Below are 144179 nucleotides of genomic sequence, written 5' to 3'. Positions count from 1 at the left end.
TATTGCGGAATGAATTGTGGATGCCAGGCCAGCATCCACTTCATGGACCACCTTACCCTTGGGAATGTCATAATATTCTGGTAGCCATACCTAATGTTAAGGATTTACTGAAATCCTGATGGCCACTTCTTGCACCCATGCCTAACAGAAAGAGGCAAGACATAGGAACATAGGAAGCTCTCTGAGTCTGACCATTGGTCTCCACTTGGACACAAAGAGCACTGAATGACATTGAGCAAGTCACTGCCTCTCAGCTTTTGTCTACAAAGACTGGTAGTTGCTTTTCAGGATATCCGACAGGGGACATTTGCAACCCCAACTCAGGATTCAGGAATTGAACCTGAGACATTTTGAATGCAAAGTAGATGTTCCACGACTGAGCTAAGGCCCTCCCCCTATGATTGTAAAGGTAATTGGAAATCTAGAGCTTAATCAACTTGATTAAGTGAATAGCTTTATTAGACAAAATAAAACTATGTTGCTAAAGTTGTACAGAGCTGCCATTTGAGCTATTAACCCCACTTTGTCTAATGGCAGAGCCTGGTACAAATATTTCCACCCACCAACCCCTCCAATTCAACTCACCCCCTCGTCTGTTCCCCACTTTTTCTTCATTTTCTTGCTAGATGGTTTCTTTCTGTTTCATAACTCTAATCATTTCAGCCAGATTTTCTTTAGCAGTTGACAGGCTGAGCATGTCAAAAGCTATGTAAGTAGCAAATGGGAATTATACAGAGAGCAAATTTTGCTACTAAATCCCAAGCAAAGAGGGGTTTCCACAGAATGCCTGGTGGAACAGGCTGGAGAGAACCTCTTCCACTCCACTACCATATCTTTTAGCCATGTCATGGTGATCAGCTTCCCATTTTTTTGTATTTATTAAAAATATAAGACATGAAGCATGTGCTCGTGACTTGGGCTGAATGCATTTTGTAGATCATAGAATCATAGAATCATAGAGTTGGAAGAGGCCATCCAGTCCAACCCCCTGCCAAGCAGGAAACACCATCAAAGCATTCCTGACAGATGGCTGTCAAGCCTCTGCTTAAAGACCTCCAAAGAAGGAGACTCCACCACACTCCTTGGTAGCAAATTCCACTGCCGAACAGCTCTCACTGTCAGGAAGTTCTTCCTAATGTTTAGGTGGAATCTTCTTTCTTGTAGTTTGAATCCATTGCCCCGTGTCCGCTTCTCTGGATGAGCTATTTGCTGGCATGAGATGTACTGTCTTATTTATTTCCCATTATGTGTAAACACATTTCCATTGCATACCACTTGCCCATACATTAGGCCTACTTATGGCATTTTAAATCCCCTTCACTAACTGGTGGTTAAGAGCTTTCTTTGCTCCCAGTGGCTGTTCTCTCATGCCATGCATTAGCATTCTTTAATGTACGTTATCAGGTTATTTCAGCAAAAGGCAGCACCTCGTAAATTCTTCCCCATGGAAGCAGCAAAGTTTATCTGCAACTGTCAAGATGATGCATTTCTTCATGCTTGATCCATGTAGATCTTTTCTCTTCGCCTCAGTATAATCAAGAAACACAAGAGAGGAAGTGAAAAGATCTTGAGTACTGTTAACTACTAAGTATTTGGTGTGTGTGATTGTTTTTTTTTATAAAAAAAGATGTAAAGTTCTTATCTTTTGATCAGAAGTTGAAGTGTTGCAAGGAGGTAACATCTCTCTTGAGTGCACTCTGTTGTGCCAAAGTGGTTGTTGTCTTCTGTGTTAAGGAACCAAGTTTCTCAGTGTGAAACCACTGCATTGATTTGGCAGCTTGCAACATTCCTCGTTATTAGTAATGGGCAAATTTCTGTCAGCTCCGTACAGAATTGGCTTGGCATTTACAAGCGCTCTCTGAGAATTCTTAGGAAAAGTGTCTGCATGGTGGTATTTATTTATTTATTTATTTGTGTGTGTCACACCTTGGGAGCAGGTCGCACCTATCACAGCCCCAACCCACCTCATCTACCAACCTTTCTGACTCTCTCAGCTTCTCCCAATAATTGGCTTTTGGACCTGTGCTTTTAACTTGAATTGTGGGTTTTTATACCGGGTCCAAGGGTAATTTAGTACTGGGGACTTGCTATCACCCCCCTCATCAAAATGTACAAGGAGTTCTTGAAATGCAGAATGAAATCAAGGAAGCATGCAAAAGAGGAAATGTTGTAGCAATGGAAGATAAAACTTCATTCCCACATATTCAAACCCCCCCCCCCACTGACTTTCTGAAGTTAAAGGTTAACTATTGTTGGAGGGGAAGAAGGATGGGGAAAGGGTACTGAACCCATTCTGCAGGACCCAAGTTACTCCAACTGATGATAGTCATAATAATGCATGCTAGTTTAGATGGAAAACTTCAGTGGGGGGGGACATAAATATTGTGGCTTGTAGCCACTGATAGCCTTATCCTCAATTAATCTTCCTAATTTTCTTTTAAAAGCTTCCCAAACTGATTCTGTACCTCAAAAGCAAGCCCCACTTTCTTCAATAGGGCTCACTCCAAGGTGCCTTTGTGTGTAACAGGATTGCACAGATTGCTCAGTCACAAGCAAGCCCCATGAAAAAGCCTATATACTAATGCTCTAGATTAGAACACAGTATTTGATATCACGCCACTCCCTCCATTTAGAGGGGGAGAATTCATCACACCCCAGCTCTTCTAGGAATAAGACTTGAAAGGGTTCTTTCCAAGGAAGGATCTGGGGTTAGTCCTCATGGGTAGCTTGCCCAATCAGGAATGGGAACAAGCCAGCCCCTTTGAAGTTGGATCCTCCCACAAATGCTTCTTTCTCTGCTTGAAGCATCCTCCTTTCCTCCCTATTCAGTATGGACACAGCAAGCCACCTGTTTGGGGATTGAATAGGAAATTTGGGGGGACTCTGTTTTGTTTGGCTTGCTATTTAATTGGTTGCTTTGCAGATTCTCTTGCAGATTTTGACAGTGCTTTTTTTCTTAAAAAATGTTTAGGGGTACTCTCATTTTCCTACTCATATTGAAATACTGCCCCTCAATGAGGCCAAACCTAGATTCACAGAATGTTTAGGGGTATGTGTACCTCTGCGTGTCGTCGTCGTCCCCCCCCCCAGAAAAAAGCACTGGGTTTTTAATAACTACAACTAGTTTTTCATCATAACAAGGCTAATGAGTCTTCTTTCAGGGTGTGAGCAATAAATAAGCACAGACAAACAGACACATGAAGTTACAAGTTTCTGTAGTTACAAATATAAGACAACTCTCTACATCTGTTAATATTGATGTTAGCTTTCCCAATATCTTACTTTCATTTTTAAATAATGGTGGTGGGAGGAAAGAGAAGTCCTTCTCTTCACTTTAACTTCAGCAACCAGCTGCTTAGCTTTAAGCAAGAGATATTCTATTGTTGAAACACAGTATCAAGATCAGATCTATAAAAAATTGCTGTTTCTTACAGGCAGTTCTCCTTTCCCCAAAGAATATTCTAGATTTGGTATTTTCTCCTTATTCTTTCCCCCTTGTTCTTTTATTTAAAATAATTTATACTTCTTCTTTTTGCATACACAATTTCCCTGTATTTTCTTCCTTTTTAATGTCAGTGTTTTCATATAAAGGTCTCCCAATGTAAAACAAAACAAAACCCACAATTCCAGAGATTCCACGCAATGCATCCATAATGAATAAGTATTGGTACTGCAAACTTCAGAGAATCATCTAACAAAAGAAAGTATTGGAAAATAAAATATAAAAAATTAATAGAATGATTGTAGTGGAGTAAAGTGCAAAGAGAATAATACAAGAGAGCTTACTGTAGGCATACACATTTCATGTTTATTTAAGTAAAAGCAAAAATGAAATTAGCAAATGGATAAAAAAGAAACCTGTGATAAATAAAAAATAAGGAAACAATGTTTATTGAAATTTCATTTTTTTTCTTTTTACATTAATCTCATTGTTTCCCAAGACTTGTTGTCTAAGACTCCCCCCCCCCTTAGCAAGAATAATAATGACAACAACAAACATAGAATTAGCCCAGATCACAGAATTTATGTTACATTTCTCAGTGAAAAAAGATGGTTGATGTTTAAAGAGAAGTATATTTTACATGACACACACAAAATAAAAAGACTTCTGGGAAAAGCAATAAACACAATACCACAGCCAGCTATAATTTTCACTCTTTTTTAATTTTATTGCAATAGTCTGACGAAGATGCCTTAGATCAGGCAAATAATTGCTTGTCTGGAAAGTACTCACAAATCTGGCCACAAAACTAAACAGTCCTGCACTATTTCACATTGGCTTGTACAGATCTATAAATCCAAGCAGTGTTGAGGGAACTTTATAGAAATAGGAAACGGTCATAAATTTTAATATAGGCTTCCAAGTCTTGTGTCTATAAATAAGCATTATGGATTGGGGAACACATCTCTGTGACTCGTGAACATATATGTAACCTCAGAACCCAGGCTTGGAAAACAATTGAGCAGAGTTTTAAAACATTGAAGCAGTATCATACCTCTTTAAACAGTCATGGCTTCCCCCAAAGAATTCTCTTGAAGATGACTCAGAAATGTCAACTGGTCCGAAATACACCAGCCAGATTATTCTCCAGTTTAAAGTGCTCACATTGGTAATTGAAGCCCAAAATGACTTTGTCTTCAAATATCTGAAAGAATGCCACTTTCCGTACAGAATCCTTTGGGTGTTAGAATCAGTAGAGAGGGCCTCTTGCAATTTCTGCCGCCCCTGGGGTAATTGTCCAAAAGGCATTTTCTGTGGCACCACCTAGGCAATGAGTAGTCAACATGTTGCCCTCTATATGTTCCTGGACTATAACTCTTATGAACTATATATGTCAGCATGGCCAGTGGTCAGGGATTATGGTAGTTGTTGTACGAGTACTCTAAAACTAACTGAAGTGCATGTTGGCTAAGTAGCAGTGTTCAAGCTGAAAAATACTCTCTACCACATAGCACTTTTATACCTGGTTAATTGTCATGTGATGACAGTAATGATACTCTTGGCATAAAAGAATGACTGCATGAATCATTCCTTAGGCAGCACTTAAATTGTGCTGGGTGTACTGAGATGAAGTTAAAATTAACTGTTTGGTGTGTGTCATTTTTTTTTTTTTTTAAAGAAGTGAATCATACAAAACACAGACCTATCCATCTTATGTTGCAGTGGAGACACACAATTGCCTGTCTGGGATTTTTTTAAATTAAAAAAAAAACAACAACTTATTTTACTGACTCACTTCAGTACACAACTGAATATCGTATCACTGCAGCTTCTCATTTCCCAGCAAGCATCTTGAGCAAAGCACACTTTAAATAGAAATCAATCAAACAAATGCAGAATTGGCAAGCCATTGGGAATGGCATGTGATTAGGAATCCTATCAAAGCAAAGGAGTTTTTCCTCTCCCATTATCCCCCCCCCCCGCCTGTGACTTTCTTTTCCCATTCTGCTGGTCCAGCATGTCAATTTCTCATCCTTTACGTCACTATAAATGCCTTCTCTGTACTGAATGTTAACACAGCATAGTACTGCGTAGGCTGAGCAGCGCCTGCTTATCTAGAGTATCGTGGATGGTACCAGGGGCTTGTATCTATTAAGGATATTGGCAAAGAATGTGAGTCCTTGGTTTCTCAGCACTAGATAAATGGTGTCTGAGTTAGCATTCATGAGGATCCTGGAAGACTCATTTAAAGCAGCCCCTGAGGCTATATGCTTCCTTGGATTCCAGAACAGCACATAAAGCTCTTAGTGTTCTGATCTGCATTTGGAATGGATTGCCTGCATATTACAAAGATTATGCAGGGAATATCGAGTAGCTTTGCTGGTAACGTTCCTTCCAGGATTGTTGTATATATGCTTCATGCAAGCAACACTACCAAGTGGATTAAAATGGAAGGCTTTTATGTTGTTTGCCATGGAAAGCCAATACCAGTGGAGGGTTTCACAGTGCCTCCTCTGCCAGAAGTGAATCCAGAAGAAGTGGGATGGTAGGGGTGTGTTACAGGTGAGCACAATTCCTCTAATATACCTGTAAGGTTACCAGACGTCCCTGTTTCCCGGGAACAGGACAGAGGGAAGCTACATTGCCAGAGGCATTAAGACAGTTCCCCATAGTACTCCCAGCTTCATCAGTGGCAAGCTTTGGGTTTTACAATTTCAGTGGTGGCCTGTGCAACACCCCAGCTCTTGCCTTCCATTGTTCATCATTGTTGCAGATCCCCCTGCAACACCCTCTCAACTTGGCACCCAGTGCGGGCGAATCAGTCACACTCCCCTAAATCTGCTTATAGCTTCATTGGCCCACTCCTGTCCACCACTCAAAAACAAATCTTAAATTATAATTCATCCATTATAGGATTGTAACATTTGTCATAATGCAATCTTTTCTTTTCTGTTTGGATATATGCATACATGAAAGAAACGATGCATTATTTTATTGCTGCAATTATTGCCACTTATTTCTAATTAGCTAAACTTTTTCACGTATGGCTTCAACCTGGTTGTCAGGCAAAGTTATACTTAGGAACTGAACAAAGGCAAAGAACTGGGGTGGATCTGACAAAAGAATAGCATAATGTAACTTTTTTTTTAAAAAAGAAAGAAGTGAACCTTTGCTGGTTCCATGTGTAAGGAGTGTGTGCGTGCGTGTGAGTGAGTGAGTGAGTGAGTGAGAGAGAACTTTATCCCACTCAGTTTTGTATTTCATGCAAACATTATCCTGCAACATTATCATGCAAACAGCCATACCCCGGGTTCTGCACGCTCTGTGTTGCTTACTCCGCTAACCCGGAAGTGCAACACAGAGCGTGGACACATCTGCGCATGTCCGTGCGTTCTGCGCAGTTCACGCATGTGCAGAAACGCGATATCGCGCATGCACGAAAGCGCTGCCTGGGTTGCGCACTGTTCGGGGTGCCAATGGCACCCCGGAACAAATTCAGTGCGCAATCTGAGGTACCACTGTATTAGCTTGCTGAAGAACTGCATTGCAAAATTCACAAAAGTATTCATTTAGAAGGATTGCCATGTTTTAGTTCACACATTCTTTAGGAAAGCATAAATTTGGTATGATTATTTTTAGATGCAAACTGATGTGAATCCCCACCCTAGCCTCCAGTTAAAAGGTAAAGGGACCCCTGACAATTAAGTACAGTTGCGAATGACTCTGGGGTTGCGGCACTCATTTCGCTTTAAAGGCTGAGGGAGCCAGCGTTTGTCCGCTTCTGCAGGGTTTTTCCAGGTCATGTGGCCAGCATGGCTAAGCTGCTTCTGGCAAAACCAAAGCAGCGCACGGAAACACCATTTACCTTCTCGCCAGTGCGGTACCTACTTACACTGCGTGCTTTTGAACTGCTAGGTTGGCAGGAGCTGGGACAGAGCAATGGGAGCTCACCCTATCGCGGGGATTCGAACCACCAACCTTTCAATCGGTAAGCCCAAGCGGCACAGTGGTTTAACCCACAGCACCACTTGCCTCCCATTAGCCTCCAGTTACCTCCTTCCAAAATAAACCAAACCTGAGTAAGCACCACATACCTGGAACTTCTTGTAGCTCCAATAGATGGGGATGCATGTACCAATATGACAAATCTGAGCATAAAGTAGCTTTTTTTATTCCTAGCATATAAAGAATTAACACTGGAATCCTATATACATCTACTCAGAAGTATGGCCCATTGAGTTCAATGTGTCTCATTCCAAGGAAAATGTGTGTATGATTGCTCACTAAATGTGACCAATGAATATATAACAATTAGTTCTGACACATAGAACTCAGTTGAATGCCAAATAATAAGATTTATCTTAATGTCTGGTTGATAATTCAACAATCACTAATTTGCCATGGAACTCCTCTCTAAGAATCTGATAATATATATAATTCTGGCCACGTATCATCATCATAATAAGACAATGCCAATTCATTAAAAAGGCACTTCTAGAAAACTATTTCACATAAAAGAGACAGATATTTTAGTAGTTGACTGTTAACATTTATATTAATCACTGGCATCCATCACAAAGTCAAAGCAAAATATAAAAGGCAGGGCAGTAAAGCTTGCTCATCAATGCAGTGTTCCTTACTGGGTCTATTTCACCCTAAAGGGAGGAAAATGGACTTAAAATAGGAATCAATTAAATAGCATAGCAGAATAAGAAAAAATAACATTTAAAATAACATAATACATGATCTGCTCTATTTTTGTTGTTCCTTAAGTAAAGATTACTCATGAGAGCCAAAGCTAAGTCCTTCACACAAGTATGAGATGATTACTTTTGTAAAATTAGATTCATAAAAATTATAATTATAATGGAAATCCAATTCTTCAATTTGCATTAGCTGATTAGTACTCAGTGGGTTTTAATGACAATTTATTCATAGGTTTTATCAACCAGTTCTACAAAGATATTGTGCCCATTACCTGCCTGCTCTAGTACTACAATAATAAAGTAGAATTTGGAAGAAGGACTGCTTATCTTACTTCAAGAAAGTGCTTGGGGTTGAAACTATCTATCCTCACTCATAAAGGTGCTTCATTTCCCCATTATCTCATTGAAGCCTTGTTTCTCTTGCCCAGAGTATGACATTCTTTAAGAGCTCTGGCCATGAGAAGACAACAGTCTGAGGATTCATGCTTATTTCATTTCTGAAGCAGGTGGTATAAGCTCTAAGATTTGTATTTCTGAATCATATAATATGAGCCTCAATGACATTATGCTGTACTCCATGGACATGTCCAAGAACTATTCAATAATCATCTGTATGGAATCTTGGCTGAAAGTACCATGACCACAGAGTACATTTAGCATTTACTGTACTCTCCTCAGGCAACCTGTTTTCAAGGACAATTCATAGCAGACTGACCACAAAACTTGCCACCTGGTTGTGTTAAGGGGGACACAAGTTGCAGTCTCTCTTTGGCCTCCTGTCATTTCTGCGAGCTGTTCCAGTTGGGCATAAGTGCACTATTTGTTCCCAAAACATTTGCCACGGTCTTTTACAGGCATCCAGTTATGTTTTCTCCTTGCACCTGTTTTTGTTTTCAGAGTAGAATAAAGATTCTCCAGTCATCCAAGCATATAGATATTGGCAGGTAGCAAGAGGTTTTCATCCCAAGCAGGAAAACAGAATTTCCAAAGGATGCCTTGAGGGGGCTTCTTTTCCAAAGCTTGAGTCCTTAATAAACAACTCTATTCTGTTCTTATTTCAGATCCCTTACATTTAGCTTTAGTTGATCCATGCATATAAGAAATATGGCACTGAAAAGAACAGCAACCCTTAAATGGGAACACTGTCAAGGCAGAGTGGGTTAAAATGATTTTCATTGTACTTAAGAAGCACCTTCCTTCCAATATTTCATGGTGAAAAGGGAACCATTAGTGAAACTCAGTATTTAAAGGGTTTCAAAACATAACAAAACAAAAAACAAAACCTCGGGCAAATTATTACTCTGGGCTATCCTTCCTCTTCTTTGAATAATATATAGGTACCAAATGATAATGATGTCTTCAGCAGTACATATGTTTTGTCATTTTAAAGTAATTTTTATTGTGCATTTATGATGATTTGTGCCCCTGATAGCATTGGGGCAGTTATATGAGACCCCACTTCCAATACTATTTGCTTTCGTCAAAGTTTCAGGGTGGACATACTGCTCCATTTTCACTCAGAGCTTGTTCCATAACTTCCTACTGAAATTCTGTAACCACTGAGGTTCATAACTGAGAAGCTGTATGGCTGGCTAGTGTTTGCTCTGGCCAGTAGCGACCACCAAACAAGCAAAAAGGTTCTTTTGGGTCTCCATATAATGGAGGGACAGACAGACTGTTAGGTGTTAGAAGCAAGCTTTATTAGCTGATAGAATACTTAACAAGGAAAGCAGAATAACATTGATATCCCACACTCACTGCAAAGTAATAACAAACAACATATAAAGCCAATAATAAAGAAAATAAGAGATATTAAGCAAGGATATGCAAAATATATACAGTGGTACCTCAGGTTAAATACTTAATTCATTCCAGAGGTCCGTTCTTAACCTGAAGCGTACTTAACCTGAAGCACCACTTTAGCTAATGGGACCTCCTGCTGCCGCTGTGCCTCCAGAGCACAATTTCTGTTCTTAAGCGGAGTTCTTAACCTGAAGCGTACTTAACCCGAAGTACCACTATAGTTAGGAAGTGAAGCTCATCAGCATGTCCCCTCAACCACTGGAGATCCCTTTAGCAGCAGACCAACAGAGTTCCCCAGTTAGGCACAATATGCTTGTACCTTCCCGGAATGGTCTAAGGCTAAGCCAAGATTTCATCTTTTTTCTCCAAGTGTGGGCTTTTATACAGTTCAGGGAGGAATCATGCCAACTTTGATGCAGGTGTCCCACACTATATATATGTGAATGATATGCTATTAGAAGCTACATTGAAAGCAGGAGTGCTTCCTAGTGTCTGTTTCCCTGCTACTTCTGTACTACTGAAGCCTCTTGTACCTGCATTTCCTGCTTCATCGTAGATACCAATAATGGACTCCTTTCTGGTAGGGTTCACATGGTGGAAGTGAGAAAACAAAGAGTTTGCTAACCCTTCCTCCCAATGTGGAGTGACTTCATCAAGCCTGGCAGGATAGCTGGCTCCTCACTCCATCAACTGTCACCTGACTGCTACAATTTCACTAGGCTGAAGCAAAGTGGTGCTGGGGTGGGAGAGAGAAAAGATGCAGAGTGCTGTCCAAGTGTTCACTTTTGATAGGCAACTCCAAGGTTCAGCTGCTCTTCCTTCTAATGGGTCTATGCCATAAAACATCCGTTGGGGCTGGACAGTCCTTCAAAAAGAGCACTCTCCTCTAAAAAGCAGGAAACATGACCTATTTTTGATGCAAAGAGACTAAGACCCAAAAGGTCAGGCGCAAATGATATTGTTTGGGCTCACCCATACAAAACTCTCAGCTATAACTCCATTGCACCTGTATTGATTTTTAAGGTGTGATTTCCAGGGAGTTCAAAGACATGGGCTATGTTGTGCTATGCAGTAATGGCATAGTTGTGGGCCAGTACCTAGCATTCTCACTTCCCACCACAGTACTCCCTGGAGGCCTCTCTGCTATCAGCCATCACCCTTCATAACACACACAAGGGTAGGTGGAGAAATACTTTAAAGATTGGTACAGACCCTGGACAGCTTAGAGTCCAACCTGAAATTGATGAAGTTGTAGACACCTAATATCTGGTTAAGGGGGAAAGCCTTTCCAGTTGTGACCCCATGTCTATGGAATGCTTTTCCCAGGGAGGCCTGCCTGGTGCTCACATTAACAGTATCCTAGCACCAGATTTGAACATACCTCTGCACCCAGGCTTTCAATGAATTGCTATAATCATTCTTACTGTTATTTCTGTGTGTACATTTTTTGGGGGAGGAGGACATTTATTGTTTTACTGTAAACTTTATGAGATTTTGTAATTATATAAGTTGCCTAGAGGTGTATTATATTGAATAATAATAATAATAATAATAATAATAATAACCATTATTATTAATGAACTCTGCTCTCCAGATGTTTATGTGGTTGTACGGACAACTTAGATGACTGAAAAATTGGTGTATATGAATACTCAGCTATAGGTCTCTCCTTGGAACCTTGGATATCTATCTATCATCATTTACAATGTTTAGACCACCTTCCAGTAAAACTATTAGAATAAAGCAATAAGGATAATAAAGCACTAGTATAAAATATAAAATCACATATAAACAAACAGAGCAGAGCAACATCATAAAAATAGAGCATAAAGCTTCAGCAAAGCACATAAAACATCATTCAGTGGATTAATGGACAGGTATTCCTGTGTTTTTATGCTTTAGGGATGGGCAGATTCCACTGGTTCTGCTCTGAAAAACAAGTTAGCAAAACTAGTGCAGTTATGCAGGAGTTTGAAAGAACCAGGTGGACTTTTGTGCCTACTTTCCTGGGATCATCTTTATCTCCAGGCCAGGAAAGGGAAACTGTGTTCTTCCAGAGATTGTTGGACTCCAACTCCCATCATCCTTGACCAGCATGCCCAAAGCTCAGTGATACTAGGTCCAACAACAAGTCAAGGGCCACAGGTTTTCCATGCTTCATGTTAATGATGTCATTGGTGCAAGCACTGGCGGAGGAAGGGGGTGCAGTGGGTGTGGCCTTGTCCTGGGTGTCATCCCTGAGGAGGGTGACATTGCCACCCCACTACCCTGGGACGTTCGCCGCGGGCAACGCCCCCTGCTCCTGGGATGCTCGCCATGGGCAATGCCCCCTGTGACACTAGTTCCAACCACATGGGCAGCTAGCCCTGCCTCCGGGTGCACAGCATGTGCACCGCTCCGGGTGGCAGAGCAGCTAGCTCTAACTCTGGGTGCATGGATGTTTACTATTGATGTGTGAATGTCTCAATTCCATTTTTATCAGTTTCTTTCTTTTTTCCAGTTACAGGTGGGTAGCCGTGTTGGTCTGCCATAGTCGAAACAAAATAGGAAATTATTTCCAGTAGCACCTTAGAGACCAACTGAGTTTGTTCTTGGTATGAGCTTTCGTGTGCATGCACACTGAAGAAGTGTGCATGCACACGAAAGCTCATACCAAGAACAAACTCAGTTGGTCTCTAAGGTGCTACTGGAAATAATTTCCTATTTTTTTTCCAGTGTTAAGTTCATTTCTCCACATTTCCATTTTACTAGGCCTGGCATAGGCAAACTCGGCCCTCCAGATGTTTTGAGACTACAATTCCCATCATCCCTGACCACTGGTCCTGTTAGCTAGGGATGATGGGAGTTGTAGTCCCAAAACATCTGGAGTGCCAAGTTTGCCTATGCCTGCAAAAGGTAAAGGGTAAAGGGACCCCTGACAGTAAAGTCCAGTCGTGAACGACTCTGGGGTTGCAGTCCCCATCTTGCTTTACAGGCCGAGGGAGCCGGCGTTTGTCTGCTCTGCAGACAGTTTTTTCCGGGTCATGTGACCAGCATGACTAAGCTGCTTCTGGCGCAACAGAACACCAACACCAGAGCAGCACATAGAAATGCTGCTTACCTTCCCGCCAGAGCGGTACCTATTAATCTACTTGCACTTTTTTTTATGTGCTTTCGAAAACTGCTAGGTTGGCGGGAGCTGGGACCGAGCAACAGGAGCTCAGCCCGTCATGGGGATTCGAACTGCCAACCTTTTGATCAGCAAGCCCAAGGCTCAGTGGCTTAGACCACAGCGCCACCCACATCCCATGCCTGTACTAGGCAGTAAAATAAGTCATCATTAAATTCATCATTTTAGCACAAATTTCTCTTAATATACAAACATGATCTTTTCTTTCTTTCTTTCTTTCTTTCTTTGCCAGATATACACATTTTGCCAAACAATTTTCCCTGGGAAGAGGGATTGGTTGTTAAACCACTCTGAGAATTGTAGCTCTGTGTGGGGAAAAGAGGTCTCCTAGTAACTCCCAATATGTTTAAGAAACCACAGCTCCCAGGATTCTGTAGGAGAAGCCATGACTTGCTTAAAGTGGTATGATACTGCTTTAAATTTATAGTACAGATAGGACCTGTTTGTAGACAACTGAACCAGCGCTCAGTTGTTACCATTCCTAGAACAGTCTGTTCAAGGAGCTCTACTAGAGGAACAGTCTGATGATTCACATGTCCTATGTTCCCCAAGTTGGGCATCTAGGAGCCTGAATGCTTGTCTTCTGAATTAGTTGCCCTGCAATTGATTGGATTGCCTGCCTGTAAACTTACTGGGAGAAAGCGTCCCCCTTTAAGAAATACCTAAAAAATCACATTATATACTTAGGCTGTTGTATACACAACCTATCACTATGCTCTGCAGGAGAGGGCAGCTGCAGATGCCAGCTCTTCGGGAGGTCTGTTACATACAATGTAGTAATTGGGCCCTTGACATGGTGGCACCTGCCCTTGAGAACAGTCTCACATTACTTATCAGGCAGATATTGTCTCGCCAGTCTTTTTGTCAACTATTGAAGACCTTCCATTTTCAAGAAGGCTTTCAAATGGAGATTTTCTATCTCAATAGTGTGTATTGGGATAGGATTTGAATTTGTTGTTACTACTTATTAAGTTGTTGCAAAGGTTTTCATATATGAAATTGTTTTATAGATTTTTTTATTGTTAATTTGTTTTGAGATGCTTCTTTGAAGTGATTCATAGAAGGAATAAAAAATAATATATAAAGCATGTCTGTAACAGCCTACTGGATCAGACCAATGGCCCATTAGTCCAGCATCCATTTCTCACACTGCTCAACCAGATGCCAATAGAAAGCGTGCAAGCAGGACCTGAGAACTTTCTCACCATTTGAGATTCCATGCAACTGGTATTCAGAGGCATGCTGCTCCCGACAATGGAAGTGCAACAAAGCAATTGTGGCTAGTAGCCATGGATATCTCTACCCTCCATGATCTCTACCCTCCATGATTTTATCTAATTCTCTTTTGAAGCCATCCAACCTGGTAGCAATCTCTGCCTCTTGTGATGGTTAATTCCATAATTTAATGGTGTGCTGTGTGAATAAGCACTTTCTTTTGTCAGTCCTGAATGTTCCAACATTCACCTTCATTGGATGTCCAAGAGTACTAGTGCTATGACCACTTTCTCCACACTATGCATTATAAAATATGTAATTCTATACTATCTATCTATATATTGCAAGAGATGCTAATATAATTTGGGGAAGGGAAGGGCTGGATGGGAAACTGTTCCAATTTCCCTTCATTAATCACTTCGCAAGGCCCTCCCCACAAGAGAGAACTTATGTAGTAGGGGCACATGCTATTAATTACAGACTGGGAGAAGCTTCTCCAGTTCAAATTAATTAATTATGCTCCTTTGGGGAGAAGGAGTCTAGTTTAGCAGTGGAAATTCAGGGTCACGATTCCTTCCATCACTTCTGAAATGAATATATTGGGTCTGACAAGCTGTTCATTGAAAGTCAAGCCTTGTTCAACCAATCACCGCGTAACTCTTTGCATATTTCTGCTATCATTTACCGAAGGCTAGAACTTTTTCTTTGCAAGCTCTCTGCTTATTACGAGGCAAGAAAAGAAATCATGTCTTATATTGGATCAAATTAAGTAAGTGAAAGTGTCGCATAACTGCTCAGCCCCCAGACTCTACAGTTTTTGGTGGGTAAATGCTGCATTTTCTAGTGCTGTACCAAAATCTCTCCTCCAATTTCTGAAAAGTTTTCTCTCCCCATGAAAGAGGCCTCTCCCTTTTCTTATTAATTTGTAGGGCATTTCATAGCATTTCTTTATAGAATTCCAGTGTTCACTTCATTAATGCAAGCTGGCCAAAGATGGTGTGTGTCCCCCCCCCCCCCATTAAATATTTTCCCACTACACTGCAGTCCCATTACATTTCAGTCCCATCCACACCATACCTTGAAAGCACATTGTTTCCCTCAAAGAATTCTGGGAACTGTTCTCTGCATAGAATTCTCTTTCAGCACTGCTAAAACAACAACCACAGTTCCCAAGATTATTTGGGATAAACCATGTGCTTTAAATGTATGATAGCACAAGTGCATAGAAAGACAATCAATATGATAAAGGGCCTGGAAACCAAGCCTTATGTAGAATGGTTGAAGGAGTTGGGTAAGTTTAGCCTGGAGAAGATGAGACTCAGATATATGTTAGCCATCTTCAATTATCTGAAGGACTGTCACATGGAAGATAGGGGCAGGTTTGTTTTCTCCTGCTCCAGAGGGTAGGAATCAAACCAATGGATTCAAATGATAATAAAGGAGATTCCAACTAAACATTAGGAAGAACCTCTGGTGGTAAGAGCTGTCTGACAGTGGAATGGACTACCTTAGATGGTGGCAGACTCTACTGAAGGTTTTAAACAGAGGTTGGATGGTCATCTGTCAGGGATTATTTAGTTTTGATTCCTGAAGGGGGGGGTTGATTAAATGACCCTTTTGGTCTCCTTCTACTCATTAATTCTTTGATTCTATGTACAGTAAATGTGACCTATCAGCTATCTTGTGATCTGCTTCTCTGGGGTTTTATTGAACTATGCAAAGCCAGGGAGGTTGGTTATTAAGTGTTCAAGAGCAGTGGATTTTATGTTTCTAAGAAAATTCCTTTATTTTACCTTCTGAAAAAATATTCCACACTGTTTTATAGAAAAGTAAAGAAAAGAAAAAGAAAAAGGCATGCATATCTCCCTTGGGGATTAAGGTGTGAATTGTTTTGTTTCAGAATGTCTGAGTGTTCTTGTCAGTGAGCTGACATGCTAAGGTTGCAGAAGGGCTGGGAATTAAACAAGCAAAACAGCAGCTGCATTTTTTCCTCCTTTTCTGAATCAGTGGCTGCACTGAGGAAGCTTCAGCCAATCGAGAATGAATGGCGCAGAACTCCAAATCCCTCAGGATGGGGACTTATACCTGATAATGGAAATTCTGGCAGAACCATTGCGAGCGCAGCATGACTTGTGCAGTGATTATTCTTTATTGCTGTGGCATTTACTGCTGGTAGAGTGGTGGGCAGCTCCTAACACTCAAAATTAATGTGCAGTAACAGCCTTACGTGAGGTGTAGCCCAAGGTGCAGTGTGTAGAAGCCTAATATATCAAAGTGATTGCAGTTCTCCATTTAAGTTGGTCTGGTCACTCTCCATATAACCTGCTGCTTCAAAGTTACTTTTAATACTTTGCTGAATAAATCTATCAAGATATAGATGGAGAAACTTCTTTTTTAAAGGGATTCTGATTCCTGATTAACATGGAGTGCACATAGTAGGCATATGAACCACAGATTGTTTTATTATCATATAATTCTATGTGTGATCGGTTAATGGGACCTGCAGGTGCAAAGGAACTTGACCTTAGAATATCAGATGGTTGGAACAGAGCAGGTGAAGACTACTAGCTTCATGACCTGCTTATAAACTTTTTGATAGCACCTGACTTACCAAAAGAAAATGCTAGATTAAATGGAGCTTGAGGGAAGGGCTTTAACGCAATGGCAGAACACATGCCTTGCATGTCCAAGGTCAAAGGTTTGATTCCCCTTGGGAGGGAGGAATCCCAGAATGTCTCCAGATTGCCACTATTTTGCATGGTTGTTTCAAAACTTGCTGGAAATTTAGGTTTCTGCAAGTGGATTAAAGCGCAACATTTCCACTTTTTAAAAAAAAACAACAAAAAAACTTTGCAAAGCTGACTGCAAAGGAGAGCTACAGTCCTCCCATCATTTTGAATGTTCTTACCTGCAGAAAAAGAAACATTATCTGCTTTTAATAAATTAGCACCCCTGTTATTATTATTATTATTATTATTATTATTATTATTATTAATTCAATAGCAATGCTATTCAGTTTTCTTTGTTAATCATAAAATGTCATGGATGCTGGAAGAAAGAAAACTAAAATTGCAATGCTTATGCTCTCTCTGAAATAGTTATTTTGTTCACAATCATGAAAACAAAAACACTTACACAATTCTGCTTCATCTGTTATAAAAACTCCTTCTGACAAAAACATCTACATAAGAAATAACTAAATGAAACCATCAGATTTACAAAGGGGAGGGGTGAGATACAAGTATATCTTGCAGCATAAAAAGTGATTTTTCTCATTAGAGGTATTAGAATTCGAGTTAAATATGATCCAGCTGTGTGGGTGGTATTCACATTTGTGTGAGTTTGAAAGTGAAGAATAGTCTTTTGTTTCTTGACTTCCTTCAAGTCTTTTTATGGGCAAGGAGAAATAAGACACTCTGTAACAAGGGTGACTCAATCTCCACTATCCTGATTCTCCTGTCTGGCTACTGCAACACGGACTCCTAGAACATTTACGTTAGAGGTCTTAGGATCTCACATCCCACACATCACATGAGGCATATATTCCACAAGTCACACGCATCAAGCTGATAAACATTCAGTATGGGAGGTAGGCAAGAAAGTCTGGCAAAAGTCCCTGCCCCTGCTAGATAGGGGGAGAAATTAAATTCAGTTTGCATTTAAAGGGGGGCCACCTTAATCTGAGCTTTCTGAAGCAATATGCAAAAAGTAATACAGCCATCTTTCAAAATCCTCACTTCAAATTTTGCAATATAGTTCTCCAGTATGTGTACAAAATACACATACAATTGTATGCATTTCTTAGTGAAAATAGCATACAAAATGCATTATTCTAGGTAACATTGCTTTCTATCAATGTGTGTATTATCCAAAATTGCACATAAAGTTGTATATAAGGGACAATTTGTACTAAAAAGTTAATAAATTTTCATGAGGACTTTAAAAAATGATATAAACAACAACAAGAACAACAACAGCCTGCTGTGGAAATGTGAACTGAATGTAAAATTGGGAAAATGAGATTGTGAAAGAAAACAAAATTGACTTATTAGTCCATCCGTGTGATTAGTCCATCTCACATCCCACAAGGCAGAGAAGTTCAACTTATGTTACATTTCAAATCAATTCCATATTAAGAATCTGAAAGGACTGCCTTCCCTATTTATGTAATGGGAAATATATTTGGTATTTTTTCTCTGTTCTACTTAGTATTATTCCACATCTGTTTATTGACTGTGTGTGGATGTCATTCAAAACTCCTCCCCCACCTTAACATAAGAAAAAGTTATAATTTTTAATCCATTGTGGGGACTCCTTGTATATGTCTGCTTCATAAAGATGCACAGTCTTCTAAAGTTCACAAAATTCAATTCCATTTATCCTGCATAAATCAATATTAATACTTCTTCCATCACTCAGCAACAATAATCATAACTTAGAATCATGTCCCTCTGTAAAAATCTAAATTAACCTGAGCAGCCATCACATGGAGTGTAAACTATAAAATGCAATAAGATGTTTGTATTTTATTCCTTTAATTTGAAGTGATGATGGTCAGACAGATGAACGGATAAAAGAATTGGACAGTTAAAAATAAAATCCAGGAGCAAATAAAAAGGATCAATAGCATTTCCTTGCCGCTGCCTTCTCTTGTGGTTCCTTATGTTGGATCAGTAGTGCGTGGAGTGTTGCCATTCACTGGTCCATCACATCACTGCTGCTTACTGCTCCCAGAGGGTGAGGTAGGATGTGGTGGTGAGGCTGGTGCAGTGCAAACGCACCAGTGGAGTCAATTCAGTTCAGTTGCTAGGGCATTTGCACTGTGGCACTTTCCTCAGAAACTCCTTGGCACTTCCAACTCTTGGGTAAGCAGTAGTAATGCAACGGACCAGAGGTCAGGTGAGCAGTGCTACCCCGTTCCCTACTTCCATGTCTCACCCAAACATAGGAGCTGTTCTGACTAAGGCAGGCCATTGAACTAACTAGAGCAGGACACAGACAGGCAGAGGATTACTATGACTGCAGTCAGGGAATGTTTTGCAGTCCTACCTGGAGATATTTAGGATAGATAGGGAATGTTTTGCAGTCCTACCTGGAGATACTTAGGATAGAACCTGGGAAACCTCTGCATGCAAAACAGATGATCTCCCACTAAGCTATGCCCCTACTCAATGATTGGGGGATTCCTCAGAACAGCAGGGAATGTGGTGGTGTGGCTGCAGCTGGGAAAGATGTCAGTAGAAATTGGAAATATCTCTTACACAAGGGGAGACACCTCTTACTCAAGGGGAACTTGAGTCAAAACAGGCTTGGAAAAGGCCATTAAAATATGGGGATATAGTCTCCCCAAGTGTAAGGCCAATGAGACAGGGAGAGTCATTGAGTTTCATAGCTGACATGTATCAGATTTTTCTCATATGCACACAAGCACAAAAAGACTCTCTGCTGAGTGGTAGCAAGATTCCAAGGGATTCCAGGTGCTCACCCAGGGTTTGTGCTCCTTTGTAGAACTGAAGAGGCAGTGGAAACTGTCATGGCTTTAAAAATATGATTTATTCACATAAATCATACCTTCAGTCTGCATGGAGGGCATCTAGATCTTACAGCATGGTCACCTCTAGTAGGGCTTGTTCCCCACAAGAGTGTAGCACAGGAGTTCAAGGCATCTCTCTTCCTTCTGCTGTTCCTAAAACCTAAGCCTCCTTTAGCCAGTTGCATTGCAATGATTGGTTCTTTTGATGCTTTGATGTACTAATGGTTCATCACCCCCAGGTGTCACCCACCAAAGAAGTCATTTACGCTTGTTGATTGACTAGAAATGCAGACTGGTACACACTTAGAATGTTTACCTTGGTTAATTAACATTTGAGAAGTTTCAAGGAAGATCCAAAGAGTTTTGTGAATACCTAATCAAATGCTCACTAGAAGGGCAGATCCTGAAGTTGAGGCTCCAGTACTTTGGCCACCTCATGAGAAGAGAAGACTCCCTAGAAAAGACCCTGATGTTGGGAAAGATGGAGGGCACAAGGAGAAGGGGACGACAGAGGACGAGATGGTTGGACAGTGTTCTCGAAGCGACTGGAATGAGTTTGGCCAAACTGCGAGAGGCAGTGAAGGATAGGCGTTCCTGGTGTGCTCTGATCCATGGGGTCACGAAGAGTCGGACACGACTGAACGACTGAACAACAACAATCAAATGTAAATCCCACTAACCCCTGTGCTGTCAATTGATCTCACATGAAGCAAAATTTGAGGCAAAGACTAGGGACACTTGTGGAATTCAGTCTCTGTGAATTTTGATATGAATGACCTGTTTTTCACATCTGGATTAAAGAGTGGTTTGTAACTTAATTATCCAGTGTGAGGTTTGGAGCTTTCAGGGTTAAATAAGCTCAACAGTATGCCCCTCCCACAGGGAGGATGTGTCACAACATCCGGGGTATCTGCTGTATGCGATGTCTATGTGATTTGTGACGCACTGTTTATTGTCAGTCCTACTTTCGGTTTTGAACGGGAGCGGAGATGTCTTCCGTCAACCCGGGAGTGTCCGTGATTTATATGCCTGTAGATTAAAGCTTGCTTGACTTGAAACAAGCCAGACTTTGTGGAATTTATTGCTGGCACAAAAGGCACACATACCGTTGCGCAAGAAGAAGTTTGAAGTTTGAACAACTCTGCAAAAGCACTGGAGAAGCAGGGAAATGCAGAAGGAAGCGTAGCTGGACACCACTCCAAGTACTAAACTGGTTTTGAGGCTTTTCCAGTTAAAACCAAAAGCCCAACATCCAGACTTTGCACTTACACAACACACTGAAGCAGTTTGTGGCTTGCCCTCCCACAAAAAATGCCAAAATTTTGCATTTTAAGCAAAATTTGTATTTCAAGGGAATGAAAAGTGTGGTGGGACAGGAAACACTTGTCTCTATTCTAAGCGAAACAAATAGACTACATGTTGTGATAATTAGTTATTGAACACTGAATCTCTTGCTGGGGCAAAAGCGTTGATCCCACACCTCTGCATTGGTACAATGTCATAAATTGTCAGATATACTTCCTGTGCAGTACAACAAAATGTGAGATTTCTGACAGATCCTCAGTATTGACACCCCATCCAGACCTGTGTGCCAGTATAGTGGCCCAATCTTTTTGTAATCAACATTGAGCATCTTGCTAAGAAAGTCCATTCAATGCCTTCTCATCTTTTATTACAAAAGATGATTGTACTTTGGAAAATTCAATACAAAGTTAATGAAAGAGAAATAACGGGAAGAGTTTGCATTCTTTATTATTTGGTTATTATTAATACAACTATTTCCCTGTCGGCGTGTACTACTTTTTATATCTGAAAGTGTAAAATAAAATTGTATATTGACATATTTCCACTACCTTCCATAGATTGACATATTTGGCAAATATTGTTTCCCCAGCAATTCATGACAAATAAGTTGCAGTTCTGTTAAAAAGGCACAGTTATTTCTTTTCCTGCTCATTGCACCCTATTTGCTTGAATATGATGATGTCTGATTGCAGTGACAGACCTTGGGGTCTCAAATTTAGGTGGCCCCCTGTGCAATGCCAAACTCTAGTACTCCCCCCACATCTCATGCTCCACTCTAAATAATAGTTGTGGCATCCCCTGTAGCCCTCACAAGGCTCCGCACCTTGTGCAACCAAACTGATCATGCTTCCCTAAATCCGGTTCTGCTGATTGACATGTCTTTGGGTTTCCATTTGACTGATATTCATGTAGGTGGAGACATATTTTAATTTTCTTACCAAATGGATGGGAAGCAAAGCATTGAAGTTAGCTAGTACTTCATCTTGAACACATGCCAATGTGTGCTGGGGGAAAAAACAGTTAAAGTTTTCATTTTCACGAGTTTACCATGCAGTGTGATATTTAAGCAATTGGAAGATGAGCAACTTTCTAGTCATCAGCATTTCTTAAGGAGAGATCATCTGCTGTTTAAATCCTTTAATAATGAGACACATTGTTATGAAGTAATAATCTCCTGTGTTGACATGGTTACTGTGCATACACACAGAATAGTGATAAATGTCTAATCATTGAATTATTTTGCATATATATTGAGATGTATATAATGAACTTGGGCCAGATTGCATAGTGAGTGGTAGGTACTGTTTAGGTAAAGATAGGGCAGGGGTCGGCAACACTTTTTGAGGCCAGTCTGGCCCACTCCCCGGCAGACATCTTGGTGGGCCGAAGCGTGCGCTCCCACTCTCAAGCTATTTCCGGGTGAGGAGTGCCTGTGCACATGCACACACACCTTCTGACCCGGAAGTTGGTCCCAGCGGTGAGGAAAAAAATAGCGCTGTGGGAGGAACGGTTGTTCTTTGGCTGACTGCTATCCCTGGAGTCAGGCACAACTGACATTTATTGGCACCCAAACCCCACCCACTCAGCCTAGCCAGATTGGCTGGAATTTAAACCAAGCAGCTGATGGGAAAGCCCACCAAACCCTAGCACCTGGCCTGGGAATTCCCTAATCTGCTGGCTGTTGGTCACAGGCATTGCTCCTTGGGGGGTGGGAGTTCTCTGTGCCGGGCAGCAACAATACACTCAGAAATCTGCAGCTGTAATAAGCATTCTACTCTGCGTCTGGGTAAGCAGCCATTCTAGACAGGCAAAAGCACTCCAAGAGAGGGCAAAGCAGGGCCATGCTGATGGATGGAGCATGGCTTGCAGGGAGTCCTGAGGGCCAGACAGAGGGACCCAGATGACCACATTCAATTTATTGCCCAGAGATTCCCCTACTCTGTTTACAGGGATGTTGTAAATCTTTCATTCCATTGAAAGCACTTTAAACATTTCAAAGCTTCACATTCTGTGCAATTCAGGGGAGCATACTTTTGAGTAGACTTAAATAGGGCAGTTTTGTTCAGCTGCATTCCAGTGTTCATTTACCTAGTTGTAAGTCCCACTGAACTCTTCAATGGGTCTTAGAGATGAGTAGAGTGTATGTATATGACAAAGTGTTACATAAATGCTAGTTATTTTTAGCATTTTTAATCCAGTACACTCAGAAATCTGAAGCTGTAATAAACATTCTACTTTTGGCTATTTTATTTCTCTCTCTCTCTCTCTCTCTGCCATTTGAGTATTCATTCATTGATACTTTACAGTTTGACCTTAGATAGATGCCATTCCCCTCCCATTTCATCTTTTCATACATATCTCCTCAGAAAGATCTTTTCCCTGCACACACACACACACACACACACACACACACACACTCCTGCACACAATTTCCCTGAAACATGAAGCTTCATAATGGAAAGGTTGCTGCTAATCCCTTTTCTATATATCCCCTTCCTTGGAGTGTATTTTGTTCATCCACTTTCATCTCAAGAAATACTCTCTATTCATAGACATTTACTCAGATACTGAAAGAGCCGCTTTTCTAAGCCACTTTTAATATATTTTGAGTGTTGTGATGCATTACCTCTGGAAAAAGAACCCCAAAGAATAAAAGGGTTTGTTACTGGAAGATTTTTTTCCCCCTTTTCCTTTGCAGAGCAGCAGAGCTAGAGTCCAGTGCTGTGTGATTAAAATTTAGTCTTAGGTGGAAGCGGTTGAGTTTCAAATGCATCCTCACCTATGATGAAGTTGACTTGTAATGATAGTCAGTCAATCTTTCTCAACCTAGTCCTCTCATAAGGTTATTATGAGGATAACATAGGATAACAGCAATATGATGAGTAAATCTATCAATTTTAGTTTCTCTCTGCTTCCCATTTTTTGTATATTAAATTTGCATTTATTTTATTTTTTAAAGTCTTTATGAATAATTATTGGTATTCTGGTGCAATTTCCCCCATTATATACTGTGTGTGTGTGTGTGTGTGTGTGTGTGTGTGTGTGTATGCATACATAGATAGACAATAGGGATGGACGATGTTGGGTTTTCAACATCACAGTGTATCACCAACCGTACATTGCAGTTTGGCGATAAACCACGATGTTGTAAAAAGCTGCATTGGGCCCAGCTGGTGAGGTGCTGGGTGAAACTGCTGCAGCTGTCACCATGGGAGCTGAGGCACTTTTACCTTTTCATATGTTCTAAGTGGATGCAATGGAAAGAGAGAAAAAACATGAGGGGGGGACATCAGATAAAGCTGTGAATCTGCATTACCTTGTAATTCGACCAGGCTTTGGGCTGATTAATATTCTTTGTTTTGTTTTTTAGGTGGTAGCATTAAACCATGGGTAGGCAAACTAAGGCCCGGGGACCACATCTGGCCCAACTGCCTTCTAAATCTGGCCTGCGGATGTTCCGGGAATCAGTGCGTTTTTACATGAGTAGAATGTGTGCTTTTTATTTAAAATGCATCTCTGGGTTATTTGTGGGGCACAGGAATTCGTATATTTTATTTTATTTTTTTCAAAATATAGTCCGGCCCCCCACAAGGTCTGAGGGACAGTGGACTGGCCCCATGCTGAAAGTTTGCTGACCCCTGCATTAAACTTTCTCCATTTTCCTCATCAAAGGCTAGAAAAAGATGAACCCTATGAAGATACTGTTCATGTGCTTTGTTCCTGATCAGTCATCTGTTCCTCCATTCAAAGCTCAGGAGTTTGAGAGGCATATCCCAATGTTGGACTTAAACAAAATGTTAAGTGCAGTTTATGAGTTGAATTAATTATCAATTTAAGAAGTGCACTCTTTCCCCTTTTTTTGGTCCTGTTGTTCTGCTCAGTTGCAGTCAGTTAAAAAGCTGTGCATGGGGAAAGTGGTGATTGTCACATAAAATAATTTAGAGTCCGTAATGGTTTACAAATGTCAGTTCAATTAGCCACTTAAGGAAACCATGCCTATTTTCTCGAAATTAAGTGAAGTGAATCTTTAAGTACTGTTAATTGCAACTTTGTATATTCTTGTTCAGCCTCATTGGAAGCTTTCAAACATTCTGAAATGTTCTCTATATGTAATTGGCGGTAAATGGGGGCTATATCCAAAGGCCATATAAGTCACAGTTCACATTCCCACAGTTCAGAAAAAGAAATGAGAAAAGCTGTGGGAAAATATTTTCCCCACAAATGGGCTAAGAAAACATCCCATTGCCTGGCCCTAGAGACCATTAATGTTTATTCTTTTTTTTTTTTTAACATACTTAGCAGCATTGCTATTGATTTTGAAAGTGTGCATTTATAAGTGTGAAGCACCTAACATTTGCTAAGCACTCTGCAAAGATTAAAACAACAGCAAGATAATTCCTGTCTGCGGGCTCACCATTTAAGATAGACATGATACGAAAGGTCTCTCAACCAAGTATAGCAACACAGGAAGTGGCCTTTTGCTAAGTCCAGCCACTGGTCCATCCGTCTCAGTATGATCAACAACAGAGATAAGAATACTGTGGCCTTCCAGATGTTGTTGGTCCAAAGTCCCATCATTCTTGACCATTGACCTTGCTGACTTGAGCAGATGGAAAGCAGCAGAAAAGTACATTGTACAAATTGAATGTATATTGGTGATACCCTAAAAAATAATAATAATCTGGACAATTGCTAATTGCTAAAGCTAACCTATTATCTCAAAAGGTACGTGGGTGGTGCTGTGGTCTAAACCACAGAGCCTAGGGCTTGCCAATCAGAAGATCAGCAGTTCGAATCCCCACGACGGGGTGAGATCCCATTGCTGGGTCCCTGCTCCTGCCAACCTAGTAGTTTGAAAGCACGTCAAAGTGCAAGTAGATAAATAAGTACCGCTCTGGTGGGAAGGTAAACAGCGTTTCCATGTGCTGCTCTGGTTCGCCCAAAGCGGCTTAGTCATGCTGGCCACATGACCTGGAAGCTGTCTGTGGACAAATGTTGGCTCCCTCGGCCAGTAAAGTGAGATAAGCGCCGCAACCCCAGAGTCGTCCGCGACTTGACCTAACAGTCAGGGGTACCTTTACCTAATATTTCATTACTACTCTGACATCAGTAAATGCAAATAAAAGTTATCTACTTTGTTCAATATTTATATCATCCACACATATGCATGTACAATGCATAATGAACTTATGAAGTGCTGTGTCACAAGGTGTGGTGATTGCCACCAGCATTGAGGTAAAGACTACCAAATGAGTACTAATGATGTTCATATCTAATGTCCAAGTTCAGAAGCAAGATGTTACTGAATACCGGTTGCTGTCTGCAACAATGGAAGAAGGTTATTACCTTCACATCCTATACTTCTGAGAGTCATGAAGTAGGGCGCTAGACTAGATGGTCAGATCCAACAGGGCTCTTCCTATATTCTTAAGAACATATTTGATTTGAATCCTGATAATAAAATCAGCCATGCATTTCTGCTCCTCCATCCTAAGGAAGAACCTATTAGCACCCTTAGGGATGGGCAAATGTGTCAGTTTCTATTGGTTTATATTTTTTCCCAGTTTTATGTGCTGGTCATAATATTTCTGCAACATTTGCAATATTATTTTTTAAAAACCTTCAGGAAAATTATTCAGCACTTTAGTGTGCATTTCTCCTCATGCATACATTAATATGTTGATTGTAACTAATGTGTGCATTTTTATGCACACTTTTATGGACATTTTCAAGCATATGTCTTGCATGGAGAACTGCAGTGAAAAATTCGAAGAAGTGTGTGTGTTTTAGTTTGCACATACTTTTGGAAAGTGTTATTAGGTGCTTTTGCATTAAAATGAGAACCAACCCCAAAGACTGTAGATCTAAAAGGCAAGTTGTGGCACATTCGAAAAGATTGCAGATTACCATGAACTCTGGTGTGTTCTCATATAAAGAAACAGCGGATTGGATTTTGTGCTTGTTGAAGATTATTAAATTTTCCAGGGAAATTCTGTACTTCTCAAGTGACTGTGTCATGATTCATAAGCTTCCCTTTTTATCATGAAAATATCACTTTGATTTGACCATTGGATGTCAGATTTCCCCCCGGTAAGGAAAGATAGTTACAAGCTGCTTCATCTTTTTACTTCTCTCATATAAAGATTCAGCATAAGCCTACAAACTAAGAAATAATTTTTCCTCTAATCCCAACTCTACAACCATTTAAAAGTAATTAGGCTTTAACACAAAAGGTCCTCTTGTGCATCAAGATTTGGTTAAATAGCAGGAATTAGAGAGTAGGAATAGATGGACAGTTTTCCAATGGAAAATGTGGAAAGTGGCATCTCCCAAGGATTGGCTTTGGGACTTGTGCTTTTAAGCTTGTTCATAATATAAATGATCTAGAGGTGAGCAGTGAGATGGCTAAATTGCTAATGATGCTATATTGCTCAGGGTAATTAAAACAAAAAGCGATTGTGAACAGCTCCAAAAGGACCCCTCCCAACTAGGTGAATGAACAATAATCTAGCAAATGCAGTTCAATGTAAACAAGTGTGAAGTGATACATGTCAACACAGAAACATCTTAATGCCACATACAGCACTTTGCAATTTCCAGACAAGACTTCTGAGGCAAATGAGTGGGACTGAGATGCTGGATATTTCACAGCCTCAATAGAGTCAAGTGCTGCCTAATTGCTATCCATTAAGGACATAAGCTCCATTATACAATGACGGACCATTGGTCTACCTATTTCAATATTGTCTACACTAGGGGCCCTCAAACTACGGTCCACGGACTGGATCCAGTCAGCCAGGATCACAAATCCAGCCCGCCCAGCCATTTAAGAACCTGCAATGAAGCCGAGACTCCCAGGGACGGCAACGGGAGAAAGAGGTCAAGTGGCAGTGGCTCTGCCAATCAAATGCTGCATCTGCTTTACGTCAGTGCGGTGCCCACTCAGTCAGTCCCTGTGCTGAGGTAAAGCAGGTGTGGTGAGCTAAACCACAGAACCACCACCGCTTGGCCTTTTCCTCCCGCTGCCGCAGCCACAAGAATACCTGGGCAGTGGCAGCCAGCCCGGGCTAGAGCTCATCGGGGCTGCCGCCTCTGTGCTCCCACTGGTGGCTGATATGACGGTGGAGGACGATGAGGCCAGTGGCAAAGTGGCGCAGGCAGCGGCCTTCACCTCCAGGGAGCAGGAGGATGAAGGGGCAGAAACGCCTGCACGGGGCAGCAGCTGCAGGTGAGGCACCGGAATGGATCAGGGACTTTGGCAGAGGCTGCTCTGGGATCCGTCTGCCTTGCTTCCGCGAACCCTCTCCCCCACCCCCATCACGAGCCATGGGTCAGTCTTCTTCTTCTTCTTCTTCTTCTTCTTCTTCTTCTTCTTCTTCTTCTTCTTCTTCTTCTTGCCTTTTAGATCTACAGTCATCTCACTCTTGTCCCAATCGCTGTTCATGCTGCAGGAATCCAGCTAGAAGAGGGGCTTTATAATGTCTTGGTTTTTTTCTTATTCGCTTCCCCATCTCCCTCCCAAGAATAATGATGATGATGATGATGATGATGATGATGATGATGATGATAATAATAATAATACTTCTTCTTCTTCTTCTTCTTCTTCTTCTTCTTCTTCTTCTTCTTATTATTATTATTATTTTAAATTTGTATGCAGACCTTCACCATCAGTCCTCAGGGCAGTTCACAGCATAACAATGCAATATAAAACACGAAATGCATAAGAACAAGAACAAAAGGAAGCAAGGACCCCCTGCACCTCCCACACATGGTTCTTTTGCAAATCCCCCACTTTGTTTTTGTGTTCCTGCAGTTAACACACCATTGAGGTGGGCTAAGTGTGAAATGGACTGGCCCGAGGTATTCATCTCAGTAACCCTTCCCTGGTTTGAAAACTGGCCTGACTTGCCAGTAATCCAGTCACCCCGAGCATAAGAACAACCTGCTGGATCAGGAGCGTAAGAGCAACCTGCTGCTAGTCCACCATCCTTTTAATGATTTGTTTGTTTTAAGTTTAAAAACAACACATAAAAACTCCACCATCCTGTTCTCACTGTGCTGCAACTTGATAGGGTTAGGGGGCTTCACCTCCCTTCTTCTGTTGGTGGCTGCTTCTGTGCAAGTTAGCGAGAGAGCCTTGTGTTTGTGTGCAAACCAGACTGCTAGAAAAGCCGCAGGTGGGTGTTTATTTGGCCTTTGTGCAGTGGGATAGGTGCTTGGGGTTGCATGCCCAGTGGGTGTGGCCTGAGGTGATGGTGAGCATGGCTTGGACATGTACACAATTGCTCATATACACACACAAACATGGTTTTTCTTTGCTGGGGTGGAGACTAGCAGGCGTATGCCCTCTCCAGCAGAAAAAGCAATGCCCTTTGAATGCAGGGCTCTTCCAGAAGAAGAAGAAGAAGAAGAAGAAGAAGAAGAAGAAGAAGAAGAAGAAGCTGTTAAATGTGCTGGGTTGAGTGTAGTTTACATGGAGAGGAAGGCACACAGAAATGACTCTTCATGTTCCTTATTGCAGTCACACAAAAGTTTGGCAATTGGGGCAGCTTGGGTCCCTGCATGGGCTGTTACTTGCCCACATGTTGTGTTCAGGGGATAGATATAATTTCCCCCAAATATTGTAATCTCAAAGGGTGGTATTTTTCATCTTTCAGATTACCTACCTACCTCTCTCTGTTAGGAGACAAATCTGCGTTCTTATGTGGACCTGTTTACAAAGATGCAAGTCCAAGGCTGAAACACTGAGCTGGGTTTACCTCAGCCTCAGCCTCTGCCTCAAGCTCATTCCGCAACCCCCTCATTCTGTCTCCCACTCTGTCCCTTTGTTGCCTCTTCCCAGCCATATGCTGCCTCAGCAGGGGTGGGGAAGGAGCCAGAGCAGCCCTATCAGCGTGCAAGGATTTCACACGGCGCACGTGTCCCGCTTGAAGTCAGTGGCAAATGCCTCCATCGGTTTCCATGGGGTCCTGCGAGGGTGCCACAAGACAAGCCCTAGTCTTTTTCTTTATTTCCCCATTCAAGAAACTGACCAGCCAAGGTGAGTTTTGTAGTTTGATTAATTTTTGTTGCTCTCTCCTCCTAAATTCCCACCTGGGAGGCAGAAAGAGCCACATTGAGTTGGCTTAGTGGCGTCACCCAGGCCTTGTCTCGTTTCACAAGAGATCTCCAATATTGTGATTTTTTTTTTAAAAAAAGAGGGCTCCCAGTAAAGAAGGGCAGCTCCTTGGTTAGGGAACTGCAGTAGAACAAACAAGTCCAAGTTGCAATCCACAATTCCCCAGCCTCTTGAGCTGCTCCTTCTCTTTTGAATAGAGAAAACTTATGAGAAAACGGCTCCTGTCTCTGGAGTGCAAGAGGGCATGCTCATACATATTTTTTTTTTCAAACTATAGTCCAGCCCCCAACAGTGTCTGAGGGATAGTGAACTGGGCCCCTATTTGAAAAGTTTGAGGAACCCTGGTCTACACTGATTGACAGCAGCTCTCCAGGATTTGAGATCTTGGGGATTGAATCTGGAACCTTCTACATGCAAAGCAGATACTCTGCTATTGAGCTATCATCTTTCCCTTTATTATTAGTATTGTGTCTTTAACTTATTAGTATTTCTAGTCTGTTCCACTGGAATCAGTTTATCTCATTTCATTTGGGGGGGGGTGTGTGTGGAAATCTTTTGGCTTTCTTGCCATGCTTTGTTGAAGCCTCTTAAGTCATAACCTGATCAAATCAGTCATTTTCACAGCGGGTGAAAAGATTTGAGAGTTGTGAGCATCTCATCTCTTCCTCCCTCTTTCAAAATTTCCCTTTCAGATAATTAATCCAGAGAGTTAAAGCTAATTTAAGTAATGCCAAGTGAATTGCCACTTGGATCACTTTCTTCTTTCTCTAAATGAGCAAAAATGTAGGCTGCCCCACTATAAAAGATAGGAATGGGAATAAAAATAAGCATGCTAATGAATGTTACTGGCAAATGAAAGAGTGCTAAATGGTCACACATCATGCCTGCATTGTGGCTCACAAAAAAAATTATGTGTCACAAAAAATATGGGCTGTGCCCAACTAAGCCCTAGAACTATTAAACCTAACAAGCCTCAATCATTTCAATGGGTTTGCTCTGAGTAGGACTAACTTTAGGCACAACCCTATGTTAGAAGTAAGTGCATTTTCTCCATGGGGCTTGCTAATTGTGCACAATGGCTGGTAATTATGCACATTAACCACTCAATTTACATTCCCCTTAATATTAAGTACCTTAGTGAATGTGATTCAGGTAGGTAGCCGTGTTGGTCTGACACAGTCAAAATAAATAAAAAAATTGTCCAGTAGCACCTTAGAGGCCAACTAAGTTTGTTTGGACATCACCAGATGGGCAACATCGAAATCAGATTGATTATATTCTCTGCAGCCAAAGATGGAGAAGCTCTATACACTCAGCAAAAACAAGACCTGGAGCTGACTGTGGCTCAGATCATCAGCTTCTTATAGCAAAATTCCAGCTTAAACTGAAGAAAGTAGGAAAAACCACTGGGCCAGTAAGATACAATCAAAATCAAATTCCTTATGAATACACAGTTGAAGTGAAGAACAGGTTTAAGGATTTAGATTTGGTGGATAGAGTGCCTGAAGAACTGTGGATGGAGGCTCGTAACATTATACAGGAGACAGCAATGAAAACCATCCCAATGAAAAAGAAATGCAAGAAAGCAAAGTGGCTGTCCAATGAGGCCTTACAAATAGCGGGGGAGAGAAGGCAAGCAAAATGCGAGGGAAATCGTGAAAGATACAGGAAATTGAATGCAGATTTCCAAAGAATAGCAAGAAGAGACAAGAGGGCCTTTCTAAACGAGCAATGCAAAGAAATAGAGGAAAATAACAGAATGGGAAAAACCAGAGATTTGTTCAAGAAAATTGGAGATATGAAAGGAAGATTTCGTACAAAGATTACCACAATTAAGGACAAAAGTGGAAAGGACCTAACAGAAGCAGAAGACATCAAGAAGAGGTGGCAAGAATACACAGAGGAATTATACCAGAAAGATATGGAGGTCTCATACACCCCAGGTAATGTGGTTGCTGACCTTGAGCCAGACATCCTGGAGAGTGAAGTCAAATGGGCCTTAGAAAGCCTCGCTAACAACAAGGCCAGTGGAAGTGATGATATTCCAGCTGAACTATTTAAAATTTTAAAAGATGATGCTGTTAAGGTGCTAAACTCAATATGCCAGCAAATTTGGAAAACTCAGCAGTGGCCAGAGGATTGGAGAAGATCAGTCTACATCCCAATCCCAAAGAAGGGCAGTGCCAAAGAATGCTCCAACTACCGCACAATTGCACTCATTTCACACGCTAGCAAGGTTATGCTTAAAATTCTACAAGGCAGGCTTAAGCAGTATGTGGACCGAGAACTCCCAGAAGTGCAAGCTGGATTTCGAAGGGGCAGAGGAACCAGAGACCAAATTGCAAACATGCGCTGGATTATGGAGAAAGCTAGAGAGTTCCAGAAAAACATCTACTTCTGCTTCATTGACTACACAAAAGCATTTGACTGTGTCGACCACAGCAAACTATGGCAAGTTCTTAAAGAAATGGGAGTGCCGGATCACCTCATTTGTCTCCTGAGAAATCTCTATGTGGGACAAGAAGCTACAGTTAGAACTGGATATGGAACAACTGATTGGTTCAAAATTGGGAAAGGAGTACGACAAGGCTGTATATTGTCTCCCTGCTTATTTAACTTATATGCAGAATTCATCATGCGAAAGGCTGGGCTGGATGAATCCCAAACCGGAATTAAGATTGCCGGAAAAAATATCAACAACCTCAGATATGCTGATGATACTACCCTGATGGCAGAAAGTGAGGAGGAATTAAAGAACCTTTTAATGAGGGTGAAAGAGGAGAGCGCTAAATATGGTCTGAAGCTCAACATCAAAAAAACTAAGATCATGGCCACTGGTCCCATCACCTCCTGGCAAATAGAAGGGGAAGAAATGGAGGCAGTGAGAGATTTCACTTTCTTGGGTTCCATGATCACTGCAGATGGTGACAGCAGTCACGAAATTAGAAGACGCCTGCTTCTTGGGAGAAAAGCAATGACAAACCTAGACAACATCTTAAAAAGCAAAGACATCACCTTGCCGACAAAGGTCCGTATAGTTAAAGCTATGGTTTTCCCAGTAGTAATGTATGGAAGTGAGAGCTGGACCATAAAGAAGGCTGATCGCCGAAGAATTGATGCTTTTGAATTATGGTGCTGGAGGAGACTCTTGAGAGTCCCATGGACTGCAAGAAGATCAAACCTATCCATTCTCAAAGAAATCAGCCCTGAGTGCTCACTAGAAGGACAGATCCTGAAGTTGAGGCTCCAGTACTTTGGCCACCTCATGAGAAGAGAAGACTCCCTAGAAAAGACCCTGATGTTGGGAAAGATGGAGGGCACAAGGAGAAGGGGACGACAGAGGATGAGATGGTTGGACAGTGTTCTCGAAGCTACTAACATGAGTTTGGCCAAACTGCGGGAGGCAGTGAAGGATAGGCGTGCCTGGCGTGCTCTGGTCCATGGGGTCACGAAGAGTCGGACACGACTGAACGACTGAACAACAACAACAAGTTTGTTCTGGGTATAAGCTTTCATGTGCATGCACACTTCTTCAGAAACATGTACCACTTCTGAAGAAGTGTGCATGCACATGAAAGCTTATACCTAGAACAAACTTAGTTGGTCTCTAAGGTGCTACTGGACAATTATTTTATTTTATTTATTAGTGAATGTGAGTGAGACAAACACTGTTCAGTAGATCACAGGTCTAAAGGACCGCCATATCTTTATACAACAATAGCAATAGGACCCGGAATTCTGAGTGAGGAGGTGCATCTTAAACAACCAGGGAAAATGGAACATTGAAGATGCCTGATGTAACTCCAGAAGCAGAGAGTTCCACAAAGAAGGTGTCACAGGCCCTAGCTTGGATCAGCACCCTATGATCAGAACCCAGAAGCAAGAGCGCAAGAAGGACTGCCTCCAAAAATCTCACCTCTTGGGCTGGCCCATACCAGGAGCAATACTACATCACACCATGTTCTTCATCCTCCATAGCAGACACCAAGAGGGCTGTCTATGTTGATTTCAAAGCATGGTTGAAGATGTTCTGAATGTACCAAGTTACATATACTGACTTATAACATTCAATTGTATGGTCTTGCCATGAATTTCTATGGTTAATAGAAGAGAAGAAGAAGAGTTTGGATTTGATATCCCGCTTTATCACTACCCGAAGGAGCCCCAAAGTGGCTAACATTCTCCTTTCCCTTCCTCGCCCACAACCAACACTCTGTGAGGTGAGTGGGGCTGAGAGACTTCAGAGAAGTGTGGCTAGTCCAAGGTCACCCAGCAGCTGCATGTGGAGGAGCGGAGATGCGAACCCAGTTCACCAGATTACGAGTCCACCGCTCTTAACCACTACACCACACTGGTAATAGTGACTACCTTTAGATGTTGATGAACTATCCATGTTTAAATTCAGTGATTAATGCCTCTTCATAAGAAAGGGGGCACTTGAGATGCCTGCATTCCATAACTTTCAGCAGATATATATTTCCAAATTGTTTGGGGCCAGTCATTATGAGACATGCTCACTGCCTTCCTTCCTCTCTATCACTGTGTTGGTCTCAGTGGGCATAATTAATAGCAAAGCTGTTTTTAACAAGAATACTTTTATACCTCTCAAAGCACTTTTCTAATTAATAATTCCTTTTCAAAAATAGAGAGAAAATTATAATATAATGATATTTTTCTCTTCCCAAATGACTGGAAGGCAGCTGTCAAATACACCCCCCCCCATCCTTTCCCTAAGTTGCACAGCACTGTCTTCTCCATTGAAACCCCACTGAGATCCAGGGTTGCATCTGTTTGTAACAGTTTTGAATCTGACCTGCATTTTTTTAAAGGACATTTCAAATATGGATGAAGCAGAACAAAATCATTGTTCCTGTTGATTTATTTTTATTTTTTTATTCCCCCTTTTTGGTCCCCTATCCCCATGCCTCTGGAAGCTTTGATTACCCTAAACAATAAGCTCAGGACCACCCCTTGGAGTATTTTATTTTAAATAAATTTCAACTGTTCAACAGCAGTCTCTGTTTCCTGAACATGTGCTTCTGATAGGAATGCTGGAAAAAGTTTGCTTTTAAACATGCATGTGCTTTCTTAAGTTTTTCAGTATCCACTACCCACCTATCCCACTTCCAGAGGAACGAACACACACACACACACACAAACACACACACCACACACACACACACACACATATATATATATAGCTTGACTTAGAAAAGGGGTAAGCAGTACTGGAGGGACAGCACAGGATCACAAGTACTGATTACAAGCCAGTAATCTCTGCCTAAAGTGATATGCAGAGCATGTCATCAGACCTCTTCAATCTTGCAATCATCTTGTTGTCCAGTCTGATTGCCTCATCTCTTTAGGTGCCATTGACTTACCTTCTCTGATGTTGGTTGCAAGGTCACAGCCCCTCTGGCTGCTAGGCTAACTAGCTCAGACTTTCCCAGTGTGTTGCTCTTCCGATGTTGCTCTACAGACGTACTACAACTTCTACCATCCCTGTCCACTGGGCATGATGGAACAGCGTTGATGGGAGTTGCAGTAAAAAGCATCTAGAACATATCAGGCTGGAAAAAGATGGCTTAGGTGCTTTGAACCAGGACGATTTGAGCCATGCAGTTGAGTGTCAAGTGTGAATGGTGGACCTAACAATCTGAATTCAGCATTTAGTAGATTTAACCACATAAATCTTATGTGCCAACCACAGGCTTTTAGCATGGCTCAAATCACTGAAGATTTCTGGATCCTTGGTGTGTGCATCTATAGCATGGTACTGCTACTTGTGGTATATTTCCTTGAACTGGCAATGAGAAATAAAAGCCATGAGGATATCATGTCATCCCTAATGGATGAATGTATTTATTATATTTTGGATGAATGGGTGTATTTATTTATTTATTACTGGTACATTTACATCCCACCCCCCACCCCCCATAATTGAAATAAGTGTAGTGTACGATGCATCTTCCCAAGTGGTCTCCCATCCATGCATTGTTTAGCCTCTGGCTCATCTTTGAGATCTCTGCCAACTAGGATAAGGTAGGTGGCAAGCAGAGAAAGGTGCTTCTCAGTTGTGGCACTGCATTTATGGAACTGCTTAGTCAAAGACATTTGCTTGGAGCCAGCTGTCTTTCCAAAACTATGTGTAGAGATTATCCCCAACAGGCTTTTTAATGCATTTCTATTTCAACAAGCTGCAATTTGCTGTTTTAGCTTGATTTTTGTATTTTATTTTGTCTACTGATCTGGAAGTGCAGCTTAAGGGTGCTTTCTACATATCTACTTCAGGGATAGGGTATCAGCTCAGGGGGTTGCAATTAGGCCTATGTATGTCCCCTATGAAATGATTTGGGGCCCAATCTGGTATTCTGAAGTGGTCCCAATTTGGGATGGTCCAACCTGGAGCTGGGCCCCAAAGCAGTTTGGCAACCTTGTGTGGTCAGGAGGTGGGAGAAGGACACACACACACACAGGCTGCCAGTGTGCATCTTCTCCTTCCCTCCTTGTCACCAGACAGCTCTTCTCTGACAGTCCCAGATCACCCTAGGTGAACTAAAACTGACCTGGGGCAATCGAGAGCTCCTCAATTTGCTCTGATCAAATGCTAGGCCAACCTGAATTGGCTGGATTGTTTGAGATCCAGGATTCAGCTGAAACTGGTGCAGAGCCCTAGTTGCTAATTACAGTAGCAGCAGCAGCAGCAGCAGCAACAACAACAACAACAACACATCTTAATAAGAATACATATTGTAGTAAGAACAGCCCTGCAGGGCCATTGTAACCGATCAAGAATCTGAATGACACCAAAGTCCTTATGTTAAGTCTCAACTACAGACTATGACTGCAGAATGAAATAGCATTTACAACAGAGGGGAAATGTGAAGGTTGGCTATAATAACAAAACAAAAAAAAACCTTAGTCTGCCTTGCATGAACTCACAACTGGAAAATATTTACTGAGGACGTTTAACAAAATGATTTTTAAGTGCACCTAATCTATTTACAACCATAATCTGGTAAACTGAACTCATTGTTTGAATGCCTGTTTTTGCAATCGAACTGTAATCATGTGTAAACTATGTGCAATCATGTGCAGCTCATCTGCAATTACTAACAAAACAGTTCTCACAAACTCCAATTGTATCTCTAGGGATAATGAACTGCAACAGAGCGGAGTTTGGAGAACATCTTTAAAATACACATGAAAGGGATAAAATAATTTCACCTTTGCATTCTAGAAATGTTACTATGGCATATTGCTATAGTCAATGCATCAGTTTTGGTATGCAGGTGCTAGGGATGTTTAAGGACTTCAGTTTTTGTATGTAATTCTAAAACTAGCTGACCTTATCTGCACCTCCCATACTAGTATGTTCATGTGCCCATTCTATTCTGTTTTCAGCTAGGAAATGTAAAAGGTCTGTATTTATAGCTGCTTCTGTGAAGTAGCACACTGGATTGTCTCCATTTTCAGTCCCCCTCAGAGTATACCTATTGAAAACAATGCCAATGGAGAGTTCGTAGGAAACAACTGCCTTTGATTTCCTGAATTTCAGCTTCCTTCCCAGCAAAGCATATTTTGCTTCCAGAGCTTCATGACTGCATTGCCCCACATCTCTGATCCTGAAGTGCACAATGACTGCTGACTCCTCTCCAGCACTATTGACCAGTATATCTGGGTGAAGTATGATATCTGCTACCTTCACACTAAGCATGTGGTCTGTATGCCCATCACAAACCCATCACTCTCTGTTTCTAATTATTGAACTGCCAAATACCAGGAGCCCTTTGCCCCCAGAAGCATGTTTTTGGTTTGAGAAATTACCTGTTACTCCCCACAAAGAATGGATCCCTTCCTCCCCTTTCCTTTCCTGAGACTTTCATTCTCCCTGACAGAAGAACTGTCATCCTATTTCTACTTCTCTGAGTCTTACTCCCTTGGCCTCAAGGTACTGGGGACTGTTGTCCATTGGGCCTTGTAGGGTGGAAGTCAGGGAGACCAACAGTTGATGAAGAGATAACCAATGACAGGCAGAGCCAATTTATTTTAGCTTTGTCATTCTTACTGCTGAGCTCCACAATGACAAAAATTGGAAAACTGGGTGCAAGCTTAAGTAAATATATTTCAATAGGGACAAGTGTAAGCTTCTGTACTTATGCAAGAAGAACCAGATGCACAAATATAGGATGGGGGACATCTGGCTTACTAGCGGTACATGTGAAAGGGATCTAGGGGTCTTGGTGAACCACAAGCTTAACATGAGTCAACAGTGTGATTCAGCAGCAAAAAACAAACAAACAAACAAAGGCTAATGCTATTCTAGGCTGCTTCAACAGAAGTATAGTGTCCAGATGAAAGGAAGTAATATTATTATGCCTTGGTCAGATCACACCTGGAATACTGTGTCCAGTTCTGGGCACCACAAGTTAAGAAGGATGTGGACAAGCTGGAACGTGTGCAGAGGAGGGCAACCAAGATGATCAAGGGTCTGGAAACTAAGCCTTATGAGGAGTGCTTGAAGGAGCTGGGTATGTTTAGCCTGGAAAAGAGGAAACTGAGAGGAGATATGATAGCCCTCTTCAAATATCTTAAGGGCTGTCACGTGGAAGAGGGAGCAAGTTTTTCTCTCCTCCTGCTCTAAAGGGTAGGACCCCAAACAATGTATTCAGGGTACAAGACAGGAGATTCCAACTAAAAGTTTGAAAAAAACATTCTGACAGTAAGAACTAGAGGAGCTAGAAAAAGAGGAGCCACAGCAAACAAGCTCGCTTCCCCCCCCCCCCAATCTCTGCTGCTTAAACTTCTGATCTTGCGGTCTCTGTTCCTCCTCCTGCTTCCAAGGAGTTGCTGACTTGGTAACATGGGAGAGTTAGGATTAGCATTGTACTAGTGTGCTGCCCAAGTTTTCTGTGGTTGTTAGGGGGGTTGTTTTGTTTTTATGATATAATGTATCCATGTTAATGCTTCATATGTGTTGTAAATCATTTGGAGACTTTTGGATAACAAGCGATTAACTACTCAGAATAACACCACCACCACCATTTTAACTGTTTATTTCTGCATTTTCATTTGGAAGTAGTTTGTCGGGGAGAGGCTTTGGTGCTGAAAGCTATGGTGGGTCTGTCACCAAATAAATAAATCATTTTGTCTGAGGAAAGCGCAGGCAACACTCCCAATCTTGTTGCTCTTTATAGGCTGTGAAGTGGACGGCAGGGGAAGGCAATGAAAGTTTAACATGAATGCCATTTTATTTCAAGGTTTTCTCTGTAAAGCACGTAACAATAAAACTTCATAAGCTGATGGCATGCTACAACAGTTTTACTGGTTTTCACTTAGCATGACCCAAATAAATCAGTTCGAGCTTCGCTGCATGTGTGGCATATAATCAGCTCCCCTGTTCCCCAATAAAAGTTTTATGCCGAATCACACTTTTTATGTAGTCTCTCTCCTCCTCTTTTGCACAGCTGTGTTCTGGCCCATTGAGCTGCACAGCTACCACACATACCATTTGCAAAATGGCATGCAAACCTACTGAATAATCCATCCCTTCTCATGGTAGCAGATTTGGTCATTGTCACATGCCTTATCCAGGTGTTCAGTTTCCCCACACAATTTGAATCATGCAGGAGAACACAGGAACACAGGGTTATGCCTCTCTCCAGCCTATCTATCATGTCCCCATGCGCAGGTCAACACTCTGCATGGATTGGAGGGTAAATGGGTGCAGTTGGGATGGGTGAATCTGCCAATTTCAGTTTCTCCTATTCTTCCAATCTTAACTTCAGTGTTCTACATTTCCGTATCAGTTTGGATTTTTTATTTTTTATTTTAAAAAAGTCCTTATGAAAATCCACAATTTCTCCTAATATACACAGTTTTGTATGCGGTTTTTGACCAGCGTTATGCATTTTGCAAGCAATTTTGCATAATGCAATACATTATTATGTAATTTTCACCAATGCATGTATTTGGTTTTCACATTTTTCCATGCTTATATGTATTTTTGTATATATTGATTGGAAAACTGCATCACAAAATTTGAAGAAATGTGAACTTCAGAGGACAGCTCTATTTTGGTTCGCATATTCGTTTGAGAAGTATGAATTGCATAATATTTCATTTAAATGAGAACAAAATCCTTAGGTATTTCATTGTAACTAAATAATTCACTAACACAGAATTTGGAAGAGGAGAGTTAAACCAAAGGCCTCACTTCAGTCAATCTATATTGTCCCTAAGCTGGGCTTTTCTCTCTTTTTTGGGTGTGTGTGTGTGTTCTTGTTCTGTCTTCTTCTCCCCTGAACAAGTAATTAGGAGTTGTTTCTTGTGAATGGAGAATGTTACAGTGCGGTGGTCGATTCTATTTTTTAAAAATGTCAAGGTATAGAGCAGCCATGTATCAAATCTGAGCTCTGAAGTGGGTGGGGGAAAATCAAAGGGGAAGTTATTCATCAAATATTATATCCTTCTGTTACAAAGGCTTTATATTTCTATACTGTTGCGTGATTGATGGGGTCTACACGTAATCATTCTTTTCATGTACTAGGGTATCAATTGCTCACTGTAGCATTGTTAAATAGTTGCCTTTTGATTAACTTCGGCTAGAGTGTTTTGTGTGTTGGCTGAGCAGGGAAGATGATTTCCCCCTTCTCATGCTAATCGGATACACACACAAACACACACAATATGTTTACAAATAAATCAAGGCCCCTCATACCTATAAAAAGAGGCCTTCATAGCTTTATGGTTTCTAACATAGCCAAAGTTTTCAGGGGGGGGCACAGAGATGTGCTGAGATCAGCAGAGGGGGGCCATCTTGGTAGTTTCTTAGCCCTCAGAGGCTTGCGGGGTAGCAGCCTGAGAGAGGGCATTTTCTGTGCTGGTCTCTAAACTATGGAACTCCCTCCCCACAGAGGGGCATCTGGCTTCCAGAGAATGCTGAAGATGCACTGATTTACCTTGACTTTTGCCACTTCAGGTGTATGTTTTTAGAACCAGCCTTATGTTTATGATTTTAAGTTGTTTTACATATTGTGTTAATGCTGTAACACCCTGGGTGTTAGTCTAGGAGTGAGGAGGTCTGGGATGGATTCAGTTCCCTCTGAGTTACGGAACTCCTGTGTCACTGGCTCCATCTGCAATATTAAAGCAGGATTCCAGCACATCAAACAGCCATGTCCCCCCCCACCCCTATAGAATTCATGGGAATTCTAGTTTGTTAAGGGGGGTGAGGATTGTTAGGAGACCCCTATTCATCTCACAGAGCTACAATTCTCAGAGATCCCTGTGAGCCATGACTGATAAGTTTCAAAGCAAATGAACAGGTTAAAATTACATGGCTGGTAGGCTTGCTAAACAAATTTTTTTTAGCATGTATTGACAACAGTACAATTTATTATTATTATTATTATTATTATTATTATTATTATTATTAATCAGAAAAAATAAATACAATACAGAATGCTTCTCATACTCTATAATGCAGTTATACAAGAATCATCTATATCACATAATAACATTTTAAAGAGCTTACCATATTTAACTCACAGAAATACTCTACATTTAAATAAATATTTCTCTGTTTCATTGAATACTAAAACATGGTGCTGAAAGGAGAAAGAAAAGCAAGCAACTGGGTGAATGAAACTAACTAAGATAGTAAATGCATTTATATCTTTATAATTTCTGTACCCTTCTGTACAATGAAGGGACTTGCCTAATATCAATAGTCAGGGAATTCCAAAGAATAGGATCTGTCATGCTAAAAGGTTGGTTTCTTGGAAGTGGGGAACGTTCATTGCATAGAACTTATGAAAGCGTGGAACATGTGAAAATGCCAATTCCATGGAATGAAGCATTTTCGTGTGCACATATGATAAGGTGCTACTCAAATAAACTGGTCCAAACATGCTCGGAATGGCTGAAACACTGAACAAAAGCATTTTCTTGCATGTAACACCTTCAAACTTTTCAGACCCAGGTTCCACCTTCAAGCCAAGCATGCATTTGGGGACCCATTTCTTAATCTTTTATCATATATTTTCATGATGTGGTGTTCCTGTTGTCACCCACCTTGGGTCAGGCCACAATCCACTAGTGGGTCCTGACCCACCAGTTGAAGATCAGTGCCCTAGAACCATTTTTCATGGCTTCTCAAACATAATTATTGGCTAGTTGGTGAGTGCCATGCCATAAATACTGAAAGAAGTTGGAGTTCTTATTGCCAAATAAATTGTAATGAATCCAAATAAGAACTCTGGCCAAAGTTTTAACAAAAAAACATGCGTTTACTCATAAGTAATTCCAAACGTATTATCAATTCTGTAAAGAATTACAGTCTTAAACAACAAATAGTTTCATATGAAAGTTTTCTTTAAAGTCTTTTAGAGATGGCTGTCAGGGCTTCTCCAATGCGTGTCAGGTGTAAACCAGGGAGACCAGGACAGGGCCCCGTTTCGGCATGGATGCCTTCTTCAGCTGGCAATATCAAATAGTATTAAATAGCACAGAGTACATCAAGTTTCAAAATTGAACATTTTAAACAACATCAAACGAGTTATGTAAGGTTTTAAACAGAATTATAAAGTATCATTCACTAAAGGTCATAATTCAACAACATCAGATAAATTATTATTACAGGAAGTTTTAAAGTCTCGTGCTTATATATGTGCCCAAGTGGCTTTTCAAAGTATTTGGTTCCTTACCTTGTTTTTTATGGTAGAAGTATGTGAAAAATAAAAATGGTGTGTTTCTTTGATTCCTAAGAGGATATAGCGTCTGTAAACCATAGAAAAAACGACTGTTACAATTCTTCCATTAAATTGTGTATATGTGAAGTACAAGATTATGTGTGGTCTCACCTTAGAAGTTTTGCTGTATTTTTCTCTGTTTTTTTCGGGCGTTTCCTACTCATAGGTGAGTTTGTGGCCTTATATCTGAAAGGGGAGGAGATAACCCCCTGTTCTTCTTAAAGGTGTAATACAATCTAAACTCCTCAAAAACAAAAGGCACTGTGGTGATATTTTAAAGAAAGGAAATGTATTCCTGATGTTCATTCAGACCCTTGGGAGACATGGTTTCAAACAGATGAATGTATCTAGCTTCCTGTTGTAATAGAAGTTTTTCAATATTTCTTCGGTTATATAAGTCTATTTTGGGTTTCCAGATAATAAAGAAGACAAAATCATCCTCCGTGTGTTTTTGTCGTATATAATGTTCCACTAAAGGGGCTTCTAGTACCTTGTTTCGGATCCGTGATCGATGTTCATTTATGCGTAATTTTATCGGTCTAGTGCTCTTGCCTATGTATATCTTTTTGCAGGGGCACATCCATGCATACACACTGTTTTTTGTGTTGCAATTGCTGAAGTGTTCTATTTGAAATTTAAAACCAGACTGTACATCAACAAACTCTTTCACTTGTAGTGCATATTTGCATACGCCACAGCTGCCACATTTGTAATGGCCCTTCGTGGTTTCCTCCGGGTATGTAAGCAAGTCCGATTTAACCAGATAATTTCTAAGTGATTTGGTTTTATTTAACCCAAACATAGGTGGATTCTGACATCCCGGTATGTTTGATAACAGGTGCCAATGTTTATATACCAGTTTCTTAATATTGGATGTGTAAGGTGTAAATTGTAACGCTGTGTAAATCCGATCTTCTTTGGATTTTCCAGAAGTCTTAACAGAAAGAAGATCTTCCTGTCTTTTAGTTCCGCTCTTCTTTTGGCGGCTTGAAGAGTTCGTAGTGTATATCCTCGCCTTAGTAAAGACTGTGTAAGTTTATTGGCTGCTGTTTCGTAGTCTTGTTGAAGGGTCGCATTTCTTTTGAGTCTCAAATATTGTCCATATGGTAGATTATTCAATAAATGTGGAGCATGGAAAGATGAGGCGTGCAGTAAGGAATTACGATCAGTCAGTTTACTATATGGACGGACCTTCAGTAATTGGAAGTGATCTATGAAAACTGTAACGTCCAAAAAATTGACCGATGTGTCGTGGATCGTCCCGGATAATCGTATATTAGGATCTTGAAAGTTTATCCATTGCAGAAACTGTGTGGCCGCGTCTTGGTTCTGTATAACAAAAAATAGATCGTCTATAAAACGATAGTATTTTATGATTTGGGTTCTGAAAGGATTGTGATTATTCAAAATGAATGTTTTTTCAAAGTTTATCATATAAATATTGGCAATAGAGGGGGCACAAGAGGATCCCATGGCTACACCTTTGATTTGCAGGTAAAACTGTTCCAAATGACGAAAAAAGTTGTGGTCCAAGATGATATCCAGAATGTCGAGCAAAAAATGAGTTGGTGGTTCTTTGTTGGGCCTAGAGTTTAGGAGGAATTCTATAATTGTTCTTACCTCCGGAAGGGGGACGTTGGTGTAGAGAGACTCAACATCCAAAGTTACAAGCGAGGCTCCTTGAGGTACTTGAATATTCTCTATATTTCCAATAAATGTTTTCGTGTCCAATATGTACGACGGGGTATCAATGGCGAATGGGTGCAAGAAATGTTCCATATATTGGCACAAAGGTTCCAGAAGGGAATCATTGCCAGAAACAATGGGTCTGCCAGGAGGAGCACTGAGTGATTTATGAATTTTAGGGAGTATATAAAAAACCGGATGCCATAAATACTGACAGATATGCAAAGCATTTGTAAATTATCAGTCTCTGCCGAGTTATTACGTTCTCCTGTCTTTGTTTTGTTTTTGTTTTTAAAAAAGTGAACAGGACAAGGAGTCACACAGCTGCATATGTTTTATATTCTGTAGCAACAATATTATGCTGAAATGTCAGTTTTGTGCTATTCATTGAATCACACAAGCCTGCTTTTTAATTATTTTTAATCACTAGGTGCAAAAGCGGTGTGTTTGTGTATATTGGCAGATATTTTATCTCTTAACATTAGAGTCACCTGTGTGATTAAATTGAAGGGAATAGCTGTTGTTCTATGAGAAACAAAGATAATTATTTGTTTGTTCCTTGCAAACACACACACACACAAATAATGCACCCCTCCTCATTTCATATTCTTATATCAGCAGTGGTGGCTGCTTCCCGTTGGATCTGGTAGGACAGAAAAAAACATCTGTAGGTGGAACCAAAGCAAATAATTTGGCTGAGCCAAATAATTCTTGCTTTGTTCCCATCCTCCTCCCTGCTCAGTTCTATCAGGGCAACTCTGAAACAAAGGGGGACGAGGAAGTCAGTAGGCAATCCTACACTCCGGACTGGTTGTAAGCAAGAAGGCAGACAACAGGTGAGAGCTGTCTGAGGGCAAGCTGAGGTTGGTGGGTCAGCGCACCATTTGCCCTAATGGATGAGCCTCCACTTCATGTCATTCCACTTTCTGATGAAGTCTTTAAATTTTTTTAATCTTTATTGATTTTCACTGTGCACTGAATAGCCAGATACCAGAAAGACAGAAAGACATACTTTAAAAAAAATGGCAGAAAACAACTCCCTCTGCTAAAAGGAGTGGGGAAATCAAAACAATAATTATTTAGCATCTTTGCTGTGAGTCCTGGAAGACCCACTCATTGCCTTGCAGGCCTTTTCCCACCTAGCCTGGGAGGACAGGGCCCAGACAGACTCCAGCTACAAGAAGCTGAGGCTGCTGAAGAGGCCAGATAACATCTTGGCTGCTCCTTAGAGCAGACCCACATCATCAAGCTTGAGCTTCCACAGCTGTTACCTGCTATGAATCACCATTGGCAGCAACAGCAGCAGATATGTTCAATACTTACGATAATATTTTATTCTCTTGTTGATGGGTATGATCCCATTAATGATGCTGCTTTGACTGTCTACTTCATATTTGACTTTCTTCAGTAATGTTTTGTTCTGGATGTTTTTATTTGATGTATTAATAAGTTCTAAACAACTTTGAGATTTTTTCCCTTAAAATATATTATTATTATTATTATTATTATTTCTACCCCGCCAATCTGGCTTGGTCTTCCTAGCCACTCTGGGCAGCTTCCAACAAAAGATTAAAAATACAGTGGTACCTCAGGTTAAGAACTTAATTCATTCTGGAGGTCCGTTCTTAACCTGAAAATGTTCTTAACCTGAGGTACCACTTTAGCTAATAGGGCCTCCTGCTGCCATCGTGCCGCCGCCGCCCAATTTCTGTTGCCATCCTGAGGTAAAATTCTTAACCCGAGGTACTAGTTCTGGGAGTGAAACCTGAAGCGTCTGTAACCCAAGGTACCACTGTACATTAAAACATCAGTCATTAAAAACTTCCCTAAACAGGGCTGCCGTCAAATGTCTTCTAAATGTCAGATAGTTGTTTATTTCTTTGATATCTGATGGGAGGGCATACTACAGAGTGGGCGCCACTATAAAGCAGTATAGATATGAAAGGGATTATTATTATTATTATTATTATTATTATTATTATTATTATTATTATTTTAGTGTGCATTTTTCCTAATGTACACAGTTTTGTATGTGATTTTGCCAAATATACAAATTTTTACAAAGCATTTTCCCCATATATAATACACATTACAGTGGTACTTCAGTTTAAGAACAGCCCTGTTTATGAACTATTCGGTTTACGAACTCCGCAAAACCGGAAGTAGTGTCCCGGTTTGCGAACTTTACCTCGGTTTACAAATGGAAGCCAAATTGTGGAAGGGTACCGGCGGTGGGAGGCCTCATTAGGGAAAGTGTGCCTCATTTTAAGAATGGTTTTGATTTAAGAACAGACTTCTGGAATGGATTAGGTTTGTAAACCAAGGTACCACTGTACTTAACTGGAGAGCTGGAGAACTGCGTTGCAAAATTCAGAGAAATGAGAATTTCAAAGGACTGCAATGTTCTGGTTCATGTACTGTTTTGGAAAATGTGAATTAGGTTAGTTCACCTTTAGATGGGAATTTCTCCCTGATCCCTATAGTTGGGACTCAAGATTGTTGTTGTTGTTCAGTCATTCAGTCGTGTCCGACTCTTCGTGACCCCATGGACCAGAGCACGCCAGGCACCCCTAGCCTCCACTGCCTCCCGCAGTTTGGCCAATCTCATGCCAGTCGCTTCGAGAACACTGTCCAACTATCTCATCCTCTGTTGTCCCCTTCTCCTTGTGCCCTCCATCTTTCCCAACATCAGGGTCTTTTCCAGGGAGTCTTCTCATAAGGTGGCCAAAGTACTGGAGCCTCAACTTCAGGATCTGCCCTTCCAGTGAGCACTCAGGGCTGATTTCTTTAAGGATGGATAAGTTTGATCTCAAGATAGTCTATTTTTATTATAGAGGCTTTAAAAAATGTTTTAGATGTACCTAATTTTCTCAAAGTTTTTTACTTAATTTATTTTTAATTCTGACGTATTAACATTATGCTGTTTGCTGCCCTGAACTCTTTGTGAAAGAAGGAATGAAAGAAGGACAGAAATTTAATAAACTGGGAGAAAAGTGGGATAGAAATTAAATAAAATAATAATAATAATAATAATAATAATAATTTATTATTTGTACCCCACCCATCTGGCTGGGTCTCCCCAGCCACTCTGGGCGGCTTCCACCAAACATTAAAATACATTTAAAATATCACAGTTTAAAAACTGAATGTTTTCTGAATGTCAGGTAGTTTAAATTTAAATTTAAAACAAACAAATTTGTGTTGGATATTACACAGAAGAAAATAAAATTAGTGTCTGTTGCCCTCAAAGGAGAAACACAGATGATCATTATTAGTAACTGATTGCTATCACAAAATATGAACAATGAATAACTTCCTGGTACTTGCTGAAATCCGAAACAAAATGACAACAATATCATGGCACCCTCATATTCATTATTTCACAGTAAGAAATATAATCTTCCAGTGCCATTAGCTTTTTTTTTTGTCCCCCTGCCCCACCTTATTTTTTTATTTAATGCCCAGGGAGCCATACCACAAAGTTACAAGCTCTCTTTTGATTATCTGGATGATTGAGAGACATTTGCTCATTAGCAACTAATTTGCTAGCCCAGATTCGTAGTATCACTCCTAACTATGGAAATCTTGCCAGGGGCATCAAGTCAGCTGGTGCCACTTCTGAGTATTTGTCTTATTGTTCGAGCCACAGCGGGGGTGTTACCTGGTATCGTAGAGAAAAGAAATCCAAGTGCCATGCCCATGAGCACTGTGGCTTAATTAAGATGAAGTCCCTTATTGTCAGTGGAAAGTGGTGTCATAAAAAAGACTGCATCAGTTTCTCAGCAGCAGCAAATCAAGGTATTTCTCCATGACCTACATGTTTTGTAAGCGTCAATTCAGGCTTCAATTTAATAGTTTAGATAGATGCTGTTAATGTAATTTTGATAATCTCTCTTTGAGGCATATGATATGTGTGTCTGTATGGGTTCTGTGGTCTTTTAGTTGGAAATTGCTGTTTTTTTGGGGGGGTGGAATTGATGTTCGTGAATGTCTACACACTTTTAAATTATATTCCTTTGATGCGGGGACTAACAGATGGACAATGAAAGTGAAACCTGTGAGCCCTTCTGCTGGCAAGGAGATTTATACTTCCAGGTTGGAAGAATAATCACCGATCATTCATTACCCAGTGGACTGAAGTTCTCACTGCTGTTTCTCTCTCTCTGTGTGTGTATCTTCAAACTGGTTTGCACATCTATTTTGACATATGAATTGCTTATATTATCTGTGTTTTAATTTAGGTTAATGGATTTTACTTATTGTTAGTGTGAGCTGAAATCTTTTTTTTTCTTTGCACACAGATAGATACCCCATACATTTTGGAACTTAACCCTTCTGCCCCGCACTGCGGCCCCAAGAAACAAAATCCTTGCCACTTACAATATGTAGGGATTCATAATGTGTCTATTGCACAGATGTCAGAAAAGTGAGATGTGGTACAAATCGTTCTGGGCTTTTAACAAAGCTATTTATTATTATCATGTATTGCACGTATTTGATCATGCACCATACAGTGGTGACAACTGTTTCGTTGGATTCAAAATGCCTTCTCTAGCCAGGGATTTTCCCTTTATTACCATTAAATTTAGCATCGCCATATGCTAAATCTGTTTTCTCAGTGGAAAGCACATGCCCAGCTTTTGATAAAGAAAATGGTTAAAGTAGCTCCCATAACAAGAAGTACAAAGAATTGCAGATGTAGCTTGCTATCAAGAGTTAGAACTCTGCAGGACCTTTTTAAAAGCAAGGATCAGCATCATTGGGAACCTGACCCTTCAGGAGAACCACTGTCTACCACTGGCACCTTTGGAGTTTGACGTTCTTCTTCCTCCTTGCTGTATTTGACTACTACAGGAAGCTGCTTTATACTGTGTCTGACCTTTGGTCCATTTATCTCAGTACTATCTGCTCTGAAAGGCAGCAACTATCGAGAGTTTGAGGCAGGAGCTTTTCCCACCCATATTTGGCTATGCCAGAAATCAATCCTGGGACTTGCTGCATGCAGAGAAAAAACATCTACCACTTAGTTAATGCCTTTTCCAAGCAAGCAACAGTGAAGAGATGGAAAACATCATTTACTTTCCTTGCACTTGAAATCTGGACCATTTAATGGATTACTGGTAGTTTGAAAGGGAGAGGTTTTAATTTGTACAGCCCTAAACAGCTTGGGATCCAGGTATGCTAAGATTCACCTTCTTCCATATCTTCCTTCTCAAATATGTTGTTAAATGCCAGGGATCTTCCTGCAGTTCCCTTGGATATATGAGGTGCAACAGGCAGTTACTAGGAATAAATATTTTTTCCATGATCTTGTGGAATGCTCTCCCAGGTGGGATCTGTCAAAGCGTATGAACATATTCTTTAAGGCATTTGCTTAAGAAGATTTTTGGTTGATTACTTTCTTACTGGTTTGTTATGCCAATTCTGTTATTAGAATTAAGAGTACAATAAACACACAAGGGTGCAATGGAAATGAACATGCTAGCTGGCACCAGATGGCATCCAAACATAGCCCCAAACCCACTCTTTCATCTTGGGAACTATCCTGCTGAATTGGATTTGAAATTGTTTGGTCCAGCATCTTAATTTAAAGTCCATCTTACATCATCCAAACATAGGCAAAACCCACTCCTCACTCTCTGAAACCATCACTTTTGGTCTTCCATTTTGATTTAAAATGGCAGCTGGCGTCCAAATGCAGATGAAAACTAGTAGCTCCATCTCTGAAACAATTATGCCAAATTGGGCAGCAATATCTTAATATAGAACAGATAGACAGATAAACCACTTTCCACAATATATCCCAAATATATCCCAAATATATATTACACTGAACAATCCAGACAAAGATAAGCACTTTGAAATTCTGTCAATTTCAGTTAGAAAGGTTAAAGCCTGTATGACTGCTCTATTTGAATCAATTGTTTAATTGTACCCACAATGAATACGACAGTGATATAGAGAGTATGAATCAAAGTGCTGAAGAACTTTCTGAACATTTAAGGCATCCATAGCCCTTCACCAGGAAGTTGACCCTTTGTAGATATAAAAGGATAATTTTTTTTGCAATTTTTTGTGCTAAGAATGCTTTATTCAAAGCTAGTATGGGAGTTTTCCATTAAATGTTTTCTCTTTGGCTTTTTAAAAACAGTGCTCAAATGTCTGTTGTGATGATCCTAATCCTACCAATGGTAAATCATTCTTTGTATTGATTGCATGGCATTTTGATATTAAGATGCATAAAATCTGCCAACACTCTTGAAATGAAGCACCAGCAAAGAGGATTATTGGTCTCCCGAAATAATAATGCACCCATTAAGAGGATAACATTTTCCAATTGCAATTACATGCCTTCATTTTAAAGAAGCAATCATTTACAATAATTTGGCAGATTCAGTCCATATTTCTTTCACAAATTTATTTCTTCATTATGCTTCCAAACAAATATATGGCACATTTACGTTGTGGGAGATAATTTGCTTAGTTTATTGTGAATGGGAATCAGTAATTACACAATCCCATTTTCTAGTGACATAAAGTTAATTCATGGTGGTAATTTTACACAGAATATTAGCTTGGGTTAGTTATGATGAAACTGTTGCTGTGGCAAATGCTCTGTTACAGCATCATTTCCTTGGATTTGATGAAAAGGGAATATTGGTTTGCTCATAACACTTCCACATGATGATCTGAGGGGCTCAGGTTATTTCAAGGATACATTATACCCTATTGACAAAGGATAGTTACCTGCATAAAAACCATAATAAACATTCCTAGTATCCAAAATCAGTTTGGGAAGTTCTGACAATCTGAAACAGTGGCTGAGGTCTGTTTCTTTTAATAACCCGGAGATAGGTTAGCTTGCAATGGTTATGCAGGCTACGCCTATTTAAAATTCCTGTTGAGTTGAGTCCATTGCATCATCTCAACCCAAGACATACCACTTGTTTCATCAAAACTATTTTTGCTTCTATCACATGGTTAACTCTAGAGACGACTCTAGTCCCAGGTCTTATAAACACTGCCTATTGTGTAGACAGTTTCTTCACCAACCCAACAGGACATGCCATGATAGATTTCACCCACAGCAAAAGGGACAAAACAAGATAGCAGAGGAAGAACTAGTTGTCAAAAGACTCTAAAAGAAAAAGAACAAAAATAACAAAAGGTTGATGAATCAGGCCAATGACCTATCTAATTCAGTACAGTGGTACCTCGGTTTTTGAACATAATCTGTCCCGGAAGACCATTCAAGTTCTGAAACGTTCAAAAACTGAAATCTCAATAACCAATAGCTAGACCTCAGGATCTTGCACTCAGCGGAAGCTCCGTGGCATGTTCAACTTCTGAGGCATGTTTGAAAACCGAAGCATTTACTTCCAGGTTTATGGCGTTCGAAAACTGAAATGTTCATCAATGGAGGCATTCAAAAACCAAGGTACCACTGTTTTCTGTTCCTACAGTGTCCAACCAGATGCCCATGGGAAGCCCGGAAGCAGGACCTGAGCACAACTGCACTCTTCCCTGCTGTGGTTTCCAACAGATGGTATCCAGAAGCATACTGTTATTGACAGGGGAGGTAGATTATAAATTACATTACCAGTAGTCACAGATAACCTTTACTAATCCTTCGTTCATTTTTCTAAATAGGAGCTGGTGCCTCTCTGTGTATTTGATGAAATATAGAAATAAGGGAAAAAGAGCCATCAGTAATGAAAGTGGTCCCTGTTGCAGTAGGTTTTTTTTTTTTTTAAGGGATCATGATCACACCAAAATAGAGCAGAAGTGTCTACCAAGGGCAATAGGCTATCTGATTGGGAGGATCAGACATATAATCAGGCAAAAATCAGACAAACCCAAAAACTCCATTGCCATTGCTGTCAATGAGCTTTCTTTTTCTCTCAGTGGAATTATATTGTCAGATCATTTTTAACAAACTAGGTTTAACAAGGAGAAATAGCAGAGTTGGGTACAATGCGGAAACTAAAATAAAAAAGCCAGCAGAACCTTTCCCAACTCCCTTCTTGCTGTATTCAAATGCTGCCTTATACTGCCACCTCCTCCCACCAATGTCATCCCTTGTTCATTCTAATCAGACCTCTCCTGTTGTTTAAAATCACCACTTTTCCTCTCTCAGTTTTTCCATTCCTGCTTTATTCAATCATCGGTTGTTGTTTAAAACCACATTTTACCATTCAGATGCCTTCAGTTCCACTGTACTCAAACTTCTGCTGTTAAGCCACCACTTTCCCCTAGTTGCTGTCCTCCCATGTCATGGCCACTGGTGTTTGACAACCTGCCTTCTCTTTTACTCCACTCTCCTTTCCTAACTTTGTGCAAATCCAGGATTGTGATACAGCACTATAAATCCTTCAATAGATGACAACCTTACATTTTGATGTATATAGAAAGATATATGAATTGTTCATTACTATGCAGAACTGGGTGTACCTAACCTTTTGAAATCAACATGTTTTATCCTCCACTGTCACTAACACAATAACGGCTTCACAAAACCCATGATGTTTAAATTGATGAAAACTGAAGTCTTCCATTTCATTTATTTCTGCATTAAAGACTGTTTACAGCATACACTGTAGTGGAATGAAAAGCTATCAGCTGGCTAACTTCCATGGGGAATTTGGGTAACCCTACCCTGTCTTAAATATGCACTTACAAGGAAGGGGAAAACTCATGTTCTCCCAAGTAAACAGAAGGAACACAAACCTGCCATTAGTCTTTATATCACAATGTGTTTGTCTGTGTTTTGTGTGTGTGTGTGTGTGTGCGCGCACACACACACACACACACACACACACAAACAAACATTAAAAATAAATGAGCTTTGGTGAATTCTTGTTTAGAAACGAGACCATTACCAAGCATTTAAACTGTTAAGATTGAATTACTTGTGGGATGCTTAAGGAGAAATGCTTGACCTCAAGGAATATCATGGAAATTATACTACTTAATCTATTGATTGCTACTTTACAATCTTAGTGGAAATATTTATTATACAGTTAGGATTACGTGTTATTTAAAGCCAAGGAAGCATATGGGGCACCAGCAAACTGAAATACTTTGATTTCAAGAGAGGCCAGAAAGCTATAAAAATAATTATTTCATAATTAACAAGATCTGATATGGGGCTTCACATATTTTATATCTATCAATTATGCTCACAACAAGCCGAAAAGATAGACCATTATTATTGTCCAACTATTGCATGAGCTAGGCGGACTAAAGCTGAGAGCCAAAAGTTTGACACAGCATACTTGGAAGGTCCATGGTCACATGGAAACATCTGCAGTCCTGACCCCATCCAGCGTATTCTGGATTCCCAGCAATTTTTAGTTTTAAGGTGTAGGGTTGTTGTTGTTTTTTTAATGACCCTTTTATTAAGGTGAGGGGGAGACACAGAATTCACATAATTCCTCTGCTAATTCTAGGTTTGAAAAGAAGCAACATTGCTGGACTTCCTCAGCTAGCTTTATGGACAGGAACACTGAAGTGACTTCAAATGCATCAGGAAGGGGTTCAGGACCATAGACAGCAACCCTGCAAAAGGGGGCAGTTTGTTCCAGTGCTGATTTGCTGCCACTGTCAGAGCTTTATAGTGTTACATGGAGTTTCAGCACTGAAGTTCCACATTCTGAATGTTGCAATATGCTAGTTAAAGGGCCATTGGTTCAGTAGTAGGTTTTTTTTTTCAGTTCAAGGGCAGTTGTGCAGGGGCCCAGAGGCAAAATTGGGCAGAGCAGTGAGTGTGAATTTTTTCCTGGTGAATTTTACATATGTGAAGGGCTCTTTTTTCTGCCCTTGCTCAAAATCTTGGTGATATGAAGTTGCCTCCTGAAAGGCGTAATGAAATTTAAAAGATAGTTAAAGTATTATGTAAATCAGCATTTCTCAAGGGGAAGATGAAAGCAACTGCTGATTGTAGTGTAGTATCCAAGAATAACTCTCTGTGTTGCTATTAACTGAAAATTAACTCACAAGTGAGCATTACTTTGGAAAAAAACCATTAATTTGAAATTATAATGCTAATGAGCCACAATGGTGGAATGGAAGAATGGAACCAGTTTGTGATTTTTTGATTTATTTTTTTTAAAAAAGTTCTCATAAAAACCCATCAGCACTTTAGGGTGAATTTATCCTACTATGCACATTTTTGTTTGCAATTTTGCTTAATATACACATTTTGCTAATTAATTTCCCCTATTACATTTCTTTATGAGATTTTCACCAATAAAGTCATTGTTATGCATACTTTTCTCTTGCATATGCATATTTACAGACATTTCTTGGCTGCAGAACTGCATTGCAAAATTTGGTGAAAGTGCATGTTTTGAAAGATGCAAGTGTTTGGGTTCATAGTTGTTTCAGAAAGTTCAAATTTGGTCCATCTTTAAATATGAACTGAACTGTAGTCCCCTTCCCACCTGCATCCCTAGACTCAGCCTATATGACCTAAACAGGAAGCAATTAAAACCCAACACTTCATTCTATCTGCATTCTATTATTAATATTTGTGATATTGGATCTAATCTATCTATCTAAATACCTTTTAAAAATTAAGCAGCAGTCCTATGCCCAGGATACTCAGAAGGCAGTCACACTGAACTCTTTCCTTCAAAATAAGCATGCATAGGATTGGGCTGCAGTTTTGTCAAGGCTATTTCCATAGTATGCCTAGATTAGGAAGTTAGCTACAACTTACCTACCAAGCATAGCTGCTGCAGTTCACACTGCTCTTTGCTTCCTGTCATCTATAGAACTTTTATAAAGACAGGGATTTTACTGTATAAAGATTCACACACCCCCTTTGAGGTCCAGCATCCCTCCTCCTTAATTTTAAGTGTTTTGTTTTCATTGATCCTATCCATTTTAGAACTATGTAGCCTCTATGATATTTCTCTCTCTCTTTTTTCTCGCAGTGAGAAATTCTGTGCCACAGTATAGACCTTGGACTATGTTCTGGGTTTTCAGATCAATGGAATAATGCATCTCAGTGTGCTACCTGTGAGGCTCCCGTGAGAGGCAAGAGCTCAGTAACTTTGCTCTCCATTTGAACTAAGTAAAAAAATGTATTCCACCACCAAAAGAAGAAGAAGATATATTTGAAATCAGAAGTCTCACACAGAAACTACCATAAAAGGAACAATCATCTTTTAGTCAAGAAGAGCAAATAATAATAAAAAAACAAGACTCTTCAGATGTGGAATGAAAAAGGAGAAGATCAACAAAATATTCTAGGTTCCCTTTCAGCCATATTGACCTACAAGAGCTCTAAGACATCAATGACACAATGGTGTAATGAAATATTGAGAGTATAAGACACTGTGCACCATCCAGTGAAAGGTTTAAGCTGCACTGAAATCAATGGAAGTTTAATGTCAAGTTAGATGCATAAAGCTGAAATCCTAAATCCAAAAAACGTAGAGGTAAAACCCATTGAAACAATAATAATTGTTTCTAAGAAAACATGGCTGGAATTGGGAGGCTATTGGCATAGTTGGCTTCAGGCTGTCTTGGGAGACAATGGAGGCGTGCACCTTTGTAGGTGAAGTTAAACTGTTGTAAGGTTACAGTGTCTGCTATGGCTGTAGAGACAGATATGGGAGATATGTTTTGTTGCAGCTGGGCCAGAAAAAGGTGTCTGGTTGTTTTGCTGCAGCTGCATCATGGTGTTTCGTCTCTCTGAACTCCTCCCAGCTGAAAGTGCCATTTACAGCAACTGAACTATTTCATTCTCTAAGGAAGGTATTTACAACCCTGTCATTGTTGGGAGAGTGCTCTGGGCTATCAGCAGCCCCACCCCCTGGATCTCTGAGTGTCCTCCAGTGAGCATAGCTCTGGGAAAGGCATCTCCTTCTCCAGGGCACTCCAGCAACATAAACCAACTTGATTTAGCCTTCTGGCATTGCACAGCAAGAAGAATGAACCATCTGTAGATCTAAACTATGTATTTATTTACACTATATTACATAGACACAGAATCATGATGCTTTCTCTCATCCAGCTCTGAGAGAGAGCAGGCAAAAGTGAAAGTACATCACATAATACATACAGAAAGGACTATATCTGGTTCTAACGCTTCCTCTCACACAGACCGTGTGATTTCCACTAATCACAAAATGCAGCCTCGGAGGAGTGAAATTGCTAATAGTCATTCCTAACAATGCTTTCATTTTATGAAGAGGGCAGAAATCTTAAGGCCCCCAAAGATCAGCGAAGATATTTATGTTTATTGGGTGCAATGGAGAACATAAAGCATCATGTTTTACATTCTTCCTTGTTCGATGGTCCCAGAGCAAAATGTATTCCTGCATTCCTCGCTTTCTAGTGATCCTGCTTATGGCAAGGGCCAGTTCATTAGGAAGAGTGAGATGCCACCTCTGGTGGCAACATATTAGAGGAAAGAGTTGATTTGCCCTGAGCTAGAAAAGAAAGTTTTGTCCCATCACCCATGTCAGAATGAGAGTAAAAATTCAGTTCAGGTGCTTTTTATACAGAAAATGTGTGTGATATCTCAGGGGTGTCCTTTTTCTCAGCTAGCAAAACATATGGGTCAGCCCTGAGCAAGACTGGGAACCAGTAGGTCTTACTATTTATTATATCCAGAAATGACATTTGCAACAGCAGTTAGAAAAAGGTGCATATCTTAGCTGCTACGTATAGAAATTAGTGATTTATTTAGTAGTATGATAGATGCTCTCGTTGTCATGTGGCATTTTTTTTATATTAACTGCTATAAATTTTTTAATGGATTGAACTTTAGGAGTCTCTTTATTCCTGTCTTAAAGTTATGTAGTTATCACCAGGCAAGATATCATATCCAGCCTCATCCATCATCCCTTTCACAAACAAAGGAAGAAGAGGGAACCATTGGCATGGAGTTGGCTATGTTACAGTTCTACCACAGCACAGGGCCAGAGCCAGTGTGGTGTAGTGGTTAAGAGTGGTAGACTCGTAATCTGGGGAACCGGGTTCGCGTCTCCACTCCCCCACATGCAGCTGCTGGGTGACCTTGGGCTAGTCACACTTCTTTGAAGTCTCTCAGCCCCACTCACCTCAAAGAGTGTTTGTTGTGGGGGAGGAAGGGAAAGGAGAATGTTAGCCGCTTTGAGACTCCTTCGGGTAGTGAAAAGCGGGATATCAAATCCAAACTCTTCTTCTTCTTCTCAGTGGTATAGATTCCACTTTGCATGAAGAAGGTTCAGTTTCTGGCATATCCAGGTAGGGCTTGGAGAGATTCCCAGTCTGAAACCCCGGACAGCCACTGACAATCAGTGTAGACAATACTGAGCAAGATGAACCAATAAGTCTGCCTCAGAATAAGACATCTTCCTACCATAGCAGAAAGCAGGGAAACTGTCCTTACAGAGGTTTAGTGTATCAATGGCTACTAGCCACTGTAGCTAAGTTCTACCTCCACTGCCCAAGTCAATAAACCTCTGAATACCAGTTACTGGAATTTGCAAGTGAGGACATACTAATGCACTTGGGTCCTGCTTGCAGGTTTCCCCTAAGCATCTGGTTGGCTACCAAGAAAACAGATTGTTAGATTATTATACTACATTTGTAGGGGACACTTACGGGAGTGCCTTTATTCTCTTTACGCAACATAAGAAGCAAAGGTAGGCACGTTAGTCCATAAAAAAGCTCAAAATCCACTGCTGAGCAGTAGCTTCACTAGTACTAGTAGAGCTGCCCCATCCCAGAAATGTTATTGCTGAACTGTGGACTTGAGGAGTGGGGGTGTGTGTCTTATTTTACTGCCATTGCACATAGAGCAGGTAGAACTTCTTTGCATCATATTTTCCCTTCCTTTCTCTTTGATGCAGTTCCTGCCTGTGTCCCAAGCACTAGCCGTAACAGTCCTGAACATTGGCAAGTGAGAATCTCTCCAAGTTTATTTTTGTTTCAGGTGGCTGCATTGGTTTTTGTAGAGCAAGAAGGGTCGTGTCTGTTCCACTTTGCTCTTGATAAAACTGTTCCTTTAATCTCTCTCTCCCCACCGAAATTCAATAATACTCCCCTCTTCTCCCACACCAGGCAATTAAATGGAAAATGTGCTTCATTTTGAAAAATAAGCAGCCTGTAACTTGCTTTTAAGCTGATGCTGCATTCACAGTTTGGTCTAAGCGGGGAAATAAACACCACCACCACCACTTTTTTTCCACTGCATCCAGTGCAGTTAAGTATTTAAAATGCACCATCACTAGCTATAGAGTTAGATGGAATGTGCTTTTTTTAATTCAGATGTTCTCTTGTGTGTATTATATTCCCCACTCCAGCAATTCAGCTAAATAGTTTAGTTGCACTAAACATGTAAACACCCATAAAAGCATTTAAAGAGACAGCATCAGGAGAGATAAGAAAAGCAGAAGTTACAGAATATTTTAAATTCATTCATATGTACTCACAACTCACAGGAAATCACAGTGGCTGTTAGGAATATATTAATTTCTACGCCACTTTCCTGTCTTCCCAACTGAAATACGCAAGAGGGAAACTGAAAGAAAAAATAGTAAAAGCACAATGAAACAGGGTTGTTGTTTTAACAAAGCACATCCCTATACCAATCTATTAAAAGCAAAGGTTAGCCATAAAGATAATGATGATTATAGTAGCAAGACATTTTTACTGAGAAAAATATACAAAAGAGACTATAGATAGATGGACAGATACACACACAATAAGTATTGTAACATCTATTATGCTTAATTAGAAAGCAAATATCTTTAGAAAACATGTTAATACTTTAATATTAATCACTATCAAATAACAACTTTTATTTTATTTGAAGAGACCATAATAATATTTTTTTTCCAATTCATTTTACCTACTTGATGAGTGCTCCCAAATTTTAAGCATCTCCCAACAAAGAGTACAATGTCATCACATCTTGCAGTTTGGTTAAATAAATTCCATTTCTGAGTAAAGGTATTTTCCCATTGTATACCCTTTTGCACTCTACATAGATTTCTTAATTGCACCACATACATCCTCTATAGCAGGCACATCCAACAGGTAGATCGTGATCTACCAGTTGATCACTGGATGTCTGTGGTAGATCACTGGTTGATCACTGGCTCCCCCAAATAAGCTCAACAACTTTGGCTCCCCTAAAAAAAGCTCAATTTTTTTGCCCTGCACCCCCCAAAAAAACAGGGTTTTCCTTCTCCCTAAAAGAAAGCTCAACAACAACTTTGACCTGAATGCCTAAAAAACGGGGCTTTCCTCCTCCCCAAAGAAGCTCAACAACTTTGACCTGAACCCCAATAAAGGGGGTAGATAACTGCCAGTTTTTAACTCTGTAAGTAGATCACAGTCTCTTGGGAGTTGGCCACCCCTGCTCTATAGTTTAAATAAGGAGCAGCAATGCATTTCCATTTTGGATATATTGCCATTCTACTTACTGGCAGCAGGTGGAAGTCCTAGTACATTTGTTATTATTTGTGTTTTCTTTTTTTGATACCCCACCTTTCCTCCAAGGAGCTGGAAGTGATATACTGTTGGAATTTTCCATTCCACCTTTAGTTACAGACTATGTCTGTTCACATTCCAGCACTGTTTGCTGGCGCAAGCGGGACTTCCGTCGAGTTGTTTTTTGCTTTTGCTTTACTTTCTCTCTCGGATGAAACGGCAAGGAGAGAGACAACAGTTTTCTTTGTTTCTGATCTATGATAATAAATCTGTAGTTTGCTAGTATGTATTCACAAGCCTCAAGCCCCTTTTTGTTGTGCAGTTTTCCCTGCTAAGTAAAGTGTGCCCATGTCAGCAGTCTAGGGTCATTGATTTATGTCGCGCCAGAGGTCGAGGGATCTTCACAGTGTGACGGCTGGAAGGAGACGATCCAGCTGGGGGCTAGCCAGCTGGCCGTTCGACCCCCGGATGCCGACATATACATGGTTCTCTCTCTGTCTCTCTCCGTTTTATCCTCACAACAACTCTGCAAGGTAGGCTAGGCTGAAAGACACTGTCTGACCCAAGGTCACTCAGTGTTTTAAACTCTAACCACTGCACAACACTGATTCTATTGTTGTTGTTCAGTCGTTCAGTCGTGTCCGACTCTTCGTGACCCCATGGACCAGAGCATGCCAGGCACGCCTATCCTCCACCGCCTCTCGCAGTTTGGCCAAACTCATGTTAGTAGCTTTGAGAACACTGTCCAACCATCTCATCCTCTGTCGTCCCCTTCTCCTTGTGCCCTCCATCTTTCCCAACATCGGGGTCTTTTCTAGAGAGTCTTCTCTTCTCATGAGGTGGCCAAAGTACTGGAGCCTCAACTTCAGGATCTGTCCTTCTAGTGAGCACTCAGGGCTGATTTCTTTAAGAATGGATAGGTTTGATCTTCTTGCAGTCCATGGGACTCTCAAGAGTCTCCTCCAGAACCATAATTCAAAAGCATCAATTCTTTGGCGATCAGCCTTCTTGATGGTCCAGCTCTCACTGATTCTATTAATCCACTCAAAATAACATGTGAGGGCTAAGCTTGAACTCACAAGCACTCTTTGGACCTCCCTGCTCAACATGGGAAGGTCAAGGTGGAGCTGCTGCACACCTTGTATGCAAGAATACTTTAGGGGTGTGGCTGTCATGCATGTGCCGACTCTCCCCACCCACCTCAGTTAGAACCCTCATGTGTTAACCAATATATGCATTTTATACACATTTGACTCCATCAATGCATATTACTTGGCTGAGCCCCTGCATTACAAAATTCAGAGAAGAGCCAATGTCAAAGGATCACTTTGCATATTAATTCAGGAAGTAAAAAAATATGTAAATTTGGCTTTAAATGTGAACTGAACTGAATTCCTCTTCTAATCTTAGTTGCAGCCCGACAACATCAGGCTTAAACTATTCATAAAAGTTATATATTTCTTTATATCATTATTCTCAGAATGATTAGGTATGTCATTTTTCTATATAATTGTCATTGTTGTAATTTTATACTTGTTTGTATATTTATTTTATTTTTGGTACTCTTTTGTTTATTCACCAGTAATAAAACACATATTTTTGTTCCAAACCCAGCAATCTCCCTAACTAAGGAATGTTTGGCCATAGTCATAACAGTTTTTAAGTTATCTAGTAGTTTGATTCCCCCTCTCTGGATGCAAAATGCTAGTATTCTCAAATGAAGTGAAGATATATATTTTCAATTAAGATGGTGATGCTTCTTTTTGCAAATCTCTCTGCTGGTGCTTAATATTACATCTGAAGAAAAAGAAACAGGCATAAATAAAGGAAACCTTTTCCACTCCGGAAACAGTGGGGGGAAATAAACTCTGTTTAGGCAACATAAATATGCTGTTTTTCCTCCATGATGCTGAAGTAAGTGGAGGTTTTCATATCACTGGAATAAAAGGGGGAGGGGGTTAGGAATTGAAAACAGTAAATTCAGTTTGGTTCTTTAAAGGGCAATGGAGCTCCTAATTCAGGAGTTGCCAATCTTTTTGGGTCTTTTAGCACATGTTGCTACTGAGCTCAATTTATGTACCACCTTTCTGCCATGGCACCCAAGGCAATTTACAATTTAATCCCTAAAACCAATGCATTATATAAAAAGAAGACTGATAGAGTCCTCTCATGCCAACTGCGAGCTGATAGTACATGTGTTTCCTGGCTTGGACTCCTTCTCCACTCATGATCAGGGCCAGATTTAGGTTTGATGAGGCCCTAAGCTACTGAAGGTAATGGGGCCCTTGATATGTCCAGCTGTCCTTTGTCAACAACAAATTGTAGCTGTTTTTTATGTTGAATATATGCTATATGGTAATTTATGAACCTAATACATATCTAAAGCCATTTGCACATAACAAAATATGTATTTTATCAAAGTAATTGTTATATTTTGGAAATGTACATCCAGTTTTTTTTTCCTTTAAATATTTTTCAGGGCCCCAAGAGAGTGGGGCCCTAAGCTATAGCTAGTTTAGCTTATACGTAAATTCAGCACTGCTCATGATTCCCAACAACTGTTATTCTTGCCTTGGACAGTATTTACCACTTCTTTCAAACTGGAGCCTATATGAGCATGTGCTTCTGGTTCTTCCTCCCCCAATCATACTGACAGGAATGGGGGTTGCACATCCACACTGTCCTTGTGCAGCCTTTGAACCTTAGTAGCACTCCTGCAAAAGTGAGCAGTAAAGCCCAGAAATCAAAGGCTAATAACACAGGTGATCATACCTTGCCACCCCTTTCAATTAGCAACTGACAACCACCCTGTAGCAAGGAACATTGGATTTTTTAAAAAAAAAAACAACAACAACTGAGAAGGGCAGGGAGACAAGCGGGGGGGGGGGGATATACGGACTGAAAAGCACCTGGGCCAGAGCTCCAGTAAACAGACAGTGACCACACCAGAAGGAATTTACCTCTCAGGTCCACTCCAAACATAATCCTTCCTCCCCTGTGACACCCGACTTAAGCTGAGTAGACAAAGGGAAGTCATCTGGAGTCATCTGAATGGGGGGGGAACTACATACAGCAATGCAAATAACTATATAAAAATATTTATGTACTAATACATATAAAATTATGCTGTAGAAATGTAGTGCCTTATAACATACACATTTTTGTATGTATAATTTTGCAAGGATGCACAAGCAACTCGGCCATAAGCAGACACTTGATGCAAGAGGTAGTCCTGTGTGGACAAAACTCAGTTCACTTGGAACTGCCAAATTCTGTGTGTAAATTTGTTTAAAGCAGATTCCTCCTCCATTCCTAATGTCCAGAATCTAGTGGGTTCTTCTAAGAATAGTTTGAATCAACTATATAAAGAACAGTTTGAAACTCCTAAAGTGAACATCTACTCTCAAACTAATAATTCCAGCGTTGCCAGGGACAGAACTTTCAGCCACCAAATGCCTTAGTAAACAGGATTTTTTGGGGGTGGGGGGAGTAACTTCTCCTCACAATTAATAGTCAGGAATACTGACACACCTCACTAGGGAAGGCATTCCACAAATATAATGCCACCAAGAAGGCCCTGTTAGGGGGTTACCACCAAACAGGCAATTGACAGTTCCAGAGCTAGCTGTTCTGATGAACTTTGTCTCCAATGAAATCTTGAATTCCCTCTATAGATGCTTTACAGCCCACAATACAATCAGCAAACAGCCAGGTGGGATGTTTTGCCATAAAACCTGGCTGTTATTAAGCAATAAATATTATTTAACATCTCAATAACAATGAAAAGTTCAGTCACTGAGCTGTCTTTTCAGATTCACGCAACGAATCCTTGCCAATAATTTGCTGACATGCCCATTATTATAACACTTAAGGGGGGGTACAAAACTCCCCCCTTTTTTTGTTTAACCATCAACATCATACCGAAGCCTTGCCAGCAGTACTGGGAAAGAATCCAGAACTCATGGAGCAGCAGGAAAGCATTCTGAACTGAGAATAAATTACTGCCTTAGTGAAAGCATTCGTGAGTGGGTAAATTACAGTTCTTTTCAGGAACAAAGGGACATCTCTCTCTGCAACAATTTGGGCATAGATATATTAGTTCAAGGGAACTTGCCCAACCATAATAATAAAAAACCCCTCACACAATGACATCCAATGTTAGAGTTGCAAAAAATTATTAAAACAACTTTTCCCGGCCTGAAACTATTTCAGCGGTGTGGGGTGGATAGCATTTTCCAATGCTTCCAATATTCCTTGTGCATCACCATCATGCTTAAAACATCATGGGGAGGGCAGAGGGAAGCAAACAAATTCAGATATGCAAATGTTTCAGCACACCAGTGGAAAGGATAGAAGGTTTCACTTCCCTGACACACTAAGGACCCATCTGCACATGTAAATCACATTTAAACTGTCGTGGCTTCCCCCATGGAACCCTGTGAACTGTTGTTTGTTAGGTATGCTGCGAAATATTAGGAAAACATTGTTCCCCTCACAGAGCTACAATTCCCAGAATTCCTTGGGAGGAGTGATTGACCGCTAAACAATTTTTTTTTTAGAATTGTAGCTTTGTGAGAGAAATACATGATTATCTCATTTTCCGAACTTAAATTCAGTTCTAAAAATTTCAGCACTATTTTGTGACCCCCCCCAATATACCCATTTTGTCTTCAGTTTTGACTAAAAGAGATATTTTTTCAAGCATTTCCCCTATTACAATGCACTTTGATGTCATTTCCTTAATATAAGCAATTTATGATGTATTTTATGCACTTACTGGCATTGCTTGATTAGGGAATCACTTTGAAAATTTGGAGAAATGCAGATTTCAAAGGATAATCTGTTTCAGTTTGTGTATTGTTTCTAGAGGTTTGAAATCATAGAATTGTAGATTTGGAAGGGGTTCTGGGGATCATCTAGTCAAGCCCCCTCAATGCAGCATTCTCAGTTAAAGCATCCATGTTGATATAATGAGAAAACAAGTAGTTTCTCATTAAAATGCAAACAGAGTTGCATTTCTACACCATTCCTATCTTCATCACCAGAAAGGGAAATACTTCTTTAAAGACTCAAAAATCAAATGAGATGAAACCTAAAACGAAGTCTCCAGTTAAGAATTCAGAATGGAAATCTGTGCAACCATAATTAAAATTAGGGGGGGGGGGTGAATCTATGGAAAATCCAACGAAAATGTTCTCTCCCACCACTGTAGGCAGTTGGTACATATGATGCTGCAGCTTCCTTGGGTCATAGTTTCTGTGGAAGCTTTCAGCATACTTTTCTTTATAAAGTCTAACGCAACTAGCCAATTGATCCTGAACATAAAACTAAGAAGCAGAACAACCACGAGCCTTTGTGCTCATTACAATAACAGCATGGTTTTGTTCAACAGCTAGGCAGGACATTTGAAATTGAACTTGCAACTAACAGTGTGTATTACAGGAATTACGTTACATTTAGACTGCCACTGTAACTAATGTTTGCACACCCTCGGCTAGTGGGTAACTTTTGACTTGTTTCCAGGGGTGACTGAAGGGTTTTGTTACAAACAGTAAATGGATGCCCCAGGTAGCTTTTGGGAGGGTGTTACAAATGAAGACAGATTTTGCCTTGGAAATAGCTTCTTCACTTTGTGAAGAAGTGCATAGTGGTCACAATTGTTATTACCCCACAGAAGGGATTATTTCCTAGTAAAAGAAACAAAACACAGTGTGAAAAAGTGTATTGCACTTAGTAGTAAATTATGCATATTCTCTATGATGTAGAAATCTAAGAAGCATTGAAAAGCACAGATTGAACCGTAGGGTTAAAAAATCACTGATAACCACACATGATGTATTTTACACAAAGGAACCAGCTCTCTCCATTGACTAATAGATTGCATGCTGATTTCAGATGCACTTTGGGGCATCTCCCAAGGCTTAAACTTCAGCAGGGATAGCATTTCCAACTCCAAAAGCCCCTTGACCATGCCACTTCTCCTGCTGCAGTACACCTGCCATATATAATTTATTTATTTAATTTCTACCCCACCTTTTCTCCGGGGAGTTCAAGGTGACATACACGGTTCTCCCTCTCCTCATTTAATGCTCACAACAACCTTGTGAGATGGTTTAGGGCTGAGAGTGAGTTACTGGCACAAGGTCGTCCAGTGAGCTTCATGGCTGAGTGGGGATTGAAACCCTGATCTCCCAGGTCATAGTCCAAAACTCTTGCAACATCATGGTTGCTTGCTCTGATTCTGTTCAGAAGCATTAGATTGGGGTGCTCAGACTGGGACTCAATGAAAAAATCTGCTTCCATGGATGTTTGTCCATATCTGCTGCCCCATGGGCTCAGGTGGGTGGGATAAATATAAGCAGTGCCCAGGAATCACTTGTAAGGTTTGTTGTGATGGGGCACGTGGAACAAGCACATCTGAGACCTATTTAAAAAAAAAAATTCTCACAGAAATATGGTAAATCAGTATTTGGAAACCCTTCATGTCTGGATCAAGCAGCCCAGTTAAGGGCAGCCTGAGGGTATTCCAGACTCATGGGACTGAAGGCTTTCCAGCTCACTGTGAAGCAGATCAAGGGGAGTTCTAACCTTCTGCTGCTGCTTAATTCACATTAGCAATTCTTTGCATCTACCGGAGAACTTAGCAAAAACATTATCCTTTCCAATTCACTCAGCGTGAGTGAAGCACAAGCACAGGGTCTGGGATGAAAGCATTTTCGTGTTGTGATTCAGTATCATTTGCATAGGTGTGCAAACAATTTATTAGCATAACATGAAAACATCTCCTAAGAGCCTGGGTTTCCTATTTTTATAGGCCAATGAAACCTTCATCGGGCATTGCAGGGCAAAATAGTCGGTCTCCACCAGACAAAAATTAAGTCATCACACCTTATGCCAGATGTGAGCTGATGCAGTGCACAACTCCTTATATTTCTATTTCATCACCGTGAAGTGGAATAAACCATCTCTTGCATCAAGAGAGAGAAATCCCCCTCAGCATCTTTGTTTTAGGCACAGCCACACAGAGAGGAATATAAGGCTCAAGTGTTATCAGGCATTATCATCACTATGCTGTGGATTCATATCAAGCCCAGATGCTGCAATGCTTTTTATGCTCCCTAACGTTGCTTTTTCTTGCTTTTGTGCGGCATATTGTGTGCTCTCCCCCCCCCCGCCAAATGTGCACATCTGTTGTAACTTCTTCAAATAGGCCTCTTTTGCTGCAATTAGGCCTTCTGAAGATTCGTCCAGCCATAAATCAGATCCATTGTAAAAGGAAAGGATGAAGTTTGTTTGTGTAGCTAATCAGCATCCTTTCAAAGATGGAAAGTTCTCTCATACAAAGCTGAGAAACGGGTGGCTTTGGGAAAAGAAACTCTGTTCCCTCAACTCAGTGATAGCAGGAATATACATAACTGGCCAGAGCAATTTCACTCAGGAAAATATTTGGGGATTGTGGGTGGTCCTTGAGAAAAGTCCCCTCCATAGCCCTCTCCCATACCAATGGCCCTCCCTTCTCAAGCTCAGAAGATGGGAAATAGCTGTAACTCAGTGGCAGACCAGCGTATCCAGGTAGACCTGAAAAAAGATTTCAGTCTGAAGCTCTGAGAGTCACTGCCAGTCAGTGTTGATTGAACAAGATGGGCTAATGGTCTGGCTTGATGTAAGGCAGCTTCATATATTCTCATCTTCCTATCCAAAAGAGAAGACAACAGCCACAACAGTGAGAGTCTTAATTATTAGGATGCTATTGCCTAACCAATAGTCCTAATGATGAAACATCAACTGATCGGTGTGGTCAGTGTGGACATTTAACCAGCAGCCTTTCTTTTGTTACTACCATATGTGGTGGAAGTTTTCCCAAGCGGGGAAGATTATGGTAAATGGTCACAAGGGAAGGGCAAATTGCAGCCCTCCAGATATTGGCAGACTGCATCTCCCATTACACCTCACCATTGACTATGCTACTGGCGATAACAGCTTACCAGTGATAAATGAGCATTTTCAAACTAGAATAATGATTAACCTATTAATTGCTATTTTATGCATACCTAAACTATGTCAGATGCAGGGATTGTACATGCAGTGAGTACCTTTTACCTCTTCCTTTCCACAACTGTCAGTCTTGGTAGGCCAGTAAGGCAAGAATCTTGATGGCAACAAACAATTGTTGCTGGTACAGAAAGATTGACTCGTTTTTAAGATGTAGATTTCAAGAAAAAGAAGTGCATCTTAGTCTAACTTCCATGTGCACTGCTGTCAAACACTATTCTAAATTTAATGAGACTCTATATGTACATATGCGTAGCTGTAATGCTAAGGACACAAGTCGTTGTTTTGATTCCCCCCCACACACCCATTTCTACCATCAGTCCAATATTATCCTGCTGAGTCAAATCTGCACTTCCAGAAGTAGTGCCTCTGGAGAGAACAGCAAGAGGCACCTCTATCAGAGGGGAATGAGTCATTTCTGCACAGTGGGGATGAGACAGATTAACGCCAGCCTGAGAAGGAACCAGGGAAGAGAAGCTGGTGGTGTCCTTTAGAAAAGGAAAATTATAGCACAAAAGACAAAGTATCTAGGTAGATTTATTTGTCACTCCGCTGCAAAAGGATGAGGGTTCGTTGCAATTTGAATTGCTGTGAATTTCACCTAAAGTGAAATGGAGAGACCCCAGGCAAATAACTGAGATGCTGTTGGAAATGTCCCCTCCCCAAAAAAAGATTTAAGTAAGATGAGCTGGAATTTGTCCTGGTGATCCACACATCACTATATTTCTGATGAGATTCCATAAAAATGAACTCTCAGGTTGAGTCTGGCAGTTCCCATTTGGTCAAAACATCTAGAGCAAGTTGAGGGAAAACAAAATAGTTTCTACAACACTAGTGAAATTTCTCGGAAAGGTAGGAGAGATTGTCTGCACACATTTTTGTCCTCATTTTAAAAATTAGATAGACTGAGAAAAGAGTTGCAATTTTACCTAAACCAGGGGTAGTCAACCTTTTCATACTTACTGCCGACTAATGCATCTTTCTGGATGGTAAAATTTCCTTACTGCCCACCAGTGCTCAATGGAAGGAGGATTCAGCTTGTGCCATAGAACCCCCTACCGCCCACCTAGAATCCTGAAACACCCATTAGTGGGTGGTAGGGACCAGGTTGACAACCCCTGACCTAAACTGAAAAACTGAAATTAAGTCAGTTTGGGGTTTCTTCCTCAAGCAACACATCTTGTCAAGGAAGGCTAAACTAGGTTTTCTATGATGAGCATTGGGTAGGATCCTTAGTTAAGAAAGGAGGGAGGAGTCAACTCTTTGCCTTCCCCCTCGAAGAGAACAGGGTATCCCATTAAAGAGATCATTGGGTTGGGATGTGCCTATTTGATGTATGCCATAGGATTATCCTTGTCCAAGTTCAACCCCCAAGAAAATCAAACAGCAGGCAGGCTGGATGATGCAGAAGATCCTCAGTGCCTAGCCAATTATCACTTACATCTGTAACCAATAAAGTTGTGGCCTGATTTGATCCATGATTGTTTCCCTGTGATTATTCTTATTTGCACAAACAACACTGTAGGCAGTGAGCACACTGTGCCTTGACACACAATATACAGCTCTGTGCACAACTATTTCCCCTAATATAAGACACCTCTCACTTTACCCTTCAATCTTTCCTGCAGGTTTTTTTTTTAAAAAAAAGCACACACACAAATGTGCGTTACTTTAAACATTACCCTCCTATTTTGCAGTATCTGTAGTATTGTACCCATGTCCACCTACAATATGGAATTTTGCGAGCATCTAAGTTAACACATGTTTTTAATAATCATTATTTGTTACATGCCTTGAGCCAATAACTATTGTAAAATTTTGACAAGTGTGAAATTGAAGGATAACTATGTTTCAATCTCTGTATTGGTCTGTGAAATATGAACTGGGGTATTCTGCTTAAAAACATGGACCAAATGAAATCCCTTGGCACAAGCCAGTCTCCCTGAAAATGGGCTCAGGGAATGTTTATATTCAAGAGTAGTCAATGTGGTGTCCTTCAAAATTTACTGGACTACAATTCCCATTGTCTGTGACCATCAGCCATGATTGCCAGGGTTGATAGGCAGAGGCGCTGACTTACACCCAAGATTAGGGGGGGTGCATCATGTGCATGTGACCTCATGTGTGTGTTGTGTGTTGCATGTGTGTGACATTGTGCATGTCACATGCGTCACATGTGAGATGTCACATCGTCACGAGGAGGTCGAGCGTGGAGCCCAGCATGGTGTGTTTTCAATGGCCAGCAGCTCCTTCTCTAGCATGCTTAGGAGGAACTGGTCACTGAAGCCATGCTCTGCTCAGCTCTGCACTCAACCTCCACCCCCTCAACATTGAGGGGACTGAAGACAGCTCTGCCCCATAGAATTGGTGCACCTGCTGATAGGTATTGTAGTCCAGCAACATCTCGAGAGCACCCCATTGACTATTCTAGCTACAGTGTGGTACCTCTGGTTACATACTTAATTCGTTCCGGAGGTCCGTTCTTAACCTGAAACTGTTCTTAGCCTGAAGCACCACTTTAGCTAAGGGGGCCTCCCGCTGCCGCTGCACCGCCAGAGCACGATTTCTGTTCTTATTCTGAAGCAAAGTTCTTAACCTGAAGCATTATTTCTGGGTTAGCGGAGTATGTAACCTGAAGCGTATGTAACCCCAGGTACCACTTTATAGGTATTCCCACTGAATTCTCTGCTCAGCAAATCTGCTTGGGCTAAATACCTGAGTTTATTTTATTATTGTTATTAAAAATGCTTCAATGGATCACTGGCAATATTTCTCAAGAAGAGTTTCCATGATTCTGTTCATGTGCTCTTAAAGGGTAGGGCAGGCATCTCAAGGTATACTTCAAAATTAGCACTTTCCTGACAATCTCCATGGTTATCCTCCAGGGACATTTGGCATATCACCTGCTACATTCCCTGCAAATCAATACCATGGTGTCTCTTTGGGCAGCTGCCTATTGATGGAAAGTGGAATTAGCATGAAAGAACAGCCACGGACTGTGCAAGATAATCTGTCTTTATTTTTTTGCCTTCTCTTCCTGGACTCTCTCTCTCTGTTATGCTTATGTTATTACCAGGGAAAATTGCTTCCCTTTTCACTGCCCTTTTGGAATTTCAAACAAATTACTATCACGCATAATTGAAATGTTAGCCTTCCTGGTGGTGCCGAGATTAAACTTGAATGCTGTCAAACTCAGAGCAGTTACTGCAACAAACAACCACAAAAAAGCAGTTACTGGGGAGGTGTGCGGGGAGAAGCATGCTGAATTAATCAAATGTGTTCCTTTCAAGAACTTACAATTCCAGAGGGAGATGCATAGTGTGACAAGGGGGAACTGAAAGCTTTTAAAGCTCTCAGGCATGCAAAAGACTGCCACCTACTGGCCTGTAAAAAATGCAGCTCAAAACAAATGTTTCAGTTCCAATTCAACTTGACGAGGGGCAGGAATACATGTTCTAAGTAGCAATAATATCCTGGTGCAAGTAAAATATGAATGAATGGAGCTTGGATTTCCCAAGCATAGACAAATGTCCCTCACTGCTACAAGAAAACTCTCCAAAGGGCTCACTTTCAGTTACCCCCCCTCCAATAATCCAGGTGTCTGTAATACACAGGTTCTAAATTTCTAGACATATGGAATTCTGATACTTCACAAGTCCTTCATTTCTTAGCCCCCCCCCCCTCATGTAAATGAATCTTGCATTCTGCAAGCACAGATGCATGTTTCTAGCTGCTAATGGAAGCACACCCTCCCCGAAATCTTAGCCTGAAGTGGAAATGGGGACTCCCACAGCCCAATATTAATCTCATATGCAGCATGGTTTATCCTATACTGCAAGGAAGTCCAACTCCCAAGAGACTGTGATCTACCCCCCCCCCGGAGGGGAACTGGCAGTGATCTACCCATTATTGGGGGGGGTCAAAATTGTTGACCCTTTTTTAAGCAGTAAGTGTGCAGAATTAAGATAAATCTCTCAACAACAACACAGCCGCTAACAGACGAACACAGCGCTACAGAAGACAACAAAGGAATGCACACTAAAGGCGATGCAGGGAAAGACCGAGGGGGGGGCAGAGACATTATTCTAAACAACGTGAGCAATAACGATCCCACAATCTACCGCAATTGACCACGATCACCCGGGGATCGACCTGTCGATCGCGTTTGACCGGTTGGACACCCCCGCTATACTGGAATGCTGGCCTCCCAAATATGCAGCATGTTTGGTCAGCAAGAATCAAACATGCCCCATGTTCAGACTTTGTACAATTCTTTCTCCTTGCTTATTGGCACATCCCAAAGTGTTAAACCAGGGGTCAGCAAACATTTTCAGCAGGCGGCCGGTCCATTGTCCCTCAGACCTTGTGGTGGGCCAGACTATATTTTGAAAAAAATATATGAACAAATTCCTATGCCCCACAAATAACCCAGAGATGCATTTAAAATAAAAGAACACATTGTACTCATGTAAAAAACATGCTGATTCCTGGACCATCTGCAGGCTGCATTTAGAAGGCAATTGGGCCGCATCCAGCCCCCGGGCCTTAATTTGGGGACCCCTCTGTTAAACCCTATGGGACTGCCAAGGGGTTTTTGTTTGCTTTATTGTTTAGATTTACGAGTTGTGCTCAAGGGATAAATATGAGCAGGATGTGGGAAGATCCACTTGTGGGCCAGGTGTAGGCTGAGTTCCTGCCAGCAGTAGTGCAGCTTCAGGCTTAATTAACTATACTGGCCCCTGTATATTGGCATAGCTTAACAGGAGGGAGCAATTTAGATATTAGTCCAGCCAGCATATAGACACTAAGGGTTTAAAGTATATAAATCTCTCAGATTGGGGGCTGACCTTGGAGCTTTGAGACTAGCTCTGCCCAGGAGGGTGCTGCATGCTGGCCAGCTGGAGGCTCTCAATTATCAGTCCCTAGAAGAAGAAGAAGAAGAAGAAGAGGAGGAGTTTGGATTTGATATTCCGCTTTTCACTACCCGAAGGAGTCTCAAAGCGGCTAACATTCTCCTTTTCCTTCCTCCCCCACAACAAACACTCTGTGGGGTGAGTGGGGCTGAGAGACTTCAGAGAAGTGTGACTAGCCCAAGGTCACCCAGCAGCTGCATGTGGAGGAGTGGAGACACGAACCCGGTTCCCCAGATAACGAGTCTACCGCTCTTAACCACTACACCACACTGGCTCTCCTAGAGCTCCCAATAACTGAAGGGGGAAGTAGTTTATCTTCCTTACGCCTTGTTATTCTACATAAAGACTGTTCTCCTGCTTTTTATTCTATATGTAAGCCTGCTACTTAATAGAAGCACTGAACTTCAGTACTCCAATGTTGTTACTGCCACTGAATCCAAAAGAATCCTTGTGTTTGGCAAGACGTATGGCTACAGGTTAGACAGGTTAGACAGGCTGAGGCAAGTGAAGTTAAAAAGTCTTGGCTATTCTCTCCACCGAGGTGACACTCTTTGCTTTTTTGCTTGGGGTTGGTCGAAGAGCGTGAACTCTTGCAATATAAGCAGTGGCTTCAAAATGATAATTAGCTAATAGAGGATTAGTGTCTAAAGCCCTAAATGACTCAGGCTTCAAATATCTGGCCCCAATTATCCAGTGGATGCCTGGGTGGAGCTTAGGATGTCACATGGTTGGAGCCTAGGAGGTCACAAGGGTAGAACCCTGGAGGTTGATCATTTTGAGGTAACCATCCTCTTCTCTTGCTATCTTCTGAGAAGAGAAAGAGAGAGAACAAGCAGAAGTATAGGACAAGAATCTTTCTGCCTTACCTCCCTAGTTTTTTCTATGTGAGACAATTGCTTGGGTCTTTTAAAACCGTTTCCGCACCTTGAAATCAGGTGATGGATTCTACTGACTTTTTATGACTGGCTAAGCAGAGAAGATGGACAGAAGCTTCTCAGCAAAGGTGGCACAAGATGTTATGATGCCTGAGGCAAAATGTCCCACTTATATCCCTGCAGTGGGAAAGGTGAAGCTCTGAAAGAGCTTTGTCACCAGTCCCTCTCTGTCCCTAAGGGTGGGATGTCAGAATGCCTCCCCTCTTGCCTAGTTGGAGAAAGTGACAAAGCTGGGTAGTGGAATGCTGTGCCCCTCTGTAGCCACTCCTCCCTTAACTGTGTTGCTTTTTTGCATCTGGGGGAAGTGGTGGGGTGGGCAGGGTGCCTGTGGGGGCATCGCCTCTTGTTCCCACTACCTGAAGCAGCTGCTTCATCCTGCCTCATGGGTGACACAAAACATATCAAAATCCCAATGAGTGTCTTGCATTTAAGGGGAAGTGATATTGCTTTGGTGTAATCTGTGCTCAAGAGGAAAGTATGTCACTGAGTTAGAAGATTTCAGAGAGCCTCTGCGGTCTACTGGCTACAGTGTTGAGAGACCAGGGTTCACATCCCCCAACATGGCCATGAAGCTCACTGGGTGACTTTGGCTACTCATTGTTTCTCAGTCTAACTAACATCACAGGGTTGTTGTGGGGATTAAATGAGGAGCAAGAGAACCATATTGTTACATGCCACACCAATCAGGAGTTCCAGGAGTGGTTACCTCTCTGTGTTTTCCTTTTAGGCATAACTTGCTCCATCTTCCATGTGACAGCCTTTTAGATATTTGAAGATGGCTATCATATTTCCTCAGTCTCCTCTTTTCCAGCCTAAACATACCCCGCTTCCTCAATCATTCCTCATAAGGCTTGGTTTCCAGACCCTTGATCATATTGATTGCCCTCTGCACACATTCCAGCTCGTTAATATCCTTCTTAAATTATAGCACCCAGAACTGGACACAGTACTCCAGGTGTGGTCTGACCAAGGCAAAATAGAGTGGTACTGTTAGTTCTCTTGACCTGGACACTATACTTTTGTTGATGATGCAGCCTAGAATAGCATTATTTTTATTGCTACTGCATCACACCATTGATTCACGTTAAGCTTGTGGTCTACATAGTTGCCTGCCTAGTTCTTTTGACTTGGAATTTCAAAGAGTTTTCAGTTCAAGTAAATCAACATTCACTTCAGGGCTCAAATCACAGCCTCAGTCTTTTTGGAACCCTTTGATTTTGCTTTGGCCTCTCCTGTGGTTGTGGGTCAGAGGCTCCAAAATCACATTCCAGTCCCAAATGGTCCCTGTAGCTGTACACAGGGCATCATAAAGACACAACTCAAGGAACACATCTGCTTCCTCAATGGCACATTGTGGGTCCCCTTCATTTTTATTCCTCTCGCTGGCCTTGGGCCAGTCCACTTCACCCCCTGCCTCAAACTGCAAATCAAAGTCTTGCTCCAAGTCCTTATCTGTAGGCACCTTTTTCAGAATCAGCTGGCACAGTGTCTCCCCAAGTTGGCAAGCCAGGAATTCCCCTCTCCACTTACTCACAAAATCTCTTGAACACTTCAAGGATGTAAACAAAGACAAGTAAGCTTCCCAGTTTTTCTTGCCCACAAAACCCATAGGACCACGAGTGACCCTATCTGCTGGAGCCTGCTTAAGTGCTACACCCAGTGTAGGCTTGGGGCACCAAAATGGGAAAGGGATCATCATTTTGTTTTGTTTTGATCTCACCCAATTCAGCAGGAGCTGGCTGCTCTTCTCACTTCTCTGCTGCAACACACACAGGAAAAGACCACCTTTTTCGTGGGCTCTGGCGGCTCTTCTTGTGTGCCCACAAGCACCTCTAAGGCCTCCTGCTCCCCCTTTTATGCAGTGGGCTTCCAGGGGTTGGATTAAACACTTAGAAACAACTCCTCATTTCCAGGCAGCCAGCCCATCTCCACAGCAGGCTCCTTAGAGAGAAAGTGTGATACAATTAAATAAGAAATATGATGCATTTAAAAAAAAAAAAAAAAGATATGTGTGTGCAGGCAAGATTACACACATGCATGTCCCCACATCATACACATGCACACACAGAGAGACAGGGGAAAGGAGATGGAAGGGGGGGGCATAAACATCAAGCAAATTTCAGTTGTCACTTGTTGGGATCATTAACTAGGCATGTCCAAAATAAAATGCTGAGTGCAAAAGGACATGTCATGCATTCTATAAATTATGTGGCCAGTGAACCTATTAAAGCTGACAGTGAAGGGGGCTCTGAATTGGTGAAGAGTCTGATTACACCTCATTCTTTATTCCCTATTGACTTTGGATATGCCATACCTTTCCATTTCCTGGAGAAATAAATTAAAAGTCAGAAGTAATTTGCCTGATGGAGGGTGCAGGTAGGATTCTTTTCTCTTTTTTACACTGAGGAACATTTGCACACTGAGAAATCCAATTTAACCCCTAGATGGGGGATAGCTTATTTTCTTTTGTTGACAGCTTTGTGGCAGCTAAAATAGGAACCTGATTAAACGGAGACAGTGAGAGATTGAGGTCTTGTTCTAACAGGAGGAGGATCAAGGCCTCTAATCTCATCTCCCTCTACACAGAGATGAACTGCAGGTGCTGGCAGTGAGATAAGCCTCACCTCTTTCAAACTATCAAAAGACCGCTCAGCACCCACCCACGCCATGAAGTGTTGAGTGAAGGAAATACTTTTTTTTCTGTAAAGAGGCATGGACATAATATCGCTTACATCAATTCATGGTTCTCCAGGTACAAAAACCCAGCATGGTGCTATGGAGCACAGTTGAATCTGGGTTAAAATCCCCACTTGGCTCTGAGGCTTAAAAGGTACCTTTGGACAAGCCATGAAATAGAATCATAGAATTATAGAGTTGGAATGGACTCCCAACCGTCATCTAGTCCAACCCCCTGAGATACAGGAATCTCAATTAAAACATACACATCAGATGGCCATCCAACCTCTGCTTAAAAACCTCCAAAGAAGGAGAGTCCACCACCTCTCTTGGGAGTCTGTTCCACTGCCAAACAGCTCTTGCTGTCAGAAAGTTCCTCCTGATTTACAGTCAGAATCTTCTTTCTTGTAACTTGAAGCCATTAGTTCAGATCCTGGTCTCTGGAGCAGGAGAAAACATGTGATATCCCTTTAGATATTAGAAGCTGCCTAACATATCTCCTCTTATTCTTCTCTTTTCCTGGCTAATCATATCCAACTCCCTCAACCATTCCTCATAAGGCTTGGTTTGTAGATCCTTGATCATCTTGTGTGTTTGTGTCTGTGTGCGCTGGAGGGAATTCTTCCTTCATACCCCTCATTTCATTATGAAAGACCTCTGAAAAGTTACTGGTGTCAATTCAAGCCTTAAGGGTTTGAGTAAATTTATTTTTCACTCATGTTAGGCCTGGACCTTTTTGCACAGTAAAAATGTGGATCTGTTATCTAAGAATCCATAGGAACACAGAAAGGTACCTAATACTCAGTCAGACCACTGAGCCATCTAGCTCAGTATTGTCTACATGGACAGGCAGTGGCTCTCCAGGGATTCAGGCACAGGTCTCTCCTAGCCCATCCTGGAGATGCCAGGGATTGAACCTGGGACCTTGTGCATCCAAAGCAGTTGTTCTACTGAGCTACGGACTCTTCCCTGAGCTTTCTTACTTTGTGTCTTGCATGCCAAATGATGTATCTTGGTGATGTGATTTATCTTATTCATTGACAGAATAATTACCTGGCAGGAGTCTAAATCTGGGATAAATTTCATCAGAGGAAAGCAAAAAATAAGTAGCTCTAAGAGAAAAGGGGAATGATTTGTGAATGAGTTCAAAGATGTGGATCTCATTGTTTCTTTGTGCTTTGACAATGCCTTCTGGAGAAGACACCCCCCCTCTCTCTCCCTCCCTCCCTCCTCTTCTTCAAAAATAGAGCTGGGACAGTGAAAAGTGTGGGATAATCATCTTCAGATAACCAACATTCTTAATTCTAATTAATGCATGAATGGGTTAAAATAATAAAATAAACTGTTCTGCCAGGCTTAGCTCCCCATGGGAGGGAATACTCAATCCAACCTTTGTTTCCTCAGTATACCTGAGAAGCTCAACATGTGAGGAGGTCTAGGCTGGTAGCTCCAAGCATGGCTCTCACAAGGCACTAATGAGTTCCTATAACAATAATTTAGGAACTTTCACCACTGTAACAAAGATAAGTTTTATTGCCTGTGTAACTTTTATTAATGCTGTATGGAGAAGCACATGAATCTAACCTTTGGAGAATTTGTAAGTAAACATTTTTTTAAACTTACCAAACAAGTGGTCTTTTTCTATGCTAGGGGAAGAGTTTGGAACTCACAAGGGCCAATCTTAAAGGTCTAACAGCCTATCCATCCACACTTTACTTTGCTTAGTATTTTGTGATTTTAAATCTTTGCTGGGGTTTTCTCACCAAAGTGTGAGAGGAATTCTCCTTTTATAAGCTCCCCCCCCTTTAAACCAACAAAAAGTGGGCTTAGTAGTTGCATGGGATGGGAAGGGAAAGCCTGAGGGGGTTTATGTGAATAGAGTAGAGGTTCCCAAGCAGAATGAGCAAGGAGGCAGAGGCCACCTAGTATTACAAATTATCATTAAAACCATAAAATCTAACCAATAACAAAGTTAATGAAACAGCACTTCAGAACAGTTATGCAGTAGCATTAAGAAATTGAGTACAATGCTGAAATTTCATTTCACTATCCACAATGGGTGAAACTACCATAATTATGAAATTAATCATGTAACTAATTTCAGTGCATCTAAGTGGAAGTAAAATGTCAAACACAATGTAGAAAATAACAATTATTTCTGTAACATTTGCACTTAAAAAAACAACAAAAACCAAGCAATGGCAGTCATATTCACTCGCTTGGCTTCTGATCCTAACCTCTGAAAAAATGCAAATTGTGGCACTTACTTGCCCCATTTCTGTTTGTTTGCAATGGAGTTCTCTGACTTGCCTTACATAAAGAAGCATGAATGAGGCAGTGCAATCTGGGAATTTTCCAGAGCAGTCGTGGTAATGCTATCTGCTGGAAGCACTAGGATAACTGAAGGACCTTCCTTGCTCTGGCAAGTAAAGGAGGTGATAACTGGGATTTTTACAGTGCAGTTATGTCTGTTAACTTCCAACATATCTGCTCAGAAATGTTTAAGCATTTTTTTAAAAAAATGGCTTTTAACAAAGAGGGTTCAAACTAACCAAAGAATCATAACTGATAAGATAAATCAGCTACCGGTAGTTTAAAAGTTTGTTTGTGTATGTGTGTGTGTGTGTGTGTATTTAGAGCATTAGTGACTGGTTTCTTTTATTTGTCATAGCTTTTTTCCAAGGGAGAGAAGGTGGAATATTTGTTGGTTTGTTTACAGACAAGTATTTATATAGCACCATCTCACAAAATACCAGGGCACTGTACAGAAATAGAAAAACAAAATATTGATTAACTTATCAATAATACACACTTTTTACACTCCACCTTTCCTCCAGCATCTTTTTCTACCTATGGCACTGAAGAAGGGAACAGTATAAATGCAACCTTCTTAGCAATGTTCATTTGTTCCTGCACCCCTCTCTACCTGTCTTTCCCTTCAAAGAATGAACACAAGAAAGAAATCTTGTTAGGAATTCAGAGTAAGATTAGAGGAGACATTTCAAAGGACATACTTGTAGATATTTATCTAATATACCCTGAGGATAATTATATCAGAAATCCACATAGGACTAAAACTAAGCTGATTATGTTCAAGTAATGGAGCAGTAATTTTCCTCTGCCCAAACTATAGCAATGTTTATTGCCTTATTATTTCAGAAATGGCATGATTATCATAAAACACCCAAATAATCAAGTTTAGAAAAAAAAGTGCACCCCCATCTCCAGCATAGCTACATTATATATTTCATGTACGGGGCTGTTTGTTGAGGGGGGTAATTACCAAAATGCTTTCTTGTTTTATTTTGGGAAGTAGGATGGATGGAAACGTGTATATTGCTCCTACAGATTAATATGAATTACTGACTTCTGCCCTCCCCCTTTGGTAAACATCTGATTGCTATTGGGTGCATGTACAGAAAACCCATTAATGCAAGTCTTCAGGTTGAATCCAGAAGCTTATGAGGTGGCACTGGAAATGTGCCAGCCTTCACCATAATCAGAATTTGGGTGACTAGCTAAAACTATGGAATTCACAACCATAAGATAGTGAGGGCCACCAATTTGGGTGACTTTAAAAGAGGATTAGGCAACTTTATGGAGGATAAGACTATCAATGGCTACTATACACGATGGCAGTATTGCACCCACACTGTCAGTGCCACTGGGTGCCACTTGTGAAAACAGGATCCTGAACTAGATGGGGCTTTGGCCTGATCTTGCAAGGCTCTTCCTATGCTCTTAACCCATATGAAATTATATCAAGGTGAAGCTATGAAATTAGACCGAGGGCCACATGCATCCCTAGGCCCATACATGGTTGATCCATGTGCTAAGTCACTTATGAGGAACAAGCCTTATGAGAAATGGTTGAGGGAGCTGGGAATGTTTCACCTGAAGAAGACTGAGAGATGATATGATAGTCCTTTTCAACTATCTGTCACATGGAAGCTGGACTGAGCTTGTTAACTGCTGCTCCAGGAGGTGGGACCTGAGCAAATGTGAAATATACTCGGAGTCAAGTGTGAATTTCATGCTGTTTATTCAGCTCATAGTAGCAAGGAATGAGTCTTTCCCCAAAATGTCTGCTATATATACATTATTTACACAATGGGCCCCATGTAATTGGCTAATTCCGGGCTACTCCTGTAGGCGAATCAGGTTGTGGATTCACTTCCTCCAGGAGCCTGATTGGCTGCTCTTGCAGGCCAATCAGGTCGCTGATTCACTTCCACCTGAAGCTGGATTGGGTGGCTCCTGCGGACCAATCAGACTGCTGCATTCTGGATCCTATTGTTCTCGGATTCTGCTCAGTACATAACAAAATGGATTCAAACTGCAAAAAAGGAGACTCCAAAAAACACACACATTAGGAACAACTACCTGTCAGTTAGAGCTGTCTGACAGTAGAGCAGACTACCTTGTAAGATGATGAACTCTCCTTTGTTTTTGGTTTTTGAGCATTGCAGGGGTGTGGGCTCGATGACCCTTTGGGTCCCTTCCAACCATATAATTTTATGACCTTGGGACTTTTCAGTCCTGCCTTGGACTGAATGAAGAAATGAGAGAATGAAATTTGTGTGTAATATTCAAATGTCACTCTTCTGAGCATCACTTCAGAAAGCAACCTATCCCCCCCCCCAGCTAATTTCTCCAGAAAGAAAGTTTGCCAAACAGCAGTTTGTACCAACTAACCAGCATGGTAGAAGTCTACTGAGTGCCTCCAATTGATGTCTATTAAAAGTGCAAATCTGTTCATCTCTGATCTGACTCCCCATGAAGGACCTACAAAGGAACTTGAGTCCATTAATTCAGCAGCCAGCTGCTTCCACACCACTTAAAATTAAGCAAAGTTTGACCAGATTTTGATAGCATAACTCAGTGGTAGCTATTGAAAACCAATTAAAAAATACGTATGTACTTAGTTTTAAATATTCATGTTATTGAACCATTTCCACTAATGGCACAAATGACAACATAATATCTGACTGTAACAGTTGGCGGAAGCCATTCTCAAGTAGCAGTTGAACAAACAAAGATGAATTTTAATTTGCAATGCCGGCTGAGCTGTAATAAAAAGTTATATTCCAACTGTGGGGGGGAAATGCAGCACAGCTTGCTGTAGAATTATTTACAGATGCGTATCTGATGTTTTCACCCGTCTTGTCCTTATCCACACCAGATACACACATGCTATCTGTAGTTCTGTGGAATTTTATTTATGTCTTTTATTTTCCATTTCACAAATGATAACTGTTTGTGGGTAGCACTGGAAATCTGAAGTTATGCCTGAGACATCTTCATTTTATGAATCCTGCAGTTGGGCCTTCCTGAGAGATATAATATTCCTCTGCCCCACAATCCTCCAGTTCATGTATTCTGACCATATTTCCAATTTCCTTTCTAATGGTTGTATCTAACATTCCCTTGTGATAACGGATAGCAGAGTTTAAAGGCTGAACAACAAAGGAATCCAATGCAATCCAATGTTGCACCAGTGGAAACTAGTTGTGCAACATCTGTTTTTTGTTGTTCAATCTGATCCATTGTACAACAACCTTTGGTAATGTACTTGTGTTTTCTCTTGTGCAACGGCTTTCTGCTGGTGTGGAACAATCCACAGTTGAGGACAACCCACAATATTTCTTCATCGGTGTCCTGATACTTTCCTCTCTGTTCTTGGATAATCACACCTTTCTTCAGGGTCATCCAAAACATTAGGTGGCTGCCCCATCAGGCAGCAGAAGCTGAGGTGTGTGTGAGGGTCAACAGTGGTGGTCCCCCTGGCTAACCCTCCTTGAGTTGTCTGGCTTCTCCCTTTGCTGCAAGGCAGAACCATGTATGTGCCACACAATCTTTCCTGTGCCCACTAAGCTTGCCTGATGCCTTAAGGCACACTGGAGGGTGCTAGCAGAAGCAGATATAGGGCAGGGTGACTGGTTCTACCACACTGGGCACTGAACCTAGGGGGGTGCCACAAAGTGTTGCAGCTATGACATAGTGAATTGAGCAAAATGGAAGGCAAGAGGTGAGGGGGGGGAGGCACAGGGCTCTGCTGACATTTTAAAGACCAAAGTCTGCCTCTGATTCTTCCCTGTTGTCAGTTAGCACAACTTCCATATGTTTATAGTGCTGTAGCACTCTCTCTCCCTCTGCTCGCCTCTCTTTCCTTCATTCATTCATTGGTAGAACTTTGTGCCCTATCTCATGTGTGGGCAGAATTTAAATTGGAATCTGCTGGTAGATCTCCAGGTACTTTGCAATAGATCAGCATACCGGTAGGTTAAACTGTATTTTCAATCTGGTGTACTGCATTTGTAAAGTGAAAGGTGGGTTCTGGCAACTTTTTACCTTAGGGGACATAGATAATCACAATATTACAGAATGTATGCAGAACTGTATGGATAGTTCATGATGACAGATGCAAACTTGAAAATGTTGTTGTTGTTGTTGTTGTTGTTGCCATAATGGATCCATCATCTCAAAATGACCTGGCAACAATTCCTCAGTGAGGAATTCCTGTTCACAAAACCCTGTTTGGCCAGGTTCTTAATGCCACCAATTACAGAGTAATAACTGAGGCTGGAAGTTACTGACATGCCCTTTGAATGCTTATCTATCCCACAGATAGACTAGGAGTATGAGTCCAATCTTTAATCAGCCTAATACTTCAAACCCAGAATTATTCAGTGGCTATGTTTTGATTCCCCTATTCTGTGTCCCACCAACCAGCCTCAAATACATACATTTTGTTGTAATCCCCCCTTCTTATTCATTTTTTAAAAAATGTATTTAGTAGCAGGCACTGTTGCTACTCCTGAAATCGTTTAATTTCTCAAAGTGATATCCGTGCATGTCTCTGAAGATGACATTGTGATGCAGAGAGACCTGAAGTGAGAGGTAATGGAAAGTAATGAAAAAGTCAGCGATAGATGAGATGATGCTATGATGTGAGGACAGGCAAAACAAAACATTTAATAGAAGTCTGTGGAGCTGGAATTAGCCACTGTGAAAGAATGAGCTGCATATGTCAGGGAAGCAATAATCTCATTGTCACTGTGTGAGCGAGTGGAGGGAGACTGCCAATGTGGTGAATATCTCTGACTTTGCCACCTTCTTTCACACCTTGGGAGGGATGGTACTGAAGCTATGAAAGATGAGTGGGCTCTTTTGACATGTGTATGAACAATGAAACATAGCATTACTCAGGGAATCAGACCATAGAGCCAGCTTGTACAGATCTGATCAACGCTGACTGGCAGCAGCTCTGAATGGTTTCGGACAGGGGACATTCCCTGCTGTACCTGTATATGCCAGGAATTAAACCCAGGATTTTCTAATTGCAATCTACCACTGAGCTACAGCTCTTCCCAGCAAAAACAAAAAACCTTCTCAGAATACAGTATATGCTCTGTGTTGCATATAAGAGATGGTGAGCAAATTTCCTCCACTCTATTCAGGGATCCCATAAATTAAATGCAAGTGTTGAGAAGGGATGGATGGTGAAGGCTACCTAATTCTGAGTGCATTTTCACACCTGTTCATTTAACGGCAAATAATAAAGCTATCAGTCATCTCATTTAATATTGTTGGAATAAGCTTTACAGTGGTACCTCTAGTTACAAACGTAATTCGTTCCAGAGGTCCATTCTTAACCTGAAACTGTTCTTAACTAGAGGTGTGCTTTCGCTAATGGGACCTCTTGCTGCTGCCGCACCGCCAGCACACAATTTCCGTTCTCATCCTGGGGCAAAGTTCTCAACTCGAGGTAACTCTTCCAGGTTAGCGGAGTTTGTAACCTGAAGCGTATGTAACTTGAGGCATTTGTAACTCGAGGTACCACTGTACTTGATTACATACTCTTTACACAGATCTCAAATATAGATATTGTGTGTGATTTTTGCTGCCTAAAACAAACCAAATCACAAGTATTCCCAGGATCCCCAATAATGAGAAACTCTACACCCCTCTTCAGTTGTTATTAAGCTCTACCTTAAGTAAGGTTCAGGACTGTGTACACCATTTCCACACTCTCGGACCCCAACTTACATAATTTTGCGACAGCAAACATTGGGACAAATAGTTGTTTTGAGTGAGGCTGAAATGTAGCAGAATGGAAACAGTGTTGTACATGATGAATACAGGGTGGAATGGAAATTGATGCCTTCTTATATCCCTACTTAAAATCCCTTTCAGACCTTCCCATGCAATAGAGGAAGCTTCAGAGTAGAGAGGGTGGGATCGCCTCACATGATCTTATTGCATCTCCATGAATAGAACCTATGAATGCCTGAAGGTGACTTACCATCTTGTTATATACCTGTACTATATAATTATCAGTGTGAGCAGAATTATTCCAGAATACCAGATTCTTTCTGGTGTTGAACCTGTATTTGGGAAGTAATTTAAAATAATCAAAGGAATGGCAAGGAAAGGAATGGACTTTCTTCTAGTCTGATTGTTATTGTTATTGTTATTACTACTACCACCACCAAATGAAAAGAAAAATCTTTCAGCAACCATTTCTTCTTTCTCTTTCTTCCCGGAGTTCTTCATTTGAAAAGAATGTTATATGTTCCAACTTTCCTCCTGTGTCAAAGGGTCACCAGCATGTATTTGTGAAGCCTCGTGGGTGTCCTTTCAGTGTAATAGAGTTAAAATGCATTTGGAAGGTTAAAGCCAAGAGGGGACAAAAAAAGAGAGAGAAAATGTCTTTCAAAAGAGAGAAATGTTGTGTACCACTGAAAGAACTGCCTGGGCTCTTAATGCACTTCTAAACATCATAAAAAAGCTCTGTTGGCCCTCTCTGCAGGGGTTCAATAAGTGGTAAACTAATAATAGAGGATAAAGTTAAACAATTTGGTCACTAAAAAGACCTTTTCTTTTCTTATTTGATTTTTATCCCTTGCATTTAAAATATCAAATGCAAGGAATGTGAATTATAAATATGAGATATGGATAAATTCAAAAATACAAACATAAATGCATATCAGACTGAAATCTAATAGAGTATTTACTTAATTAGTATATTTTAATCCTTCAAAGAGCTACATTCTTTCCCCATTCTTTATGCTCACAGGAGCCTTGTGTGGCACACAGATCCACTATAGGTTGATTATAGCATTTCAGTGACAACTAAATATGAATTATGCCAGGGGGCTTTTATCTCTTCTTACCAAAACAGTAGCAAGAGTAGTGGCATCAACAGGGGGAAGACAAAGGGGAGACTTTACCCACCACTGGCAATGGTGACAGAGTGAGTGTGGGAAGGCTTGCAAAGCCTGCCTCGTGCTGATCCTTTATACCCCAACTCCCTACCTCAATCTGCCACTTCACTTCACTTCACTTCACTTCACTTTCCTCCTCTTCACTTCCCTGCTCAGCCAAGCTGTCCATCTCCTCTTACAGGTCAGCCAAACCATGGTCCAGACAAGCCACAGAAGGAGATCCAGGGTGGCTCCCTAAAAGCCACCCTGCTCTGTTGAAGCTTCTGTCCTGTATGTTGCAGAGGCAGAAACAGCAGCATAAGTGTGATGTGTGCAGTGATGACATAGCAGAATGGTTGCTGGGGAACTGCCCCAGCTTGCCTGGGCTCTTCCTCTGTGGCGTGCATGGGCTGCCGCCACCCACACCACTCCCCTGGGCTGCTTAATCTCTTGCCCGACTGCCTGGGTTTCCCAGTTGCTATTCTGTTGTCATGTAGTAGTTTACGTGGTCACCTTTTGGATGATGCATGATGACATTTTTATAATCTTATTATATATATTTTAAAGGCTTCTAAAAAGACCTGTAACATTTCTGCCTTACTTTATTAAACTCTTCCAAATAAATAAATAAATAAAAATCCACATTTCCCTTTCCATTTATAACTCATGTAATATTTGGCATATGGAACATAAGAATATAAGAGAGATATTATTTTCTTGAAAGAGGGATTGCCCCTGCAGAACCCATGCTGGTTCTGCTTCAGCAAAGCTTGTTCTTCTATATACTTGTTAATTTTGTCTTTAATAATACTTTCCACCAGTTTTCTTGGGGCAGACACTGCCCTGTAATTTCCAATATTCCCCTGAACCCCTTCCCTATTTCCAGTCCTCAGGTATGGAGGCTGATCTGGGAGACAAGATACTTTTTCTTTTTCTTTTTGGAATATCAGCAATTTCACATTTGAGATCTTTGATAACTTGAGTGGATGACATCCAGACCTCTTGATTTGTCAGTTTTTATTTCTCTGTTAGACCTAGAACGTCATCTTTTGTCATCTTTTTGGCCCGCTCTGGGTGCCATGCCAGGTGGGGTGCCATCACAGCCGCCTCCCCAACGTACACTGCATACTGCACACCGCTGGGACAAGCACCATGCACCCCCGTGCCATGCACCATGCTCCCGCGGGCGGCGTGCCATGCCCACAGAATAGTGCCACGCCCCCGGGACACATTCCACATGGCCCAGGGTGCCTGCCAGCCAGGCCCCCGCCTGCTCTCTGCCCCTGGTGCTGGAGCATGCAGCTCTGCCACTGGCTCTCCCCTATATCTTCTGTTGTGGAGACAGAAGCAAATGATTAATTCAGCTTTTCTGCAAGCTCCTTATCCTCCTTTAGCTCACATTTGACTCCCTTGTTGACACCCCTTGTCATCCAACAATGCAACCACAATCTCCTGCTGCTAATGTATTTAAATAACTTCTTGTTGATCTTAATGTTTTTAGCAATGTTCTTCTTTAATTTTTTTTTTTAGATCCCTCACTGCAAAAACTTGTGTTCCTTTTTGTTCTCTTCATTTGGAGAAGGCTTCCATCTTTTGAAGGAAGCCTGATTAGCTCTAGTAGCTTCTTTGACTCTGCTCATTAACCACACTGGAATTCTCTTAACCCTCATGATCCCTTGCTTGATCTGCAGAATACACCCCACTTGACCTTGTAATTTTGTGTTTTTAAACAACTCCCAAGCATTTTTAAGTCCTCCAATTTGCTATCTATTTATTCACTTTCGTTTAAAATAAAGAAAATAATCGTTATTGGTGGTGGTAGCAGTGTCTCTGGGCACAGTTGACAGTTCAGGGGTTGGAGTTATATGCAATCCTGTAGTTCTACTTCCACAACAGGCTCCCACTTGCCAACCAGAGCTTCTCCTTCTCTCCTTTCTGTTGTAGCCTGAGCTTCAGATCCTCCGGAGCAGATTTGGGGGGCATGAAGGAAGAGGAATGGAATGATAATTTTTGAGCTCCATGCCAAGAGCATTGGATGCATCCCTTGATCTTTAAATACATTAAAAGACATAGGAACATCAGAAGATGCAATATACTATGTCAGGCCATCTAGAACAGTATTATCTATGGTGACCGGCAGCGGCTCTCCCAACCAGGGAGCTTCCCAGCCCTATTTGGAGATGCCGGGGACTGAACTAGGGACCTTCTGCATGCAAATCAGATGCTTTGCCACTGAACCATGGCCCTTCCTGATACCGGCACTTTGAATTGTGCCCATAAACAAATGGTGGTAGCAGAAGCAGAAGCAGTTTTCACCTATATGCTTGTTTTAGAAATGAGAAGCAGGAGCCAAGTGTACATGATGAAATGAAAGCCAGCTTTTTGTCTCATTTCAATTAGATTTTGCCTCTATTATGGAGCAAATTGCAATAGTCCATCAGGCTCTAAAGCAGGTGGGGGAGATATACAAACTGTTCATTAAGATGTTACTCTCTTTTTTTAATTGCTTCATAAAGTCATTTCATCCTAAGATAAATATAGGACAGAAAACATGGCTGTTTTAATTTTAGATCCATCACTGTGTTCAAGGTGTTTGAAAATCACGTGAAGGACACAACAGCAAACTTTCTTGCTTATAAGAACTTCAGAAGGAGAAGAGAGAATTTAGAGACAGCTCAAAAACATGTCTGATATTGTTGTAATGGAAACTGATCCTGGCCTGGGTACACTGGCTGCCAATTAGTTTCCATGCCCAATTCAAAGTGCTGGTTTTGACCTATAGAACCTTAAACAGCTCAGGATGGCAATACTTAAGTACCACCCCTCCCCATATGAACTGGCCTGGACCCTGCAATCATCACATGAGACCCTTCTTTGTGTGCCTCTTCCACAAGAGGTCTGGAGGGTAGCAAAACGAGAATGCTCTTCCCAGGGAGGCTTGTCTGGCACCTTCATTATACATCTTTAGACAACAAGTCCCATGGACTGCAAAAAGATCAAACTTATCCATCCTTAAAGAAATCAGCCCCAAGTGCTCACTGGAAGGGCAGATCCTGAAGTTGAGGCTCCAGTACTTTGGCCACCTCATGAGAAGAGAAGACTCCCTGGAAAATACCCTGATGTTGGGAAAGATGGAGGACACAAGGAGAAGGGGACGACAGAGGATGAGATGGTTGGACAGTGTTCTCAAAGTGACTGGCATGAGTTTGGCCAAACTGCAGGAGGCAGTGGAGGATAGGGGTGCCTGGTTGTCTTTAGACAACAAGTGAAAATGTTCCTCTTCAACCATGCTTTTGGCTAATTAACATCCTATGTCCTATTAAGTATGTTTGTGCGAGAAGGGTTATTGTTTTGTTCTGTTATTATTTTTACTATGTATTTTGAGTTTTTATTTTGTATTTTTAAGCTGTGAACCGCACTGAGATCTTCGGATGAAGGGTGGTGTACAAATTTTAATGATGATGATGATGATGATGATGATGATGATGATAATAATAGGCACTGGCTTTCTTCACTCCTTACTTACCTAGGGGGCAGTGGGGTGCCACTCCCCTTTGCAGCATGAAAAACTGCAACTATGTTAGCTTTACTATCACTTTTGTATGCTTTGATTGAGTATATAGTGGAGGAACTTTTGTCACACCTGCTAGCTCCATCCTTGACTTCCTCTTGTACACTGGAAAATGTGAAAAGGGCTTTACACAGTGGAGCAAATGGAACACTGCCTCATCGTCTGCCTCAGGCCAGCCCCCAACTTGTCTGCCTTCTTCTTTGATTTCAGAATGACACTGACTGTTAGCCACCTCTTCAATCTCAGTGCTGCCTTTGTACAATTCAGCCAGGAGTAGAATTTGGACAAACCAGCATTTGTCGGCTTTGCCAATTACTGCCTCTGCCTCTGCCGCTGCCTCTGCCTCTGCCTCTGCCTCTGCCTCTGCCTCTGCCTCTGCCTCTGCCTATTACTAGATCTGGTACCACCTCCAGTTGGACTCTCTACCTTCTGTCCTACCAGTCCTGATGGACACTGGTGGCTGAGTGGGGATTTGAACCATCATCTCCTAAGTCCTTGTTTAACAGTTTAGTTACTAAACTACACAGGCTCTCTGTACATACCATATGAGTGTCAACCAGTGTATCATGCTATTTTGGTGAGTTCTACAGTGTGAGCATATCACAGAAAACACATTTTGCATATGTGCTTAACTTGCAGCCCTCTCTGCTGAAAACACAGACTTCTGCACTTTGAGATAAATTGCAGTTATTACGAGCTCATCCAATAGAGGAATGTAGAATCACTCTGGAACTACTGCTTTCATTAGATTAGCTTGTACAGAAGCAATCTGTATGATTGTGAAGATCTATGCCATTCCGTTGCTGAAGGGGATCACTTTATTATTCTCCTCTTCCTGCTGCTGTAAACATGCAGAAAACTACACCTTTGGGTTCCTTATAAAGATTTTCCAGTAAGGTGTGTAAGGTGTGGGGAATCCCTATTCTATTAATACATATACTAGAGATTTCCTAGCAGGAACGGGAAAGAGAGATTAATAATGGGTTAGTATTAAGAGCACTGACATGTTCCAGGGGAAAATAATGAAATAATGTCCTGCTAGACTACTGAAGTGCTGGATACTTGGCATATAATATTTCCACATCACTCTTGCAGTGATAGCCAGCCTTTCTGGCAATTATTGCCACAAGCCAGGGTGGGGAACCACATTCAGGCATCCTCTGAGGTCTAAATGCCAGTGGTGGGCAGCTCCAGAAACAAGAGTGGGTGGAGCAATGAATGTACCCCTGCTTTTCTACAATAGGCTCATTTATACACACACTCACACACTCACACATCCCTCCCTATCCTCTCCCAGTGGCATGTGGTCAGTGGATTAGGGGGCTAGACTAGTCCCCTAAATGCCCCCCCCTGTGCCTCCTTCCCAAAGCTTGGGAAGCTTCTGTTCAGTTTAGGGAAGGAGGCACAATGCTCACACATGCAATGTCAGGACATCAAGATGTCAAAAACATGACGTTCCCCCCATCGCCCTCACAAGCTGGCACCTCTACTCCCAACTGTTCCCCTGTTTCATCACATGCCATTGTCCTTCACCCAGGCATTGTCAGGGTTCAAGAACACATTGCAGTCAGCAGGAAATATCCAAGGAGGGTGTGAAGCAAAGGTGGTGAGTGGTGTGGCCTGATGACAGAGTCACAAGGGCTGTATAGAAAGGCCTGGGGGGCTGCATTTGACCACCATGCCTGAGATTCTCCAAGTCAAAAGTATAAGATTGTAACAGTTAATTAGCTACACTTGCCCTCATGTACTTATTAATGTAGCCATGTGGTCAAAATTTGATTGACTGTGTGACTTGTTCCTAAGAGAAAGAAGACATATTTGAAATGAAAGCAAGGGGCAGCACAGAACCAGCAACTGGGACTTGCTGGAGGGGAAAAAATGGCCTCCCTGCGTCCGCAGCCCAAGAAGAGGTGGGCAAGAGCGGCACTGCCGGCGGGGCTGTGGCGCCGTGGTGCCTTGCACCAGTAGCCTCAATGGCTAAGACGTCCCTGGCAACAGTGTAGTAACATTGGGGCAGAACCACAGAACACTTAACAAAGTGGAATTATGCATGCATAGTCCAGTATAATCCCACCACAACTGCACTGATATTGCAACAATGACATGTCACAGAACACACCTGCAAAAAATAACCTGACTCATTACAATTAAGGCACACGTTGATTCTCGAACTTAATACATTCCAGGAGCTCGTTTGACTCCTGAAACTGTTCAGAAACCAAGACATGGCCTCAGATTAGCTGCAGGAGCTTCCTGCACTCAATCGGAAGCCACGTCGGATGTTCAGCTTCCAAAAAACATTTGCAAACTAGGACACTTACTTCCGGGTTTGAGTCATTTGGGAGCCGATTTGTTTGACAAGTAAGCCATTTGGGAACCAAGGTAACACTGCGTTTATATCTCTGATTATTTAGGAGGCAACTTCAACAACACTTAAAAAATGCACTGTTGGTGGTGGTGGTGGTTTAATATTGAATATATCCAAAGAAGGCCTTTCTATTTTTTTCTTTAAATAATATGCCTGACTTACTGAAAACTCATCACCACTCCCCCACTTTACTGAACCCATGAATCCTCTCATTGAAAGAAACATATCACTTAGCCAGGCAGTGTTCTGGATGACAATTGCATTTTCTTCCCTCATTGCTAGTTGGAGATGCCTCATTTTTGTACTTTGGTTTTCATTGACATTTGTTATGGAAGATATAATTGTGTATTCACTAAACTGATTTGCCAGTCTGGCATGGAAGGAAAATTAAAATAAAATGCAGTTGCATTAACACCGAGAGCTTATTCTAGTGAATTTCCAATAAATATAAAAATGGCTATGATATTGTTCTTGTGATTTCATGCCAATATAAGGAGGATTAATATACTATAGGAACCCACTTGGCTATAATAAAGCAGAAGGAATTCAAATCACTCATCTACATGCAAGAGATAAAAATTTGAAAAGAACTGGAAAATGCAGCCTTAAATATTATAATTGCCAATGTGTGAATTATTACATTTTTACAGATAATGTTATATGCAGAGGCTTATAATCAGGATGAAACAAAAGCCAAATCCATTGTGTTTCAAAGACGGGGGAAATTACAGAATTAGATGAGGAGGAATCAAAAGGCAGAGAGGCTTTGGGCTATACATGCAACAACACAAGACAGGAATGTGGTGGTGGCATTCCTAATGGGGCTGTGCCACTTCAGACAGTGGGTGAGAGAATAACTTATGCAAATGCTATCATATTTATCTCACACATATGTACATGCACACGCGTGTGCGCGCACACTCTCACACACACTGAAAGTAGAAAACTGGAGAGGGGTCTATACTTCTTATTGTATAATAAATTTATAAGATTGTCATCATGCTGCAATTCACTTGGACACCAATAGTTGGCACTGTGAACTCCAGTATGAGTAGGCAATGTGCGGCACAGAGGGATAGCTAGAAGAGACTGTGGAAGAAGGCTTCCACAGTCTCTTCTAGCTATCTGCTGGCTCCTCTGCCTGCCAGCTTTCAGACTTCTGACCAGATCCCCTTCTTCTTCCATGGCTGGCCTCAGAATCAGCTGCTGCCACTGCTGATTACCATGAAGAGCACCAACAGGAGCTGTTTCCTTTACTCTCATGCCTAATGCTCAACAAATAGTAATAAAAGCACAGTTAAATAAAAAACCCTAAAACAAACAAACCATTAATTCATAAATTAACAGGAATGACATCATTTTAGCACAGCTATCAGACTTCAGCTATGAGTACACACAAAACTTTGTCTGAGGACACTATCAAGATATAACTAAGGTCAAATGGGTGCAGTCATATGTATTTGTTTTGGTATTTGTAGGTGTGGGGTTGGGTTTGTGTTATATTATGAAAATGTCAATAAATTCTGTTAAAAAAAAAAACAAATGGGTGCAGTCAGATTCACACCATATAAGGTTTTAATAAAAAAAAAAATACTGATATGGCCACCAATTGGGAGCCAATGAAGTTATTGCAAAATAAAGGTTATATATTTCATGTACATCAGCCAAATAATCCAACAATCCAATTGCTGCATTTTGAACCTGTTGTCATTTATGCACACTGTTCAAAGGCAGCTCCAGAGGGAGGTCATTTTGTAGTCCAGCCTAGCTGAGTGACTGAGGTATGAATCATTTAACTAGGTCACAAGACTTAAGGTAAGCACAGTGATGTTTGTCATTGACTTCAGTGAAGGGCAGCATCTTTTAAATTCAATTTCTAAAAGGGAAGAGTAAGGTGTAATACGACATTTATTTGATTCACAGGCCCTCTGCTTTAAACCTTCTGTATTGTTGCTATAAGGAGAATATTACAAAAAACATTACCAAAACCCTCAAACAAATTTATTTCTTTTCCTTATGCCTTCCTTTTACCAAGCCCTTCCATGACGAAGGTCACTAGCACCTATATTCATTCCTTATCTTCTGACATTTTCCAGACAGACTTTGTGCATGATGTTCATTCCATAAGCTTTATATGCCCTCTTCACATCCTTCAGGATGATGTACAGCTTTCTTATCTCTCTCTCAAACACATGCATTGGAGTTGGGCAAGTGACTGCAAACTCAGTGAAATAATGGTTCAGAGGAGGTCATACATCTGTGTCATTGTTCTTATTCTTCTTGAGCCAGATGAAACGCCTTCTCCCTTGGGGTTCTCTTTTGCTGGCTAACACTATGCTGAATGAGTTTAGAATGCACATAGCATAACTAGGATTCTGGTCGATCTCATTTTGGTGTGTGTTCACCCCCAAATCCATTCCCTCCAATTTCCACATTGATCTGCAAAATAAAAATAATCTGCATGAAGAATTAAGTATGCAAACACTTCCTGTCAAAATGCACATGCAAAATGTATTTTTATATATTTGATTTGAGAACTGCATCAGAATATTCAATGGATAACTGAATTCAGATACACATATTAGCCTTGGGAGGTTCATATGAGATCAGTTTATATTGGAATTTGCAATAATTGAATCCTTAAGCATCCCTAAACATACACATTCTTAATTTTTTCTAGTTTTATCTGAACTCTTTTTTCCCTTGCTGTTATGTACTGAGTTGAATAGGATCCAAAATGCAGCAGTCTGATTGGTCCTAGGACAATAGGATCCAGAATGCAGCAGTCTGATTGGTCCGCAGGAGCCACCCAATCCAGCTCCAGGTGGAAGTGAATCCGCAACCTGATTGGCATACAGGAGTATCCCGGAATTAGCCAATCATGGGGGGCCCATTGTGTAAATAATGTATATAAAGCAGACTTTTTGGGGAAACTTCCATTCCTCGCTACTATGAGCTGAATAAAGAGCATGAAATCCACACTTGACTCCGAGTATATTTCACTTGCCTTCTAAATGTATGAATGTTTTCCTTTTAACAGGAATCTTCAATGTTCCTTAAAGATTTGGTTTGCAATCCTATACTTGCCTGCCACTACTCAGAACCAAGTCCAATTGTATTAATCAGAAATGGCTCCCAAGCAGTGCTTTTTTCCAAGGGCTACTCAATGGTATGCAGTACCTGCATATCTCTCTCTCTCTCTCTCTCTCTCTCTCTCTCTCTCTCTCTCTCTCAGTGTGACACTTGCTGTAACAACTTCATGGTGAGTACCTGCACCTATTTTTCTAGAAAAAAGCACTGCTCCCAAGTAATTGTCTATATAGGATTGCAGAGATAGCTCCACTATTTCAAAATGCTATTATTGTATTGTGTAGATGTATTCATTTTACCGTAATGTAATCTCTCCCCATCCACCTCCATCCCATGGGGTTTGGGAACATCTGACATAGTGACAACTCAGGGGGCGGGGGGGGGGGGATGAACTAACTTTCCTCTTTGTTAAAGGGGGCAAAGATGCTTGCTGTGGGATTTTACTAGAGAATGATTAGGAGAAATACTGTTCTTAGCTTTCCACCAGAAGTCATTCCTCTTCCATTGCTGTATGTTGCACCTTTCTCAGATGGAAGGCATTCAGAATTACCCCCTTGACCCTTCTCACTTGCAAAATACAAAATGAGCATCCCAGTTTCTATGGCAACATTTTAATATAGAAGCTGCTGGTTCTTGAGAGCAAGAGGGTGATCAGAGAGTCCAAGTACAATGATGGGCTGCTGTTGGCAAGCTCCTGCTTTGATCCCACCTTCTCACCCCACCACTCTTTCTTCTTCCCAGTTAATGTCACACACACACACACACACACACACACACACACACACACAGTGCATCTGCACTGATTTTGTTGTTATACTTGACTCTATTTCAACAGGTTAAGAGTTTGAGTCCAACTGAAGATGATAGATCATCTATGCTGACTGGCAATGGCTTTCTGGCATTTCAAACAGGAGTATCTCTCAGCCTTACCTAGAGGTGCCAGGAATTTAACCTGAGACCTTTGGCTTCCAAAGCAGATGTTCTACCACTGAGCTACCACCATTTCCCAAGCTTCGTCACAATGCAACATCCTTCCATTGCTAGAGAGGGAAATGGTTTGTGCCAATTGACTAGGAGCTGATGCTGGAAAATTGGAAAACAAAATAAGGAAGAAAGGAGAAACTTTAAGAAACCAAAATTGACAAATTCAGCCATTCCTACCAGAGCCCTGGCCTATCTCTTGCAGATATGCCCATGGATCACATTGTGTTTATGTTTGTTAGGGAAGGGAAGCATCTTCATTTCTAAATGCACAGCATTGTCTCTTTCAGGATGGAAATAGTAAGAAATGAACCCTTGGAGGATTAGAAGACAGTGAATGATTGACATCTGGTACTCACATTTATTCTACTGAGGCTTTGGTATGCCATTCATTGATGGGAAACTACTCTACTGAATGACATCCATATTTACCAGATGGGCCGTTAAGCCATATTGTATATGTCAATGTCTTCCCAGAATATCAGCTGAAGCATGAGTCCATCCAGTTGTGTCCGTCTGATTTTTCTCATGATGTTCCAAAATGAACTCGTGTACAGTTTCATTTCATCTTTTAGCATGACTCCTATTACCTTGGAGTTCTGTGAAGCCTGACCAGTGAAATAAATGGAAACCTGTCTTGTGTCTTCAAATCAAAGCCAGCAATGAGAGGAATGCATCAGTATTAAGGCACTGTCTATATTAAATTATAGTTCTGTGTGTCAAAAAGCAGAGATATAGCCTTCCAGGAACAGTTTTAAAGTTTGAGGTTACAATACAAAATAAAATAAAATAAAATAAAGTCTTCTAAGCATGTTACCTAGTATACTTCACATAATGACTAGTATACTAGTATACTTCAGCACAATGAGCAACTGTGACCTTACGAGTAACTGGATTCATCCTACTAGGAAAGAGACCAATTCCCCTCCTAGTGGTATGTTAGTATGGTGCTCTCTTACTGCTAGATACTATTGACCATTGTCCTTTGTAGAAAATCATGTAACTGCCAAACTATCAGTAAAGAGCCTTTTGCATCTATGCTGGCTCTTCCCATCAAGTTGGGCTCCCTCTGTTCAGGAAAGAATTGAATCTAGACAGGTTTACTTCCTTCTCCCACTCTTAACCCAGGGATTGCTCAGATGAACTTTCTGTTCGTTCCTCCTTCATTGAATATATTGAATGGTTGCTGGTACAAGCATAATAATTTGAATTGGCTTGCTGATGTTACTTTGAAAATGTGGCATATCCACCATAAGCCTCTTTTACAACTTAGGTTTTTTTTTTTTCCTCCAGTTATTGGGATAAGAGGCAGAAGCAGTTTGTGGGGTAAGGCAAAGCCAATCCACTAACTTCCCAGGAGGTGGATTGATGTTCTTATCAGGATGGGGCAGGGAGGTTGCAACAGATCAAACTCTACTTTTGCATTTGCACCACATCAACCTATGTGCACCCGTCCCCTCCTGGCAAGCAACAGTGTCCCACCTATCAGAAAGTTTGTATAGTAGCTCTGCCTCATTACAAGTGGGTATGTGAGTTTGGGAGATTAAGGAAGCACAGAAGTGAAATGGAGGAGAACATGAACTTTGAGGTAAGAAATACAGCAAAGGGACAAGGAAATAGCATGGAGATGATAGGACTCAGCAGATCCTACTGTCAACTGTCTAATGATCACTAATATGTCAAGCTGTAAATGGACATAAGCCTCTCAAAGATGAATTCAACTGGTCAGATGGATTTTATTTTTTTAAAAAAGTTGCAAAGCCTGAGGAACAGATCCAGGTTCCCATTTATTAAAGTCCAAATAGTCAAATTGTACGATTATTGAATTACGTACTGTAGTGTCTTCCATATCAACTCTTTAAAATGGGTCTGCAGCTAATAAGTCTTCAAGTCAGTTTATGATGCTGCAATCAGAGCTGAGGAAATAAAAGAAATGGCTCAATCAGAAACACTCAAAGTTTGAACTTAATTAAGACATGTACTCCCTGAGTAACATTCAACAGGTCATTTTGTCAATACTACCTCCATTCCTAGAGAAAAGCATATTTGAACTGAACTTCCTTTTGAAGACAGTTTTTTCTCCTTCCCAAAAATGTGCAAAGGTGAATGTCTGCAAAATAATACTGATAGTAACTTTATCTGCTTAGTATATCCCTGACCTGACCTCCAACACTACATTTGCTGTTATGTTTGATGTTCATATAAGATTGCCGGAAGATGGAGGGCACAAGGAGAAGGGGACGACAGAGGATGAGATGGTTGGACAGTGTTCTCAAAACAACTGGCATGAGTTTGGCCAAACTGTGGGAGGCAGTGGAGGATAGGGGTGCCTGGCGTGCTCTGGTCCATGGGGTCACGAAGAGTCAAACACAACTGAACAATTGAACAACAACAACAACAACATAAGCAGGGTAGATACTTCATTACAATTAACTTGGATGGCAATTTATCCCTCCTAATAGCCCTGTGCTTAATTTGCTTTGTTTCTTTTATTATTATTTTTAAAGGTATCCAAGAAAGGCATAACTAGCCACTATTGGATGGAAACCCTGCCTTCCCAATGAACTATAAATGAATGCCATAAATCCTTTGTGTATGCTTCTTCAGTTGCTGTCTGCTTTCAACATTTTGCTTCCTTTTACTTACTTTATGCATGCAACTGACTTATGGAGTGGAGTATTTTTCATAGGGGTCACCACAAAAGGGGATTATCTCTTTGGGGAACAGCAAGAGAAAAGAAAACCCTCTGTGGAGTTTTTGTTCCTGAACTGAGATTTGATTGCTTGAGTTCTTCTCAGACAGTTGGCAGCCTGAAATTTAGTAGTGTTGTTTTGCCTATGCTGGTGTCAGGACTGCTGAATCCAGCAGCAAACCAGACACAGAGTTGGAGGCTGCAGGACCCGGATCGGTTCAGAGCTCAGAACTGACTGCTGGAGATGACTGAGGTTGTTGGACAGGAGTCCCAAAAAGAACCTCCTGGATCACCAGGGCTTGTAGGGCCAGAGTTCCGGATCTCCATGGATGCCTTCCCCTAAGTAGCCATATGTCTCCCACCACACATCATTCATCCAGGGGCACATGAATTGCACCAAAAGAAAGAATATAAAAGTACCTTTTTAAGGCTGTAGGCTCTGAAGTTCTCCACAAGTGTGTAGAGCCTGAAAGAAATAGTGTGGAGATAAAGGCTTAAAAGTCTGCAGTACGTCACCCTCATAGCATTTTAACAGTCATTGAGAGTTCTAAGAACTGTAGTGTGTAAAGGGTGCTGGGAAATGCATCTCTTTGAGGTCAGGTCCCTTAACAAACCAGAGTTCCCACAATTCTCTGGTAAGTCATGACTGCTAATGTGGCATGAGTGGTATTGTGACTTAGGTGCACAGCCTTTTAAAAAACAAACAAACAAACCCAGATTATTGCTTTCCATGATTCATCCAAATTTGATTAATATTTGAATTCCCAAATTGATGAATATTCCCATTGTTTTTCCCAATAGCTATAAATCACTTTTGTCTTGCCCTGTACAAAGGGACATAAATGTCTTATGCTCCAGGTGGTCCCAACCATTTCTGAGCACGTTGCTCTGAATAAAATGTGACAAGCTGCGTTTCAGACCTAAATGATTCAGCTCAAAGACAAAGGCAAACATATCTCAGTCTATTTACCATTGGAAGAAATCTCAAAACAGCATGCACAGCTGGTTAAACTGCTGGGTATTTATTTATTTTTTAGGGTTGCTATGTGATAAAGAATAAAGAATTACATCTTCCCACAAATAGTTTAATAGTTTTTAAATTTTTATATCTTATTATTTTTGTCTGTTTACTTTCATTACTTTGTTCCCTGCACTGGGATAGAAAGTATTCAATGAAGAACATGTTATAGATACTGTAACATAAATAAAAACATTGTCAAATGCTTCCCTATGTTGAGACTAGGGATGTCTACTCTGTATTAGATACATGCATCATTGTTTCTATTCTACTAGAGTTCATCTTCTGACAAAATCTATGTTATTCTTCTTGCTTTCCACTGGGGTGAAATAACTAACCTGTGAAATTTGTTCTGTAAATTGCAAAATTAAGTTTCGATTATGCTATTCCATCTCATTCATTTCAATACAAAGGAAACACTATGCAAATGGGTGGGGGTGGTAATCATTTTAGACTGAAAACAGAAATGATAGTGAATCCTAATTATATTCACTTGATTGATTTCCCTTCTGGACATAGGGCATGGGATGAATAAGGGACAACAACAATTTCTGCTTCCATTTCCATTTCCCTTGGAATTCTCTGATGTCTCTAATGGAAAGGAAACAACAAGATTTGCTGATGTGGACATGAGTCCGAGGGGCGTAGATCAGGACACAATCAATATTAGAATTCACAAAGTTCAAGTTATTCAAGATTCCCTAAAACAGGGATATCTGATTGGAGAGGATTGCCAGCTTTGTGTGTTTATGAACCAGGCCATTGTCTTTTATTGTTGCAACTTGTTGGCATATCAAAGAAATGAGTTGAAGAAAGTTCAAAAGCAGGGAGAGCTCAAAAGTAGGAGAATCCCAATTTCAGTCTTGAGAGTTCTAAATTATTTTCAGATGTAAATGGTTGGTTCAGAACATTTTTGTATTTAAATTACCATTTTAAGAGGTATGCATGCCTAAAGTAGGTGAGCATATAAGAATAGAACAACAAAACAGTGTGTGTGTGTCCCCATTTAATTTTTTTCCTGCCTTTATTTTTTCACTTCAGAATAAGCACTATAACATCTTAAATACATTTACACAATCATACTGAACCACTCTAGGAACATTCATTCCACTTTATTGTTCTCCATAATGGGCATTTTAAAACATTTATCAATAGATATGTAAACCTCAGACTCGAATGGCTCCTTCAGAAACAATCTGGGCCTGATGCAAATTTATAATACTCTTATTTAAAATACATTACTCACCACAGAAAGACTGGAAATTGTTTCTAAAGACAAATTCTTGTCTCCTAAAATATATTACATATGCCCAGGATTTAATGTTCACATTTTGGGGTTTTTTTTTGTTTTTGTTTTTTTTTGCCTGTTAAAGCACAATTAGAACACCAAGGTGTGCACATCCCTAACTCATCCACTGAAACAAATTGGACAGAAAAGTGTACGGCTTTGGATAGAATTGATGCCCTGTAGTTGATGGAGTCTGGAAGGACAGGTCCTGATGCTGAGGCTCCAATGCTTTGGCCACCTCATGAGAAGAGAAGACTCCCTGGAAAAGACCCTGATGTTGGGAAAGAAAGGCACAAGGGGAAAGGGATAACAGAGGACAAGATGGTTGGACAGTGTTATCGAAGCTACCAATATGAGTCTGACCAAACTGTGGGAGGCAGTGGAAGACAGGAATGCCTAGCGTGCTCTGGTCCATGGGGTCACGAAGAGTCAGACATGACTAAATGACTAAACAGCAACAGGTTGATGGAGTCATCTACAATCCAGATAAACTTAAAATGATGTTTTAGAGGTTAACCAGGGAGATCTGTGTTCCAATTACCATTTATGCTGGATGAGGTAGTCCTTTGGTCTGATTCAAATTATGGTCCATGAATACTTTTATAAACTGGACTAAAACTGGGGTGTGTGCAGGTAACCATTGTGTTCATTTTTATATATATTGCACTTTCTTTACAGAGAGAAATACAATCTTCATATTTTTTCATATTTGAAAAAGTTGGAGCAGACTAAAGCCCTATTCCCAATGGGTCTTTGAAAGTTTTTGCTAGAACATAGACATTAGACATAGAGCCAGAATATAATAGCAAAGAAACAACTAAAACTTTTAAACACACTTCTGTTAATATTGGTGTGTGTGTGTGTGTGTGTGTGTGTGTTGCCCCCATCACAGTATCTATCAAAAAGAGAAAATCCTATCAGTATCAGTAAATCCTCCTTTAAAGGTTTCATTGATCTTAGCCTAAGAACAAGATTATATATATACAAAAGTCTTACATAGAGATAATGTCTAGAGGATTTGGGGGTAATCTTAGCACTTCATTTTAGATTAAATCTAGCAATTTTCAAACTCAGAGTCATTCACATTGATTGCAAGTATCCATAAATGTTCACTCTTAATTAAAAAATAATTAAATTTGTTTCCTATGGATGTGTGAGCAAAATCATCATTGTTGCACAATAAGTAATTTACCCTTTCTCTTTTTTAATTTTTAAATATTCATAATTTTTTTAATTGCAAGAACTAACTTTATTTATTTATTTCTCTTTTCATCACCATTATTTTCACAATAGAAATCAGATTGTGTTGCAATCACCTTCACTCCATTACCAAATATCAGTATACTTGAATGGTGTCTATAAGAGAACTTGTGGTTTAATTGGGAGTAGGAATGGGTGGATCTTTCAATTTAAAATTATCTCCATTTCCCATTTTTAAGTTAAGTTCCCCACATTTTTGCAGCAATTTGCCCCCCCCCCAAAGTGTCCCGATGAAAATATCTGAAAAAGTGTGCATGCATACGAAAGCTCATATGAATAACAAACTTAGTTTGCCTCTAAGGTGCTACTGGAAGAAATTTTTTAATTTTTAATTTTGTTTTGACTACAGCAGACCAACACGGCTAAATAACTGTAACATGAATGTATGTTAGCAATTTGGTGCATCTCTCTCCTAATATACACAATATTTCACTAATGTGTGCTCTACTATACACACACATCACAAAAGTTCCATTTGGAAGGATAATTGTTTCTCTGTTCAAGTATTTGTTTGAAAAGAGTGAAATAGATAAATTCTCATTAAAATACAAAGAAAATTGTATTTCTCTGCCATCTCTAACAGGGGTGTCAGGGGAGGAAACAGGTGTGTGAAACTGCCTTTCCTCTTTCACATTTTCAGGGAATGGGGGTTAGTGTTGTGGTTATGTGGGTGCTGGTCACTGGCACTTCCCTAGCCTATATTTGACTGGTGGCAACCTTAATAAAAAGCTATATGTGAACAATATTCTCAGAAACATTTGGATGACTTCTCTATACAATCTTACCCATAGATGTAAAGGAAAGGAAAGCATGCCTGCTTCACACCAACCCATGTATCAGCTCTTCCTCTAACTTCCCTGTAGCATTTGAATATGGCCTGTGTGCATTAAATCCAATGTCTATAGGCCCAGATTATGTTGTCAGTTTCTGGATTTTGACAAGGAATTGGCCCATGTACAGTATGTTGAATTTTATGGGTGATATCCATTGTTATTCAGAGTAGACCCATTTAAGACATTACTACCTTAATGTCTAAAATGGCGTGTGGCGCTGTGGGTTAAACCACAGAGCCTAGGGCTTGCTGATCAGAAGGTTGGTGGTTCAAATCCCTGTGATGGGGTGAGCTCCCGTTGCTCGGTCCCAGCTCCTGCCCACCTAGCAGTTCGAAAGCACATCAAAGTGCAAGTAGATAAATAGGTACCGCTCCAGCGGGAAGGTAAACAGCGTTTCCGTGCGCTGCTCTGGTTCACCAGAAGCGGCTTTGTCATGCTGGCCACATGACCCGGAAGCTGTATGCTGGCTCCCTCGGCCATTAACGCGAGATGAGTACTGCAACCCCAGAGTCGGACACGACTGGACCTAATGGTCAGGGGTCCCTTTACCTTTACCTTACCTTAGATTATGTAATTCCATTAAGTCTATTCTTAGTTGGATGAAACCTCATGTGTGTGGGCTGCACATGGGAAGAGCAGGTGAGTTTGAGACCAAGAGAAATCTAGACTGGATTTCTGTTTTCTATATTTGTATTGGCAAATCAATAGGTCCTCCAAGAGAACTTTACTGGGTTGTCAAGAACTCCTGTTCCACATTCTGAGGAGTAACAGCAGCAATGTCTTCATGCCCTTGAAAGCAACCAGTGGGCATCTGCCAAATTATGATGTGAGCAGACAACATGGCAACTTTTTTCAGGCAATATCATCCAGTCAATTTTGTTGTTGTTCTAAACTGAAATTCCCTGCCTAGTCTTCTAACCTTCTCTAGCTTATTCACTCATCTGGACTTAGAACTGGAAGAAGCATTGACTACCCAAGCACCATCCTTAGAAGATTGGGAGGGGGGGTCTTACGTTTTCTGTGATAGCCCCTAAGTTGTATAATTCCCTCTCTAGAGAGGTGCACTTTGCACCTTCACTTCACAATTTTTGCAATTTGTTTTAAACTGGGACCTTAGGGTTAAGGGTGAATGGTTGTTGTTGTTGTTGTTGTTGTTGTTGTTGTTACACTGGGGAACAATTTTTTTTCATTTTCTGTTGCATGAGATTTTTCAACTATTCTTATATGTTCTTTCAATGCTGATTTCAGATCTGAAATCAATTTTTGTGTACATGCTATAGTTATCTTTCAATTTTCAACTTTTGCCAATATGTCATATTTACACTGGGGATAAGTGGACACTGACACGTTGATCTACCCTAACGTAATTATTGTTTTGCAAACTTAATTTTTCTTTATTTTTATAGTTTTGTAACCTAAATATTTGTATTTTTCAGATTGGACCATGGCTTCTTCAAGTAGACAAAAATGTGTTGTTATAAGAATTTTAAGGTCTTATATAATAAATGTTCATAAATGTACCAAGCAAACACGTACATAAATATATAAACTACATGTCTGAAACAGTACAGGAAGACAGTCCTGAAACCATTTTGACTCCCAAACTGACCAAATGTTACTCTGCAAGGAGGGAGGAGGTGAAAGAAACCTTCCCATTGTCTCAGGAATTAAGTAATTACCATCTCAAAGGAATGGCCAGACTACCAGGAAAGGCAATCAGATAAAGCAGACAGGAAAAACAAAACAAAAAAAATCAAATTTCTGTTGTAGATCGCCTTTTCTATGATGTAAGTATCATGTATCTGGGGGGTGGTCTTGGGCTACCCCTTCAAAATGTCTATATAAGGGCAGGCATACCTTTGTTCTGCATAAGGGCTCTTGTGTACCCCATAAGGGAATAAGGGCAGATTTTGTTTATGACAATAGGCACACCTCACAAATGCTGTTATATTGCGTCTTTGATGAGGAGGTGCGTAGCAGCCACATACATAACAAAAGGCATCTGGCTTGTTTACACTGTTATAAACAAAATCTGCCCTTATTCCCTTATGGGGTACACAAGAGCCCTTATAGAGTCCTTTGTAGGTTCTCCATCGGCAGAAAAAAAATAACAGAGTACAACTAGAGAATATTGAGAAGCAAAGCAGCTAGTAAGCCTGATGTTTATTAAAGCTGTTGCAACAGGATGCTCTCCTCACATGCAGGAGAGAGGAGGAGGACCCAGAACAAAGGTGTGCCTACATTTATATAGACATTTTGAAATTCCCTGCCCTGGAGCTCAAGACCACCCCTCCATACATCATACATACATCACAGAAGGGGTGTAGCCCAAGACCACCCCCCAGTTACATCATACCTACAGCTTGTAGATACTGTGTATCCCAAGGGAATATTTTTTTTTTTTGCATACCTCCAACTGTACATAGATATACATGTCATTTTCAATGCTATACATGTCATGTTCAATGCTATATAAGTCACTTACATTTATACTAATATTGTACTACTTTGGCTATGTGTTCAATAAAATATTGAGCGCTTGCATTGTGAAAAAACAAAGATTATAGTGAAAAGTGAAAAACATGAATTGCAAAAAAAAACCTAGAGCTTACAGAACAAAACCAACTTCAGATATGAAATCAGCACGTCGAAATTAGGTTAGAACAACTTCAGGTGTCAATGCAACAATTTTTTTGTTTCCCAGTATTATTATGATGATGATGTGCTAACCAACTGCTTTTATAACTATGTATTTGTCTATTATTCATTCCATGTCCTTTGTTGTAATTCAAATGTGTCCTTCAAATATTCTGCTTACACTTTCAGCAAATAAGTTCTTGGCCACTTCAAAGGTAAGCTATCACAAAGTGCCTTTCTAAGAGCACAGTGCCTCTCAGAAATATAGGCCACCTTTTCATCCCTTAGAAGCTAATCACAACGGTGGAGAGCAATAACAAAATGATCATGGCTGCATAACTAAAGCTTAATGAATTGGTGTTTAGCTACCCCACCACCACCAACAAAATAGGCAGGTCAAATTTTATCCTCTAATTCCCAATCACATGTACTATCTTATTATGTACTATTAAAGGGTATAATTTGACTAAACACATTCAGAAATGACACACACGCAAAACAGTTCTCCCTTTGAAAGTCACAACACATGGAATGTAAGAAAGTATGGTTAGTTTGCTGCTGTCATGGATGGGTCGCTCTCTTGCTCTCTCTGGTAGTAACTGATAAAACAGCTTTTGAAGTCAAACTGTCACATAAAAGCACTTAAATCCAGCTTAATGTACCCTAGCCAGGCAAATCTGAATTAACCAGGCTTCTTAGTTTTGCAACAGTAATAAGGTGAAAGGGTGTACACAGCAGAGAAAGGAAAGAATATAATAAGTGAAACAAAGGAACAATAAAGCAAAAGTGAGATTGGGACTGGAAGGAATGCATCTCTTATCCAGCTATGTGTAAAATAAGAAGAGCGCTCATGTTGTATTGTTTAGCTAACTGCTGCGGTGCTTTGCCCCTTCCTGCTCCATATTGTGCATATCAGAAGCCACACAGATGCCTTCCCTCAAACACAGAGCTTTCTGATGATCGCCACCCTACACCACTACGCCATTGACTATGTGTGTGACCTGTGCCAGGTTTAGCTGTCTGGCAGTTATCTAAAGAGAATCAAAAGAGCTTACAGGGTCAGGTTAAAGGGAAACACAGTCCACTATTCCGTTCTCATAGTGGGCAGCCTGGTGCCTATGGGAAGGCAGCATGCAGGACCCGAGTTCAACAGCACTCTACCCACTTGTGATTCCCAACAACTGTCATTCAGAGGCTTACTACCTCTGGCTGTGGAAGTAGAAGTAGAACGTAGTCATTGTGGCTAATATCTAATCCTTATTTAAAACCATCCAAGTTGGTGGCTATCACTATCTCTCGTGGGAACAACTTCCATTGTTTAACAAGGTGCTGTGTAGAAAACTTTGTTTAATTTGTCCTGAATCTTCCAAAAGTCAGCTTTATTGGATGTCTGCAAGTTCTAATATTATGTGAGAGGGAGAGAGGGAGAAGGCTTTCTAAATTTTATGTCCATCAATGCCTTGGAGTGACACAATTGTGAAGAAGATACATCAATAGATATTTTTTTGCCTCATCCCCCAGCCATTGCAATCTGGGTACAAAGTACATCCATACATAAACACAATCAAGTAAAGAACAAACTAGTGAGCTCACCATTAGTCTATATGCTGACTGTAGGCTGGTGAAGCCACATTTTGATGACCTCGAAGTAATTATTTTATTTATTTATTTATTTATTTATTTGCAACTTTGTATAGTCCACTTTTCAACAGAAGATAGCCTATAACCATTCACAAATACAGCTAGAAATATCCACACAAAACAGAAAACCCCCAATCAATACTACAGGTGTACACCAGTCATAATATTACACTAGTTTCTGTCTATAGCTTTGGGAAGCAGCCTGATTTGTTCAGAGCTGCTCTGTGTCTTTCCATTTGACTTGTTATTCAGAGCCAAATTAGATTTGTTAAACACACCTAGACACCCTGCCACCAACTCACTATTTCTTGTAAACTGCTTAGAGTTGTATGGCACAGGAGCTGTCATGACTTTACCTTGTATTTTGGGAAGTACACAGAGCCAATGTCTCTGCTAATGACCTATGAAACAAGATCAGGGAAGAAAACTGCATATGGAATCCCCAGGAGAAACTGTTCCAGAACTCTGGAGCTACCACAGAAAAAAATCATGCTACAAATTGGAGGCAACATTATTTTTCTAAGAAGGCTACCCTACTGGTAGCCAGAGTGATGTAGCCACCTCTGATAGTGTGTACAAAGTTGTGTGTAGAGGTGGCAAATTAATGTGTGTGACACACAACTTTTCCCACATTCTCCAGTCTAGGGTGCTGCAGTGAAGGAGATAGTGGCTCTCCTCTTGCTACTGTTGAAGTAAGATTACGGTATATTGTCATAGAGTTGCAAATAATCAGAGGAGTCTCTTCTGAGACAGAAAGATCAATAGTGTGATTTGTTATGCCATGTTTTCAATCACTGTACAAATCTAATTCTAATGATATATATAATTCTTGCAATATTATTTGTGAATGAAGATCTAAATGACTACTTATTGGCAAAAATCCTATAAAGAACATAATAAAAGAACTTTTTTTTATTTCCTTTTAAGGAACGCTGCTTTAACTTATCATTTTAAATGTGCTTACATGGAGCATATTCTAAGGGCATATCGAGCAATACATTATGTTACCCAAAATTAATTTGTTTTTTATAGTTTATTTAATATAGTATTGATTGAATTAGCATTTGAGTTAATGATCTTTAAATGCCCAAGCACTAGAACAGGGTGACAGTTGCAAGACTGAAATTACACACACACACACACACACACACACACACACACACACTACAGGTTGTGTATGCCAAAGCAGTGTTGAAAATTAGAACATTAGGATGAAGTCATCAGCTTTAAATCAATACTAGAAGGGCATATATTCCATATGGGTAATTGTTCATTATGTTCTCAAAGTGATCAGTCATGGTTATTCTGGGCTACAGAGTCAACTACGAAAATTTTCTAAGAATCAGGAAACTGCAAAAGATAACTGTATTATTCTTTATAATCATGGTTATCATACGATTGCTCGGTTCACGTATTGTTTCTGAAAGTGTGAATTAGTTAGGTATGTCATTAAATGTGAACTGGGTCAACTTTATCCCTCATCCTTATTGTTATCTTCATCAACATGTGTCTCATTCTGTAAGGCAAGATAGCTAGTGAAACTCTGGTGATTTCTGAATGCTCTTTCCCAAGCTCTTGAGAGGTTTTGGCAATAATATGATACCTTTTTGTGGAGATGATGAGACTGACCCACGAATAAGTATGTCAATCCATAGTAAGGTTAAGGAACTGGGCTGATGGAGAGAAAAAACGTGTGTGTGGATTTTTGATAATCCCCAGCTACCATTATTGCAATAACAGAATGTCTTGGGAAGATTAGTGGGGGAAAGGCTTCAGCAAAAGAAAGATTTGTTGCCTCCTACAATGAAATTGGGGGGAGTACTTTTTGATGGATCTGAAAAGCCTTCAAATGATGGATGGATAGGTCAATTTCCCATCCTTAGCAGGTTTCTTGGGAGACAAAACAGCAAATCACTCTGTATTTCACTCACCAGGTTTAAGGAGAGTGCAGACTGTGTGAAAAGGCAAAGATTACCAGTTTCATCTCTGAACAAAGCCAGCACCCCACATTGTGAACCAACCATGTAATAAATGATTCACCTATTGTCCCCCCCAATAGGTGAATCAGGGGAAATTCAAGAACTTTGCTAAGAATTCATCAGAGATTCCAAGGCTTGAGCTAGATTCCCTTCACAGTGCTACAATTCCCAGAGCTCCCTGGGAAGAGAGATTTATTGTTAAACCACTCTAGGGACTGTCACTTTGTTAGGGGAACAGAGGTCTCTCCATAACTCTCAGCCTCCTGAACAGATGACATTTCCCAGGATTTTTGGGAGGAAGCCATGACTGTTTAAAGTGCTATGAAACTGCTTTAAATGTACAGTACAGCTGGGGCCCTTGACTGTTAAAAAATACCCCACTTTTATTTACTTGTTTTATTATTATTATTATTTTAATGAAAATAGGTTACATAAGGAAGTTACATAATTCCATGCTGGGGAATTATGAGCTGGTGAACTAAGCCCCTTTAGGGATACTTTCAACTGCAAAAAGTCATTTGAATTTGCAGTTATGTGCATTATTATAATCACTTTCCTTCTGTAATTTGGCTTCTTTTCTTGAATTCAATCTGTATTCTGAGTGAAGTGTACCATGACTGGCATTCTAGCATCCTCCATGGTCAGAAGCCCAGTGACTTTCTAATCATTTCCTTCTGCCAACAAAACATTCAGAATTTTCTAGCCATTGAGCTCACAACTTCCTAATTTCCTATGGAGGCTGGAGGACATGAGAAATGTCTAGAATCCGATTTTTAAGGACAAGATATTTGTGGTATGATCATCAATATATCTGATAATACACCACCTGCCCTATGTATCCATGGATAATAAAATGGTTCTCTGTTATTTCCACTTCTGTACTGGCTAATATATTCTTTAACCATGGACATTTATTCTGTCCCATTTGGCATTCTCGCTTAATTAAGTGAACAGATGTGGCCGTATTCTAAGTTATGCATGGTGAGAGACAGATGCTACTCTCTGGCTTATACAATCTTTTCCATTGGAAACATCTGGAACTGTGGCTCAATGCCATTTCTGTATTTGCTGCTTAATGGCCTCAGGAGATCTTTCCCTATTAGCCAGTAGCAGAGTCTTTCTTGGATATCTTGTTGTCCAGGCAACCACTTTTTCCAGAGCCTTTTTGGGGATCTTTTGTTGCTTGTGTTCATGTCCCCCCCCCACAGTGATACAGTACATAGAACTTCAGGTTCCCTCCCTATTTATAGCAAAATATAGGAAGTTGCCTTAAATGGGTCTGACTCTTGGTCCCTCAAGACCAGTATAGTCTACACCAGTGTTTCCCAAACTTGGGTTTTCAGCTATTTTTGGACTATAATTCCCATCATCCATGACCACTGGTCCTGCTAGCTAGGGATGATGGGAGTTGTAGTCCAAAAACACTAACCTACACTGAGTGACAGCTACTCTCCAGCATTTCAGAGAGTGTCTCTCCTAGACACGGGGATACTGGGGATTGAATTTGGGGCCTCTTGCATGCAAAACAAATGAAAATGCTTTACCACCAAGAAGAAGAAGAAGAAGAGTTTGGATTTGATATCCCACTTTATCACTACCTGAAGGAGTCTCCTTTCCCTTCCTCCCCCACAACAAACACTCTGTGAGGTGAGTGGGGCTGAGAGACTTCAAAAAAGTGTGACTAGCCCAAGGTCACCCACCAGCTGCATGTGGAGGAGTGGAGACGCGAACCCGGTTCCCCAGATGACGAGTCTACTGCTCTTAATCACTACACCACACCAAGCTATGGCACTTCCACTAGAATCCCCACCCCCAGTGATATAAATAATTAAATGCCTTTGTGTGGGTCAGGCTGTGCAGAACATAAAGGTTCTGAAATTATCTTCTGGGGATTTCCAGATTCTAGTTTAGGCCTATATGACAGAAGTGAAAACTTTCCCATTTTGTTAAAAACCTTGTCCTGTGAATGTCTGTCCATAATTTTATATCATCATTATCAAAACAAATTAATTTCCTCATTTGTTAGTTATCTCCACCAACCAAACCCAGACATCGAAATTCTCACAAAACATAAGCCTTCATTTTGAAAACACTACCTCACTACACTGTAGTACTTGTTCAAAAGGAGGAGGGGATGGGCCTTTTCCCACCTCACCTAGCTGGATGCTACATCATCCTAAGAAGGAGAACAATGGGCTGGGGAGGGGGTGGCACTGTCTGTCACTGAATTTTGGCTGGGCAAGATTCCAGACAGAGATGCTTGACTTTGGGAAGGGTGCTCATTGGAAACCTAACAGCAAAATTTCCTGGGAGTGCTTATTCTGTGACTCCTTCCATTTCATGCATCAGGTTGCATATATAGCATGGGTAGGCAAACTAAGGCCTGGGGGGCGGATCTGGCCCAATTGCCTTCTAAATCCAGCCCACAGATGGTCCAGGAATCAGCTTGTTTTTACATGAGCAGAATGTGTCCTTTTATTTAAAATGCATCTCTGGGTTATTGGTGGGGCCTGCCTGGTGTTTTTAATGAGTAGAAAGTGTGCTTTTATTTAAAATGCATCTCTGGGTTATTTGTGGGACATAGGAATTCGTTCACCCCCCCAAAAAAATAGTCTGCCCCTCCCCCCCCAAGGTCTGAGGGACAGTGGACTGGCTCCCTGCTAAAAAAGTTTGCTAACCCTTGATTTATATCATATCATATCAAAAACACCACAGCCTATATTGACCTTCATTCCAAAATAACCCATTTCTGGGTAAGGGCTGGAAGCCTTGGAATCTCTTAGAGACTGAGGTGAGTATAATAGTATTTTGCATTTTTCTCCCCTTTAATAACAGAAGAAACAAGATGCCGTTTGAACTATAAAGGTGGAATATATGCATCCCCATATTTTATTTTGTTATCTCAAATGTTATCTCAAAGTTGCTTCATGAGAAACAAACCAACAAGCAAACGAAATGCCAGGAGATGAATTAAACCCTAAGTCTTGCTTGGCTCCACCAGTAATCACTTGCGTGGCAATGTCCAGTGCCCTGCAGTTACCCAAAGATTAATAAACACACCAACATGAGTATTTTGGATTATGGGCTAAAACAGGCCACAACGTTATTGCACTGAGTGAAACCAGGCTGTATCTTAACTCCTGCCCATATGCAGGGAGTCAGACTAAGATTAAACCACCAGAAGGGGGAGCCATATGACTTACATCAAATAGGGGCACCCTGAGGGCTCCATCTTGAGTAAGTGGTATGATCCTAGCCCATGACCAGGCTTTGGGCACAATCCACACCTTTGAATCCCTTTAACAGGATACCCTTATCGAGGAGTGGAAGGTGGAGGCTACAACATCCCCTCCCATAATCAAAGGCTTACCCAATGCCTAACCTTACAAAGTTGTGATGATTGCTACAAGGTAAGTGAAAACCAAATAGCACTTCTCTACACTTTATTCTTAATAGTTAGATAATTACATTCTCCATTTGTCTTATGGATCTTGTCACAAAAAATAATTAATATCAATTTCTGGCTAAAAGATTCAACTTTCTCAATGAAACACAGGATGAAATGACCAATCCATTGTCAAAATGAAATAATTAGTTAACTAGTTTTAAAGGAAATTGTTCTATGTTTCCCATTTGAAAGTATACCTGTATTGATAGTTACAAATGAAGGATGAGGACACAATGTTATATGCAATTAAACACTGATGAACTCTACTTAAGTAGTCACCTTTTTGTACTCTTTGAGTTAAATTCCTTGAAGAAAAATTAATTTAATTAAAGATAAGAGGTGTACCTAATTGAGATCTGGCACCTTATAAGTATTCTTTGTTCTACTTTGGGATATAGCTGCAATTTTCTAACAGTTTCTGCAAAAAAACAGAACAAATATATATATGAATAGCATTATATGTGAATTTATATAGATTACAGCCTTATTATTGAAACTTCAGTTATATCAAATCCTCATTACTCAAATTGCATTTCTGCACAACTGTAATAGTTTTCTAAGGGAATTATCCTGAGATTGCTGCATCTGTGATTCAATAATTCATCCTTTCTCTCAAGCCTCAATATGGCATGTGTGCATATCTGTGTCCTGTAATGCATGCATGCATGCATGTGTGTGTATGCACAACTTAATATTTATGTAATCTGTAATCTATATTACTTCAATCCAGGAGTTCTCAAACTGTGGTCTATGGTCATTCAGGTGGCTTTGTCTGCATTAAATATTCATATTGATTTTTAATTGTATTTTGTTGTTTCTTTTATTTCTGATGTTGCATTCTGTTGTATTGCAATTGAATTCTACGGAATGCAAATTGTAGCACAAAACATTTTTTTTATAAAATATTTATTTTAACAATAAAATATTTTAATACTATTGTATACTATACTATACTATACTATACTATACTATACTATACTATACTATACTATACCAAAATGTTTAAATGTTTCTTTGATTGTCTTAGAATTTTCCTGCCACACATGCCATCCTCTGATGCCACAGCCTTTGAGAACCACGGTGCTAGGCCTACTAGAGTCTAGACAAAATAAAAGGTGACAAATTGCCAATTGTGGAAAGAATCCACATACCCTCCAACATTCCTCAAATGAAAATAACAAGCCTTCATACCTGAGGTCTGTAAAGGCATCAAACCAGCTCTCAGAAAGCTTCATAAACAATTGTAAATCTATGTTCTGTCCTGACAACAGCTTGGATGAATGGCATGAATGATTTTTTCTGCCATCCCTACCTATTATCAAATAAAATGGCAACCTTAAACATCAATTGAGTCTCATTCCAGGGTGTCTGGGTAATGGAATAATGTAAAAGAGGAGGTAGACACTTTTCAACATGGTTTAGAATTAACGTGGAAGGCCACAGATAGTTTCAGCTGAGGTGTTATCATTATTTTAGATATAGGAGTGTGTTACCAAATATTCAAAATTTAAAAATTAAGTCATGCTGTGCACTGGTGTCTTTTTTCTGTCCATCTTCCAGACAAGAACCTTTCAGGGGATGCAAACTTCTTTTTTTTAAGAGTATAAATGGAATTACTATTTCATAAATCTGAATTACAGTTCTCAGTTGCATAAGGTGTTCTATTTAGAATAAAAGTGGATATTGTATTAAGATTTAGGAGGTTTGTTTAGCTTTTAGTTTGGATTCAGGGCAAAACTGTGGGTAAACCATGCTTCCTCAAGGTAATTCATTTCCTAATTGTCATTCACTTGCTGAAATACAATTCAAGTTATTGCCCTGATATTGATATTAACATCAACATCTTAATTGCCATATAGAAATATGAATATGTATTCCCCCCTTTCTCATAATACTTTATTGCTAACTTTCTGTGAACATATAAGTCTTAATTAAAGGGAAATGTTAATCCCTTTGTACAAAGATGTTTAAGGGAACATATGGTTGTCCTTAAGTAGAACAAGCATTGCATTTCAAGCCAGTTCTCTGATATATTGGATGCAGACCTACGTAATCCTGGTAGCATCTAAAACAAAATGCTGTTCTGCTGTTTTTACTGTTGGATATTTTAATTAAAAACTCACATAGGAATTATAACTCTGGGTGTTCCCTGTTCACTCTACTTGCCAACCCTTCTTCTTGCCTTAATTTCCCTTTCCAAGTATTTCCTTCCCCAAGACCACACATGTTCTTTCTTTCTCAGCTTCTGAACCCACAAAGGGTCATAATATCCCCCTTTCTGACCACCCACTTTCCCATTTGCAGCTTCCAACCAGTCTCCCTATGTCAGTCTGCCTCTCTCTCCCTGCCTCTCTCACCTGCCACCTCCTTCAGTGCCAGGAATTAAAAGATGGAGAGCCTCCCTCTCCTTTTCTTTCACCTGAGGTGATCCATCAAGACTCTGAGGTGGATTCCTGTAAGCTCTGCATGCCCTAGACCAGTACAAGTATTATACAGAGATAAATAGTGGGATCTGCTATCTGTGAGCAGCTGTGGGAAAATAGGAAACTGCTTCATGTTGTTGTTCAGTCGTTCAGTCATGTCTGACTCTTCGTGACCCCGTGGACCAGAGCATGCCAGACATGCCTATCTTTCACTGCCTCCTGCAGTTTGGCCAAACTCATGCTAGTCACTTCGAGAACAACGTCCAACCATCTCATCCTCCATTGTCCTCTTTTCCTTCTGTGCTCCATCTTTCCAAACATCAGGGCCTTTTCTAGGGAGTCTTCTCTTCCCATGAGGTGACCAAAGTACTGGAGCCTCATACTGCTTCATACTGAGGTATAAAATTGTTCCACCTAGTTCAGTCTTGTCTACCCTGACTGGCAGTGGCAGGATTATTTTTTCACCCTTATGTGGAGATGCCAGGAATTAGATATAGGATCTTCTGCATGCAGTACTCTTCTTTTCTAATTGAGCTACAGCCCATCACCTTCAAGTATGCCCCCAAACCACCTCTTCCTTTTTATAGTTTTGCTGGTATGGGCAGGAGAGTGACTGCCAGAAACTGACAAGAATGGGAAGGTTATTTCTAGCTTTGGGGAAACTATGACCTTTCATCTTCAAGAGAACCAAGCAAATGTCTCATACCCCTTGAACACCAGTAAAGAATCAGCTCTCTTAATGCTCTGTGAAGAGCTTTCCTAATGTTGGCAACCAACAGACCAAACCTCTCAGTCTGCTCTCCACCTTAATTGCAAGCTGGAAAACCTTAAGCACACAGTAGCAAGCTGTCATGCTCCATAATCTAAACATCCCCCATCATTTTGAGAGCATCTTTCCAGAAAAGAAATTAAAGCAGAGGGGGTTGAATTAGAGACATAAGAAGTTGCAGACTGGAATAAAAGTTAGAAAGCAGTGTTCCCTTTTGTGGTGGAAGTCTTTTCTTCCAAACCTTTTCAAGCCTCCATTGTTATTTGGCTTTTATGGCACAAAAGGTATCTCCCATCCCTAATTTTCATTCCGAAGAATACAGAGATGTCCTGCTGTGTTACATATGAAGGGGTTTTATTTTATAATTTGACGCTGCATATATTTGTAGGTATGAAATACAATAACAGAAAATTGGCTCATAGGCTCCAGTGAGTTGTTTGTTCAGTAATGGAGTCAGTGGGTAATACTCAGCACAAATTAATTTGTAATTTCTGCAATTTCTTGGATAATTGTTCTCCATAATAAAATCCTACAACTGAAAAATAAAGTTGCATACTTTAATGATTTTAAACAGCTCCCTGGTTGAAATCTTCCTATTGATAGGGGGGGAAAGCCTTAGCCTCTTTGGTTTATTTATTTATTTTAAGAAAAACAAAACAGCAAAATCAGGCATTTTTTTCTCTCTCTCTCTCTCTCTCTCTCTCTCTCTCTCTCTCTCTCTCTCTCTCTCCCGTGTGTCATATCTCATTATGGTATGCCTTGTATCTCACAGTGAGTGAGCAACTTCCACTCTAGTCTAGGTTTTCCATAAATTTCTTCATTCTATCTAAAGGCATCATTATGAAGCATCCTGATGGATAAATTGACTGTCTCGCAGACAAGTGACCTTAGCTACCCAGTAATAGGAGTTACATTGATGTTAGAACCAAAGATAATTGTATTGTTTGTGGGCTTTGTAGCTGCAAACCGTTCCAGCCCACCAAGGGACATGTGCTGTACATCTAAAAGAAAATCTTTACATTTATTGAAGCAAAGAAGATGGTGGAAACTAGGTGTGCATTGACCACAGGATTTGGTTTGCACCCTAATTTGACACTTCGGGAAGCAGCCAGCCTTGATCTGAAGGACTTTGTAGGCTACCTGATTAAGATGGGGCTCTGCTCAAATCTGTTTTATTTTCCCCCCATTCACTATTTCAATATATTTTAAAAATAGCTATAACTTTTTCTCACTTTGGATGAAAGGAGATGAAATGTACAGGCTTATTAGCTCCATCAGAGTAGACAGAGCCTGCCATGTTATGGGCAAATGGATCTAAAAGCTTTTGCTCTAGATCTATTTAAAGTGCATTTGTTTTCAAAGGGATATATAAGAATGTTTTTTTAAAAAAAAATGGGGGAGAATTGAATGACATTTTCAGGCAAGGTCACCTCTTCTAAGTTCATGAATCCTGCCAAATTTCACTATAGTTTTGAGGTCACTTGATCACGAAGGACAAATAATCTGAAAATTTCAGACATGATAGAAGTGCCCTGTGTAAGACACCCGCCATTTTTTTTTTTTTTTTTAAAGTTCTAGGTTTGGGGAGTTTTTTTGTCCCAAGGCAACTTGAAAGTTGATTTGGGGATGAGATCTAAAAGGATTTGCTTTCCGGGTAAATTCTGAAAATAAACTTGAACTGTCAGTCACAACTCATCTCTGTCTTAACTCTGGTACTTGCTTTCCCTTCCCTCATCATCCCACACTGGCAGTAGGGTAAGCCTAGAGGCATTACTTTTTATTTCTTCAAACACTTGCCTGCATTTTGAGGTGGGTGGGTGTCTGGATTGCTAGGTAGTAAAGCTCCCTATAGCTTTTCTCTCCTCCAGTTTGCAGACCCTGGGACACCCTCCCTCCCAATATTAATGATATTCCTTCCCATGTTTAAAGCTGGGGTTCCCTATATACAGCATTAATTATTCTGATTTCTATATTTTGGCACAAAACATTTGCAGGTATCATGTATGAATTATGCTCTATTCATTGGAACAGGCAAACATGTGTGATAATTCTAGGGTAGTTTTCATGTGTACTTTTGTACAATCGGTGCCATGCTTTTGTACAGAGGGACCATACTTATGTATTCTCAGGCAGGCAGGCTTTCTCCATATGCATAGCTGATGTTTTCTCTTGCTAGACAATTTCATGTTTAGAATTGCCAATATGCCTTTTAAGTGAGTAGATGAAAGTTAAAAAAACAAAAACAAAAAACTCGCCTCATTGATTTCAGTGAACAGTTCCAAGGTCAAATATTGCTCATCTGTAAAATTATCTCTCCCCCCCCCTTTTTTTTTTACTAAGGAAGACCAACTGAGCAGAGAAAGACAAGATAACAGTCCATGGACAGAAAGCAAATGAGGGCAATGTGTTATTATAGCTCATCAACTGAGGATATGGAACTGTGCCACAGCTCTTAACTTTAAGTTTCCCATAACATTCTGCAAATCACTAGCTCATGATGCAGCCAAAACAGAAGAAGGCAATATTATTAAATTAATTCACCATTTCCAACATTTATAGAAAGGTGTATACCACCCATACCTTGCCTAGAAAAAAAGGAAAGGGGTTTTCATGATTTGAGGGAGAGGGGGCTTAATAGAATGGGATTACTTCCAATGGCTTTGTAATTCTCAACAATGCATAAAGTTCCCATTTAACTATTCTTTATTTAAATTCTTCTTTTCATCTATCAAATCCTGGATGCCAGTTAGCTACTGAAAGTCCATGTCACCCTTTATATGCACAATTACTCACTGCACTCTGCAGGCGAGACCTCCCACAGACACAATCTTATCAGAGTCCATTCTGCAATATGTAGCAATTAGTAATGTGGCATCTATACCTCCTGCCTCTGAATATTGGGCAAGCACCTTCTCTGTTGCCTTCACAGCACCAACAGAAGATCTTCCTCTTTCAACAAGTCTTTTAAGCAGAGATCTTTCCCAGTCTGCATCTATATTCTAAGGGACTGAGCATTAACCGAGTTGATAATTTACTATTGATGTTTACTGCTAGCTAACATGTGTTTTAACCTTAGATCACATGAGAGGTATTGAATTGCAAATTCGCCATCTTGGGATGTTGGTGGCTGGAGTCATTTGAGGCTGGAATGCAGGCTGTAGGGAGAAACAGAGCTCTGTTTCTAGGTTCTTTGGAATTATTTAGTATTTTGTAAGATCCTGAGCCTATGCCTCGGACTGGCATATGTCTTATGGAACTGTTTGGATGTATCATTTGATGTTTCTGTTTTGTTTTGAAGAAAGTTCTAAAAACAAAGTTTTAATTAAACTTATGGGCTTCGGTAATGCTTAATTTTTAAAAGGAGTCAGTTTCATACCCTCCAACATTTATGCAATGTGAATAGGGACATCCTATATTATTATTATTATTATTATTATTATTATTATTATTATTATTATTAATTATTCCACTATTTATACCCTGGCCATCGTACTAGGTTGCCCCAGCTACTCTGGGTGGCTTCTATTATATAAAAACATAATAAAACATTAAACATTAAAAAAACCTTCCCTATACAGGGCTGCCTTCAGATGGCTCAGGGGGCAGATAACTTCATATCCTCCAAAGTTTCTCTGATGAAAATAGGGACATCCTAAGGAAACGCAAGACATTCCAGGATCAAATCAAAAACTGGAACAGCTTCTATAAATCCAGGACTGTCCCTGGAAAATAGGGACACTTGGAGGGTCTGCAGTTTTCATGCCTCCAGTTGCTTCCAACTGTGCGATGTTAATATCTGCAATAGGTTCTCATTATATTTAAAAGTAAGGCACATTTGCACAAACATGGGGAAGTTTGGTTCCCATAGTGGTTTGTAATTTAAGTGTACTTAAATAAGTTGGGTATGCAATTGAACATTTGGGGGAAGAAAATGGCAGTCACGTGAAATAGCTGCTGCAATGAGCTCCTCTTTCATTGCTACTGGAGAGAAGTAAGCTCCCCTTACATACCCTCCAGACTATGAACAGGTAAGGATTCAGTCCCACTTGCATTCATTTGTTAGTGTGGCTTCATTTTGGAAGGAATGATAAATGAACAAAATGGGCCCTATTAAGTTCAATGTTTCCTTCATTCCAAAATCAATGGACATCTCATCCAGATATGCACTTCTGGGAATTTGCAGTTCTACCTGGGCTGAAAGTGATCTGAAGATCTGAACAATAGGATGAGACAGTTGTGCAACTATGGAGAGTCCTCAGTTGTATTATTTTAGAGGGAAGACGTAGCTTGGGCTGATTCTGTTGAGTTCTAGCCAGAACAGGTGATTCATCTTGCTGAGTGCTAATAATAGAATTTAAGCACTAGGCATTTTGTTGTTTTCCATTTTAAGCAACATTTGTAAAACTTTCAAGTGCTTTAGGCTGCTGGATGAAAGACTATATTGTGTACATCTCGGTTATATTTCCACATTATTACATGAAGAAAGGAATGCTTACACAATTAAATCAATAGATCTGGGCTTTGTGAGTGCTCTAATAGCTGCAAAGATTTGAAATTGGATTTAATGAATGCTCAGCAGCGAGAAAAACATGCTTTTATGCCCACTCAAAACAAATATACACAAGCTGGAAACCAACTTTAAAAAAACCAAAAACAATGTAATGCAACGTAAACAGAGGGTCAAACTGCAACCTGCCATTAAAAGAGGAGCTAAATTATTTGCTCTGTTAAAATAAAAGAAGGCCAACTGCTACATCTATGCAGGAAATTTATAAAATGCTATTCATTCCATATACAGTGTAACCTCAGGTTACAGACGCTTCAGGTTACAGACTCTGCTAACCCAGAAATAGTACCTCGGGTTAAGAACTTTGCTTCAGGATAAGAACAGAAATCGTGCTCTGGCGGTGCAGCGGCTTAGTGGGACGCCCCATTAGCTAAAGTGGTACCTCAGGTTAAGAACAGTTTCAGGTTAAGAACGGACCTTCAGAACGACTTAAGTTCTTAACCTGAGGTACCACTGTACATGCCCAGAAAAGGTAGAATCAGCTTTTGATTCAACCTCCACAGTATACTGTTGTTGTTGTTGTTGTTGTTGTTGTTGTTGTTGTTGTTGTTGTTACTTATTAATCGCCTTTTGCTAATACAAGCCAAAGCAATTTCCAACAATAAATAGCATACATTAAAACTATCTTAAAACAAGGTGTAGAAAAACCCAAAATACATTCATACTTTTAAAAGACAGGATTAAAAATTCCACCCACTGACAGTTGTTGGCATCCGCCTGTCTCAAGAGACAATGGAGGGTGCAGTATTGAACTGACGTCCCCAGGGCACAAGCTTGGGCAGTGTGTATGGAGGTCCTGGGCTGCCCATATAACAAGGCCCTCCTCTCGGCTTCACTGAGGTGGTCCAAAGGAAAGCAGAGCAATATGTTCGGCACGAACTGGGCTGCAGCAGTTGCCAGAAGCAGGTGTACAGAGTGCTATCTGTGTTAGGGACTCCACTCTGGATTTGTGAATGGTTTTCTCCTTAGTCTTTTCTTATTCTGAAGATATCCTGCAAGGCAGCAGCAGTTTAGGGTCAGACTTTTCCTCCTTCTCGATGGGTTACTTTCCCAGGTTGACAAACCCCCTTGTCCCTTGTTTCCCTTTATAGCATGTGTAGAAACCTTCTTTATTACCATTGGACCCACTATTGGTCACATCCACTCAACCCACAGGAACCTGTCTTTGCGTGCAGGGAAAGTCCCTAACTCACTGGGAGTTTGAGACCCATCAGCTACCCTCACCTGGTTTAGCCAGCCAGTCAAAGCTGTTCCTGGGGTGTAGCTGCTGTCATACGCTGACAGCTTCCAGGAGCCTCAGTTGAGTGCAGGGTACGGATCAGAAGGAGCACAACATTCTCCCACCAGACATACTACCCAAGCCCAAACACTCCATACACCCACTGAAGGAGGCCACAGATAACAAAAAGCCAAAGGCCTGGCAGAATATGCATGTTTCTGCTCAGTGTTTAAATGATGGGTGAACTTCCACGGGAAGACCATTCTGCAAGTGTGAAGCCACCACAGAAAGGGCCTGTTATTGTGTTGCCACCTTCCAGACCTCCCACGAAGAAGGGTCTCAGGTGATTATTGTGGTGCCCAGTGCTTTTTTTCTAGGGGTATGCAGGGGTACACATACCCCTAAACATTTTGTGAATCTAAGTTTGGCCTCATTGAGGGGCAGTATTTCCATACGAGTAGGAAAATCAGAGTACCCCTAAACATTTTTTAAAGAAAAAAAATGCACTGGTGGTGTCCAAGTCAGTTCATGATGGGAGAGGGGGTGCTTGAGGTATTAGAGTCCTGGGCTGCATAAAGCAGTACTTTTAATTGGGTGCAGACACTAATCTGCAGTCAATGCAGTTAAACTAGAATTGGTCTTATATGTTCACCCCATCTTGCCCTGGTGAGCAACCTGGCTGCTGAATTCTGCAGTCTCCAAACCATCTTCAATGAGAGCCCCATGCACAATGGATTGCAGTTATCTAATCTAGAGGTTACCAAGTATGAGCAACAGAATTTAGGCAAGTCCTTTCTAATTTACAAGGTTGCAAAAAATGAGGGATCTCTGAATTCTAGTGAAAAAACAGACCATGTTTTCCCCTGAGACATTAGGTAGGTTGGTGGAGCGAATAGGTCCATCTAATACAGTATTGACCCCCCTTTTAAAGATTTTATTTTATTTATTCTTACATTTATAAACCACCTTTTCTCCAAAGAGATCAAGGTGGCACACACACAATTCTCCCCTTCTCCATTTTATCCTCACAACAAACCTGTGAGGAAGGTTAGGCTTGGAGGCAATGACTGGCCCAAAGTCATGCACACAGTTTTCATGCATATTTGAACCCTGATCTCCCAGATCCTAGTCCAGGACTCTAACCTCCTCTCCACATTGTCTCTCCGAAGGAACAGACACCCATTTACAGCACATGTAGGAAATTGTCATCCAGTGATGTTTCCACCACAACTGGTATCCAGTGGTATAATGCATCTGGAAAGAGAGGTTCCATTTAGCTGTCATGGTTAGTGGGTATTGATTCAGTACTTGGTGTAATTCCCTTTTAAAGCAATTTAAGCAAGTGGCTGTCACCGCATCATATGGTAGTGATTTCTATAAATTAATTGTGCAGCCTTTAAAAAAATATTTCCTTTTGTCTGTAGTGAATCTTCTTCTGACTAAGCTGTATTGTCCCATGGAGAGCAGGCCCACACAGAGAAAATGTTATGGGTTTGGAGGCAGACCTCAGTAGGCTGATCCCATGAACAGTATTGGGCAATGATACCCTAGAAATAAAATGGGAGACACAACTAAACATTGTCATGTGTCTTTCATTTCTCAGTCATCCAAGCCCTCCTCAAAAGTACTGCATTCCACCACTGCCCTATTTCCCATTTGTTTTGTTTTGTTTTCCAACTAACACTCCATAGTTACTAATCCCATTGAACTATTGTTATTATTTTTATTTTGGTGATGATGTTAAGAAAGTGGGTGGTGCAGCTTTAAGTTAATATGATAGTTTGGAGGTAATTTTGCCAGCTTCCTAAGATGTAGGTTAGCAAGCTGGGAAGACGCATCAGACCCACAATTTGTTTGGTGTTTCAACCTTGGACTGTTTAAATCAGAGCTCTCATGCTGTTGCATCCGAAGCAGGATACTTTGTTCTAGTGTCAGTTTGCTAATCAGTATCTTAAACCATGGTTTGTTCCTGCTTTAAAACCCTGGTTAGTGAATCAACATTAAACCAGAGTTCTTAGATTTTGGATGCCATGTGTATCTCTAGTTTAAACAGACTGGGGTTGAAACACCACAGGCAGTGTACAAAGGAGGAGAGACAAGGAAGGGATTGTGAGCCCACTCACAATGTGAATCCTTGCTTTGGGAAGTACAAGTTATGTGAGTCTCCCCCCAAAGTACATAGAATATTAGAATATTAAGAATACTAAAAATTATTGCCATGCCAGTCTTGATGCTGATTGATTGAACTTCATTTTAGCAGTATGAAGGTTTTTTTCTGTTCTCATTGCATTTCTAATGCTGCCTTCTTTAATTATTCAGCCCCAACAAAAGATTGACTAATATGTTTACGCGAGGAAGAAGTCCCACCACTCTTTTTCAATGGTATCAAAGATAGATGAAGGTGATGTTTTGTCCATGCTTTAAAGTTTCACAGATTCTCATCACAAAGATACAGTTATGAGGACACTGAATATGCCTATTGAGTCGCTGGTTACTTGCTGACTATCAGAGCTTTTTGACAGGCTAAACAGACTCCTAACCATACTTCATCTAATGATAAAGTAAACAAAATCACTATCATTCAAAAGCTGCAGGCTGTCCTTTCTAACACTTAAACAATGTTACATTTAATTGAATCTACTTCCCCTGTTGCTCATTAAGACGTCAAAAACATCAAGCTTCAGAGCACTTGTCACCATACACAGAATAAAGGGCTGATTACTCTATTTGTGGGCATGGCGTTTATCTGAATGGAATATTTGGATAATATCAATCTATATAGTTTGACCCAGAGAATATGATAGGAGGGAACTAAATGTTTATCTAGATCAGGGATTGGGAATCTTTTTAGCTTGTGGATCACATTTCTTCATGAAGAACCAAGGAAGTGGTCAAGGCAGTGGTGTGACTATTATCTGTGTACAGTAGGCTGCATCCCAACCACACAAAACTTCTATGCAGTCAAGCACATCTTCCCGTCCTCCATTGAAGCAAGGAAGGCACATTAGCACATTTCAATGTCATATTCCAGTAGGTGGGAAACTCCAAAGGAGAATGGTGAGTAGGGATGATGAGGGGATGGCCTGAGTAAATAAAATGGACAGAGAGTGACCCAAGAGCCCAGACAGAAAGAACTAGAAGGCTACATTTGACTCCAAGCCTGACACTCTCAGCCCCTGATGATGATGATGATGATGACGGTGATGATAAATAATAATCTGTCTTTACTGCATTCAACATGAAAACATGAAACGTTGGCGAAATATGAGGAGAGTATGTAAAAAGAAGGTGATATATATATATATACTGTCATGTTTTGGAACCATTCCATGGACACTTCTTGTTAAACCAATATTATTATTATTATTTATTTTAGGCGATATTTAGTCACCAATACATGTGCATCCTCCTCCTGAGTGTCTACAAAAATATATATTTTCACAAGTTACTCACTTGTAAGGCAATCACAGGCACAAATGTCTGTGAGATGGCATTTTTGCATTGCCATGTAATTTTGCACATTCTGCACATTATCTGGACAGTGAGGAATGTGACATTAGGGCACACCACATTAGCGGTGTGGTTGATGCCTCATGGCTGGATTTGTGAATGAACTCCCTGAAAACATAGTGCATGAATTCAATCTGAAAGTTTTCTCTGTGATGTTTGGTCTTTGAAGGCCCACTGACACATGCAAGTCACCATCTGAAGCTCTCATCACCGACCAATGACACATAGGCGTGAACCAACTCACAGCAGAGGGGTGGGCAACCTGTGGCCCTCCAATTGTTGCTTGACTCCAGTTGTTGTCATCAGCCTCTGCCAGCTTAGTCAATTGTCAAGAATGATGGGCACGGCATTCCAACCACATCTGAAAGGCCACAGGCTGCCCATATGGAATACCCTCAATGGAGCTTTTGAGGGCACCATGATTTGGTTCTTACAGCCATACTATATCTGTTTTCTATAGACATGTCATCAAGCAAGGGAATTAACTTGTTTTTGCTAACTCGCTGCAGTAAATTAAGAACACTTTGGACTTTTCTGTAGTTTCCTTCTGAATGGGGGGAAAGCTACAAAAATGAAATAAGGCTAATCACTGTTGTTCTAAAGTGTTTTTTCACCTCTTGTCCCCCCTTCCCTCTTTCCTGTGGTGTTTTAAGACAAGTAGCACCAATAATGAAAAACCTGGAAGCTCCTATCTGCTTTAAACAGGTATCTAATTAGTTTCTATAATTGATCTTTCTGCTACAGCAGGTGAACGAGGTAATTATCTTGTTTATACTGGAGGTGAGTCAGTGAATGCCAGAGATTTAGTTCTCACTATATCTTTAAAGAATAATTGTTTATAACTTTGCTGCATCTGTCTGTCTTAGGGATGTTCAAGGATTTGGTTTGGCCCACCTTTTTAAGCTAACCAACCTGATCTGCACTTCCTGAACTAATTTGTGGATTGAAACACAATTATGCTTTCACTTTTGCACTTTTCCAAATTGTGCAATAAGATTATCAGCTCAAAAATATCCCAAAACTCATTAGAAAATGTATGCTTTCATTTAACATGCATACCAATATATACATATATGCATGTTTCTAGACAAAATGCAATCAAAAATTTGTATATTGGGGTAAAATATGAACAAAAATGTGTATTTTGTGGGGGAGTTGCAAAAGAATGCATGTGTGTGTGTGTGTGTTTAAAAAAATGGTGCAGAAACAGGTGAAACTGACATAAACTGGTAAATTGGGTCCTCCCTCAAAGAGGGCGTGTTGTGGTGTGACCTGGCCACCTGACCCAGTGTTGTGGGTGGGTAATCCTGGAACAGCCACAACCCCTGATAGGTGGGTCCCGCATTGCCGGGGTGCAAACTGACCAATGCGGTGCTTCCATGCGAGGCTTACAAGCTTCTTCTTTGCGGCTATCGCATCGGAACACCTGCCTACCTCTCCCTATATTTAGGGCTTGTGCGTGACCTTGCTATGCCGTCGTGTGTTGCCTGATTTTGGGGCAGGGGAGTGGTAGGAATAATCGTCACAACTTGTAAGGTTGCGGATAGGCTCTGGTTCAGGTGATAGGCGTGGCACATGACCGTGGCCACGCCTATGCAATGAATAGTATTCCGGTAAAGGAATCCAGGCACTCACTGGTTTGGCGATCCCTGAAAGGGGTTCAGCCCATGCCCAAGTCCAAGGGACATCAGGGTGGCTGATTGGTGTTCCCTCCATCAGCTGTCCCTGGTGTTCATCCTTGGCTGTCCTATGAACATGGCTCTGGGACAGCGCTGCCTGCATGGGTGCAGGGAGCTAGTTGAACCAGAACCTATGCAACCACTCACTTGATTGTAATCAATAAAGTTGTGGCCTAAATTTCTTCCAAAAACCAAACCAAATATCTGACTCCTGTGTGAATTCTTTATGGGGAAAGGTAAAAGGTGTAAGCACACAATAGGCTGAACTGTCAAGTCCCAGACTGTCTATCCATCTTTCTCCTGCCAGGACACTCACAGTATGCTTTGCATTCAGCTGCAGCAACTGCATTCTGTCATTTTCATGCACTGGGGTCTTGATGGCTAAGAGACATTGAATAGAATGTACAGTGAATGCATCTTGTAGTGAGATCACAATAATACCTGCTGACTTTGATGTCTCAACCTACCCAAGTCGAGTCGACCATATGAACATAACCTACTTGGATACCAGTACTACTTGCATAGTATTGCCTCTGTGATTAGCAACCCCATTTTTGTTGTTTTGTAGTCTGTATGATTTTAGACTGTGCTGCAGTCAGAGGCGTAGCAAGGTTAGGTGGTACCTCACGCGAAGTTGTTTTTTTTTTGTCACCCCCCACCACATTGCAATTTTTTGGGAACAATGCCCAGAATTGTTGAGCTTTTTAAAGGGAGGATACCCCCAAGTTGTTGACCCTTTTTTTGGGAGCTTTGGCCACGGAACATATATGCCAGCAGATCACACAAATCCAACCGATCAGCACATAAAACCGTGTCAGCACTGCCAGCCGGGGGTGCCAGCACCACTGATTGCAAAAATCTGGCCGCTGATCACATAAAACTGCCCGCCGGGGATGCGAGAGCCACCCACTAGGGGGGGTGTGTCAGGCTATTTGCCTGGCGTATTTGCACAATCAGCAGGTGGATTTTCACGATGACAATTGCGCCAATTGTGAAAATCCGCCCACCAGGAGTGAGAGCACTTCCACACCGATCCTCCTGGGGGGATTTTGTCACCCAGCTAGGCATGACAACCGGGGCACACCACATCCCCCGCACCCCTCTTGCAACGCCCCTGGCTGCAGTAGGAATTCAAACTAGCCTCAGATGCAGGACAGAATTTGGGTGACATTGCAGATAGATTTCATTGATTGTGGTTCTGTAATGATTACTGGGCCAGTAAGATTCAATCTAAATCAAATTCCTTATGAATACACAGTTGAAGTGAAGAACAGGTTCAAGGATTTAGATTTGGTGGATAGAGTACCTGAAGGACTGTGGATGGAGGCTCGTAACATTATACAGGAGACAGCAACGAAAACCATCCCAATGAAAAAGAAATGCAAGAAAGCAAAGTGGCTGACCAATGAGGCCTTACAAATAGCGGGGGAGAGAAGACAAGCAAAATGCGAAGGAGATCGTGAAAGATACAGGAAATTTTATGCAGATTTCCAAAGAATAGCAAGGAGAGACAAGAGGGCCTTTCTAAACGAGCAATGCAAAGAAATAGAGGAAAACAACAGAATGGGAAAAACCAGAGATTTATTCAAGAAAATTGGAGATATGAAAGGAACATTTCGTACAAAGATTACCACAATTAAGGACAAAAGTGGAAAGGACCTAACAGAAGCAGAAGACATCAAGAAGAGGTGGCAAGAATACACAGAGGAATTATACCAGAAAGATATGGAGGTCTCATACACCCCAGGAAATGTGGTTGCTGACCTTGAGCCAGACATCCTGGAGAGTGAAGTCAAATGGGCCTTAGAAAGCCTTGCTAACAACAAGGCCAGTGGAAGTGATGATATTCCAGCTGAACTATTTAAAATTTTAAAAGAGGATGCTGTTAAGGTGCTGCACTCAATATGCCAGCAAGTTTGGAAAACTCAGCAGTGGCCAGAGGATTGGAGAAGATCAGTCTACATCCCAATCCCAAAGAAGGGCAGTGCCAAAGAATGCTCCAACTACCGCACAATTGCACTCATTTCACACGCTAGCAAGGTTATGCTTAAAATTCTACAAGGCAGGCTTAAGCAGTATGTGGACCGAGAACTCCCAGAAGTGCAAGCTGGATTTCGAAGGGGCAGAGGAACCAGAGACCAAATTGCAAACATGCGCTGGATTATGGAGAAAGCCAGAGAGTTCCAGAAAAACATCTACTTCTGCTTCATTGATTATGCAAAAGCATTTGACTGTGTCGACCACAGCAAACTATGGCAAGTTCTTAAAGAAATGGGAGTGCCGGATCACCTCATTTGCTTCCTGAGAAATCTCTATGTGGGACAAGAAGCTACAGTTAGAACTGGATATGGAACAACTGATTGGTTCAAAATTGGGAAAGGAGTACGACAAGGCTGTATATTGTCTCCCTGCTTATTTAACTTATATGCAGAATACATCATGCGAAAGGCTGGACTGGATGAATCCCCAACCGGAATTAAGATTGCCGGAAAAAATATCAACAACCTCAGATATGCTGATGATACTACCTTGATGGCAGAAAGTGAGGAAGAATTGAAGAACCTTTTAATGAGGGTGAAAGAAGAGAGCGCAAAATATGGTCTGAAGCTCAACATCAAAAAAACTAAGATCATGGCCACTGGTCCCATCACCTCCTGGCAAATAGAAGGGGAAGAAATGGAGGCAGTGAGAGATTTCACTTTCTTGGGTTCCATGATCACTGCCGATGGTGACAGCAGTCACGAAATCAGAAGACACCTGCTTCTTTGGAGAAAAGCAATGACAAACCTAGACAGCATCTTAAAAAGCAAAGACATCACCTTGCCGACAAAAGTCCGTATAGTTAAAGCTATGGTTTTCCCAGTAGTAATGTATGGAAGTGAGAGCTGGACCATAAAGAAGGCTGATCGCCGTAGAATTGATGCTTTTGAATTATGGTGCTGGAGGAGACTCTTGAGAGTCCCGTGGACTGCAAGAAGATCAAACCTATCCATTCTCAAAGAAATCAGCCCTGAGTACTCACTAGAAGGACAGATCCTGAAGTTGAGGCTCCAGTACTTTGGCCACCTCATGAGAAGAGAAGAATCCCTAGAAAAGACCCTGATGTTGGGAAAGATGGAGGGCACAAGGAGAAGGGGACGACAGAGGATGAGATGGTTGGACAGTGTTCTCGAAGCTACTAACATGAGTTTGGCCAAACTGCGAGAGGCAGTGAAGGATAGGCGTGCCTGGCGTGCTCTGGTCCATGGGGTCACGAAGAGTCGGACACGACTGAACGACTGAACAACAACAACAACAACAATGATTTAGACAAATTAGGTGCAGTTGGTGTGCACCAGGATCTCTGGGAAGGCTTAGTGGGACATGGCAGGAAGAGGACATGAGTCCATGATGGAACACATCATAGGATCTGGTGCCCCCTGTGACTCTCCTTGAATGTTCTGCCTAGCTTCAAATGCAGCACCTAATTCTAGAAGCCAGTGTCAGTGTTTTGGGTTCATGGGGCTAGTTCCAACTGTGAGAAGTAGCTTTATACTGCAAGTCACGCTATTTAAACATGATTTTTAATTTCATCCATACTGGGAAATTAGATTCCTCAGTGGGCTGGATCACTAGACAAGGAAGTGTAGTGGGTTTTTTTTTACCAATTGGGAAAAACAAAAACAACAAAACGGTTTTCCCTGTTCAAATGTCATGGCATTTTTCACAGAACTGAGCACACTTTACAAGCAAAATGCTGAAATAAAAATTTCAGCAAACACACATCTCTCTCTCTCTCTCTTTACATTTTTCAGAGGCTTGTCTCTAGCAAATTTGGTTTCAAGGTCTTTTCTGCCTGTTTTTTTAAGCAATTATCCTCTGGGTCTGTTCTTTTCTGCTTTGTATGATGCAGGGCTAATTATTCTTCTGCTAATGAATGCTTGAAATAGATCCCATATGGTAGCATATGTGCCTTCAGATGGAAGCTTCATTTGAATAAAATAAGAAAATTCTCCTCTTGGGGCTTTCTTAAATTTTTCACTCTGTAACAATGATGAGTCAAATCTCTCTCTTGAGGATTGGGACAGACAACATGAAGTTTATTGTACTTATGCACATCATCTTGTGTTTGAGAATCCTTAAGTCCCCACTGGAGTGTCCTCTTAGAAAGGACAACCATTTCACAGACTAGAATGATCAAATTCCCCCACCCCCGCTTTCTCTTGTTGATTGTTGGGTAATATCCCATTAACTGCAGGGATTCTGTTATCTTCTTTTACTCTTTGATGAGCAAATTGTATACCTAGAGATGAAGGGAATTCTCATTTAGCAAGAATGGATATGCTGCAACCAGTTAGTTTAATTGAAGTCAGTGGAATTATTTGACAGATTTTTTTTTTTTCCTTTGCCTGATTATCTTTGCCACAGTCTTCTTCAAGCTGTTTAAGACTGACTTTGGTAGGATTCAAAAGATCTCAATAGTTATTTTCCAAACTGTTTGTTTTGCTCTGTATGAAACAGTAAAAGAACACTTGGCTTATAGAAGCTAAAATGTAGGCGTTTTGGCATTGGACAATTACTGCTGAGCCTCTAATGTGGTGGTGGAGGGAGATGTTGGTGCAGCCAGTGACCTTGCAACTTATACTGGAGAATGGATTGGTAATGTTCTACCCTGTTAGTTCCCCTATATCTCTAGGAACTTTAAGTACCACCAACCATGTGGTATCCTTCTGGATAATCGATCAGAGACTTACTGGGCATTATTTTACAGTGATGGGCATTGTTTTATTATGGTGCTGGAGGACTCTTATTCTGCCTTTGGATCACAGAACGCTTCAAGGCTCTATACCACCCTCAATGCTTTTTAACATCTACATGAAACCATGGAGGAAGTCATCTGAAAGATTCGACTGCAGTATTATCAGTATGCTGATGTCACTCTGCTCTACATTTCTTTTCCAACTTCTGATACCAGTGAGGTGGCTGAAACTCTAAACTGGTGCCTGGAGGTAGTTCTTGGAAGGATGAGGGTAAGCAAGCTGAGGTTAAATTCAGGTAAGATGATGGTACTGTGGATTGGGAGATTATTGACTTTAGAAGGAAGATTAGGACCAGTGATAGACGCTCCCACCAAAAGACCAAAAGTTTGGGAGTGCTCCTGGGTTTGGTAACATTCACAGCCAGGAGTGGGTCCAGCTTCTCACTCTGAGAAACTCATTGTCTAGGCAGAGACTGAGGTAGTCTCCAGTTCCCCATTTATGGGCTTTATGGTCTGACAACCCACCTCTCAGCGTGACTATCTGTTTTGGTACTCATTTGCTTCTAGAGAGACAGACCTGGCACAAATTTGAATGGCTATATATCTAGGAATCAAATATTCTTTTTAAAGGAGATGCCTTTATTTGCCTTTTTTTCATCGGAACAATCATTCTTGCATGCACTAAATGATAATTGAAAAGGATTTGGATGCTTTTAACAACCTGGACTTTTCAGCAGTTCACAATACCACTGGTGTATCTGGTCATTCACAGAATGTCGTGCAGTGAACAGAATCTTCTTCAGATAATGAGATCCTCCTTCAAATGAAATGGATTGCTGTAGAAAAAAGAACTAATGATTTTTTATTGCTCTTTTGAAATATGTGAGGGTTTTCCAAAGCATTTGAAATAAATGTGACTGAGATTCACAGCTTCCTCCCCACCAAAACCATACACACACAAACCTCAAGAACAAGAAGATATGGACCCTCTTTTAATACATTTAATAAAATATATTAAAGTTCTACATTCTTGTATTAAGACTGAATCAGACTTTTTGTCCCCCAATACCACTCTTGTTATTTTCAGAGAGGTGGAGAATGAAATACACTTACCATCAAGTAAAACCAAAAGAGAGGAGGACATGACAGAGGTTATAAAATTATGCATGGTGTAAAGGAAAATAGATTGAGACAAGTTTTTCCTCACTATTTCTAAATACTAGAACTCAGGGTCATCTAGTGAAGCTGAGTATTGGAAGATTGTTGTTGTTGTTCGGTCATTCAGTCGTGTCCGACTCTTTGTGACCCCATGGACCAGAGCACGCCAGGCACCCCTATCCTCCACATCAGCTCTGAATCTACTTGTACTTGTCCTCTACTCTTCCTCAGTAGCATGTTGGATGCTTTCCGACCTGAGGGGCTCATCTTCCAGCATCATAACTTTTATATGCCTGTTGTCTTTGTCCATGGAGTTTTCTTGGCAGGGATACTGGAGTGGTTTGCCAGTTCCTTCTCCAGGTGGATCACATTTAGTCTAAACTCTCCGCTTTGACCTGTCCATCTTGGGTGGCCCTGCATGGCATAGCTCATAGCTTCCCTGAGTTATTCAAGCCCCTTCGCCATGACAAGGAAGTGATCCATGAAGGAGGTTGGGAGATTAAAGACATCCAAAACGAAATACTTTTTCGCACAACATTTAGGCCAGATTCACTTCCATGAGATGTAGTGCTGGCCACCAATTTAGATGACTTTGAAAAGAGTATTATACAAAGTCATTAGTGACTACTAGCCCTGATGGATATGCTTTGCTACAGGCAGAAAGCTACCCACCTGTCAAGCAACCAACATCACTATGATGTCAGATGATGCTGTACTTGGAAACCCCAATTGGAAACCCCAGCACGGGTTGCTTGAAAGCAGCTCTTTAAACTCCTTCGTTATTTGTTTTTGGAAACAAAGGAAACCATATACATTCCCCCTCAAATAGAACCTGTCCTGCTTTGTGCCAGGTGCAACAGCTTTAGGGCCTTAACCGAGACATTTGAATTCCCACTCATATCATAAGGCAAAGCCAGCCAGTTCAATAAGATCAAGGTTTGTCCTGGGTCTGCAGGCTTCCTTACATGAATTACACATGCAATCTGTCATTGCACTTTTTGATTAATGAATCCCTTTCTACCATCCTAGCTTCACACTATTACAGCTGTCACTGCCTCTTCAGTAAATGATTATTTGACAGCATTCCAATAATTTGGATCATTTGAAACAATGAACGCCTGATAATTATGAGGATTGCTAAGCGTACAAATTATTTGAACAATAATCCTTGAGTTGGTTATATGGCTTTTGAGACTTGCGGAAATGATTAACAGTAGAGACCTGCCTGAGGCTCCAGAGACTGCTTAGTAGCCCTTGTCCTCTACTTGACTTTCAATCACAGAGTTCCAAATAATAACTAAAGGAAACATATCCCATTTAAAAAGATAATAATTTCTCTTTGGCTGTCCTATTGCTCCTGCTGACTTATGTAGTGAGAGCGTGGAATGCTTAATTCACAACTCAGAAGGAAATTTCTGCAGGAACCATCTTCTCTATGGAAACAAAGGAGGACATTCTGACAAAGGAATGGCTTCCAACATGAGATCGGCAGAAATCCTATATCCAAAATGAATGAGTGTCAAATCAATGTTTATGGCCCCCTGTCCTCTTGGCACCTGCCCAAAATGTAGTTAACCCCACTGCACAGAAGGTCTGCAATGGACCATGATTAATAAATCTTTGAAGAGACTACAATAATAAGAATTTCATTACAAAGAAACCTATCTCATTTGAGGTTAAACTATATCCATCATTTTTCTTCTTCCTTTTCACTATATACCACTTATTTGTCAAAATGGCAACTAAGCAATTTACAAATGTAAAATCAAGTACACACACACACACACACAATTGAAATAGACAAATAAAACAATTTCATCAAAACCTCTTTGATCCATAATGAAAATGTACAATAAAACAATCCCATTAAAAATTTATAAAAATTAAAAGTATTAACAGAACAATTAAAATGATTTAATCTGGAGGTTTGGATCAGGAGATCAGAATGATGCTTGTCTAAACTAGCTCATCTTTAAGAACTGGTGGAATGCTGATGCCAATGGTGCTTCTCATATTTTAGCAGGGAGAACATGAAACAGCAGTGCTACTACCAGTGAAAATGCTCACTTCTGTGTTACCAGAAACACACAATCATCATCTTAATCCACATTACAGTTATCTGAAGTGTTTATGCCCCTGGTTGAGATGAGATCACATGAAACTAAGCTTTGAATTTGGTGTAGAGTAAACCAACCCCAAAGAGCCACAATGACCGTTCCCCACATCAAATGGGGTGTGCATTTTGCGTGGTTGCGCGCAGCCGGCTGCATCCCAGAGCAGCTCCTGGTAGTTCGGGCTGGCTTGACCTTCCCAGGCTGGATACCTGTGGTCTCCGCCTACACAGTCAGCCTCCCAATCCTGCCTGGGGGAGGTGCCACCAGGGGGATTGGCCAGGTAAGGGGAGGGAACACAGACCCACACAATAGAAGGTTTTACATATGGATTAGTCTACCCAAAAGTTTGTGTTTGCAAAGTTAGACACTGCTACATACCTACACTTCCCACACCCAATTTTAAGAGGTAGATCCTTCTATGACTCTGTGGACTTTCTCCTTAGAACCTTCTCACCACTCTCAATCAGTTTTAGACAGTACTGAGCTAGATGGACCAATAGTCTGACTCAGCATAAGGCCACTTTCTATGTCCCTGTGTCCCAGTTTGTAAAAGAGTGCTTCACCTTTCTTTGGTGGTTTTTTTGTTTTTGTTTTGTTTTTTGCATATAAGGACTTTGATTCAGTAAAGAACTTTATCTCCATCATACTGCAAACATGAATCCATTATCACTGGTTATCTGCAAAACATAATTATATTGAACAATAAGCCAGGGATAAACTTTGAAAACCAACATTGTTTTCTAAAGAGCCCAAAGTCTAAAAGTAAAGAAAAACACACTGCTTCCGACCATCTGTGAAGCAGTATTTTACAAAACAGAGGTGGAGTAAACTTTGCAAAACACATGGTTTTCCCCCAAAGTCCCTATGAATAACCCCAGCAATTTTGCTTTACCTGATGCATTCAATTTCAAAATTAATTCTCCTCAGTCCCTATGAAATAAAAATCTATGGTATTGATTTGCCAAATCCCAAATAAAGCTACCTAGATGACTCATTGATCAAAAAATTGGGTTCCATCCATGGGAACATTAAGTCAGCTGTCAGATGTATTCATTTATTTATAAGGTTTGTTTTCGGTAAAACTTTTCATAGGTTCCCTGAAAAATTAGAAATAATAAATGGCTTGCTAGCTGTTATTCCATTGAACATAGAAAACAGAAGTTCTGGTCCTTCCAGAAAAGATTTATTTTCTCCAAGTCTCATGTAGGACAGCCCAATAATTTGCGGAGTGAAAGAACATCACCCCCCCTTTTTATTTTGCAAATTACCATTCTCAGAAAGAATTCGTACTGTTTTCAGAATGGGAGGCATAGTTCAGTGGTATAGCACCAGTGCTTAAACTAGTTTGTGGTATAAAAAGACAAACTTTAGTTCCTTTTTAGACAAGATGAACTTGAATTAGAACTAGTTCCTTTTAAAATGAACTTTCCAAGAACTGCACAGCACACACTCTACACACAGGAGGTCCCAGTTTAAAACTTTGGCCTCTACAGTTAAAAATAACTTGGATGAAGTCCCTGGAAAGACAGTTCCTTAAGAATTTGAAGAGATGCAGTCAATCAAGAGACAGAGAATACTGGATTAGATAGACCAAGGATCCAACTCAATATGTGATAGCTTCATATGGAAGTATGTTTTGGTGGGTCATTATAGACAAGGGGTGGGGGTGGGGAAATGGTTGGTAAAGAAACTTTTATTCCAAAAGGCTTTTACCTGCTCATGGTTTTCAGTAAAAGACATTTTCATTGATGATTTGTCTATATCTAAATGTATTTTTAATGCTGTGCATTTTATGCCTTTTTCTGTTCTTTAATATATATATTAAATATATGCCAAATACTTGCTCCCCTTCATGGATCACTGCCTTGTCGTGGCGAAGAGGCTTGAATAACTCCAAGAAGCTATGTGCTATGCTGTGCAGGGCCACCCAAGATGGACAGGTCATAGCCAAGAGTTTAGACTAAATGTGATCCACCTGGAGAAGGAACTGGCAAACCACTCCAGAATTTTGCTAAGAAAACTCCATGGACATAAAGAAGGAGAAGCTTTGAGAAGAAAGTGAGAGTTTCCAAGGCATGCTCTAGTTCATGGGGTCATGGAGAGTCGAACATGACTAAGACGACTAAACAACAACAAAAATACTTGCTGGGACTGATAGGCTCTCCATACCTGAGATAGAAACTCAACCCATTTTCTGACTCCTTATGACTCCAGATGCTAAAAACAGCCATCCTTTCTGCTTCCTGGGTTTTGATTCTTAGTCATTCTATACTCTAGAGGGTGACCAATGGCTGAGAACTTTGATTTTTATAGATTAAAACTGAAAAATCTGAATGAATTTGTTTCAAAAGACCAGCTGTTCAATTAAACATTTGCTTCTGCCAGATGCCCATTGACATTGCTACTGGTCATATGTAAATATTACCATGTGTTGTTTAACCATAACTTCTTTTCCCATACCCAGTGACCTTAATGAATATCTGTTTGAATATTAATAACTCCTTCCCCTTTTCTCTTGACTGCAACATTGGTGCTCATTTTGCCTGCTGCAGTGTAGTGGGCAACAGTTATGCATAAAGCTGCTGGAGAAAAGAAGACCAACAGGAATGTCTGTTTTGAGCCCACTTTGTGCCAAAGCAAGCCTTCAGCAAGCTTTTAGGTTTCATGAGGTCCTTCCCTTGTGTCACATTGTGATGCTTAGGGGTGGATGAACCTGTCAGCATCAGTTTTCTGTTCCTCATTTTTCTCAATCTTACATTCAGTTTCAACAGCAGTTTTTTTTTTTAATCCTGATGAAAATTCATAAACACTTATTTGTATGCAGTTCTGACAAATACACACATTTTGCAAGGATCTCCCTCTAATATAATGCATTTTTGCATGTTATTTTTCACTAGCATGTGTGTGTTTACGCACATTTTCATCTAATGTGTGCATTGTTTTACATATTGTTTGGTTGTACAACTGTATTACAAAATTCAGAGAAGTTCAGATTTCAGAGAATAGCTTTGTTTTGGTTCACATAATGATTCAACAAGTGTGAATTGAATACTTTCACTTTAAAATACAAGTAAAATCACATTTCTTCTCCAAGTCCGCCCGGCCGACCATTTAAACTCTTGACCTGGAAGTTTAAAAGTGTAGTCAGACTTGCAAAAGCTTTAAGAAAGCCCTGTATTCCTTTTTCAGTTTGAAACGGGAGCATAGGGCTATCTTAACACACTTCTCAAAAGCACTGATCTCCTCCTTCATTTAAAGGAGAACATAGAAGGCAGCTTCAAAAAAATGCTTGTCCTTTAACAGTCCTACACCTGTGATCTTTCCACACTAGTGAAGGCACACAGCCACAGCACAATTTAACTCCATTATGTCAGCTGTTAGGTGCATGGGCATGGTTTAAGAAAAATGGTATTTGGGCCACATTGAACCCCCTGGCAGGTCAAGATTGGCCCTCAGGCTGTATTCCCATTACACATGCCTACTTGAAAATTAAGTCCATGAAAATCAATAGAATAGATAAAACTGACGATATCCAGCAATGTTAGTCATATTCAGAGTAGAACAGTTTGAAATCAATGGACCATGGTAGCTTAAATACATTGATTTCAACTATGAATATCACTTTGCTGATATTCACCCAATATGTTTAGTGTGGAAGTGTTGAAGAGAAATATGCCATTCCTTCTGCTTCAGAAAGTTAACATATTGCCCACTGCAAGATTTCACATTTTCCTTTGAATATCTGTGCCATCTTCATTTCCCTTCACCTGGTGCCATCGTTGCATGAATAATAAAGGCACAATGTCAGTGTGGGCTTAAGGGAGGGGGATCTATAATTCTCCAGATGTTGGATGACAATTCACATCATCCCTGATCATCAGCCATGCTCTCTAGGCAGGGGGCAGTTTAGGGTAGTGTGAGCAGTGCAGTCGCACGAGGCACACAGTTGTTAAGGGTGCCTTCTCAAAGCCCAGTAAGTGAGGGTTCTCACAGGGTCCTGGAGTCCTGCTTCATCCTTCCCAAAGCTGGACAAGTGTTTACCAGGTTTTGGGAAGGAGGTAGGAGGGCTCTATGACCCTGCCAGAGCCTTGCGCCTCCTTCCCAAAGCCCTGCTTAAACTGGCACCATGAGGGCTGGGGGGAGGACATTAAATGGCCTTGCGCATGGTGGCATATTACCAAGGTTCTCCCCTGCTCTAGTGCTGTTGGAAGGTGGAGTCCCACAGGCTCTGGAGGGCCACAGGATCCCCATCCCTGCCACTTCTCTTGCTTTAGTTTCAAACAGCATCTTTCCATCCCCATTTAGCTAAAATTTAGCTAAAATTGTCCTACTGGCCTTCCCAACAGCAGGGAAGATGTTTTAGCTGGAAGAAGTTCTCATCTTGCATTTTCTATTATCAATCCCAGTCATATTTATTTCCCATGGAGACTTTTCATTACAAATATTATTCTCTCAAAGTTTAATTTGATTTTTTTGTTTGTTATAAAGCCCCAATGCAATTTGCATTTTGAGAGAAAGAGAAGCAGCCCCCCTCCTCTTTCTTTCTTTTTCTTTTTGGTTATTGCTTGTAGTACAAAATGATATATCACAAATATATACAAAATATTCTCACTCCATGTGTAACTATATGCATACACAGATATAGTGCAGAGTGAAACATTAAAACATCTCTAAAATATTAATGGCATATTTGCATTTCCCCTCCTCTAATGAACATGTTCCTCTCACATCTTCTCTTGGTTAAAATAAAAATAATAAATAAAGAATGACTGAATACATGGCATAGGAAAACGTAGGCTCTAAAGAACAGCTACAATTGATCATTTAAATCTCAGAACAGAAATATGAAAGAGCCCTTTTCAGCATCAACCCAAACACATATTGGTTCTATGCACCCCATAAATTCATCACTTGGATGAGTCATATAGAAAATGGATTTAAATAAATCTATGTGGAAATTTAATTTAAGCTGAAATGCAGAAGGAAATAAGAGGTACCTTATGCACCTAATTTGTTGTAATAGAACAAATTGAGAGGAATGCAAATGTTTTTTTTTAAAAAAAGCTCTGTCACATGATTTGGTCCTGTCTTAATGTCACAGTTTTTTGATCAGCTGCTGTCAGTTGCATGAATATAGTTTGGGAGGCCTCCTTAACATTTACAGATCTTAATGTTCCATTGAATTATGTACCTGTCATTTGGCACCTAGCAGAGGGACAATTTATCTGGCTTCTAAGAGCATTCATGATGGCTTAATATCTAATGCTTCTATACTGGAAGGAGAAGACTACTTACCCCCTGCCCCGCCCAATTGTTCACTTGACAGAGGGGGGAAACTCAACTGGGTGCATATGAAAATGTGTCCATCTATAAAGACAGGGAAGATGGAAAGTTCTCTGATACAGAGACTCCTTATACTGATCTACTTGCTTGGATGCCTGAGCACTCGGTTGGTGTGGACCACCAGTCATCCTCCACTCCTACTTTAACCCTCCTACCCCTTACATGTATGCACAGAACAAATGGTATTGATTTATTATTATTTTATTTTATATTGTTTGAATGCATTTGTTTTTCTTTTCAGAAAATTCAAAAATGCAGTAATAAAAAGGTGTGTATGTAGCTCTGTCTCTATCTCCACCTACCTACCTATCTGTCAAACGGTGGCTAGATAAAATGAGGGTTTTTTTTTTTTTTTAGTTACAGTAATAAATGTATGATTTTGGTGATTAGTTTAATTCTTCCAGAATCCAGAGCCAACTTCTCTTAAATGCTGCTTGATACTTTGCCTGCGCGCGTGCACACACACACTTGAATGAAATGAAGCTTCTTCTGTCAATACAGCTTCAGATATAAATCATCTCTCAAAAATTCAACTTGCAAATTTTGAATAGGCTTCTCAGGGTTTAGAAAATGATTTGTCCACTGCTCTTTGCCAGCATTTTTTTTTACAAATGGCAAAAGCATCCCTGTGTCACAGCCGATTACTGCCTCCTGGGCCTGTTTTTCATTCTACTCCATGCCCTAGCCTTCTCTACCAAGTACTGAACAGAATCAACCAAACACCCTCATAGGAATATAAAAGAAATCTCTTTTCTTCCATGGAATCAGCTGTCTAAATGGCTTCAGCCAGTGGCTGATAGTCTTTTACTGATATGATAATAACCCTTTTTGTGTTCAATGCCCATTCCATTTGATATGTATTATGCATAACTTAAGTGGAAGAGAGATTGCTACATTTCAGAGTTGCTGCTCTTTCAGTTCTAAGACTCTTTCTGAGATGGAATGGGGTCGCTGAGGAAATGTGGGAGCTGAGAATTAAAGCATTAACTTTTCTGCTGGGGAGAGAATTAACAGAGCTGAGGCAGGCTTCACCAGGACACACACCCTGAATCCAGAAAGTAACTAAACAACCTCTGATCTCTAAAGCCCCATCTGCACTGCATATTTAAAGCAGTATCACACCACTTAAAACAGTTGTGGCTTTGTTAAGGGTGTTAAGAGTTGTTAGGAGACCCCAATCTCTTCATAGAGCTACATTTCCCAGAATTCCCTGGGAAGGATTGCTAAACTACTCTCAAAATTGCTACTTATATGCACAGTACTGAAGGGTCTTTAGTTCAAACAAAGTTCAAGGTGTTCGTATTGGTGTACAAAGTCCTAAACAGTTTGGGACCAGAATACCTAAAATATCATATCACCAGTGCTCTTTTTCTGGGGGGGGGCGGCGGCGATGCAGGAGTATGCATACCCCTAAACATGTTGTGAATCTTTGTACTTTTGTCCATTTACTGTATTTATTTTCCCACAATTTGAACTATTAAATGGTGATTTTCTTGAGTCAAAATGAGAGTACCCCTAAAGGTGTATATAGATAGATAGATAGATAGATAGATAGATAGATAGAAAGAAAGATAGATGATAGATAGAAAAAAAGCACCGATAACACCCAATTGATCACAGCACTCTGCAGGAAACAGCTTCCTGCAGATAACATCTTATGAGTAGGTCTGTTCCATATGACTGGGCCTTCAATGTTGTGGCATATGCCTTTTGGAATTTCTTCCCATTACATATTAGATAGGTGCCATATCTATGATCTTTTCTGTGCATATAGGAGATGTTCTTCTTTCAATAGACCTTATTGTCCCAGTCTGTGTCTGTAGGTGGAATTGTCTTTAAATATTTGTATTATTTTTATATAATTATTTTTAATTGTTTTATGTGTATGGAACTGAACTGTTTTTCACACATTTTTCATGGCTTTAACTGTTTTAAATTATAAAATATAAATAAATAAACCCCCTGGAGTAGCCCTCCAGATGCTTTTAAATAATAATTATATTAATTAGTGCTGGAGTTTACATTAATTTGTTGATTTATTTCATTTATATCTCCATGGTTGGGCCAGGTCTGCATTTGAGGGTCTCCTCAGCAATGTGGGGGGGGCACTTTTCTATTGGTAGCCCCCCTCCGATGAACCCTGTGGTAAGCACAGGGTAGTTTGGAGCCAGCATTTAAATTTCCCACAATGTCCGGGAGCTTCTATGGCATAGTGTCATTCTGAGGCATTTTGGTAAATGTAGAGTGTCTCCCAGTCACTGAATGGAGCATCAGAAAAAGGAGCCCTGGGTAGGCATCAATGGGGCCCCTTCCTAGTTGCCAATGAGCCTCTGAACCATACTACATAGAGTATTAATTCTGCGTGCCCCCACCAATTCCAGGCACTGAATCCAGAACTGCTTAGCATGAACAAGGTTGCTACTTTTTTGTCTTCAGAAATGTCTTGTACTGTATATAATTCAAAATCAAATTTATTGCGGCTATAAGCCCATGTTGTTGTTGTTGTTGTTCAGTCGTTCAGTCGTGTCCGACCCTTCGTGACCCCATGGAATAAGCCCATAAAAACATAAAATATGGAATATATGACATAAAGTTACAGCAAACCATAGACCCTGGAGTCATAGGGAAACAAACCACAGCACAAATACAAGTTTTAAAATTGCAACCAGGGAGCAGAAAACAAAAGTATTAGTGGTCGTGTAGTTGGCCACAGCGCCTTTTTTGAGATATGACAGAGTTTAGAAACCTTGCCACCTGCAAGGTTGTATAGGAGTCATTGTCTTGCAGGAGTAAGGCAAGGTGTGACTCAGCTGGTGCACCTATAAGTTTCTGAGTTATTGGTCTTAGTAATTTTGCCCGAGCCTCACTATGCAGGGAACAGATAAAGATTATATGATGGAGAGATTCCGTCGACTTTTTATCACAATCACAAAAGGCGGAAACTAGGCCCCTTGTACTGTATATAATTGTATTTTTTTTTAAGCAGCTATGTACCACAGCTTTTAATTGTTGTATCTCTTAGCCACAAAGCTGAAATAAGCAACATTTTGCACCCTTTGTTTGTTTCTACTAGCATAGCATTTGCTGCTGTTGACTTTTGTGGCCTCAGCATTTCATTTAATTCCTGTGACTAAGATGAGTGAGCTGAACGGTTGCATTATGGCATCTGTTGTGCTTACTGTTTGAGCCACCTTAAATGAGCCTCCTGCTGGGACATCCTGAGCTATGACAGTTGCTGGGTTTTGGTTTGTTTGTTTGTTTGTTTGCTGTCTTCTATTCATTCAGAAGAAAAAGAGAAAGAGTTCCACATTTCAAACCTCATAAAGGAGACTGAATTGAATGTTTCCTGTCATCATGTATTTACGTCAGCTAGCCATGGCATCCCCTGCCCCCTAGGCCCACCCTGTATCAAACATAGCCTGTACGGGGTGGATAAGATAAGGATCCTATCTGCTGGCCAGATCCAATCCCGCCCCCCACATGCAATTAGGTGGTGACAACCAGTTAAATGGTGGCAGCAGGGTAAGTAAAATATGATTTGTGTGTCCCTCAGTATTGTCCTTGGCCCTTGAGCTACCACCTAGAGCTCCAGAGATACATTCCCATGGAGGTTTTTTTGTTGTTTTGTTTTTGGTGATAATGATAGAACTGCTGAGAACTCATTCAGCTGCATGCTGATCTTCAGATGGCAACTGACATTTCCTTGATTCCTTGCAAAGTAATGAAATTGAGCAATTACTGAACACATATTTGTTATCTTTAGTGGCAATTCCTTGTCCCCTTAAATTGTCTCTGGAGTTCTCTTCTTCCTGCTTGTGTATAAGTAATAGTTTTGTTCCACCTTTTAACTACAGCTGAAACCATGAGATCAGCAACTTCTATTAATTGTTTTCTGATTTGTATCCATCCC

This window comes from Lacerta agilis, chromosome 8 (genome assembly GCF_009819535.1).
Source record: "Lacerta agilis isolate rLacAgi1 chromosome 8, rLacAgi1.pri, whole genome shotgun sequence".
Classification (NCBI taxonomy): domain Eukaryota; kingdom Metazoa; phylum Chordata; class Lepidosauria; order Squamata; family Lacertidae; genus Lacerta; species Lacerta agilis.
The sequence above is the reverse complement of the archived record's forward strand: the minus strand, read 5'-3'. Positions refer to the sequence as shown.